At 30.0% G+C, this 144,179-nt stretch overlaps 1 protein-coding gene across 1 annotated transcript; it reads left to right on the top strand.

Moving 5' to 3' along the window:
- Positions 1-23,557: 23,557 nt before the first annotated feature.
- Positions 23,558-143,324, top strand: Dfd (homeotic protein deformed). Its single transcript, XM_075375017.1, has 2 exons — positions 23,558-24,189; positions 142,640-143,324. Exons 1-2 carry the CDS (start codon positions 23,559-23,561, stop codon positions 143,158-143,160), a joined length of 1,152 nt encoding a protein of 383 aa, XP_075231132.1. The 5' UTR covers position 23,558; the 3' UTR covers positions 143,161-143,324.
- Positions 143,325-144,179: the final 855 nt, after the last annotated feature.

The following is a 144,179-nucleotide window of genomic DNA, read 5'->3' as shown; positions in this document are numbered from 1 at the left end:
TTTTTTTTCTTTTGAGATTTTGATTCTTCAAGTTTTATTTTTTCTATTTGACAATTTTGTTTTTTTCTTGTAAGAAATTTAAAGCGGGCTTTAAATTCTATTTAAATTTAAATAAATTTTTTTTTTCTAATTTTTAAATTTTCATTTTCATTTCATCTGCATCGTTAGCAAAGATAACTAAATCGTCTAAAAAAGCTAATATCATAGACAAAAATTTCAAATTCAGAAAAAATATTGAAAAAAATATATGCATAGACCAAGTGAAAAACAAAAATTCCGTAAACTTAAAATTCCAGTTTGGACAAATTATTTATGTTTTGTACTTTTATTTTAAGTTGTATAATTTTTAAAAATTATAATTTTAATTTTAAAAATTCAGCTTACCTTTTAATACGTTAATTATTAAATTAATTTTTAATTTTTATTACTTGATTTGATAGTTTTTAAAAAATATATCTTTCTTTACTTATTTATTTACTTTAATAATACGCCTAAATTTTTAGAATTCCTCTTTCTAAGAAGTTTTTATTTGAAATTTTTAAATTATGATTGAACAGGATAGGTCTGCAAAATATAAAAGTGTCTACGGTCGACTATTTGAGTTATTTTTAAATCTCCAATTACATTAATCTTTAGATAGGTATTTCATGCATATAATGCTACTTAATATAATATTTTTTATTACTATTATTATTATTATCTCCATAAAAAATCTGATGTGGACACCACATGACTTCCTTGTACGCCTATTAAATTACATGTAAACATCTTTAAAACTACATAAAATGTTATTTCACTAATAACTTCAATAACTTAATAATTATTAACCTCTGATTGTAAAAAAAAATTTATGATAAATTATAATTCAATAAACACCCAACAATAAAAAAAAATTATGAAATATATTAGAAGTTGTTAACGAAATAAAATTTTATGTACTTTTCATTTAAAAAGAAATGTTTACATGTAATTTAATAGGCGTACACGGAAGTCATGCGGTGTCCCCATCAGATTTTTTATTGTGTATGCTCACATTTTTATTTTGGCTGCTATTGGTGCAGAGCAGACCAATGGTATTGCGCCGGGCGGCTGCACGCAGCACACGAACGATTTATACTTCTAGGTACAAACAATTTATCAATTATTTGTGTTTTGGGGATAAAAATGAATACATTGGGGTTAGAGATCTGTTAAAAAATCACAACTCAAGAAACAGCTAATAATATTCTGAAATTTTGAAGCGTTTCGTTGTAAAACGTTTTGTTGTTGTTAGTACGCGAAATTCATGAACGTTATTTAGATACGACTGGCAGAAATATTTAATAAAATCATGTGTAATGAAACATAATGACACCAAAACATAATGACACCAAAACATAATGAAACCGTGTAAAACTTTTGCGATTTTTCTAGTTATTATTATTTTTTTTTAGAATATAATGAGCATCGATTATTATGGTCATCAGCCGTTGTCACAAATTAAAAATACTCCCTCTCCCATGAAAGTAACTAGGTCAAATGCTAGTCTTGTCAAACAAATCATCCGGAAAAACAAACTTGTAACAAAATAATAAAACCCCAGATAAACATTAGATGACAAGGGTGTATAGGGTCCTTGTCACTTAAAATTTGTAATCCATTTGTGAAGAAATATCGTTAAATTATTATCAAAGCGGGTGTAAAGGACTTGCAATTATTAAAACACATTCTTAAATAATTCGTCAACTACACCAAAAAAAAAAAAATATATACATACCAAAACACAAAACTGGAGAAAGCAAAAATTACAGTTAAGACACAAACACAATTAAATCGATTTCAACGAATTATTCATAATAATTAATGAATCATGATCGCTCCAATAAACACTTCTCCTGAGAAACTCAATCATTCTCCTTTCTCACTACATAATATGTCGTGAGCCAGTTTGTTGGTTAGATTGAGCCTCAATCTGAGGCTCTATAAAACGTGCACTCTTCTATGATATGTATCACTGTGAAATATGTCACAGCTTTCACTCATTTGTCTCTGTTCTCCTGCTATCATATAGGTCGAAGTAAGTCTGGTGTGACCTATTAGAAGTCTTTTTGTTCTAGACGAGTTAAACGGATTTTTGTATTAATGGAAAAAGGAGTATTCTTAATGCAATTAAGCCTAGTAGTAAGCGCACCTCACCACCTTATCCATCCTTATGACCTGTTTACTGTAGTATTTAAGGCCATTCAGTCGAACTAACGGAATGTAGACTTGTTTGGCTGCTTTATCAGCTGCTTCATTACCAGTTATACCGACGTGGCCAGATGTCCATATCAAGTTGCATTGCTTGCAGTTATCTCTAAGATTTTTAAAAGCTGCCAATATATCCTGAACATGCATCATGCGTAAAGCCATTCCTTAAAGCAGTGATTGCACTTAAGGAATCGGAGGAGAGAAGCACTCTCTCTTCGTTGTAATACGTAACAAAGAGCTCGCTGAATTGCGTATAACTCTGCTATGTGGACACTGGCTATTGCAGATAAGCCCCAAAAGTGGGATTCGTCATATACGACTAATGAGCTTCCGACCGCCGTTCTTCGACTCATTAATACACGGGTGAAATTTTTAAATTCTGCAATCAGTCATCGAAAAACATCTGGAATATAAACGTTTGATAATCTCTGTTCTATATTCTTCTTCCAGTCTATTCAGCTCTCCACCGTAGACATCAACAACAGTGGGGGTTTTCTTCTGAAGACCGGGAGAACTTCTGGCAGATCTGTACCATAGTTTCCACAGATCTCAATTCTCCTTATTCCCCCTGATCTAGAAAAAGTGGGTCTTTTCCGATACTGTACAGCCAAACTGTGTTTATAAAAGGAAACCAAATTTATATGTCTTGAAGAGGCCAAAACATAAGCTGTATATCTTAGCAGGATTGTTTCCCTTCTGTAGTTCAACGGCATACCTCCTGATTCTGACAATATGCTGTCAGTCGGACTGGTACGGAAAGCTCCTGTGGTAAGTCTGATTCCTTTGTTACGGATCCCGTCGAGTTTCTTAAGATGAGACTTTTTTGGCGTAACCATACGCTATTGATCCGTAATCTATTCTAGATTGGACCAATGCTTTGCAAAGTCTCAACAATACAAATTTATCAGAGCCCCAATTCAAATTTGACGGAAAATTTTATTATTATTACGTTTTTATGCTTATTAAAATTTTAATTTCTTGATAGTACCAAAAATAATTCCCTGTTTATGTTGAATGTATCCATATTATATAGGAGCTATATTCTAGAGATTAAGATCATTTTTTGTCGATCTTAGAAGTAAAACGTCTTAGAATACGAGAAAACATTCAAAATTGGATTTTTATGAAAATAATGTTTATTATACAAAAAATCTTCATTGTTATAAAAGTAAATAATTCACTTGAAAGAATAAATATAATTTGCATTTCGGTGGAATTATCATGGGTTTAAAAAGTAAACATTTTTATATAAAAATTGACGAAACAAATCATTTTTGGCCTTGTTATTGTGCAACTGAAAATTATAAATAATTTTCTGATTGGTTTACGTAGTTTGAAATAATATAATCGAGATAAATCCGATTTATGATAATAGTATTTTCTTGACGAGATGCACACATCAAAAATTCGATATTAGATTATATTCAACGTTAGATTTTTAAAGTTAGCCGGAGGTCTTAACCCACACACATATATACGTATGTTGTTTACAACAAAAACAACAACGCAGACCACAAATCAATGTCCGTTCCAAACTATAAAACAATAGTCTTTCTTGACTAGTTTTAGATCTCAGGTTGCTGTCAATCAAAAGAAGTAAGGTATCTCCTATAGCCTACATTATACAGAGCCGTAATATTACGGCTTACCTACAATAGATCTTGGCTCTCCAATACATAATGTTATGCTCTTCTCGTTTATACAATTCAAAACCGGTTTTAATTTTTCGTACTTATCTATTAATTTTTCTTTAATGTTGGCTATTGATTAGTTAACATTATACGGAATATTATTAATTCTATTTTACAAAAACTTTTTGCTTAAAAAAGTAGATTGTAATAATTCTAATGAACGAAACGAAAAGTCTATAAAATTCTTAAGAAGAATTTAGCTCTTTAAAATTTAGAACTACATTTACGGAAAAATTAGCCCGTAGGACCGGTCTAACGGCTAACTCGTCGTCGCAAATAAGTTGTTTAACACTGATCTTTGAATTCGAAGGTCCGAGGGTCAAATCCTAGTAAACGTTAGTTGTTTTTATACGGATTTGATTACTAGGCGGTGAATACCGGTATACTTTGGTGGTCGGGGTAAAATTAACCACACGTCTCAGGAATGGTCGGTCAGAGTTTGTACAAGACTCATAGATATTATCCTCATCTCATTGACCGTAAGAGGTTGCTAATTGTTTACAGATTTGAACAGATTGCAATGTACATATTAGAAAGAAGAAAAAGTTTACGAAAAAATGAGAAATGTAGTTTATTAAAAAGTTTGATTTATATCACTTCTTAATTTGCGTGCGCGCACACGAACACACACAAAATGTCTTTTTCGTATGTTCCCGATAATCACGAAAACTACTGAACCAATCGCAAAATAGCTTTCATGTAACCCATGGAATGTTTACCATAATTCAAATCTCGTCAATTCTCGCTGAAAAATAAACCGTGAATAAAGAAAAAAACTTATAAATAATAACATAGATCTTCTTTTACTAATTTTTTTCTAAATTGTGTCTATACCGATGCATATTGTTATATAGATCGGCATTCTCTATATCAATGATTGTCTCGGTCAATGTCGATTTTTTCAGGCTGTTATTATACGATTTACTAAATTTAATGTCAATTATTTATAAAGAACAATTTGTATTATTATCATAATACGCGTACAAAACAAATCAGTGCGATATAAAATGAAAGAGAACGAAAACTATTTACATATTTAATAAATTTTTGATGGTTTGAGAAGTATTGAATTCGATATCAATATCGACTTCTTAAGAAACTTATTATCTATTTTAATGTCGTAGTTCAATTAGATGGTGACACGCGAGAATTTATGCTCATGCGAATAAAGTAGTACTTGGTAGATTTTTATATCCTCAACTAAGATTTCTATAGGGTTAAGCCATACGTACAATTGACATAGATCGTGACATCGTGTATTAATTCGTTACTAATATTTTCATAATGCCTAAGCATTAAGCTCATCTAGCTTTGAATTTATTCGAGAACAGTGAAGACGTTAGGAGGTTGAAAATGCTCCATGTTTTTGATCTGATGGACCGTTATGATCCTGTTTCTTGGAGATGCACTTCTTATAATTATTATTTTTATTTTCTTACCCGTTATCATATTTATGGATGCTCAGGTTTGGTCGGTGAGGTCACAGGTAGGAAGAAGATTTTAGGGTTACTAGTTATTATATGAAACTCATGTTGCAATACCTGTATTTCCACCGGGTACCTGTTTTAATCTTTTACTTTAAAAGGAATCTTCAATCAAAATTTTGCTGTATAAAAATATCCTTAGTTTAAAAAAAAAAATCCTCTAACGATTAAATGACAAAAACCTCTTTTCGAAACGGATGGACGAAGAGACCCTTTTTGAAATTAAAAAAAAAAAAAAAAAAAACAATTTTATACGAAATTTGTTTAACAATTAAAAAATTAAAAATTAAATTTTATTAACTGAACCTTTTTTCACCAGAATATATCCCCACCAAATAAGCCTAAACCTACTAAGGAGCCGTGGAATTTTCGATTTTCATAAATGTCAATCATAAAAGGATAGACAGACCTAATAATCTACGTAAAAATAAACATATTTCAAATTTACCTGCGAGTTTTTATTAAGAAATTTTACTCTAAAATATTTAAAATTGTATTTAAAACTATTTGTATTTTGAAAAAGTCATCAATAGTTACGTTGATTTGAAGCATTTGTCTAGCCGTTTTTACTTTTTCAATAGACAATTTTTTTTAGTCTTAAATTTTAACTACAATACTAGCTCGCTTTAACGCGGTTCAAAATAACGCAGATACAAGTGATGTTCGTTCAAAAAACAACCGTTATCAGATATAAAAACTACATTTGTCTACTTTTTAGTAGGTATATATTCGTTAACTGGCATTTCTCCCGCCACCATCCCATTCGGTCACCCTAGAGCATATGACCAAATGTCCGTGCCAAAAACGGCTACTGTGCCTCAAAAACAGTTTAGCGACCATAATCTTATAGCTCCTAGTGAGCTTACCTAACAGCGTGAGTGGACTAAGTGAGGTGCCATACACCACCTGCTCACATGTTCCAACCGCTCACTTCTCATACAATAAAACTTAACCGGGAAGGCAAAAATACAGTCATTTCCTGTCACGCTTCGGTCGCTGAATGCCAGCTAGTACCTGTCCACCATTTAAAGCGCTTGGAACTTTATCAGGCTGGTGGCCAGCCATTATCTCGGGATTAGCTTCCCACAGCAGCACGGTAGGATTCATACTTTACCCTTAACTAATCTACCGATGTCGGTTGAACAACGCAACCTCATCGAGGAACTCCCACACGGCCCGACAATGCGGCTCTCGCCACACTGACTCGGCCCGTTTATTAGGAATATAGAAATGCATATTAACAACGTATACTCTTTAGTAATAAATTTAATCCAGACAACGTTACAGTTGCGTCATACGCAGATGACACGGCAATCTTGGTAGTTGACAGTAGTCCTAATCTAACCTCGGAGAAATTAAAATCTGCACTGGATACCATCAGCTTTAGACTTCGTAAATAGAGAATAAAGGTAAATCCACAAAATCTAGCCATATAGTTCACATTGAGAAGAAAATACTACCTTGAAGTTCATTTAAACGGTGTCAGTATACCTCATGCCAGTAAAGTAAGGTCTTATACCTTGACTGCCACTTAACTTTGAGATATCATGTAAGGGAGAAAAGAAGGCTGCTTGACATTATGTTTAAAAGTATGTACTGGATATCGGGTACGAGATCTCAACTTTCTTTATCCAACAAGGTTCTACATTACAAGGCTTTCTTTAAACCGGTATGGACTTACGGAATTGAATTCTGGGGCACAACCAGTAACAGCAATGTGGAGATCATTCAACGGTTCCAGAATAAAATACTACGGAACTTAACCCAAGCTCCGTGGTTCGCGAAATACACGATTATATAGGAATAGCATACGTTCGTAAAGTTGAACGCCTAGTTCAACTGTAGAATCAATTTAATCATCTGCTTTGAATTTACTCGACGATAGTGAGGACGTTAGGAGGTTGAAAAGGCTCCATGAGCTTGATCTGGTTGATCTGGTCCGTTATGATGATCAGGTTTGTTGGAGATGCCACTTCTTACTCGTTTAATTATCACTGTTATTTTATTCTCCCTTATCATGTTCACAGGTGTTCACGTTTATTTTTTATCTGTGATTGTTTTAAAGTTAACATTTCATTTATTTTGTTCTATTTACGTACCCGACTTGATTATGGAGTGAAGACATTTAACTATATTAAAAGGCAATATCAAAATTCTTCAAAGTTATTGGTATTTATTCGCAGTATTTATGTTGTATTTATTCATAATAATTGTTTTTGAATTCGTCGAGAATTATCATGGGATGATCCTATTTCAAGTGATGGTCTATCGTACGACTTACTTGTAGCTTCAAAGTAGGATTGTACTTTTTTTTTCTTCACCCTAGGGTTGTACATTTAGCACTGTGAAATTATACGCAGTTGTAAAAAAAATAAAAATAATAAAAAGTATGGATATGTAAAAGAAGTTTGAAACAAAAGAGACCATTTTTTTTCAAAATCTAGCCACCGCTAGTTTTGAAAAAGCATTTTTCCAAAATTTCTTACAATTCTAAATTTATATTTAAATATCTGGAAAATTATTTTTCTGAATACAGATTCTTTTCTGCCGATTTACTTTAAATATCTTTATACAATCAATACTTTATAAATTTTAAACTATCTAAATAAACAAATTTTCGGATTCCGTTGAATTATATTCACCTATCTAAATAATTAAATACATCATTATAAAAATCTAGTAAACGCTTAAGATAAACAGAAATTAACACAGAAAACAAGATTTTTACGTATGAGCTATAATTATTGAAAAAAGAAGACGATATTTAAATTTTTTTTACATAATATTTGTAAATTACTTTAAATTCACGCGTATCATAAGAAACTAAATTTTCTAGATTTATTATTATTATTTTTTTTAAACATAAAAATGCACTATACTTCACCGTCGCATATTATTCATCCACTTTTACGAAGGGATGTCATTTTTCCCACAATGCTATTTCCTCTAGAAATGTCTCAAATCCCACCTACTCATCCGACCCACCCTCTTGAATATAAAAGCGAGAGGAGAGTACACCGAGAAGAGTGAGACGGCGATGATAGTGTACGGTACGCGGTAGTATGAAACCGGGGTTGGGTCTGGCAGACAGCTGATTCTAGCGTACGTAATCAATCATTCGCGACACTCTCTTTCCGCGCTTCGGTCGATACTCCATTTTGGCCACGTCCCTGCCGCTGAAAGCTTTTGAAACTTGTCAAAGCTCCCCTGACAGGGAGATGTATGTTATTATTATAAATAGATTATTTGAATTCTGACGTCACAGCTATACTAATGAACACCGACTACACACACCCTTTCTTCTTTTATCATTACTTTATGTTATGAAATAAAATGGGTTTAAAGATAAAACTTTTTAATTATAAAAATAGTTAACTTATTATTCTTTACGGTAGAGAATTTAATAAAATCAAACAAAAACAGCGTCGCTTACAATACGTTAATATATATGTTTATTATTTAATATTAATAATAACATATGTAATATATTATTTAATGCCATTCCAAAATAAATATTAAAATAATCTTTTTAATAAAGACGGAATTTTTTTTAGAAATTTCCGTTTTATGATGTATTTGTATTTTATAAAATCGTTAAATTAATTTCTTCCATAACGTAATCGTTTAGCAGTTGTATGACGGATATAAAAAATTGCCCAACATGCTAATCATGCTACTGAGTAAAATTTTATTCTATTTCATAACTTTTTTTACTTAAAATATAGAAAAAATAATGAATCTATTTTTATGATATCATTTACTTCTGAGAAATAAAATAATAATTAATGCACAGAAAACTAGCTAAAGAAAACTAGAAAATCAAATGAAGTAACTGAAATGTTTGGGAAAACAATCATTAATGATGGAATAGTCGACCTGACTTTAATAAAAACCATTAGATACTTAAAAAATTAAGTTGTAAAATCTAAAAGTGTGAACAACATTCTATAGAAAATCGTGTGTATCTATAGTAAACTTATTACATAAAGAGGAAGAGGGGTTTTGTTTGTTCGAAATAAACAAAACCCCTACTCGATCAATCGCAACGAAATTTTTACCCGTGTTTGTTGGCATAACCGAGAACGTATTTAGATATATTTCATCTCGAATAATCTTATATATTTATAGTAGTGGAAATTTGTCGATTGAAGCACGAACTTTAATGAATTGAAATAATGAAATTTGAGTGTTTATCACTGTGTGTACTGGGTTTTTATTGAATGATTTGAATCAATGGAATAAATAATATTGCAAAAACAATTGAATTAAAATTCGTTAAATAAAATAATATTAAATAAATTTAGAAAATTTCTCCTTAACAGTAACGGGCTTCCCGTGGGAACTGCGTGTGAGGCTGGAATGGTGATGATGTATGCGAGCACTTCGTGGTAGGCTAGACCGATCATAACCATCAACCGGTAATAAATGGGGTGCCCCTAAGGCGCTGTTTTGGGGGGTGCAATGGGGTGCTCTTATAACTTTTCTGCAAACAATTGTCCGATTTTTAAAATTCAAACTGGGTATTTGTTAGTAGGTTAAAGAATAACTTTTACAGGTATTAGATACACTCTCGATCTACAGGTCAAGGTTATTCGGAAATGTGTATATATATATAAAAAATCTGCCTCTTTGTAATCGCATCACGCGAAAACCAATGACCCATTACTTTAAAATTATCAGGATAAATTCGTGTTATCCCACGGAAGGTTTTAAGCCATCGATCGAGGTCCTAGATTCCTTGAAGGTTAATATATTAAAAATATTCATTATTTCTTCTCCTCCAAGAATGGTGAAGAATTGAATTAAAAACATCCACAAGAAAAAATAGATTAATCCTTTTACTTCATTGGCATATTTCTGCCACAATGACAAAGAAATGACTTATGAATTTGTTCGACAAAGGTGTGTGTATACTTTAGTTATCATAGTAACTGTTATTCTAACCACTAGTAGTCACCACTATTCTAATGGTGAATGCGTCTTCCCAAGTCAGCTGATGTGCATGTCGAGAGTTCCAGCGTTCAAGTCTAGTAAAGTTAGTTATTCATACACGGATTTGAATACTAGATCGTGGATACCGGTGTTCTTTGGTGGTTGGGTTTCAATTAACCACACATCTCAGGAATTATCGAACTGAGACTGTACAAGACTACACTTCGTTTACACTCATACATATTGTTACCACATTTATGCCTAATTTAATATCGGCGGCGAAAACAGTAGCAACGATGCGAGCAGGAAGCACAGTATACGGACGCGTTAATACAAGCATCACTCCTATCGCGCAGATGACCGCGCAGTTCTCCCACTGTAATGGCGTTGCAGCCCCCCCCCCCCCACTCACTGGCACCAATAAAAAAGCGTTCACTACGAGAGTGACCGCAATTCATCGTCGATCACCACCTGCAGAAGACCAAGAAGAAGAAGAAGATGGAAGAAGACAAAAGAAGTTTCCTGGCCGGCTCAACGTGGGACCTCCCGGCGGAAGCCAGCATCCCCGCCGGAGCAGCAGGCCTGGCCGACCCGCCGAGGGAGTCGCTGTACGCGGACGCTACCTTTTCGCTCCAGCTCCAGCTCGCCGGTCTTCAATCGCCCTGGCCGGCGGATTCGGTAGCAGTAGCCGACCCAGCGTGGGATCGCTCGGGGAGAACCTCCCCGAGCCTCGGCCACGCCGGCGAAGGACGACCGACGCCGACCCGACACTGCCACGTGTATCATAAATATTTCTTGTTAAGTATCATAAATGAACTAATTATAAACTCTACTAGATATGAGATGTAAATCAATCGCCCTAAAAAAATCATAGCAATTTTTACTAATGAAAAAAATTGGTTTCTTACTGCTTTTTTCCTTGAGCCGATTAAATTTTTGACAATCAATATTGCAATTCTACCCAAATATTGATGTTATTCAACAGTACAAGTGGTATTCCATACTGTTAAATCAGACATTGACAAAATTACTCTCAGAGAAATCAATTCTTATCGTATTTCTTGTATGTTAAATGCTTTTCATTCATCAAATCGTATGAAAAACTGGAATAAATCGAGTAAAATTACAAATTAATTTACCCTCATCCAACTGTGTAACAATACAAACCTTCTACATTTCCCCTAAAAATAACCCAAACAAAAAAGAAAGATTTTAATATTTCATAAAATATACGTTATAAAATTGTATTTTAAAGTATATTAAATATTATAAATTAATTTTATTTATACTGATGGTTGTTCAGATAACATTGGTGACGTAAGAGGGAGTATATTAAAAATCGTTATCTCAGATTTAAGCAATATAAGTCTATTGTTGGCGGATTTCCAAAGAATTTGTGCGCCCGGTCATGTTTATATAAAAATGTATGTATGTATATACAAGACTTTTCGTCGACTTTACCGGGCGCAAATCTCAACTGATGACGAAACTTAGTGAGGAAACTTAGTGAGCTATTGAGAATAGAGGTCTATTGATTTTCAAGCAAATCGGTTCACAGGAACAAAAAAGTTTGAGCCAAAATCTGAGTTTTTAGGATATATTTTCAGCTTCTTTTTTTTCTACTGGGGACAATTTTTAACCAATTTTGATGTTACTTGCTAGGATTGTGTAAACGTAGTAGAAATAGTATCATTATGGTTTTCAAGCGAATCGGTTCACAGGAACCGGAATTAAAGGCAAAAAAACTAGATCTTTAGTTACGTTATCGAGGTTAACCAAAATCGGAGATCCACCCTTCTGATGCACTTATTATGACAGAATTTGCGTTATTACTATCATACTTAAAATTCCCCCCCCACCATTTCAATCATGATAAAAGAAAAATCTCAAATTATTTCTCATAATAATGTTAACAAGCTAACCGATTTCTTTAGTTATAGAATTATACCCTGTTTTATTATATTACGTATTAAAATATTTTTCGTATATCTATCAATCAACATTCCTTTTATTTCATAATTTAAAAAAAAAGAAAATAAAGATTTTTCCGTAACTTTTCAATAGGTACGCCTAGTTAGTTCTGCCTAAGCTTTATATAACCATGAACGTTAGCGTTAATGTTAAAATAATCTTTGGTCTAATAATTTACATTAATACAAGTTAAATTATGCGTATTATCGAAAGTCACGAGTAAGTAATTGTATTTGGAATTCTTAAATAAAAAATTATTTTATAAACATTTGTTTAATTGTACAACTGTTATTTATTTTAAACACTAAATCATATATCACAATCGTTCTACATTATTTATTTAACTCCGTTAAATAACGATCAGTTCATTTGAATTAGTTTAATTAAATAGTAAATTTAATTAAAATGTTTTCCTGTAACTTTAGAATTAATTGATTAAATCTTTTGTTTGAAAACAAACAAAATAGAACGACGGGACCGGAGAGAACAAATGACGGTGAAAATAGACTGAGGAAATAGATGAGAGAGAGAGAAAGAAAAAAAGAGATGATAAAGACAGTAAATAGTCGAGTGAGAAAAAAAAGGAAGTGATCACGTCTTAATTAGAAGTTTCTTGGGCGCGGGCTTCGCTTTTCTTCATCCAATTTTCCCGTTCAATGAAATTCCCGTGCCCCTATTTGATTCTCTTAGTAATTATATGGGTGACAGCTCATTCCATTCTAACCGTTCAATTCCAACTTTCCTCTATACCCTAACCTATAAAGATCTTCTTTTGATAAAGCCTTACATTCTATTTTCATCTGATAAAAATTTCAACTATTTATCTCATAAAATATAATTATTAAATCTATTTGCTTTTCTATTTAATAATTTTATGACCAATAAGAAGCGCTTATTATGACCGGTTAATAAATAAGTTATTATTATTACAAATATTTACGCTAAAAATAATAAAATTTGGACTTTCACCCCAAAAAATGTTATTACGAAATCCCATCAAATATAAATAATATTCAACTGGGAAAAGTTTTTTTTCTTTATTATAACGTTACAGTAATTTTACAATCTGTTCAGTGATAAAATTGAACAATAAGTAAATAAGCTAAATTTGGAATTAACGTTAAAAAGCTACAAACCCAGTGGTTTGTAACCTAAAAGTTAACAACAAAAAGAAATGAAATTGAAGAGAATTTTGTAATAATAAAAAAAGGCCACATACTAAGGCATCCTGGAATAGTCGCTTTAATATTGGAAGGGCAGGTAGAAGGGAAAAATTGTGTAGGCAGGCCACGTTTGGAGTATGTAAAACAAATTGTTGGGGATGTAGGATGTAGAGGGTATACTGAAATGAAACGACTAGCACTAGATAGGGAATCTTGGAGAGCTGCATCAAACCAGTCAAATGACTGAAGACAAAAAAAAAAAAAAAAAAAAAAAAAAATTATAAAACCGCTTAATTGAATCGATGTATCAAATCAAGGATATTGTTTTTCATTAATCTTCAAAAATCGCTGATTGTGTTATCCAATAAATTGACAGCCATAAAATTTAGATGCCGATCCAAACGATTTTGATACCGTTTACTGAACAGAGAGATTTCTTGCCTAACGGTTCGTATTTAAAATCATTATATATGAGGTTATTGCTTATATACCAATGTACGTTTAAAATTTTTCGCAGTGTTTTTGTCTGATATCGTTCAAATATATCAATATTGGATTTGCTTGCTGTACCCCACAATTCAAGCCCGTAATTCCAAATTGGTTTCAAGATGGATTTATAAAAAATAATAATTTATTTTCTACTGAGAGCCGAGATGTCTGTCCTGTTAGCCGATACATGTTTTTACACTTTAGATCTAACTGCATTGGCTTAGATTTGGTATGTTTTATCGAAGTAAGGCGCCGTTCAAGGTGAAAACATAAATACTTACATTCTTGAGAATTTGGAATCGGAATATTAAAGTTAGAAACAATCGGGCAGTTTTCCTTTCGAAGGGTGAACGTGACGCGCTTCAACTTTGTTTCATTTATTTTCCAACTTGTAAGACAGGATTCGACAAGAGTGAAATATTCTTGAATATAATGAGATGCAGTACCTGGATTTTCATGGACAGCAAGAATTGCAGGGTCGTCAGCAAACGTTGCAATTGTTGGATTTGCCGTAATTGGCAAGTCGGCATTAAACAGAACATATAAGATGGGTCCGAGAACGCTTCCTTGAAGTACCACTGGTACAAATGATGTAAAAATAGGTAAGCGTTGCAGCCATTATACATTTACTCACTAAGGAAATGAATTTTTAGTAGGAAAATATTATTTTATTGTATCGATATTTGTTAATATTTTCAAGATTTATTTAAATACCTAAATAATGGAATTGCTTATCGCATATACTTCCTGCAAATAATTGTACGGAACTGTATAACAATATAAATTCTATTTTTTCAGCTGTTTTTTTTTTATACTCTAGTAACGTAGTTTAAAATATCATTTTCTTTTGAAAAACAGGAAATATCACCTATCTTCCTTTAATTTTTTTTTTAAATTCTTATTTATTTATTTATTTTTAAATAATTTAAAAGAAAAGATGACCATTTCGGTTTTTTAATGAACAACAAGAGTACTAAAAAATAAAAGAAAAACATTAATGATGAATAAATAACTAAATAAAAAATAAAATTTTAGATTTAAGTAATATTAATTGTAAATAGTTTTTGAATTTATTTTTGTTTTTCTATTTATAGGAAATTTTAAGCATAGCTATGTTTTTTTAAAATATAATTTGCGCGATTAAACAAAATACGTTTCGTAACAATTTAATGAAAAGTTTCAAAACCATTGTGAAGTAATAAGGTACAAACAAATAAAAAGTGCTTCGTTTAATGAATAATAAAGATAAATAACAGAATTATAAAAAGTTAAAAAGAAATTAATTAAATAATCAAAATTTCCGACAGTATATGGACCTTTTAAATATTTATTCTAAAAATATAGGTTAATTAGAGATAGAGAAATGACCTAAGTCAAAATTTGGATTTTAAAATTGAAAAATTCTTTAAACTAATTTTTGTTTTAATGTGTATATTGCAATCTGTTCAACTTGTGAAAAATAAGTTACTCCTCCACAGTCCAATGAGATAAGAATGATATGTATGACGTAACTGAGATGTAGTCTTGTACAGACTCATTCCTGACCGACCATTCCTGAAACTTGTGGCTAATTTAATCCCAACCACCAAATTACACCGGTATCTACTATTCAAATCCGTACAAAAGCAACTAACTTTTACTAGGATTCGAACCTCAGAAGACTTTGAAAATCAACCGTTTAAAACAACTGGTTTGCAAAGACGAGCAAATTATTAAACCGGCCCGGAAAATACAAAAAAAAAAATTCAAACTTTTTTTTAACTGGATACATAAAAGGCGAGTATAGGATTCATTTTCTAATAAATTACCTGGTCAGTAGTTGGATTAATTTACTTGTTTATTTATGACAATAGCTTAATAATGCAAATTAATATAAATACTATTAGAATGAAATATTTCTAACTTTTTATTATGATTTAAATTCTGAATGAAGGATTTTTTAAATTAAAATTTTCTTTTTTAATCTTTTTTTCTAATTACAAGGTCCATAGAACGAAATTGATTTGAGTAATCTATCTTTTTAGTAGCTTACCCCCTTTTTTTTAAAGAAAACAAAGATGCAGAGTTTATTCGTATATTAGAGCGGGTGTATAAAAAAATTCTATAACATCATCTACATAACTGCGTAACACCTCTTTTTTTTCGTACGTAATCAAAGATCCGTTACCACGGTCGTGAGATTTTATTTTTTCTCTTTTAAATTAGTGATAAAAAAAAGCGTTGTACATTACATCTTACGACGAATAATAAAGTATTAAAAATATATACAATTCACGCACACAAAGTACAGTATAATGTGTTATGTCGCCATATTGGATGAAAAGAGGGTAAGATGATGTGTCACGTGTTTGTTATCAATTCCCCTCTTCATCCTTGTTTTCTTTTTAAGTTTTACCCTTATGGAACGAAGTAAAAGAAGAGCTACAGTATACTCAATCCCCCCCTCCCCGTATTTCACCCCATCATATCGCCCTTCCCTGTCTCTTAGGTCTTGGAAAAATGTCAAAATGTACTTGGCTCTGCCAACCTAAAAGAAAACATATTATTTATCACTCCTTCTTTACTAATATTCTACAGTAAGAACACAATACTGTTCCATTACTTTGTCTGTTTACATTTACCAGTTCGTGAGCATATATAACAAGAGAAAGAACGATACAAGATAGTGGAGCGTTAGGAAAAGAGAATGAGTGAGCTTGAAAGAATATATAAGCTATTTTAATTACTTAAAGTAAAATAATAAAGTAAAATAATTACTTAAAAAGTAAAATAATCAGAACTATATTTAGCAAGCCTTTAAAGACACGTACGAGGAGTGTGAGAAAAGGAATGAGACTGACTTTTTACTTACCAAAGTTTTTATTTTTTTCAAACAATAATATCCCCTTCAAAGTAGTTCCCTTGGGTAGTTATACATCGGCGGAGTCGTTGTTTCCACTCCTGGTAGCAGCGCTGGAAGGCTTTAATTGGTAGGGCTTTTAACTGGTCGGCCACAGTCTTTTGAATATTCTTGAAGAGTTCCAAAATGACATCCTTTTAAGACAAGTTTCAATTTTGGGAAAAGGAAAAAGCCACAAGGACTTAAATCAGGTGAATAGAGGGTTGAGGAACCGTAGGAATGCGTTTTGAGGTAAAAAATTCCGTGATGGAAATGGCCGTGTGACACGGGGCATTATCATGATGAAGCATCCACTTGTCTGCAATGTCTGGTCTCACGCGATCACTCTTTTCCTGAGCCTTTCAAGAACACGTTTGTAAAACACTTGGTTGACGTTTGTCCTGGAGAAACAAATTCTTATGCACGATACCCCTACTGTCAAAAAAGCAAATGGGCACGGTTTTGAACTTCGATTTCCTCATTCGACATTTTTTCGGCCGAGATGACGGAGTGTGCCGCTCTTCATTTTGCCGCTTTGTTTCAGGATCATACTCAAATATCCAGGATTCATCATCACCTGTGATCACACTATTGAAGAATTTTTGGTCATTCTCAATCCTATCAAGAAGATCAATACACACGTTTCTTCGATTGTCCTTCTGTTCCGTTGTGAGGTTTTTCAGCACCAATTTCGCACAAAGTTTCGCATGTCCAAATCGTCCGTCAGAATTTGATGTACGGTGAAAGCGTTTAAATTTAACCGTTCACTCATCATCCTTAGTGTTAACCGACAGTCTGATCTCACAAGAACCGTCACACGCTCAATGTTTTCGTCAGATTTTGAAGTTGAAGGTCTTCCTGAGCGAGGTTGATCTTTAACGTGTTTTCGGCCTACCAAAAATTATTTTACGGAAGGAAACAGAAGGTAAGATCATCGAACGAACATTAAGTTCAACAGATTTATAAGTTTCAACAGATTTCGAATATATTAATTAATGGTTACGCGTTCACTGGAGTTTACTTTTACGAAAATATTACAGTTTGCGGAAAAAGGTACATATATCCAATAAACTAAAAAAAAACCCCAGTTTATTCCATTTTTTATTTCTGAGTTTTGAGTTGTTTGAAGTTTTGAGTTCCCATAAGAGGCCAAAATTTAAAAAAAATATATATATCAGTATTGCTTTCCATTTCGATCTCAAAAAAGATTTAACCTAAAATTCGTGAAATTTGAAGTAATAATTTGTGAACGAAGAAAATTGTTATTAAATCTTTTATTAAAGAGGGTAAATATAGAGTAGTAGTAAATTTCGAAAAGGGTGATTTAAACAAATTTTTACTCCTTAAAAAAATTGGTATCAGAAATATTTTTGCCAACTTGAAATAAAAGAATGAAAAATTTTAGAAAAAAAATTATAAAAGCAATCTATATCAAAGAATTTTAATTTTATAAATTTTTTTAGTAATTGTATATGATAACCATTGTCGATTTTTCCTAACTGCATTCGCTTTTCTGAGTAATAAATAGCGAGAATTCGTAATTCGGTTGGAAACAATTTTCAAACCTGGTAAGGGATAATAATCCCAAATTTAATAACAATTTATAAATCTGTTTAACTTTTAGCTTTAATTCTCCTCTAAATTTGAAACTTTATTGTTTTTTTTTATGAACTGGGTGATATGAAAGAGAAATAATTTTTCAGATTTGCTGAAAAACCCACCGGGTTGGTCTACTGGTGAACGTGTCTCCCAAATCAGCTGATTTGGAAGTCAAGAGTTCCAGCGTTCAAGTCCTAGTAAAGCCAGTTAACACGGATTTGAATACTAGATCGTGGATACCGGTGTTCTTTGGTGATTGGGTTTCAATTAATCACACATCTCAGGAATGGTCGAACTGAGACTGTTTAAGACTACACTTCATTTATATTCATACATATCATCGTAATTCAACCTATGAAGTATTACCTGAACGGTAATTCCCGTAGGATAAACAGGAAAAAGAAAGAAAGATTTGCCGAAAAGGTTAATAAAAAAAAAAAAGATATGAATTTTTTTCTCAAATAACCCAAAATAGTGTAATTTTAATTGAATTTTATGCTTTAGAATATTTTGCACAAATTACAACCTTTTGTTAATATTTATAATTTTTCTTGGTATAAGAACTCATTACATAATTTTATATAATATATTTTTTTTTTTTGATAAGAAAATAAGTAAATAAATAAGTGGAATAATAAATCAGAAATAAGGATAGTAATAATAATTTTAATTTTTTATTAGAGTAAAATTTTACCCTCCATGAAGATACCAGAAAAGTCCAAATATATTTTTTTCAACTCTTTCTGTCGACTTACAGTAAGTCAATTTAATTTATTTTTTGTGTTCATACTTTCACTTAGCATGTAATTTTATGACATAAAAATACAACGTTGTAGAAATACTAATACATGCGCAGATAAAACACGGTTATATAACAACATAAGTCAAAAGAAATTTTTTTATAAATTCTAATTTATAAATTCTGAAGAATAAAGAAAACATAAAATTTAACTTTTTGTATTACGAGCAATCAAATTACATACTCATTATGTAGTTTTGAATTTCATATCTATATTTAGGACACGGAAAAAATAAAAAGATTACTAGTGAAACATAAGCGAGGTAAAAATCAGCCGATCTCTGTGGCCGAGTGGTAGTGTTTCGACTTTTCATCCGGAGGTCCCGATTTGAGTCCCGTTCAGGCATGGCATTTTTCTTACGCTATATAATTCATTATCAGTGTCCATCAGCAACTTTAAACGGGCGTTAGCCTTATTACTGTATTGTATAAATAATTATTTATTATTTCAATCATATTTACCGTAAAAAAATAAATTTTTACTTTATTATACCCGGGACTTTAATAAGTCCCGGGTTCGAATCCCGGTGATCAGGTATGACATCTTATCATACGCTATTAATTTTCACTGACATTATGGACATTTTAATGTCCATAACTGTTGACCGCTCTTTCATTATAAAAAAAAATATTTTTTATAATTATTCGAATTTTTTTTACGTAAATGTTAAGCGCTTAAAAAGTACTGTCATACGGTAAGATCGTAAAAATTTTAATAATGTAACGCAGTATACATATTCCATCCCGATGTTTTTTTACATTTATACCGTATGAAGTTCATTAAAAACATTACTTTTTCTTAGAGTAATGATGTCTATGACACACCCAGTCGTACCTTTGGTGACCAGAATGAAGGTGTCTCTGTAGTACTGAATATCAGCTGGATTTCCGTGAGCTTGGCATACTGATGTGGAACAATGTATTCGACATGGAAAAACCACTATAGTTCGGGAAACTGGGAAAACCAGTGGGATAAACCACTTCATTCCTCATTTTTTTCTAGAAAGACTGATGAGAACGTTATGTAGGATTGACGTACCCTATATTAGATTGTTTATAACTGTAAAGTTTTAATACCTTATATTTATATATAATTGAATATCAAAAGTCTTACTTTGGTGAAGTTCTAATCAGTTTAATCTCAACAAAATTAATCATTTAAGATATAATTTAAACACAAACTATAATATATTTTTCAATTACCTTCATTCAATATATACAACTACAAAACACTAAAATACGATAATAATTTAGTATTTTGCGCCATAAATCTTTCGGAATAATTAATAAAGTACATACTGCAATGTAAATTATGGTAGAAAAAATCTGATTCTGGTAACAAGATTCTATAGATCAGAAATATGCCATATGAATTAGATACATGATAAGCTATTAAATAACTTACATTTTTTTAATCGTTTAAAATTGGCAATACTGAAATTTATCGACAGGATAAAATTTGATTAACTTAACTAATTCATGTAAGTGTTTTTAAACGTTTTGAAGTCTATACTTAATCTAATTTATTTTCTAATCTTTTTTTTTTGCTTTCTTTCGTAATTGAATTCAATAAAAAACAAATTAGTACATTCAGCCCCTATAAATGTTTTTCTTTAAAACTTCATTTTTATTTTTTAATAAAGAAATACGGTGATGCCGTTCAGACTATTAAAGTTTACGATCTTTTTTTTAATTAAAAAATACGCAAACGTTTAATTTTTTTTATTTTAACATCCTATGGTAATGATTATGTTCCCAGACGTTAATGAAAAATGATTCCAAAATAGTACACCATCACCTGATTTTTATTTTTATTTTAAATAAATTTAAAGTGAAAATTAATAAAAAAAACTTAGCGTTTAAAAATAATACGTATTAATGAATTTCAGGGAGCCATAACTCTCGTACCGTTGTCATAACGTCTAAATTTTCTGCATACCTTTAATTATTTTTATCAAGTTAGATTTCTTGTGATACCTTTTTTGTAAAAAACTGAGGGCAGTGTTTTTCTTAAGCATATTGTACATAAAATTAATACGAAATAAATCATTCTTTTAATAAGCAATCGGCAATGTCGGCTTAATAATTATCCTAACAAAAGAAAAAAAAATTTTTATTATTTCCTACAATTTTACAAGTTTGGATTTTTACTCATCGTCAAATTAAAAATTAGTAGGCTGTTTTTCATTTGACCTCAATATCCAACATTGATGTTAGAAGGGCCAAAAACAGCTTACTATTTCTTAATTTGGTCCCGACTGCAAAAAAATAAAATTTCAAAGAACTGAAAATTACATTTTTTTCTTAGAAGAATGTATTGTTTTGAATTCGGTTTGAATTTTTCTAAAACAGTTTATTTCGTATTATTTTTCTTTTTAAATTGTTATTTTACGCATTTACAAAGATTAAATCTAGATTACTTTTCCATAATTATTGGTCGTTAAATAATTTTAAAATTTATCTTAACTATTTTTTTAAACTTTTATTATCAATATTAGTTCTTGGAAATCTTATCCGTACACAACTAGGTCATTTATAAAATTTTGTTTCAAATGATCGTTCAATATAACATAAGATTATATATAGATTTTAGTTTTAAAAAAAAGTTGACATCAGCTTACACATCTTGCTTTAATTCCTTAATAACCGAGCTCTTATAGATATAACACTTATCATAAACGATAATCACGTAAATTTTAAATAAAATTTTGTTAATTTAGTCTAGTAATATTATTATAATTGATTATAAGCATGGAAAATCATAATGTATGTATAACTGTAAATGGTAACCGATATGAATGATAAAGTATCTCTAGAATTAAAACGAAAAAATAATTACGAAACAAAACAAAACAGCGTGAAAATAATTAAATGCGTGTGAAATTATTAAATAATGATAGATAAGTATTATAAAAAATAATAAAAATTTGCAATTTCACGGTAACTAGTAGGACATTTTTATTTTGATTACAACAGATTAATTATTATTTATCGCAAAGACCACTTCTTGAATTAAAAGAAAATGAATAATCAAGAAGGTTGTAAAGATAGAACTATTAAAATTATAATTAAAATGAGGGATACGTACAAGACAAGGCCTTTCGGACAAAAGGTTCTTTCCTTACAATTAAAAGGGGCACCTTAAGCTCTTTCAATTCAATGAAGATAGAAAATAAAACAATCGTCCCTCCGCGCGCATAGTAAAATGAAAAGAGAGGTTTGGTGAATCGGTTGAACGCGCTGGCGCCAGGAGCGGTAGTGTAGCCCCATCCATCATGGCCTGAACCGCTATTGGTTCATCGAGTCACATGACCTTCTAATCGGCTCATGGGCGGTACCCAACACATCAAAACGCGTGAAAAAGACTTTATACCACTCTATGGCCAGTCCTCGAACGCGGCCTTACCTTTGTTTATGTGCGTGGCAAAAAGTTTTTTTTTAAGTTTTCCGCTCTTTTTCAAGTATTTTCGTTCGCTTAATTTTTACGAAACGTGTCTATTATTTATCTTCAATACGTTTAAGTATCATAACGGTGTTGTATAGTTATTAAAAAAAAACATAAATTTTTATTACTGTAATGTGTCTAATTAAAAGTGATTAATTATTTCTTCACTGGAACAAAACAGAAATAACTACTTAAGCACATATTACATTAATAAAATTAACACACATAAATTATTGAACAACTTTCATATTATATTTTTTATTGCAAAAATTAATAATTTTATTACTAAAAGTGTTGTGATTTATAAAAAAAAGTCTGTGCTTTTTGTTTTCGCATAAATTAAAAAATAGGTGCTAATAATAGCAAATGTTAATAAAGTCATATTTTGAAAGTAAATTATAAACAAATAGCTTTTTTTAAGTAGATCTTATTTACAGAAATCGAATTCAGAACACGAATATCGGGTTAAAAAAACATTTATTTCTATATTTACTAATTAATTAGAAATGAAAACCTATATTTATAACTGTATATATTATTTTCTATTTATTTATGTTAACTGATATTTTTATACTAAAGAAAAAATGAATGATTTTTTTAATTTTTTGTTTTGTTTTATTTTTATGTGAAATGTATTAAAAACAAACTTCATTTCAGTTATTTTTTTTAAATTAAAATACGCCAAAGTGATTATAATGTTCGAAATACTTGGATATAAATAACAATTTTGGAAAAAAAAAGCTTATCTCGTATATTAACTATTATTTGTGATTTATTTTTTACGTATTGTGATAAACAAGTTTTGTAATATAGCGTGATTATACACGTGTTATGTGAACATTATTTTGTTGTTAAAAGTTCAAAAACAAAAAATTAAAATGAGTTCGTTTTTAATGAATACGGGACCTTCTTATCACCACCACCATCAACCTTCGATACATCATCAAGGTGTTGTGGTCGATCCAAAATTTCCACCTTCAGAAGAATACAGTCAAAATAATTACATAAGCACAGATTTTTTCAACGGACATCATCACCACGGTCCGGGCCCGCAATACGGTGCTTACCACCATCAAGCGACCGGTACGCCGTACGGTTTATCCGGAAGTCACGGTGGGGTAGCGACAAATTACGGTACGTATGCAGCTGCGGCCGGAAATTATTATCAATTACACCCGCATCCAGAAATTCACCATCATCATCCGTTACCGCCAGAAGCCCAACAACCTCCACCGATCACCCAATGCACCGCACCACCGACATCGACAACAATCCTTCAAGACAGTCCCAAAGAATCGTCTTCGTCGCCGTGCCATCTACAAAGTCCCGGATCTTCGCAACAACCACCGAATATGGACGGTACGGAAGAATCCGACGATCAAGAAGATATGGAAGACGAAGAATTACTTATGATGGAAGACGGATCTCCTCTCATGATAGACGAAAGTTCGGAGTCTGGAGATCGCGTCATTTATCCGTGGATGAAAAAAATACACGTCGCTGGAGTCGGTAAGTGAATATATATAAAAATTCTACATACCACACATCTAACATAAGTTACGCCAAAAATATCAATTTCCAATCGTTTAGATCAAAACCGAAGATTTTGATAGGTTAGATATATTGTTAAAAATCTTTTATAAAAATTACAGTAATTCCTTTAAAAATTACAACAGAAAGAAACGTATGAACCTTTTTCTTGAATACTTGTCATAGGTCTGTTACTTTGTATAAGTTGTTTCCCTTTGCTTGCTTTATCAAACGAACCCAAGGGATTTCTCACCTGGTTTTCACCTGAAAACCATAAAAGCCTAAATTTATTTATAGTCAATTTTTTTCTTGCACGCAGAATGGTCTTTTAATTTGGATATTAGTCGAGAGATGATAATAATACGAAAGTATTATTATCGAACCGAACGACAGACTACACAAAATTACGATCTGAACAAATGTGAATATCACTCTAAGATATGTTATGAATATAAGAATATTAAAAAGTTATCTTAAGGAATAAAGTGGTAAATCGTTAACAAAAAAGCCATCTGCTTATAAGTTGTATAGAAAAATAAAATATGACTTTTAGTAGTATTACCTTAACGTTTAGTTTAATTACAAAACGATAGTTCTACTAAATCTTTCCACGATTATTTTATTTCTTATTTCTTTGTTTAAAAAATAATAAAATTCTCTAAAAACTCGAGCGTTTTAATAGTTATAAGTTGTTCAATGAAAACTATTTATAAACTATTATAACTTTGTATAAACTATTTACACAAAAAAGAATAAAAAAATAAACAAAAATTTAAAAAAAATAGACGTATAATAGAATTGTATTGATTGTAAATATAATTTTTTTTTTTAATTTATAACAAAAATCTATTTTTCAATACGCATGTATTTTTAGGTAAAAATCTAAACGCATAGTACTTAAGGGTAAACTAAAACAATTTTTTAATAAAGAAATTTACTTTTAAGGAATTTTTCTACCGGAAAATATTAAAACCGTAAATACCGTAAAACCGTAATAGTTGATTATTACACATCTAACAACCGATTAATAACTTTTCTATTAGCAAGCCACGCGAATTTAACCCCGGTAGTAAAGTAGGAGTGCAACGCTGGTATCGCATGTATTCCGATTATAGTTTTAGTAGTTTAATTTACTTACAGTTTTCAATTAAATTACACTGAATTTTTTTTTTGTGGTTGGCGGAATCCGAGATAAGGAATACATTTTTACACTCATCTAGATTATACATAAGCGAAATCAGTCGGTTTGTGTTTAATGCCACAAATAAATTTTTACTAAATATAGGAAGAATTTTTGTGTGTTAAATGTTTAAACGTAAAAATTTATTTTTCATTTTTTAATGTGCACCTTACGCGCGTTATCTTAACACAACTTAAAGAAGTTATATTTTATGTCGCTAAAGAAATGGTACTGAGATGAGCGTTGAATAAATAAGTATAATTAATAATGTTTTTGATAAATTAGATTTTTAGTACCAGTAAAAGTAAAACTAAGTGTAATAATACGAACTTTATCTTAATAGAATCTTTAGGACTTTTAAATAAAAAATTACATTTCAGTAGATTTTATATTTTCAATGAAAAAAATCATAAAATTATAATTTGTAATTCATTTTTGTAAAAATATGATACTATTATTATTTTCTCTTATTTTAGTTCGTTAAATAAATATTTATTTTAATTTTAATTCGGAAGCGGTTCGTATAAACATATCTCGGATTACTGATAATGTTTATTTACCTAAAAGAAATCTTAAGTGATTGCTAGGATTATAGATTTTGTCTCTTATAAATCTATTTAAAATAAAACAAAATGCTTGTTTTTACGGTAGTAAACTAGACTGGTAAAAAGTACTGCTACATTGTTACACGTACTTTTAATTATCGCGATGAATTAAATATTTTAAAGAAAAAGATTATGTATTTTTCATTATCTAAATCCTCCGCAAAACGGAAAATTTAAGTTAAAGGTATTCCCAAACTTATTTTTAAATAAAATAAATAACTTTCATCACTGCGAGATGTATCAAAGGATTTAAATATCGATATCCCAATGAACGTCTGTTTTTTAAGGCGGAAGACCTCGCCGGGTATTCGACACGTAGATTGAAGATTTAGCTTATATTTTTGTAGTCGCTTATAGTAGATATGAAGGATTAAATTATGTCATTAAAAATAAATATGTTTTCGTAAAGTAAATGTTTTTGTGTTTAATTAGCGCATAATCTACATATAAGGGTAAGAAAAGTATCTTAAAACCTTGGATCATCAAAAAGTATAGATAGGTTAATCGCATCGCATCGACGGAATATTTCAAAAATTAAAGTCGAAAAAATAAAGCATTTTAAAGAATTTCTGATTTTCAATAATGCAATGAAACTCTTATATGCAGGTATTACTTAAATATGTACAAACGTTTATTATCGAGATATATACAGTAATAAATATGTAAAATTCTGTCTGTTTGAGATATTAATTTTTTTAATTTAAAAAAATTGTGATCATCCTGCCATAAAAACGAAATATGTTTTGGATTCAGCTTAGTAACAAAGTGATTACCGGGAAGAAAATATTTTTAAAAACATTTGTTTTAAATAATATTAAAAATACTATAATAATTAATCGGTATTTAATTCATTTTAAAATATATTTAGAGAAAATGTCCGACTATTTTTTGTAATCGATGAACACTTAACAAATCAATTAGTTTTGATAAACAACTCTGATCAAAGTAACATTTTTATCTAAAAAAACAAATATTCATCGTAAAAAAAAAACTGAAAATAAAATTCTAATTTTACACGCTTTTCTTCTTTAACTTTAGAATAAATTTAATATGTATGTAAATATTAAACTGAAAAAAAACCCCAAGAAAAAAGAGTTATAAAATCATTTGCATTTAGCATTAAAATTTATTAATTAAGCAAATTTACCTATTTCTGGTTTACATGGGATCTTATTTTTTATTTTTCAGTTACTGCTCTGTTTTTTTTATTTTGTTAAAAAAGAAAAATAATTGTTCACACTGATATAATTTCAATCAACTATAACGCGGTGACCCTTGTTTTTGTATGTAGGATTTGAAATTTTTTTTTCTAGTCGCCGATTAAAAAATTTATAAAATTTGTTTCGGTTTCCCCATATTTTATACGTAAATACGGATTAAGATAAATGTATTTTATTTCCAAGAACTGCTTTTTTAGCATAGACAGGTGATAAAAATACAAGAACTGCATAAAGGTAACGAAGTCTTTTAAAATTTAACATATTCTAATTATCAATTAGGTTTGTCGAATGTTTTAACTATGTAAATTATAACGTTGTTTTATCTATTGAAAATTAAAACAAATAATAAAAAAAAAAAATATTAAACCAAGCATACAATGGACTATTTTTGCTATTTTTTTACTGTGGACCGAGCAAATATCATTTATTTTGGTTAGTTTTTCTTTTTTCCCAATATCATATTATTCGTTCCGTGTATTTAGTCATCTTCCGCCCGTTTCGCTTTGGTGTTTCATTTCTTTCCTCCCCGTTTCAGCTCAATTTTGTGTATTTTTTGTATGAATAATTTTCCATTTTTCATTTTCCTGTTCTTGGATGCTTATGTTAATTCTTTCTTCATTTGTTGTCCACATATTTTAATGAATATTTGTTTATTTATTCGCTGTTCTTCCATTCTATACAGATGGAATCAGGAATCTGGCTCCTTCTTATCGCCTTTTCGGTATCCTCTATTTCTTCATAAATATTTGGATGAATTTCAGTCCGTATCCTTCTGTCGTTTTCTTGGAGCCTACAATTGTTCTTCCTTCAATTTTCTTTCCCGGTTCCAGGTCAGTAAGTGTAACGTCTCACTTCCGTACAGTACCAATTCGGCCCTTTCTGGAGCTTTTTTTAATTTATTTATTGATGAGCTATTTTTTTTTTTTACAGAATAGAAAGGGAAATGTGATTTAAGAAAATTAATAACAGTAACATTAATTACACGATTTTAAAGTTAAATCATGACATGATTCTGGGTGTTTTACGTATGAAAAAATCAGTAATTAATATTTCCAAAATTATTTTTCCTGTTAAAATAATGAGGAAATAAAGAATAAAAAAGGAGATTTAGTAAATTTCTTTTTAGTTTTTGCCCCGTTCTTGCGCTAATTTGATGCAATATTTACTTGAATTTTCCCGTTCGATTTAATTTAGCTTTAATTTATATCTTCATATTATTTTTTACATATATTAAATATTTATATTTTTCACCAAAACGTTTTCCTTTATTGATGTAAAAAAAGTAACTTATTTAAAATAATACTGAAAATTAAAGAATCAGATTCAACCTTGAAGTATACTAAGTAATTTTGTTTTTGCTCGAAAAATAAAGATAGATCTTTATAAAGTAAAAGATGACGGAGATCGGAAAGATGTCCGTGGTGGAGTGTTAGTATCTCGGCCTTTTATTCGGAAATTCCCGGATTCGAATTCCGGTTAGGCGTGACGTTAATCATACGCTATAAAATTTCAGTTTTATATTATCATGCACTAGTTTCCGGCTTATATGGTGAATTAATCATAAAAAATACATGATTTTTGAACTCCATTCATCCAAATAAATTTAAGAAAGATGCTAAGGTCCATCGATTTTTTTTTAACTTTAAGAGTTTCAGATAACCTATTAAAAATTATTGTACGAATATGTTTAACATTTTTCAGTGAAAGTTACTGACTGGTTTAGATTTTGTGATTAACGATCTAAAAATTGTATTTATTAAGTAAACATCTCCGCGAAAAAGTAAGTAAAAGTACAACTAAACTTAATTATAACTTAAATTTTGTAGGCGTTTATCTAAAGATTTCCAGTTTATAAAAATATTTTATTCTAAATAAAGACTTGTACATTTTGAAGTATGAAAAACATTTTGAGCATTAGTTAGTTAATAATTAGAAAAAAAATGAAAGTTTGTAAAATTAGATTTTAAAGAAGGATTTTGAAATATGTATAAGATTAGATATCTTAAGTATGAAACGTAAGTATTTTACAAAAAATTTAGACAAAAAAGGTGTAAAATATAGGATGAATTAGGGACACTAGAAAAAATGGAGAATTGCTTTAAAATGGTCAAGCATCAAACGATTACAATATTAAAGAAGAAACTCGGTTTGTAAGACTTAATTTCATACAGCGTTTTTATTTATTAAATTTCTATCCTGATGTAGAACTTATTCTACGTTTTAGTCCGAAATCTATCGAATGTTAGCTAAAGTAAAACTGCTTCTTGTAAATTTCTCAGTTAATAAATAACACTAAACGTAAATGGATTTAAATAAACAAATGACTCATTCAAGTGTAATAATAATAATAATAATAATAATAATGTTAATATGTTTGTAATACTGTTGAAATACAACCATTTACTTTGGTATTTGGTGATAAAAATCAGATATGTAAAATAAATAATTAAGTTGTGTTATACGATAATTGAACAGTTGCAAAAGTTATGTGGGATAATTTTTTTAATGTAAATAAGGAAAATTAGTCGAGTAATATTAATAATTTATAAAATAAACAGAGTTAAAATATTTAATAAATAAAATACGAAGAAAAATTGATTTACTGTACAGCTAAATAAAACAACTGATAAAAATCAAAAAAGTACAACCGCAATAAAATAATAATTATTTATTATAAACGGAAAATAATGCCTTATATTTACGTATTAAACTGACCTACATTTTATTAAAAATGAACAAATCAAGTAAATCTTTACAAATTAATACAATTAATAATAAATGGAGTTATAACCGCATTTTTAATCCATTAGAATAAAAGAAAAAAAAATTCTTTATAGTATGATGATTCAAATCACAGGTGCATTTATCGCGGATTAGATTTTCTTTAATAAAGATTGTACCTCGATTTATTTAATCTTTTGTTCTATAAAAAAAGTGCTTGAAATATTCTGTACCGTATTCAAATAATAAATAGCTTTTTTTTTTAAGTAATTATATATTCAATGAAATGTTGACGCAAAACTAAACGAACAACTTTGGAGATTTTCTTTTCTTTGATCTTGGTTAGCAAAAGATTATAAATTAAAGTTACAATCGCATATTCTAAAGTGTTAAATAATCTGCAAAATATGAGTAGCATTTTAGTAATATGTACCCTTTTGTACGCCCAAGCCCGTCCATCAATATATTATGAGTTATTACAGATAGATTAACAGAGAAGTTTGTGCATTATTTTTTATTATTTCGTTCGTATAACTTGAACGATTATTATCGATTTATATTGTTTATGAAGAAATGAAAATTGTGAACTTTACAGATCGTTTGAATTAGATTTAAAATCGTCTAGGTAGTAGATGCCGAAAATTTATTTAAAAAAAAAATTAATAACGAATAAAAAAAATACTAAATTTTAAATAAAACAAAAATTATGACCAATCTAATCCGGACTCAAAGGCTGTAATAATTTTTGCTTACGGATATATCCACTATCGTGCAAAAAAGTAATAATTTTTTTAATCTTTTCTAAACGTATCTATTGTTTCTAAATTATTTAAATTACACCAAAAAATATTCCATTAATTTATTTGAGACACGCAGACAGTCGTACCATAATATATGCAAAGTTCGGAACAGAGCAGCCAAAACTATTTCTTTGGGTAAAACTTTAACTAACTTTAATGTTTAACTATGTTAAACTTTTGGTTACTCAAAATTTAAAAAAAGTATTACAATTAATCTTTAATCTACCAATCAAATTTATGTAAAATAATACACAACAATTACAGCAACATAGTTATACCATCCGTTACTTTTCATGAAAGCACATATACCTGAACCATGTAAAATGTAACGTACACAATCTCTTAAATTTGCAGTTTTACATTTCTCCACAGACAATATAAACCAGTAGAAATAAATCTTCAAATTTTTCGGATGAAATAATAAAAAATAATGCAAAGATTCCTCGGTAAAGCAGTAATGTACCATGTAGGTATAACGTATCATGTTTCAACAATACTACAAGTATTTTGCAGATTATTTATTCGTTTAATATATTAAGTTATACCTCCAATTTTTTAATCGTAAACCTTTCATTGTTTTACTCGCCAATAGACTAATGAAAATTTAATTGCTATATATTTGCTGTTAATTAAATCCCTAAAGAATTTCGTATAAAGGAATTTTAATTTAAAAAGATAACATAATTTAAAAAAAAAGATGTAAAAATTATAAAGTATATAAATTTAATATGCAAAAAAATGAATTAAATTTTTCAAAATACAATGAAATTAATATAATAAGAGGTGAGGGTATTAACTTATTATGAAAGTAATTTTTATGAAATTATTCTTATAAAGAAGAAGAAATTAATGATTCACGGAAAACAAATAATTATAATAAATAAAACTGTTTATTAACCGGAAATAAACCGGAACTTGAATATTTAAGTGATAGAATAGAAGTTATCGTTAATTCAATAAAGGGAAGCGCGGCATTGAAGTCACCTGAATAGCTTACAAAACCAATTTAAGATAAATTTATTTTATTTTAATTTAAAAATCACTTTTTTGGAATACAAATTGTATTAGTTTTTTACTTAAATTAATTTATCTTTTTAAAATAATTAAATTATCAGACTTATGTTGTTTATTTATTTGTAGTATAACTGGTATAAAAAATAAATCGTGGATTAATAAATTAGTTCAGTTCTTTAAAAATGCGATATATATATAAATATAGGATATACTTATGAATTATGAAATATGCGTAATAAAAGTTTAAATAACAAAAGCCGTGGTTTTGATGAAAATGTTGAAAATTAGATGGGTTAAAGCAGATTTTAAAACGACAAGATTCATAAGCTTTATTTTAAAGCAACCACAGTTATACAAATTCATCATTTAAAAACGTATAGAGGATAAAAATTGTAAAGGAAGTTAAAACAAGTAATCGAGGATGTACGGTGTTTAAATTAACTTCTTACAATAACATACGAGAACAAAAAATTTTTTTAATTCGACTACATGGTCCAACGTCAATAGAAGTAGCGTAGAATTTAAAATTCAAAGTAATGAATTACATTAAACCAATCAAATTACTGAACCGATAAAGTGTACTATACAACAATCTCACTACTGTATAACAGACATATTTTGGTTTTTTCTCGATATCCGCGAAAACGACTGAACCAATCATTACGAAATGTTTTAACGCAGTTTAAAATTTACGGATCTCTCTACTATGTAAATCATAAATAAAAAAAAAGCAACCGTGTAAATAAATAACCTAGAACTTTATTTACTAAATTTATTTCGATGTCTATATCGATTATCATTGTCTTTTTCGATATCGACTTCTTCAAACAGTTATTATGTGTTTTACTAAATTTAATGTTACTGTGTTTAAAAAGTTAATTTCCAATATTATCGAAATACACGTACAAATAAATTAGTTTGGTAATAAAATTAAAGGGAATTATAACTATACACTTAAAGTTTTTATGGTTGAGGAATATTAAATTTCGATTTCAATATCGACTTCTTCAGAAAGTTATGGTTTTACTAAATTTAACGCGAAAAGCCTATCTGGCAGCATCCTTCCTTTTTCCTGTTCAGCCTCCGAGAATTACCGTCAGGATTACTTCAGAGAATGATATGTATGAGTGTAAATGAAGTGCAGTCTTGTACGATCTCAGGTCGACCATTTTTCTGATATGGTGGTTAATCGAAACTCAATCACCAAAGAAAACCGGTATCCACGATCTAGTATTCAAATCCGTATTTGGCAGGATCCGCGGGGACTCATCCTTTCGCGGGTAAAGTAGTATTCGGTAATGTTTTTTATCCTGAACTAAGAAGTTCCATTCAGGGTAAGTTACACATTTAATTGGCATTAATTTGAGTTACACATTTAATTAATATATTCATAACGTCTAGCCCACCAAGGTCACAGATAGAAAGAACTACTAGGGATAAAAGAATTTATGATTGTAGACATGACGAATGTACGCCTGAGCGTTCTCAGCGTTTTATTATATCCTATTTTATCGTGTTTTATGAATATCACAGTCACTTATATTATGACATCATATGTGATATTCAAGAGTGAGCCTTGATGGGCAAGATTAATCATGTGTGTGCAGGTCAAAACATGTAGCTGAAAACAGTTGTGTTGTTTGTATTAAGCACTTGATTTAGGAATGAATTAATCTTGTTCAGGCTTATTGCTGTCTTATGTTTATTAACAGTGCAGTGTCATAAATGCCTGGAAGTTGTGAAAATTTAAATTTATCAAAATCAAGCTGAACTGTTAAGATCAAGACTGCAAGGTTGGAATTTACTTTAAAAAAAATACAAAAATTTCGGGCTTTTGAAGCCGACAAAAAGAACTTTCTCAGTACTTTATTGATGAAAATAATTTGGTTTTATTGCACAAATATTTATTAGCTTATGTTGTACTTACGACAAGTTGATAAACCTTAGGAGGCGCATTTTCACAGATTCGTCCAAGTATAGTTTAATAGGGGATCTACTACACAACGGTAATCAATAATCTTCGATATCAGTCGCTTATGGTATTAATTTGAAAGAGACATACGATGCGATGAAAGACGTTCTTAAAAAAATAAATTATAAAACACATAGCCGGAACATATGCGGTGATTTGAAAGTTATAGCTATTTTGTTAGGCATGCAGTTAGGCTATACTAAGTACATGTGTTTTCTTTGCGAATGGGACAGCCGAGCTAGGGATAAACATTATGTTACCAAAGAGTGGAAGAAACGAGAAAACTTGAATTCAAATGGGAAAAATATTATTCGTGAGCCCTTAGTTGAACCCAAAAACATATTTTTACTCCCTCTCCATATCAAGCTAGGACTAATGAAAAATTTTGTAAAAGCAATGAAGGGTAGTCCCGGATTTTTGTACGTCATGCAGCAATTTCCGAACGTAATTGAACGAAAAATTAAAGAAGGAATATTTGCTGGTCCACAAATAAGAGAGTTGGTCAAAGACGAAGTATTTAACTCGATGATAAATAACGTAGAAAGTGCAGCTTGGGCTTCATTTAAAGACGTTTACAAAACTTTTCTCGGCAAACAAAAATCCGACAATTATCGCAATATTTTTAATAAATTTCTTACTTCATACCGAGCTGTGGGATGTAATAAGTCTTTGAAAATACATTTCCTCTACTCACATCTGGATTTTTTACCGGACAACTTCGAAGATATAAGCGACGAACGCGGTGAACGTTTCCACCAAGATATTTCAGTGATGGAAAGTCGCTATAAAGGGAAATGGAATACTAACGTGCTAGCCGATTACTGTTTGACATTAATTCGGGATGTGCCTGAGGCTATTTATAGAAGAAAAGCATTAGCGAAATCATTCTAACACAAGTATGGTCAAGAAAAATTATAAATTTTACAGATTTTAATTATTTCCCATTTTTTTTTTTTTTTTTTTGAAACGTAATTTATTTAATACTGAGGGTGATAGAAAAATTGTATTTATAAATCTGTAATGTATGAAAAAAAGCGATTAAAGAAACGGTATCACACTTGGAGAAACATTGAAAAATTTTTTTTTATCTATCGGTATTATCAGATATAATTAAGAATATTGTAGTTAAAATAAACCGTTGTTTGACTAAACATGTAGGAGACAAATTTTATATAAATATTCTTATTTTTCAAAAGCCGATCTCCGTGGTGCGAGTGGTAGCGTTTCGGCCTTTCATCCAGAAGTCCCGGGTTCGAATCCCGGTCAGACACGGCATTTTCACACGCTACAATATTGCCTCTTCATTCCACTTCATCTCATCCTCTGAAGAAAGAAAAAATAAAATGAAAGTTTTGTCAGGATAAACTGAACCTAATATAATAAAAAAAATCTGAATAAATATTTTATAAATTAAATTTACTAAGTAATAATTATAATAATAAAAAGTCTATAAAATTTCGCTAGTTCATACAAATAAAGCAGATTTTGAGAATCGAGATTATCCTGTTTTGATTAATTTATTCACACAAGACATAGATTTTATTACTTAGCTATAAAAACGTTATAGATACAAAAATAAAAGTATTAAATGATAATTATAAAAATAAATATAAAGGAATGAGGTATTTTAAATGCAAACACCGTTTGAATTATGTTTTCGTTGTCTACTTAACAATTTATTAGTCCAGCGGACACGTAAGCATTTGATCAAAATTGCAATTTACGTAATAAATAAAAGTGATATTGCAACCCGAATACATTTTTATGACAGTATTATACGATCTATATTTACCGAATAACATAAGAAGGAAATTTAACGCATTCGGTTAGTATGTTTATTTATGTCTCTATAACACAAGAAAATGCCTTTACGATTTTTATTAGATATAATTTGTTTTCCTATCGTAGGTAGAATTTATTTCAACGATTCAAGAAAACGAAAATTTTTTGAAGGAAATTTTTTTCAAATATCAATAAAACGTTAAATGAAAATCCACTTTAGCAAAATAGTTTCCAGTCGGTACTGAAAATTAAAATCAACAAAAAAAATATATATATAATAAATTAATTTAATAAATACGGTGATGTTATTAATGTTAGGACATTTAAAATACTCTGTATTTACATGAAAAAGCTATCAGTGTGTATATGTCTCCTACATGTAACGCTGGTTAGACCCCCGCAAGCCAATTAAAAAAAAGAAAAAACTTCTTTTAACCGTTAGGAATAAAGTCAAGCAACATAAATCATACGATTTGTCATTTTCTTTTTTTATTAAATAAAATAATTTATTTATTCGTTCAATAGATATGTTGGTCTAAAATGTTTTTCTGTAGTAAAAATCGTTAGTGTGGGTTTTTTCATACTATAGATATTTTTCATTAAATGTTTCCTACTTGTTTAACCGTTCTACCGAGTGAGTACTAGTATAAGATATTTCTTATAATGCATTATTTCTTGTAAAAATGAATTTATTAAATTGCTGGTTTACATTTTATTCCGGTATTTCTTATGGTCGTGATAATTTTAACAACCCGGCATCGGGCACTAGTCAGAATTCCTCTCGAAAAATAACGATATACGTTATAAAAGTAATTCCTTTAGTATCACTTGTAGCGCTAAATTTTATTTGCATTTAGTAGCCTGGCACTTACATTTAGTTCTCTGAACAAAACGATTCTACGGAGTAGAAAACTACTCTACTCCTCATTTTATTTAATTAGCCCGGATTGTGTTACTTGATGAGAGTGGTATGCGTTTTTTATAAGAGATTTTGTTATACAATTCACATACAACCGTTATAATTATGACAATTAACAAACGTATTTAACAAATTTTCGAGTGTTATCATAAAACAATATAACTTAACATTTTATCTGTAACCACATCGATATAGAAGAAGGAATTTTCCGTTTTTTACGAATTTTTTCACTAAAGTTACTTACCATCTGACAAAAAACGTATGTTACGACTTGTTTTTATAAAAATGCCTATTTCAAAGCGGTGATCACATCATCAGCTGAGACGACGGGCCTACTGGTAGGCTGTACAAAGTCAAGTCACCCCCTGAGGAATGGTCTATGAACACACTTTATGTGCATTTAAAAAACTATTTTATTATTATTAAAATTGAAAAAAAATAAAAACTTATTGAAATAAATAAAAACTATTTTATTTTTTCAAGTCATTTTCAGAGATTTCCTGTCTATGGAAACTGTGCTACGCAATTGCTATTTCAGTAAGATTGAAGTTGGCTAATCTTTCACAATTAATTACGATCAACAACGCCCTTTTGTAATTTATTTTAATTTTATTGTTCGTTTTCAGTTTTTAAAAAGAGTACAAATTTAGTAAAAGTAAATGTTAAAAAAATAAGTCAGTTTTTTTGCACAAAACTGCAAAATTATTATTTGAAGTAAATAAGAATATTAAAATTTTGGATACAGTATTTAAATTAAACATTTAGTAATGAAATCTTTTATTCGATTATTTTTAAAAATTCAATTCAAGAGAAGCAATTTTTTTTAAAAATTTCAATACAAATTTTAAAAAACCTACTTTTAAAGGTTGTTTGTAGTTTAAATTTAAAATACGCTTTTTAATTTAAATATTTAAAAAATATAAAAAATATCTTTATTGAAAAGTAGTTGTCAATATTTTAGCTTATTTTTAGCCTACATTAATCTTAATACTTTTCGGGAAAAATATATAGTTAAAAAACATATTTAACGGCTTCTTAAAACCCATATCATACTATGGTAGTTGAGGTGTGATTGACGACAGTGTTATAGAGTTGTACGGTTTAAAATTAAAATGACTTACCACCATAACTTAGATTAGGTCTGCTGTCAGCTAATATAATATCGGGTAAATCTATGTATTTCATATCTCTTTATTTCTTGTTTTTAAGTTACATCTATTATGTACCGATGTGATTATTTTAGAATATTGAAAATCTAGAATATTACATTTTTGCCAAGAATACATATCAGAATAATAATAAAAAAACAATAATATTTTCTTATTGTATGACTTGCAAAAAAACCACCTTTAATTAATTAAAGGAGGATAACAAGTAGGCAATTATCAATGTAACAATATAAACGAACAATAAAAATATGACATGCAGTCAAAAATGAATAGACTTAATGTACGGGATTATTAATTTAATTTTATTTCCTCTTCTGATAAATATCTTAGTATATCAGCTGTATAAAATAAACATAATAATGAATTAGTTAAAATTATTGTTTTGCTCGATTAATATATGATTAATATTTACATATTAAAATAGCAATATTAGCAGCATTTCCTCTTTTCATCGAATACCGACCAGGCTTGGCATATTTAATTCAATAAAATAAAAATTATAATCGTAAAACTAGGTAGATTAATTATGTTTGTTATGTGAAATGATAGAAAATTAAAATAAAAATTTCCTTTATAACTCAATTGCTGTATCAAATAATACGTAATTTTTCCAAGAAGAATCTTTACGTTAGTCGAAATTTTAACTGTTTTTATTTTATTTAAGCTAAGTGAAGTAAGAGTCTAGCGGACTAGTTCTGAACGCGTCTTTCCAAATCAGCTGATTTGGAACTAGAGAGTACGAGCGTTCAAGTACTAGTAAAGACAGTTAATTTTATATGGATTTGAATACTAAATCGTGGATACCGATGTTCTTTGGTAGTTGAGTTTCAGTTGACCACACATCTCAGGAACGGTCAAACTGAGACTGTACAAGACTACACTTCATTTACACTCATACATATCATCCTCTGAAGTAATACTTGAACGGTAATTCACGGAGGCTAAACAGGGAAAGAAAACTGATGTAAGAGTAGTTAGTAATAAAAAAAAAGAAAAAGAAACAAAAAAGATCGTAAAAATGATTTACACAAAGAACTATAAATATGATAATTTGTTTGTAAGTATTTCATTCGTATATATATATTTTTAAATTAATTCTGAGTGATAATTTAAATAAAAAAATCATTAATTATTATTTTACTTTAATCATGCATGTATTTTACATACATGTAAAAAAAAGATCAAGAAATCTTTAAATTTTTTTATATGTTCTATTTATTTTTAAATCTGCTTTTTTCTGTTTAGTAATTACTTTTGTTTCTTTTTTTTTAATTCTTTCAGTTATAAATAGCAGGCAAATGTATTTTACTATATTTATTTGTTTGTTTCCTTTTTTCCGTTTCTTTGATTACTCTTTAATAGAGAAATAAATTTTAATGCGATATTTACTAAATGGTTTAAGATTTCTTGGATAAGGTTTGTAAATATTTTTTAATTATTTTAATTAATCTATAATTCGTTATATTAATTTTTTCCTGTAATCAAGACGTGTTTACAATTAATTACACGAATCACGAATACAGATTACCATTATTAAATAAATTTTAAATTTATTGTTGACGTTTTATTTCGTTTAAACTTATACAATAATGTTAAAATCTGATATGGACACCACATGATTTCCTTGTACAGCTATTAAATTGCATATACGCATTTATTGTCGCACTTCATTTAAACATTTATTTTCTTTATTTCATTTGAAAGTGAGATACGATCCTCCAAAAATTAAGAGAAGGTGATAAATATAAAGAGAAAGAAAATATTAAAACCAAAGAAAGAATAAAAAAAGATGATAAATATAAACTGAAAGATAATGTTAAGACCGAGGAAAGAGTAAAGAGATTAAGACAGAATAATGAAAATAAAGAGAGAGAAAATTTGAAAACTAGAGAACGTGTACGTAAATTAAGATCAGAAGAATTATATCAAATCAAAGAGCGATTAAATGATCGGCAACAAGAAACAAATAAACGAAATGATGATCAACTCCGATGTAGGGAGAATATTGTCCGACAATATCAGAGAAGCAATGAACTAAAAGATAAATTTTTTGCAATTTATTAAATATCGGGCATGTATGCCTCAGTGTATATGTTGTTCTTGTGAGGGTCTATTTTTCAGTCACTCTGTAGGTAACTTTAATGTAGACAAAATTAAACAGAAATTCCAGAATAATTAAATAAAATTATACTATAAATTCCCAAAATAATACGATTCTAAATTATAATTTACAATTAATATTAAATAATCAGACGTTTCACCAACTCTATTACACATACACATGTAATAATTCCTATTAAATTACAAATACACATTTTTAGAAGTATATAGAATTTTATTTCACTAAATACTACTGATATTTTTTATTTTTTTTTATTATTGAATAATTATTTACAAACACGGGTTAATAATTATTAATAAATCAATATATTTAAATAAAAAAGTTAAAAAATTAATTTAAAAAAAAGCAGATCAAGTCCGATTCGAACTGATATGCCTTCCCTTGAAAGATTTCATTAATTAAAATGTCATTTGGCTTTAACGTTGGAACCAACGAAAATAAGTAATACTTCTGATATATTGTTGAAAAGCTCTCAATGAGGGCTTATTACTGCAGTTAAGAAAAAGTCTAAAATCCAAATTTGTTTAATTTTCAGGTTTTTGGGGCACTTTTGGTTCAGTCGATTGTAATCAAAAGAATGGGGTGCACAACTAGATGTTACAGCAGTACTAAATTTGAAATTTTAACATCCTACGGCTAATCGTTTTTGAGTTATGCGTGATACATACATATATATGTGTGTACAGACGTAACGCCGAAACTGATCAAAGTAGATTCAGGGATGGTCAAAATGGATATTTCCGTTGAAATCCAAAACTGAAATTTTTTGCGATCACAATACTTTTTTTACTTCGTACAAGGAGGTAATGTGTTTTATTGAACATGATATACATATATTCTTTTATAATTCCGACTTGAAAAACGATTAAAATTTCTATGTCCTAGTTGTTTTTATTTCTTACAAAAAACAGAATAAATAATTGCGGTTTATATTAGACTGTTTGCAAAAGCGGTTTAAAGTATTTTTACTTTTAATTTAAAAAAAAAGTGTGTGAGGCTGAGTGTGGAGGGCGGGAGGGGGTATGTGTAAAAATAACTAAATAAACCTAATAATAATAAACTTTAATTAAAAAAAACAAAACTTAAGAATAAAACAATAAAAAACGATTATGTTTAACGGTGTATAATAAAGAAAAATTAAAGAATGTTGTAGTTTTTGGCAATACAAATAGAAAGGGTAACCCACCGGGTCGGCCTAATGGTGAACTCATCATTGCAAATCAGCTGATTTCGAATTGGAGAGTTCTAAGTTTCAAATCTTAGTAAAGGCTATTACTTTTATGGGATTTGAATACTAGATCGTGTCTACCGGTATTCTTTAGTGGTTGGGTTTCAAATAACTACACGCCTCAGGAACTGTCGACCTGAGGCTGTACATGACTACACTTCATTTACATTCATACATATCAACTTCATTCATTCTCTGAAGTACTACTTTAATTTGAAATAAACTCAATTGTATTTGGATTTTGGGCTTTCTGTTCGCTTCTGTTCTGATCGGCGAACCTGAGAATCGATTTCAGTTCTTCTTTTGTTTAACATATTTACTTGCTGTATTCTATCCTCGCTAGACACAATTCTTACTTTTTTTTACTGGTAACACAATGATTCTTTAAATTTCTAAAAATTCAACTGAAGTTTCACATTCATTTCAACAATATATATTATTGTTAGTATTTAATCTAAAATGCCGCTTCTTGAACCTTTTAAAAAGCGCTGTCCTTGATCATTTTCTTTTATTACGATCCTTTACGACAATGTCATTTTGTACTGAAGAATAAAAACAACAAAATATTTAATAAATATGTTGCTGTTACACACGCAACACTGGATAACTTATTCCGACAGTTATATCTTGATATATCTCAATGATTTAAGCTTCCTGTTGACCTAAATTTAGTGAAATAAAAACTAGAAACAAAAAATTAATTAGAAACAAATCTATTCATAATGCTCTAACCGTATCGTAAGCCGGTGAGTGTTTTTTTTTAATTCTGTAGATGATTTAGAGAATAATTAACAAATACATCATCTCATATTATTATTATTGCCACAGTTCATATCCCCTGACGATGCTATACGATGGCTGAACTAACAAGGGAGCAAAAATTTTCCAAAGTAAAATAACAATTTGCATTTATCAATACATTTAGTGCCGCTTCTGGACAGTGTTCTTCACACACGCCTTTCTCACCATTGTTATTATTTATATGTTGTAAATATCTTTAGTTCTGAATTTATTTAAATAAAAGCATTCCCACTGTTTCTGTGAAATCCATTCAAGTGTTCATTTCTCTATTGTTTGAAGCCGCGTGCTGTCGATTAACATTGGAATTTGATCGTATGGAAAAAAGTACATTTAATTGTAATTATTGAACTTTACAAAAAGAAAAACAGCAATGCATGTTCTTGCGGTAATGTTAATATAATACAGCCCAGTTAAATTGAAAGTGAATAATAACAAAAACAGTAAACTAACTATAGTACTGCTTAGTCACGACAGCCCATTAGTAAATCTTCTGTTTCGCATTCTTTACGAATATAAGTACTTTTTCATAATAATGAACGAACGGTTAAATAATTAATTTAACGGGTAGTAAAAAAATTATATTACGTTAATAAATTAAAATATATTGTTTTGATTTCGGATGATAAAATTAGTTAATTTCAGTCGTGCTTTACAATCGAAAAGTCATTTAAATGCACCGTAATGAGAGCGCGACTCCATTGTTTTCCCTTACTTTCAGTTGATCTTAGCTCTATTAAAATTGCTACTATATTGAGTGTAAACTTACTGTTAAAGCGATATTATATTAAAAATAGACAACGTTCCTGGACTTATGAAAGGTCATAAACCACCCTAATCGGGTGAAGGTCAACCGCAAATGTACTTAAAAGTTTTGTGCTGGTGAAATAATTGTTAAACTAAACATTTTTAATAATTTAAATTCTATGTTGTTAAAACCCGTAACGCGAATATAATTAGAAAAGTTATATATTTACTTTAAAATGTTTATTTAACAAAACTATTTACGTTTCATTTTTAATATTAATAGAAAAAGTGTTCATAATTACCCGTCTTAATTGTAATTAAATCGATCTAAATAATATAAAGTCGTGTAATATTTCATGTAAGCTACTAGTTTTTAGCGCTTACTTATTATCGTGATAAAAAATATGTGTCATGATTTATTTTATTTAAAAAGCGCTGTATCATCGTCTTAACTCGCATCAGTCAACCGACGAAGAGAGAGGTTAAAGGATACATTATTACTGAACGTCCTATATATCTAATTTAAAACTAAATTTTGCTATTTATCATATACGATCTATATATAGTAACATATCCTTCAAATATTACGCCATTATACGAATTATTCTCAATAAAAACAGAATTGCAACAAATTATAAAATATTTGTTTTTCATATCCTTTCTATTTAGTTTAATACGGTCTATTAATTCAATTAAATATAAAGTTTTTGGGGTTATAAAATATATGTATATGTATATATATATATATATATACACACACACAGAATGATTTACGAAGAACGTAAAAAACTTTCAGGCTATGTTCTTCTCATGATGACAAAAAAGAAATTCACGTAAATTTAAGTTCGGAAACGTTTCATTAGCGAATGAAAGCTGGCGGAAGATTTCTGATTTCTGCGCCTTTGATAAAATCAAGCAGATTGTAATTCTTAAGCTTTACATGAAATCTGACCAGGGAGATTGAAAAGAAAAATAGGTCACAGAACTGTATTTTAGTAGTTTTTGTGAAATTGGGACAAAACACAGTATTTTAAATGTTCGCGGACCCCCCCTTTTCCATATAGAGAATTCGATTATAAATTAAACGGTAAGAATAGAGTCCAAAGAAAATAATTCAAACGTAAAAATTTCGAAGTTTATTAAAAAAAAAATAACATCAAATGTAGCGACAGATTTGAAGTAGATATAAAAGATACAAAATTTTCTGTGTTACAAAACAAAAGAATTAAATATTTCTTTTTTTATCCACTAGAACCTTTGCATTATTAATTATTTATCTTAACTTCAATCTATCTTCAATCTTACCTTTAGGTTTTGAAATTCAATTTTCATCTACTTTGTTGTTTGGCTCTTTAATTTTTAGAATTTTCGAAAATCTGTTTATTAATCTTTTTTTGATTCATTCGAATCTTGTGTCTGAAGAATTTTAATCCTACTTTTCTGAGTTTGTTTTAAAATGTTTGTGTATTGATATATATATATATATATATATATATATATATATATATATATAAAATTAAAACTCTACCTCTAATAAGTCTTAGTTTATAAAAAAAAAATTTCTATTTAAATATTAAAAATAAAAGTATAGCAGTTTTAAAAATCAGTTTTGAATTTCTTTCTCCTGAGGTTTTATAAATCAAATTATAATTAATTTTGTTATCATGCAAAACGTTTGAAGCACAAAATATAAAAAATAGTTGTTAATAAAATTTAAAAAATGAGATGAATGAAATTAAAGACAAAAAAATTAATGGGGGGTCTGGCGATTGCACTCTTGAATATTGTATAGTTTCCTGCAATTTCCATTATTAGTTGGGTGTTTACTTTTTTTTTATAGAAACCGTTGATTATTATTGAAAAAATTCCAGTTTAAATAAACGTATGAGCAGCTACATATATATATATAGACATGTATATACACACACGAGTATATATGTAATCAATTCATATAATCATCAATCGGGAAATTATATATATATATTTATATATATTATATGTATATAATTTTCTATGAAAAAAGGGGGAAAAAATAATAATTCTGGTCATATATTTAGGTTTTTATCTTCATTATACTAGATTTTTAGCTCTATATTTTAAAAGTGAATTTACTTTCATTTTTATAAATTCTATGAGTAACAGGAGACATTCTACATTTATATTATGTAGAATGCCATACAGTGAATAGAACGGACTTTTTAAGTCAAGTTTTGAAAAGATGTTTGTTTAGACAGACATGTCCAGATAGAAGGTGGAAAGTAGTGATTATAGCCTTGCAGAGATATTAAAAGAGTTCTTTCTCTCTCACTCTCTCTCTCTTTTTTAAGGTTGCTTGTTTATCTACTTTATCTAACTACTTCGCATGTTTTTTTTTTATACTAAGACTAAACGTCCGAGGGAGAGGCGTTATTCTTTATTATTTTTTTTAGATTAAAATCTTTTTATTTAGATTAACTTAATCGTATAATTCTAATTACTAGTAAACGGAATTCAATCTTATTTTAATGGTTTAATTTTTTGGAATAATTTTTTGGTTTAATTTTTTAAGTTAATATTTTGGAAATAGTTCTTTTTGCATATCTACATGCTCTATTTTTTATTTTTTTTTACATTAAATATTTAATTTTTTTGTTTCTTGATATTTTGCTATATTTTAATTATAATAACGGAATATATTAACCATTAGATAATTAGTTTATAAACTTATAAATAATTCAAATTTTAGACAAATTGTTAGGAAATATAATGCTCAGGCAGAGACTTAAAAATAAGACAAAGATTATTTTTTAATCAACATCAAAGATTAGTTACTTCTGTTACAATGTGTTTCTAAAAATGAAATTCCGCGTAAAAAAATAAACAAAAAAAAAACAGCAATACCCAGAATGAGATTGATCTTCAGTAAAGATTAAGTAATATACAGTAAGTAATATATATACTATTTTATTGAATGACCTTCAAATTTATTGTAACTATTTATATTTTTGAAATTATTCCTACTACATACATACTACAGCCTTTAAGATTATAATTTATGTAGCCTTTTTTAGATTTATAACTATTTCATACGGATGAAGTTACAGAATATGTAAAAATGTCTTTTGTAACTACTAAGTATTCCCCTATGTATGAGCTGCCTGTGTGTTTTTAATGTAGAAGTAAATTTAACGAGATATTTTAATATTTGATAACACATTTGCAACAATATTCTTTAATTAGTAAATAAGTATCTTCATTTTATATTTCAAACTTATTTAAACAGCAGATATATAAATCTTTAAATAATTGACTCTTGAATATCATTCATTAGTTCTATAATTTATAATTTTATTAATAAAATTATTTTTTGTAAAATAATAAGCATCAGTATTTTTAATACAATTTAAAACCACTTTCTTATTGCAGAAATTAAAAAAAGATATCGTAGAATAAAAAAAAAATTAAAACACTTTATATTACCAAAAATAAAAAAAAAGAATTATAAAATTATAAAAAAAATGAAATAGTTTTAACACTTAAATAAAATAAAATTTATCTAAAGTAAAGTAATTAAATACTATTTAAAATTTAAATAATTCTAAACTCCTCTGATAAACTTAAAATACACTTTATTTAGGGATTGAAAACTAGATATTTTTACTTTCTTGTACAAAGTAAAGGAAGTATTGTGACCGCAAAAATTTCAGTTTTCTGATTTCAACGAAAATATCCATTTTGACCATCTCTGAATCTATTTTGAATAGTTTCGGCGTGACGTCTTCGCGTACGTACGTATGTACGTATGTATATTACGTAGGTATCTAGCATAACTGAAAAACGATTAGCCGTAGTATTCTGAAATTTTAGATTTAGGGCTGTTGCAAAATCTAGTTGTGCATCTCCCCTTTTGATTGCAATCGACTGAACCAAAAGTGTTCAAAAAAGCCCAAAATCTAAAACAATTTGTTTTTTTTTTTGAGTTTTGCTTAACTGCAGTAATAAGCTCTCATTGAGAGCTTTTGAACGATGTATGACTTATTTTCGAAAGTGGTACTTATTTTCATAGGTTCCAGAGTTATAGCCAAATGAAATTTTAATTAATGAAGTGTAAGGTGAAGGCACATCGCTTCGTGTCTGATAATATTCTCCCTAAGTCGTTGTTGATCATCATTTCGTTTATTTGTTTTTGTTGTTAATAATTTAATCGCTATTTGTTTGATATAATTCCTCTGATCTTAATTTGTGTACACGTTCTCCAGTTTTTAAATTTTCTCTCTAGAATCCAATAAGTTATAAATGAAATAAAATTATATTTACTTTTCATTTTTTCCAAGTGTGTAATTTAATAGTCGAACAAGGAAGTAATGTAGTGTCCACATCAGTGTCCATATTAAAATCCCCGGGAATCAAATATTATTTCGTAAACTAGCCGGTCTTCCTGTCTAGCCAAAAGACGGAACCCATTGTGTTATTATCATATTTGCGAGAATAATATTGATAAATTAACAATTAAGTTATAAAAAAACTATCACTGTGTTGCAATTTTTTCAGAGAAAAATTTTGGTCAGCGCAGGATTCAAAACTGAGCGATCTGAAGTATCCGGGTTTCAGAATAGTCGGCCCCCATAGGCGGTTACCCGTTCTTAGTACGAGTAAAAATGTATTTTGTACGGGTTCTTAGCGTTACCCAACAAAACCACGAAGAGGCGTCCGTAATTCGTTTTTTATTTATTTTATATTTTGTAGTCATTTAAAGGAAGGCTGCAGCCAGTCACGTCGAACGCACAGTAACAGTGGCTTTGTTGGTTGAGCCGCAGCGCCGTACGCTGTCGCACCTTTAAAGCTACTTTTCTCGATAACCAAAAGAGCTACTGAAAAGGTCAGATATTTTTTGTATAAAATTTAATATTAAATACATCCCAACACCGTAGGGGAAGAAGCCACCTTGTTTGCGATTCCGGTCGCCATACCATTCCCTCCATTCCGAGCCCTGAGGGGCTTTACCGGAGGTCGTCTTTAGACCCTCTAACCGATTACATCTCACAATCATCAGCCAGGCCTCAGTCGGGATGCCACCGATGCAAATAATTCGGCAGACATTTAATCGGTAAAAATTAGTATCTCAGCCAACGCCTTCGCTTTAGGCTTCTTTCTGACATCTTCACTTTTCTTTTCCTACATTATCACCTTCTAAACTAGCTAAACTAGTCCGCGGAAGCGCGAACCTCGCGGCTAGTCCAACTTTAATACCAACGCTTGTGACTGAAGGTGTCTCAACCATCTACTAACTAATGAGTCAATACAATACTAAATTCGTGTGTCAATACAATACCGTTTAAAGTGTGTTATACGTAACAACGAAATTCAGACCTACATCCCATCGCCCACTATAAACATCGTACCTGAAAACCGTCCTCGCCAAGACAGTGCCACACCTTACGGCTGCACGGACAACCATGCCCTCAGTAGCGCAGTCACCTTCCTGCCGAGAGCGGCTCCACCAGTCGACTTCAACAATCACTGCCAATCAAATAAAAATAATTTTAAGTTAAGAAATTATGCGTGTTGTCCATTTAACTGAACTTACTTTTTTATCCTAAAAATAATTTTTCATATTTTCAAATTTTGTTTACTTTTTAATTTAACTGAATAAAAGTTTAAAATAAAAAGATTGAAGGTTTTTAATTTTAAATAAAATAAATAAATGAATGATATGTTATTATATTTTACGAAGTTTGTATGTAATTTGAGACGAATGTATGAATATATAATGAAGCTGATGGTGCGAGTAAATTGTTATTAAAATTATATAATAGCAACTGAAGAGGAATCTTAAGGTATGCGGTTGTCTAGGGAAGGGCAAACTCCATCACCATTTCGTAATTTAACCTATTTACTCATAATTTTATATAATACATAGGTTAGTTATTAAAAATGCAAAGGTTACAGCACATTTCAACTTAACAAGCATTCCAGGCTTAGCGAAAAAAGTGAACAGTAAATTAGTTTCCTATTATCTTTTTCACCAAACCGATTATTTCACCAAAGTGTAGGCGTTAATAATGTATACAAAAGTAAAACAGCAAAGCGTAACTGAATAAAAAGAGTCATAATTACACAATTATTTAATTAAATAAAATTTTAAAAAATAAGTAAAACAAAATAAAAGATTCTTTAGCATTCAGATTCTTTTATAACTATAAAAAATTTTACGTTTATATCAATTAGTCAGAAAATTTTAAGTTAATTTAGTCGCTTAAGTAAATATAAAAGCTAATATACACATTAGAAAATAATTTCTTCTTCAGAGTAAAAAAAAATCGTTACTAAATTACATGTAATATTACATTCGAAATATTAACTTAACTTTCATGTAATATGTTAATAAGTATTGTTGGTCAGTTACAAAGAAACGGTACGAACAGCCGGAACTAATGAAATTATCTACACAATAAAGCTCAACGAATTACCGTGAAATAACACGGACAAATGCACAGCACGTGTACTTATACGTAATAGTAAATTTATTACACCTTAATACAGTTCTAAGTATAATTAAATAAAAAATAATAATAAATCGCCAAACGATATAAATAAATTATATATTTGTATAAAACAATTTGAATTTTAATAATTTTAACGATTTATGGCATAATTTATTTCTTATACGTGGTACGTTATTGTATGGGTTATGAATTTTTATTTATATTGAAATAATTGATAAAGAATGCTTATTGGCTATATTCTATATTTAGACGATTGTTTAAGAGAAAATTTAAAGAAATGTTTCCAAAAAAAAAATTATAATATGCCCATTAAGATCGTTAAACAATCATCATTAGTAGTTACAAACAAACAAGCGAAATATAGGAGTATATATATATATATATATATATAAATAAGTTTAATATTAATTACGGAAATGTAATTCTATTTTGAAAAAAAGGGGTCTTATACAGTTTTTTTATTCACCTTTTTTTGTATATGTTTATAAAATTGGAACAATTATTAGGCTTTTGCGATTCTAACCATTAATTGTTATTTAGTACATAACTTTAAATAGGCTTAAAATTTATTTAACATAGTTTAGTCCAACTATTACATTTCTAAAATAGATTTATTTTAATAAATAACTCAAAAGTAATAAGTAATACACCATTCTAATGCCACCTAAGCTTTGTAAAGAGTTAGGCGCAATTCGTCATTAAACGTATGTTTAGTTTCGATTTTTTCTTAGTAAAAAAAAAAATTAACTATGTATCATTTCTTATATTTTAAATGAAAAAAATGTTGATTAAAGAGACAAAATTAGTGTCTCGAAGAAATTTATTAAAAAATCTACTGCAGTAAAACCGTTCTTTAAAACGTCTGATAAAGCTATCTACACAAAATTCTGATACCCCATTTTTGACAAGATCACCATATTTCCCCTTGGGAAAAGTGAAACTTCTCCGGGAAAGTAAAACTATGTTGGTAGGTCATATCAAAAGCGCGACCTTAACTAATTTGGGTATCAAAGGCAAGTTTAAAAGGTAAAGGTTATAGGGAGAAACAAAAATTAGAATACATGAAGGAAAGATGTAAAAAATTCGGTAAACGTTAGGCTTACGATCGAAAAACTGAAAAAAGCAGTAAACCATTAAGATAACCGATTAAAAAAAATTCTTGTTGAATATACTCTTCCGGATAAAATTTCAAAAAAAAGATAACGTAATTTTATTTAAAGAATTTGGATCCACTATTAAATTTAAAAAAATTTAAAGGATTTAAAAAAAATCAGTAATTCTTGAAAAAAAAATGGATTTTATTTTCTACTCATATTACGTTTTTGTACAACAAATTTGTTATATCTTAATCCTACCTACTCTGTCGGTGTATCAGACCTTAAAAGATATACGGCTTCTCTTGCATTTTACCATGTCTTGTATCTTCTTTAGTCCGTAAAATAACAAAGTTATCTATCACATTACTTTTCTTACTCTATATCTTAGACTTTTGGCAATGTTTGCAACCCATCATTCTTCTTCTCTTTTTCATTCCACATTTCCATACGAATGCAATATTATAAATCTCAAAAGTGCCACTACCATCAACTCTGTATATTTTTTTTTTTTTAAACTACTTTTTTTAACATTGCGTCTTATTTATTTTTAGAAAGAGATATAACAGTACTTTTTCCTATCCAAGTTTTAAATAAAATTAGTGTATTTTCATTATAATTCCAGTCGAAGCATGTTCCCTTTCATGCACGACTAAAAGTATTATTAGTCGTACAAAATAATGTACAAAACAGCAGTATACTTACTTGACAATGTTAATATTTTGTAATAATTTTCGATTTAGTATTTTCCCTGAAAATATTCCTCGTCTTTGCCTAAAGAAATAACTGTGATCAATTTAAGCAATGTGGTAGACCTTGCTTAAAACTTTACTAAATATTACGGACAAATAATTTTTTATTTTAAATTCGGTCAGCCATTTTCAGGTATTTTTTTTTAAAATTCATCTTTAACAACGGAATAAAAAAAAGATTCAACTACGGGAGTACGTAGCTATTAGAAGGCAGGTTTTTATCTGTTCAAACACTGGGAAATATCTCTGCATAAAATTAAACCTTTTTTATTGTAGTTTATTGTTAAAGAATTTGATTATGAAAATGTATTTTAAAAAGGAATCAAATCAAATAGATTAGTTAAAATGTGGGTCTTTCAATTATTAAAGACGCATATTACTCTGGAGTTAGACTGACGTGTTTACTTTTCAACATAACCTCTTGTGCCGCGGTGGGACGAGGAACCCCGCGACTCTACTGCCGTAACTGGGCATCTGGAGGTGGGGACCATCGTTGGAACGATGTTACGCAGTTCGGTGGACTTCGGCACTGTAACGGGTTTTGTGTCTGGAATACTGCAATTGAAATATCGTGAAGCGAGGAGGTGAGGAACAGCTCCGTACGGAACTGCCGTTCGCCCCTGCTTGCACGAGTGGGCGGTAGAGGTGAAGTGCGGGGACTCTCTGCCCCTGAGGTAAAAGACTGAGTCCCGGCGGGGCGGTCCCTTCGGAGGTGTCCCCGTTAGAAGCGAAGCACAAAGAACCGAGTCCCGGTTGCTGGGTGATAGAGGCCGGGAACGGCATAGCCGGGCCTGGCGTTTTCCTCATCTGGCGGCTAGAGGCAAAGCACCTCCCGGAACCGAGTTCATGTTTAATTGGGGGGTCTGCTTCTAGGAGGCAGAGTTAAAAAAAAACACAACACAACCTCCAGCAACATTCATACACTTATCTCATTTCTAAAACGAGTTTTTGACTGCTGCAAAGAAATTTTTGTCTGTATGTCGAAATCAATTTAGCACATTTCCTTTGACGAGTCATCGTTATTAAATTCCTTACCACGTAGCTTCTCCTTGATAGGAACAAACAAGTGGAAATCCGATTGGTCAAGTCAGGAAAGTATGGTGGTGAGATATTCCTTCCCGATGCAATTTATCCATAGCTTCTCAAGTTATGTGAGGCCGGACGTTATCGTGAAGCAGAATTATGCCTTTGGTCTGGGATCCAGCGCGTTTTTTTTCAATTATATTGGCTTCACTTTGTTGAAGCATGATAATCATGCACAATAGTATACACTGTTTATTGGTCGCTGATCTATAAAATCGACGAAAATCGGGTCTTTTGCATTCCAAAAAATTGTCATGCTTTATCCTGCTGATGTGTTTTTTCTTGACAGATGGACTCATGTTTCCCCCCTTGATGTTGTCTTTAGACTTCAGTTTATATTGGTAAATCCATGTCTCATCACATGTTAGAATACTGTCCCAAAAGCGTCATATTCCAGCTGATACCGTTGTTTCAGCTCTATTCTTATGGAAAATTATAAGGAAATTTTTTAACTCAATCTCAGTTGAACTTCCAGAACGGTGCTCATCAAACACTAAAGATAGATCGTCTCTAAATTTTTCTACCTGCTTTTAAAAATGTCTGTGATTAATACCACTTCCGTATTGTGATCATACGACAGGAAATAATAACAGTTTTTCACGTTCAGCATACAATAACCTGATTACTGTTTCCTGTTCAATTAATTCGTAAACTTCAAGAAGACTCGCCATCGTAAAATGAGATTTTGAAGTCATAAACAAAACGATTTTACCCAAACACCTGATCAAAAGTCATCACAGGGTTAAAACTTACTATACTGAAAGTAGCGTAACCCTTTTATCAAACTGTTTGGCCATCACAACTATTTGTGTCTTTAATTATTGAAAGATCCTCGAAAATGCTTGTACATGTATAAGTAATAAAAATAATAATTGGGTAAAACATACTTTCAAAATTCACACAATTTTCAAACATCTACACAATATGGATCTACGAGATTACATGTATGGATCTTACGAGATTACACGTGCTATTGGTAACAATAGCGCGTGTAATCTAGTAACACAACAGGGTAATAAATACTTTTTTCAAACATATTATCATTTTTTCTTAAATTCAGAAATATTACAAATTTAACTAGCGTAAAATATCTAATATTGAAAATTTATGGTAGACGTTTATAAAAGAAAAAATTATTATCTTGATAACAAACTTCTGAAAGATTTTGATTGTTATCTCTCTTGGAAAAAAAGTATAAATGACCATTGTTACATACGTCATTAGAATTAACTCTCGATAAAGAGTAGACAAAAAATTAGTTATAGGATTTATTTTCTTAGCAAAAACGGTGGAATTGAATTTACTTCGTAATTTCTACGAAATGGATTCTTGATTAAAATTGTTATTCGTATTTTAGCCGCATTATAAGAAGCTCAAAAGGGAAGAGCCTAAACCGTAAAACTCATTGCACAGACACCGAGCAGAAAACAGACCTGCAGGCAGCCCACTTTCATCAGATGCACTGGTCCTTTTAATCCGGGTATTCCTATAAATCAACATCTTCTTACAGGGCTTCTCGTAAATCTATTAAACCTTTAATAATGAGGTAGAAATTAATTAGGATAGATCTTTATGTAAGATTTTCAAATCACGAAATCATTTTTTTTTTTTGAACTGATTTATGCGACCTCAAAAATCTTTCACTTATTAAATAGAGTAAATTGCTTGTCTTTTAGGTAAGATTTGGAGGAATTTTTAAGTCCAAGTGACTTCCTTGATATCAGTCTTTTCTACTCCTTTTGAAGCCGAGTAGAGCAGCTTATATGTTCAGTTTCCACTTAAGCGGATGACAATATATTGTCCCAATAGCGTATAATTGTTTTTCCTACCTTATTTATTTATTTGTTTTTTTTGTCTTAAAATTACGATTACAACATATTTTAATACCTGGATATAAGAATATTTTTAAATATGTATGATTAAAAAAAAACTAGGAAACTTAACTTAACCTTCGTGAAAAATAAACGTACAGCAGACATTAAGGAGGAAAAAAGTATTAGCTATATTGATTGTGCGAGACAATTTCATTTAAATATAGTTGTAAAATGTGGAAGAGTCTACTTACAATGAAGAGGGGAAGTGAAATGATCGATCGGATATACACTATTGTTGTTTTTAAATTAGTTGTATTTTCTGATTTAAATATTGGCTTTGAAATAATAACGCATATTTTATAAGGCATTCAGTTACGTGCCTAAATTGTTTCGTTACTGCATAATATAATGCCTTTTACGTTATACAGATTTTTTTTTAACTAATTAATTCATCACAGAAGCTTACAATGAAGCTTCTTGTACGAGGGAATATGAAGATGGAATTTTGTGGCGTATCTAAAATGCCATGCCTGAGCGGGATTCGAACACGGGACCTCCAGACGAAAGGCTAGCAAAATTGAAATTAATAATCATGATTTAACTATAAATTGTAAGAACATTAAGTAAGATGTTTAATATAGTATATTTTATAATTAGCAAAAAATTTAAATGCTAACTTTGATTAAATTAAATTTTTTCTTTAAAGCTGTTTAAAGAAATGTAAGTCAAAATTTTTAATTTTCCCGTATCTGTAAGTAGTATCCTAATTAAATGTTTTCAGACAGCAGTAGTAGCAGTAGCAGCAGCAGTCATTCAAAATTGTTAGTTTGGCATTCAGTGTAGGAGGAACTTGCAGTTGTTCTCATTTGAATTTATATGAAAACAGATCAATCTGTTCTATGAATTTGGTACTCTGTTTTATATATATATATATATATATATATATAAAATAGCACAAGCTAAACGAGCCTTCAGTAAGAAATATAATTTGTTTACATCAAAAATTAATTTAAATGTCAGGAAAAGATTTTTGAAAGTGTATGTTTGGAGTGTCGCTTTATATGGAAGTGAAACTTGGACGATCGGAGTATCTGAGAAGAAAAGATTAGAAGCTTTTGAAATGTGGTGCTATAGGAGAATGTTAAAAATCAGATGGGTGGATAAAGTGACAAATGAAGAGGTATTGCGGCAAATAGATGAAGAAAGAAGCATTTGGAAAAATATAGTTAAAAGAAGAGACAGACTTATAGGCCACATACTAAGGCATCCTGGAATAGTCGCTTTAATATTGGAAGGACAGGTAGAAGGGAAAAATTGTGTAGGCAGGCCACGTTTGGAGTATATAAAACAAATTGTTGGGGATGTAGGATGTAGAGGGTATACTGAAATGAAACGACTAGCACTAGATAGGGAATCTTGGAGAGCTGCATCAAACCAGTCAAATGACTGAAGACAAAAAAAAAAATAAATAAAATATATATATATATATATATATACATAAAATACCGCTCTTTAAATAGCATTTCTTCAACCCTTTCCAGCCAGACTATATCCGGTACAATGCTGATACTGACTTGTATATACTAGGTTCGATGACTAGCTACATATGTATATGTATACATTGAATATATAAAATTACATTTTTTTCGAATAGTATTCTCAAAGCTGCATTCTTTTCAAATATAGACTTAAGCTGCACTAATAAAATCCAAATATCATTTACTCATCACGATATCTCTTAACACCACGTAATCTGGAATTATGAAATTAACCTATAAAATTAACCATAACCTAAACACCCGCTGAAAAAGATTTCAAAAAATTTCACTTCTAAGTTGATGAAATGTGGAATTTTAACACCTTCATGCGAAATTTAAGTCATTTTAAAGAATTCAAAGGAGTGTCAACCTCTAAATGTGATGGTGATATTGTGGTAAAAAACGGTAAATGTTTGTCATAAAGTATCACTGTTTGCAAACAAAACACATAATTAAGGAAGCGTTAGTTTACTTTTATTTTTTCACCCTTTCTTAAACCCGGCCGTTAGGTCCCAAAAGAGGTCGAAGTTAGAAATACTCTTTTTAGTCAATTCTCAATTGACATTCTGCTTTTAATCATTACCTCCCTTCTGTGTCGGTCTCTATCACGTCCTGTCTCTATCTGTTTCCCACTGCTCCCTCCAAACTGCTCGTTCTTCAGTTGCTATTCCGCCTTGGATTGTATCTGACATTCTGCACGTTTCTCTCGCCGTAAATTAATGTCTTGTCTTTCAAAACCAATATGTCTATGTACACAGTGATGCGACAGTGTAGTAACAGTAGTTGCTTTTAATAATAGGAGATGAGGAAACGGAGAAGGTAGCTGGAAAAATATCGATTTCTGAGAGTTTATGTGAAATGATCAAAAGTTTGCCAAATTTAACTGGATCGGTAAAATCTGATAACGAAAAACTCGACAAAAAAATGAGTCATATATAAGGAAGAGATCAAATTTAACATCTTAAAATGACACGGCATTAGAAATTAATAATTATCTTATCGTAAAATTTAATTCAGAGATAGTAAAATATAAAAGTGTCTTTCTTGACCTTAACAAAGCTCTGAATCAGTCTCTCAAAATGTGAATGTGGATTTAAGGGACTTAACATTTTATCTTTCGTGACGTTCTTTCAGCTTTATGTAACCTGATATAATTTATAATTACTGATTTACATAAACGAGAGCTAAAATACAATCTTGAATTTTTTTAATTCTATTTAAAACGAACGATTCAGTTCTTAAAAAAAAAAATAAATAAAATGTCTTGTTATAATATCAGAATTCATTAAATACATTTTTTAAATAATCTTTGGTAATTTATTTTACTTCAGTTTAGAACTATTTAAAAGGTGTCAATACACAGTGCATCAGACGATTAAAAAAAAAAAAAAATACAGAGTTTAAATCGTAAAAGTTTTCAAAAACTAAAATCTAATTTTAAAATTTAAACATATTTTCAAGAATATTAAACACATTCAATCTTTTTTTTTTAATTTTCTGATGGATGACGGTTAATATACGTAGTGAAGAAAAAGTATTGTTGAAATAGTAACTAGGCCGTGGGTGACAGGGGTTGGGCTAATTTAGATTACTTTAGACTACCCGCATTAAACGGGTTAGATATGACAATACTGTATGATGTGAATGAACGGACACCAGTCTACTTACTAACCATATTTATTGATGAAGATATTTAACTTCAAGTAATCTGGGAATATTTGTATTAAAATGGTTAATAAAACTGACGGATATCACTTAAATTATCGTATAGAAGACGAGATATATATATATATATATATATATATAGAGGTATTTCTGAAAATCCACTCTTAAAAGCAATGGAAAAAGAAGTAAAGTATCAAAGAGAAAAAAAGGAATAACCTACCAAATTTGAGACTGTTCTTTTGAGTCTGACTTAGAGATTCTCTTTAAAATTGTTTAATATTTTATTTTTAGACATATTTAAAGAATAATGTGTAAGGAGAATTATTTTAAGATATATTTGGAAATATAATTTAGTGCAAAATAGCACTTGTTAACAACATTAGCTAGCAACATTTCTACTAATTTGACTCTCACAAAACATATTCTGATCTTTATGCATAACGGTAATATTGAAATGCTGCATGTGGTCCACTTTTGTCAGTTTGACTCACAAAAATCTAAATATGTATATAGAATTGCAAACAAATAATTAACTTCAACGGATGTGAAGCTGAAAATGAAGAGAATTGTATTATTTTAGCGATATATTTCGTTATGCCAGAAATATACATTTTTTTAAAAATAAAATATATTTCGTTTTAACTTAACCATTTAATTTAAAAAAAGCACATTTTTCTTATTACATTGGAACATTTAACACATTATCATTATAAACCTCATATTAAATTTTTCCCGATTTCCTCTAAGCTCACATCTCAAATGTCCTCAACCTTATAATTTCTTTTTAAGTATTAAAACTTCAACGGTACGCAAGATCATCTTGCGTAAGTGTTTATTCCATTTCATTTACGTGTAGAACTGATGTAATCAAACGGATTCATTCGTAATTGGGTTACTCGGAAAATCACTCCTATCTTAGTTTACAAATTTTGCACGTGTTTTTCGTTTCGAAAAACACCGGGTATAGCAGTGAAAAAGAAGTATTATAAAAATAACCACATCATAAATAAACGATTTAATCTTATCATAAAGTTATCTGAACTAAGGCGGGTTCTTCTCGGCACCTACGTCTCCAATCTATTCTATTTCAAGTAAACTTTTGAGTGATCTATATTCCCCATTTCCTATTAGATCGTCTACTACGATTATATTTGTTCTCTTCCTAATTATTTTTTCTTCTCTTTCATTATTTTCTTCTCTTTGCACCTTTTATTGATGTTTCCAACCCTTTTTTTTCATCAGACCTCTTACGATGTTACCTCTCTCTTATTCTTATTAAATCTCTATTCTCGTTTACTTTCCTAACGTTTTCTGTCCATTTTTAAATAACTTTACCAAAATATTTTGTAAAATTTTTATAAAACTACGTTTCGATCAAGTCGTAAGAGTGAGAAAGGATTAATGTAGTTTTTAGATATATTGAAGTTATAATTTAGGAGGATAAGCATAATCCACGTAATTAGATTCCAGTTTTCTTAAAGAATAGATAGAATAATTACAAGGGATTAACTTAGCAGCAAAGGCGGATCCGTTCTAATCTTTGAATTATAAATTCGTTTGAAAAGTTGGAAACATATTCTACGACGCCGGTCTTAATCTTTGATCTAATTCTAAAAAAAAAGGTTGTCGATGTATGAAAGAAAGAGATTTTTTTTCTTTTCGAATAGCCCATTTAGAGGGCACGATTAATCAACTTTTTAGCCCGTGCCTCTTTCATTTTTCTAGAGTGGTGTTCTTTGTCTTCTTGAGTCCATTTTCTCCCTCTTCTATAAGTGAGTTTTTCCCTCTCCTAAAACTCGAATTCCTGTATTGTTTTTCTGAATGTCGCTCTGTCTTTTAAAATGTCTGAGTCTATTGAATCGTTTACTAGGTCATTGTCTATTTCATTAAGCCAGGTTACCTTATTCTTGTGAGTGTTTAGTAGGGTGAAGATCTGTTTTGTTAGTCTGATGTTATCCATTCTGTATATGTGTCCGTAGAATTGCAATCTTCTTTTCCTGATTACATCTGTTATTTTTTCTATTGGTTTGATTTCTTTTAATTTTATATATATTGTTTAATTTCAAATCAAAATAATCTAAGATTTTATATTCAATAAATTATTTATATTTGATAAACAAAAAATTTCAAAAATGTTTTAATATCAGAAACAAATAGAAAAACGCTTGTAAAAATCATATTTATGTTTCTTAAAAGTTTTATATTTTTTTATTTATTTAAAATGAAAAGTATAATTGAAATAGTTTTAATCGGTTTCCGTGGCCGAATAAGTAGCGTCTCGTCATTTCTTGTTGAGGTTAGGGTTCGAATCCCGGCCGGCATAGCATCTTTTCACACGCTACCGGTTTTCACCAAGCTAACGACCGTAGCTGTTGATGCCTATTCTTTCATAATAAAATCGGTTTAACAATCTCATCTTAACTGCTTACATCTTTTTAAACTGTAGATTATTTTTCTATTTTTGTAATAAAATAAAATGAGAAAATTCTCATACAAACATTTTACTAAATATTCATACGGATAAAGCAATGTAATTTGTCATACATATTAAGAAGAAAAAAAAACGTAGTGAGTATACATGAAATAATACATAAAAAGATATATGCTAAACAAAAATTTAGTTGAGTACAAAATAAAGGGCTTTGGATTTAAATAAAACTAAATTGCATTTGAAAACTGCCAATTTTTTTTTAATGCAAATATTTTGATTGTAAAAATAGAAATGAATAAAACATATAGCCAAGTCTTGATTTAGAAATAAAATTTTCATTATTATAACATATATGTTTTTATTTTTTGTGATAATTGACCGATGCTTAAATGCAATTTGTAATCTTTACGATATATAGCCAAAAAAACTACGCTTTATTATTAACGTTAATTTTTTTTCAAAAACAATGCTTGATATTATCACTTACGTGTCCTTTATTTGTAATTAAATCTTTTAAAACTAACACAATGTTAAATTAAAAAAAAAATCAAACAAAGAAAATAATTCATAATTCTAACTTCACAAAAAAGACTAATTTGTTTTTGTATTTAAGTTAAAAATAAGTTATTATTAATCTGATATTTTTACATGTATAAATTAAAAAAAAAAAAATAAATGATAAGAAAATTTAACAATGAAAGAGGGAACAAAAAAACCTACACACATATTATGCAGCATAATATTTATAATAATACAAAAAATAAAAAAATACATGTAAGTATAAAAATAAGTTATTATTCCATCTTGCTGATCATATGTCATAATATATAATGGATTAGTTACATATTTTAATATGCTACATATCCGGTTGTCAAAATTATTGTATTAATTCAATTCAATATTAACATTTGTTGTTTTTTTCTTCTAATGTTTACATTATGCAAATTAATCAGGATTATTATCGAATAATATATATTTAATCTCACATATGCATGTTACTGTAACAAATTCGTTTAATTAACATAATATAGATAACCGTTACGTTATCTTTTATAATAAAAAAAAAATACGGTGGTGGGTTAAACACTTAACATACATGAGCATATACGCGCACGCCCGAACACACACACAAAAAGAAAACCTTTATTTAACTCGGTGAGCGGGTTTATTTTTTTTTTTTTTAATAATCAAATTTCATGTATTGCTAGCTTCATTCTAGATAATATTCAAGACGCTTTCACTTTGAATATTATAATTGTGTGAACAATCTACAGTAGCGGTACCGTCTAAATAGATAAAGTTATGAAATAGATAACAGATTCAACTTGTATTGCTATTTAAGTTTAGTAGAGTTGTTTTTCCTGTTGGAAAAACTACATAGATTATAAGATGTAACCAGTTTTTTCAAAAGGACACTGAAGTTTTGTTACTGGATAAAAGTTAGGAGAGATATTATTAAAAGTTGATAATAGTATGTGCAATAGTTTACCGTCTTTTCACATCTTTACTGGTTATTTGATTTACACTATATTCTGAATGGATATATCGGTTTATTAAAATCTATATTTCTCCCCTGTCTAATTAAAATTAAGCATGTGCTTGTATAGTTGATAGAATATCGTATATATTGTATAGAGTAGATCTTTTATTATCTACTACTACATTTCAGTTTATATAATTAAAAACGGGTGAAAATAATATATTTTTAAAACAGCCATTCGACTTAATTCTGTCTAAATGTTCTGATAGCACAGAACCTTATTTTTAAAAATAAAAATCACAAGCAGATAATTCTCTGCACTTAAAATAAAAAAACGTATTATGATTGATATGAAATTTTGACCCGATAAAGTCGGTGGGAAATTTTTTCCCGGTTCATGATTTTAGTAAATATTCATAAAATACATTATAAATTGTAATTTTACTAATATATTTTCTTGCAGCTTCACCCGCGATATATTTATATAGAACTTTAAAAATTAGAAATAATGTTTTAGTAAATATATATAGGCTGCTGCTTTCAGATTTATCACCACTATTCACCACTTACCGGATGTGTTAATATTAAAAATGTGATTTTAAAATCAAATTTTTAATAACATCAGGAGGATATTGAAATTATTGTAGGGAGAGAACTAATTTTCAACCCACCATATTAAAGTTCTGGAGTTTCATCATTCTACTTTTTGAGGTTGCAGGGATTACATATTTTATTTATGTTATCTTTCAAATTCATATAGTCAATTTCAGGGTGATAATCAAAAAGATAATTTGAGATCTACCATATTTATCGAAGATTGAACTCTGTTAGGAGTCAGGTTTATACGTTTAAGTTTTTGGGAATGCTCTGGCTTAGACTCACGTTTCTACGTTCATAAATTCTAATACTACTAGAGTTCTTCCTATTTATGACCTCACCGATCTATGCATTATGAAAACATTAATATCAAATTAAAAGTTAAATCTATTCCTGTTTATGTTTATGGCTTACCCTGATGGAAACCTTCAGTATATAAAAATCTACAGAGTGCAACTTTGCTAGCGTAAGTATGAATTCTTGCTGGTCGCCACCAGATTAGACGATGACATTTAATTTAGTAAAACATATAATTGTTTTCTGAAGAAATCGATACCGATATCGGAATTCAATAATCCTCAAACCATTAAAACATTTTAATCTTGTTAAATATCGTCATTAAATCAATTTTATCATCAAACTAATTTTTTTTTTTACGTATATTATCGAAATAATACAAACTCATATTTATAGACGATGACATAAAATTTATTAAATCACATAACTGTCTGACGAGGTTGATACCGACAATGTCTGTCGATATTGAAGACATTAAAATTAGTATAAGAAGTTCTAAACTATTTATTAAAACTTTTTTTAAGATATGTAATAGTGAGATTAGTGAAATTTGACTTGGAGGTCATAAGAAAATTCCGTAAATTGCATGAGAAAAAAATCATAAAATTTTCCGAGAATTCCAAAATTTCGGGGGGTGATAAATTAAAGAAAATTGTAATATTTGGCTCAGTAGTTATCACGGATATCTAGAATGAACAAAAAAGACGTTGTCTGTTTATTCAGTAGTCCCGGGTTTGATGTCCGGTCGGGCATGGCATTTTTCATACGCTACAAAATTCCATTTCTATATCCCACGGACAAGTTTCAAACTTATATGGAGATATCATCAAACAAAAATAAAAAGTAAAGTGAAAAGACGAAGAGGAATTTATTTTATTCTAAAAAAATATATTTTAATCAGTTTATCAGTCCCACATATACGAGGTGTGTGAGAAAAGTAATGTGACTGACTTTTTACTTACCAAAATTTTTGTTATTTTCAAATTACAATATTATCCCCTTCAAAGTCGTTCCCTTGGGCAGCTATACACCGGCGCAGTCGTTGTTCCCACTCCTGGTAGAAGCGCTGGAAGGCCTCAACTGTTAGGGCTTTTGTCGGTCACAGTCTTTTGAATGTTCTTCAGAGTTCCAAAATGATGTCCTTTTTAAAACGTCGTTTTTCAGTTTCGGAAAAAGGAAAAAGTCACAAGGACTCAAATCAGGTGAATAGGGGGGTTGAGAAACCGTAGAAATGCGTTTTGAGGTCAAAAAGTCCCTGTTGGAAACGGCCGTGTGACACGGGGTATTATCATGATGAAGCATCCACTTGTCTGCAATGTCTGGTCTCACGCGAATCACTCTTTTCCTGAGCCTTTCAAGGACACCTTTGTAAAACACTTGGTTGACGGTTTGTCCTGGAGGAACAAATTCTTTATGCACGATACCCCTACTGTCAAAAAAGCAAATCAGCACGGTTTTGATCTTTGATTTGTTCATTCGATATTTTTTCGGTCGCGAATGTGACGGAGTGTGCCACTCTTCACTTTGCCGCTTTGTTTCAGGATCGTACTCAAATATCCAGGATTCATCACCTGTGATCACACGATTGAAGAATTCTTGGTCATTGTGAATCCTCTCAAGAAGATAGATCACCGTGCACGTTTCTTCGATTGTCCTGTTCCGTTGTGAGGTTTTTCGGCACCAATTTCGCACAAACCTTTCGCATGTCCAAATCGTCTGTCAAAATTTGATGTATGGTGAAAGCGTTTAAATTTAACTGTTCAATCATAATCCTTATTGTTAAACGATTGTCTGATCTCACGAGAACACTCACACGCTTAACGTTTTCGTCAGATTTTGAAGTTGAAGGTCTCCCTGACCGAGGTTGATCTTTAACTGTTCTCGGCCTTCGAAAAATGATTTATGCCCGCGGAAAACTTGTGGTCTTGATAATCAATGTTCCCCATAGGCCTGTTTCGACTTTTCAAAGGTGGCAGTTGTGGATTTCCCAAGTTTAACACAATACTTGATCGCACAACGTCACTCTAAATTCCGATGCTCCATTTTCGTAACACAACAAAAACGCAACTTCACTGATGGCGCTGTCAGAAATAATGTGTTGGCTGAACGGTGTTCAAAGGGATAAACAAACCGGTCTAGCATAGACCGGTTAACTCAGCGTTGCCAGATCGCTCGCAGTGTTACCAATTTCATTACTTTTCTGAACCACCTCGTATATAAGAATTACAAATTGTATAAGCGACAATCTTTTCTAATAAATCAAGTTTCAAACGGTGAAGATTTCATTTAAATCGGATCAGTACTTCTTTAAATATATTGTAACAAATATATAAATACACGAAAAAATAAATTTAAAGCATATGTGATAAGACTGTAAAACAAAACCTTTACATTACTAGAACAGATAAAGACAATTCAGGTTTATTATTATAAAAGTATTTGATTCTTTGACTAAACGCTGTTTAAATGTTCAGTAAGGAATTATATATTAGAGTGGTATATTTTTATTTTATTTTTTAATTCCATAGCTGAATAAAATCAGTGCATTTATAAATTACATCATAACAAAAAGGAAGGTATGAAATATATTACATTGCAGTATCATCTTTGAACTGTACTAGTATTTCTAATATCTGTGTAACTGAGATACAAGAATCACTAATCACAGTTGTTACTACTCAGAATATTGACGAAATTCATTATATATCCAACGCGGATAATTAAAATTAAGATTCACTTCCAGTCCTGCGTATCGGTGAGCTTTGGTATGCTAATATGCAATAATATATTTTGAACTGTGAAAAATGTTCTGGGAAACCACTGAAAATTCTTATTAAGCCCGGTTTTTTATTTGAAAATTGTCAGTCATTGTTGTAAGGGAGTTACATCAGGTTATTCCTGTCCTTACGCGTAAATGGAAGAACTATAAAAACCCTTAAATGAAGTAATAGGACATCTTGGGGTTGATAATCAAAAATATTTTCTGCAATGACAATAAGATTGAGAAAAATATTTAGTTTAAAATGTATATATATGTACTGTATAAGAAAATAGATTTTTTATTTATTTTATGTTCTTAAAATATATTAATTATTTTAGTGAATATCTTTTTCAATATATCTTTAATTTCCTTGGAAAATTACCGGGTAACTTTAGTGTCTACTATTATGTGATACTGAATTTCTTATGTATCCATAATTTACGGTGATTATTATTTTTTAAATAGTTATGTTTTTAATTATTTATATATTTTTTTTCGACACAGTTGTGATGATTATCGTTTTGTATTTACCATGATAATGTCATTTTTCTTCATAGGATCTTAATGGAAACGGTTAAATACGATTAAAATATCATTACATTTTGGCATTTATGCTCCATTTTCGTAACACAACAAAAACGCAACTTCACTGATGGCGCTGTCAGAAATAATGTGTTGACTAAATCGGTGAAATTAGTCTAGGACCAAGACAGTACTTTATTTTATCTAGACATTATTTTATCTTTATATAAACGTAAGTAATTTGTTAAATTATTTATTAAGAAATCCCATCCCAATTTTCCAGTTTTGTCAAAACATGCTTTATATTTTTTCCTAACAAATTACCTTCCCCTCAATATTAGTTTAGTATTTATTTGGGTAAAATTTTCTCTTTCAGATTTAATTGAAATAACCTTGAAAAACGCAGTTTAGATTATTCTTACTAGTACAGTATACATTTTTTAAAATAATCAAATTTATTTATTTGGTTTTACTTTTCTACCGTTGTTAATTTAGGGGTAATATCATATTGTTTTTAAATTTAATAGTTTTACATTTTTATTACTGACCTTTTGATAATTTTTATTAGTTTAATACTGTAGTGCCCGCCGGTATTTGTTATTCGCAATCGTACAGAAAAAATAATTATATAACAATAACGATTTATTATTGTTACTGATCCTTGTAGTTGTAGAATTCGTACATTTTATAAAGCCGTAATTTTTTAAAAATCAACATATCGTGTGTAGTTTACGGTGTTTATTTGTTTAATTTCAATGAACGTGTGAGAAGAAAAATCCAAGGATTTTTATTTTAAATCAATCTGTCAAGAAGTGGGAGTTTTTAAAGTTGTAACTATTGCGCATATATTATAATATAAATTTTAATTAAAACTTGATTAGTATTTTTACATTAATAGCCAATAAATCGGTCATGTGCTCTTCGTACCTAAGTAACTGTTAGTTTAAACAACTACATTTTCGTATTTACTAACAGATCATTGACCATTATTTAAGGAAATATCCTTCTAAATTAGAAAACGCGTTTAACAATTCAACATCCGATCAGAGAACATTGAATGTCATTCACAAGCGCTGTTACGTATAATCGTTCGGAGAACAGAACGTTTTGAAGTAAAAGAAAATGGGATTATTTAAGTTTACACGGAGAACTTCGAAAACGTCTTTATATATGTTCGTCTTACATTATACGGATTTAAAAAAAAACGTGGATTAACATCATTAATTTTTTTAATTTCCCGTCTAGATAGCGCTATAGCTCAAGAAGGGAACGTATGCTATCGGTCTTAATTGGGCATATGCAATTTTTACTGGATCTTGACATTTTGATTCCTAAGGAATCCAAAAAACCGGATAGAAATTTTCGTATAATTTTTTAAAACTATTTTCCAGTTGTTAATGTTCGTATATACGTGTGTTCAGTGTCAGCTCCCAAATCACCTTATTTCTCCAGAACTATTAGACCAGGTTTTGACCAAACTTGGTCAGATTACTTTTTTATATGGAACCTATTAAATTTTCAACTTAAAAGGTCAAGGGAGTGAGGCTGTAGAACAAGGTCACCCTTGGCATCTCGAGATTTCACCTAATTAAGTAATATTTTTCTTAAGCACTTTTTTAACGAATAAAAATAAAAATATTTGAAAAAACTTTTAAAAAATCGCATCTCCACCCCAAAAAATGCTGCTGTAGTCGTCTGCTACGTTGTGACGTCACAGGTGAGTGGTAGAATTAAATAAATGAATAATATTAAAAGTGTAAAAAAAATACATCGGTCTGGCCGGGTCTCCAACTCGATCGTCCGGATGACTCAGTACCTGGTGCATTAAGCCTTATGGTTACATCACTCTGCCGAACGTACAAGTGAAATTTGTAATATGTAAGCGGTGAAATTAATTTAATTAGTGTTAACCATCGTTGCTATTACCGCGACCACGAATTAAATAATATATGAGCGCGCGCCTTAGTTAGAATCATCGAGTTAAAATACGAAAATATATTTTTTTAAATAATTTAAATTAAGTCGTGTGTGTAAGCCGTACACACGGTTGTCAGCTTTATTTTATCAACGAATCCGCCATTACTCATTACAACGTCATCATAAATCAAATACAAAGCTAAACCTGTATCATTTAAAAATCACGTATTTAAAATTATTATCGGCGAATAGCAACATTGGACGGGCAATCATTCGTTTAATTTGCATTTCCGCTCGTTTTCTGCGGAATAAAAACTAAATTTAAGGATTTTACTAAACAGCCGATCTCCGTGGCGCGAGTGGTAGCGTCTCGGCCTTTCATCCGGAGGTCCCGGGTTTAAATCCCGGCCAGGCACCGCATTTTCACACACGCTACAAATCATTCATCTCATTCTCTGAAGCAATACCTAACGATGGTCCCGGAGGTAAAACAAAAAAAAAAAAAATGATTTCACCAAATAACATGGATCACCATGTTAATAAATGATACTAAAGAAAAATTGGAATTACATATTTTAATTGTGTTACGATTTTTTGAGTCTGATTTTTCGGTTAGGAATATTATTTAAACAAAGCGTAACATAAGTTTTGAATCGAATAGAAAAAAAATCAAGAGTGTAGATTTTTGTAGGTTTTACTTTAAGTAATCTTTTTTTGCTGTAGGATGAGGATCGCGTAGAAATTAATAAATAACTTTTTTAGAATAAATCTAACTTCCATAAAAGATAGATTAAATATAATAGGATTATATCTCGTTTACTTATTTATCTATAAGTAAAGAAAAATAATTTTATAGCTCAGCATTTTTAGTTTAACCAGAAAATCTACAACAAATGATTAATATAAATTTATTGAATTAATTTTTTAAATGTATATTCTATGTAAGATTGATTAATAAAAAATAAATAAGTAAACAAATAAAAATTATAATAAAAACCATCTAAGTAGTTAACCCTATTAGTGATTTGTATACAGACGTTTTGAATAAGCTATTTTTCAATTTAGTTTCAGCGTGTCCTATATGCGTGTTAGAATGAAAAATCTATTCTACCAGTAAAGGGCCATACAATGAGGATATTTATAGGTAACAAGTTGTGTTTTTATGGGCTGGACATTTTAACTAATATCCTACTAACCTCACAGGTCGTTGTGCAAGAAGAGGCCTAATAATGTAAGTCCATTAAAGATGTATACTTCACAGAGTAGGTATACCGGTACTAAATGTCACGTGTACCGTCCCTGGTATTAATCTTTGAAAATTTCCCTTCATTCCCTCTTGGCCCCCTCTTCTTTTATACGCTCTTTCCACTTGAATTTTATAATAAACGGTCATTTGTATCACTCCTTATCGGATAGATCATCCTATTGTCCATTGTCAATTCAATTGACATATATTATTGTGTTATATAATATAATACGTATATAGGTAGGTAGACTTGTGAGAGATTGATAAACGAGTCAAACATTAATTTTATTTACGTATAAACACCTGACGCCAATTTTAAAACCACTTCATCATTTAATAAAAAAAAAAAAAACGACAAGCATTCCTACTTCATCATTTTTAGATGTAAAAAAAATGTTATTGTTCAAATTAATGTATTTCCTCACAAAAAAATAAATAAATGCGGGCGCATAAGTTACGACTAGATTTTCCAACTCAAATATATTTAGGCCTACCATTCATTTAAAAATAGTTCACCGTGACTTATTTTTCTTCAGGTTTTTTATTCATCTGCTCACATTTTTGGTTTCTTTTCAATTTTCTTCTTCTTTACACTCTCCTCTACACGATCGCTGTTCTTTCTCATTTCCTTTATTTAACTCGTATTTTATTTCTGCTGTACCAGCACTCTTTTCTTCTTCAATGCTTTTTTTATTTTTAAACGATTTCATAACAATCTAAAAAATTATTAATATTAATTTATTAAAAATTAAATTGAAAATATTTTGTTTCGTAAAACAAAATATTTCTTTCGTTTAAATAATATTAAGTAAAACAGAATTTTCTGGAAACTCGTCCAACGTGTGCTTTATCAAATAACGTCTTCAATACTTTATAAAGAGTGATTCAGAAAGAATGTAACAAACTTCCAAAAGATGTTCTAATGGAAAAAATGAAGAAGAAATACAATAAACATAGGCTCGAAAAGGCTTCGTTAGCGAGTGTCGGCTGGAAAAAGGTTTCGCCCTGATTTCTGGGCCGTCGGTAAAATTAAGCTTACTGTAATTCTTGAGACTAAAATTAAGGGGTAAATTTGGTGATTTTTTTAGAAGTCTGACTTTTAAATTTGAAAATATAGATCCTAGAACTATATTTTTGGTAGTTTTTAGTACGGTCGAAAACCATACTATTTTATGTTAGGCGTAAATCGTTTAAATTTATTTTTTTAATGTATTATTTGAAATCTGTTCAACTAGTGAACAATAAGCAACCCCTCCCACAGCCTAATGAGATGAGAATGGTATGTATGACATGTAAACGAGATGTGTAGTTTTGTACAGATTGAGGTCGAACATTCCGGAGACGTATAGTTAATTGAACACTAACCACCAAAGTAAACGGGTATCAATTGTGTAGATTCATATCCGTATAAAAATTAAGTTTTACTTGGATTCGTACTTCAGAACCTTCCATTTTGAAAATCAGTTGTTCTGATTTGTTATTTTACCTCTAGCCCGATGAGTAATAAACACGTAAAAGTTTTAAATAAAACTTGTAGAAAATCTGATTTTCTTCGTTCAAGTCCAAGTAAAGGTAGTTAATTTTATACGGATTGGAATACTAGATCGTGGATACCGGTGTTCTTTGATAGTTGGGTTTCAATTAACCACAAATCTCAGGAATGGTCGAACTCGAGACTGTACAAGACTACACTTCATTTACGCTCATACATATCATCCTCTGAAGTAATACCTGAACGGTAATTCCCAAAGGCTAAATAGGAAAAGAAAGAAAATCTGATTTAGAGTAAAGTGACATGAATAAAGTCCATAGAAACTTAATACAACCGTAAGGACTTGCAAGTTTATTAAAAATATAACCTATTGAAATGTGAAAGATTTAAACTAGGTGGTAAACGAAACAAAATTTCAATATTATAAAAACAAAAAATAATATACTCTATTTTAGATAAAAAATCAAAATCAAAATAAATATAAAATTATTAGATTATAAAAGAATTATTAGACTATCTACATTCCAAAGTTCTCATCGCAAATAAATGGTCCCAATATTTTGTTGCTATAATACTGCACAAACGTTTACGTAGAACATGTCTTGGTATTCAGTTTCGATAGTCCAGTATCAACTTCCGGGACTCTATTGTGATTGATTTTTTAAATAATAGTTCCATATCCAGTAAATCTAAATCACCAGCTAGTTATAATTTGTCACATTTTGTTTTTAAAAAACTTAGAAAGTTTTACGTTTCTATTTAGTTTTGTAAACTGTAGTCAAAATAAGTTTCATAAATTTGACCAATTCACACATAGTTGCTGGTTGACAATTCACTGGCAACCTATATAAAATGGTACCTAAAATCCTATTGGTTGTACAAAGGCTCAGGAATAGGATTTGTGAGCAATATATATATATATATAAAATTTTTAAGGATTTAAAATATTAAATTGCATTATACAATTATAAATGGGGAAAAATAAATATATTAACTTACAGAAAAATTCATTTCTACTTCCTTGTACGAAGTAAAGGAAGTATTGTGATCGTAAAAAATTTCGGTTTTCAGATTTCATCGAAAATATCCATTTTGACCACCCTGAATCCATTTTGCCTAGTTTCGGTGTGACGTCTGTGCGTACGTATGTATGTATATCGCATAACTCAAAAAACGATTAGCCGTAGGATGTTGAAATTTTGGATTTAGAACTGTTGTAAGATCCAGTTGTGCACCTCCCCTTTTGATTGCAATCGACTGAAACAAAAGTGTGCAAAAACGCCCAAAGTCCCAAAAAATTGGATTTTGGACTTTTTCTTAATTGCAGTCATAAGCCCTCATTGAAATCTTTTCAACCATGTATTATAAGCGGTACTTATTTTCATTGGTTCCAGAGTTATAGCCAAATAAAATTTTAATTAATATAATAATTGGATCATAAAAGAGGTAGCAGATAGGTGTAGGTACGGTTCGAATAAGACTTCATCTCCTTTTTCTTTTTTTTTTTAAATTAAATATATTGATTTATTAATAATTATGAACCTCTGATTGTAAACTAATTTTTACGATAAATAAATTAAAAAGAAGATATTGTGTAAAAGAAGCAATCTGTGGTTACTACAGTTATGGGATATGAGTTATGAATTATAGGGGTTGTGAACATTCACATACCAATATATATACATATAATTCACAGGTGTCTTTTGCTTCACGTCAGGCCGTTTAACACTGTTTATTTAGTTACAGAAACCAATATTTTCATCCGACATGAATAAATTATGTGAATTTATTATAACCTCTAAAACACAAGTCAAATATTAAAAAAAACAGCATAAAATATTCTAATTCTGTAATTCTAAAAAATAATTTACTCCCCCATCGAAACATTTGATGACATAAAGGTCGTCGGTAAGACTGACAGTACAAAAAAAAATTAAAAACAATATATCATCCTGATCTCAGCAATTATACGCAATGAGATACTTTCAAATAAATACATCATTTTAAAAAAAAACCGTTGAATCCATTTTAACTGCGTCATGTTAGACTTAACTAAAATAAAATTATTACAAATATATCCTCCTGAGAATACTGTGTTTTTTTCCTTTCAATAACGGAAAAATATGCTTCTTTGCAACGTACGAGTTAATACTGTAGATTACTTTAATACAATGTTAAATTCTATTTGTTTTAATACAGGTTACGTATGTATATATATTTTTTTATTTTAAACTTGATCTATCAGTACTTTAAATCACAATCGTGTTTTAAGTTGGCTATAAACAATGGAGCTTGTCTCGTTTGAATGTAGGCCTACGTACTAAGCAAAGGGTGGGACGCGTAGATGATCGACAGAATGATTAGATACATTTGTCAGTGATTTTAACTTCATACAAGTCTTCTAATGTTAGGTTATATAGTTAAACACGGTCTACAGTTTCTTTTTCTTTTTTTTGTATTATTACTTTATATTATACTACTAATAGTGCAGAGGTTTGGGATAACTAACATTAATAATCCTCAATTTAATACAATAAGAAATTATATTATGATAATTTAATACTATTTTTAAAAATATACTCCGTAAATCAATTTTCATACGACATAAATAAATGAAAATATGTGCGTACATATGAATGTATTTATACACATATATTTTATATGAAACGTACTACAAAAAACCGGTCAAGAAATTAAACAAAAATTTACAAATCATTAATTCGCGTCGCCTTCAAAAAGCTGAAATAAAAAAAAACTTTTTAAAATATACGATAAGTTATCTCTAAAATAAAGACGTTCACCATAAAAAAATTTATTTTGAAAACTTTATAATTATTTTTTCATTTCTCTTTATACATTTTATTTATTTCTAACTACATACCTTATACTGCTTCTCTATATAATCGCCACATGAATTAAGACAATTATCGTAACGATACACCAGCTTCAATATTCCCCCGTCGTATTCTTCTGCCGCCAGTCAATTTAGCCACTGATTAAAAACATTTTTAAGTTATAGACAAACGGGAATTGCTTACTGCTAAAAAATTCTTTCAATTTCCCGAGCAAATGGTGATCAGAAGGAGCTAACTCCGAACTATATGGTGGGTGATCAAAAAATTATATATCCAAATGTTCTCAGTAAATTACGTGTCGAACCAGCAACATGTGAAAGTGCATTATCGTGCAGCAGGACGACGGTGCCGGTCACCCGCCCAAGTCGCCGATTTTGAATGGCGAGCCGTAACTTACGTAGACTTTTGCAGTAGGCTTCTGTATTTATAGTCGTTCCACGTGTCATAAAATCAATCAGCAGTATGCTGAACCGATCGCAAAAGACTGTGGCCATCAGTTTGCATCCAAATGTGGCTTGACCTTTTTCGGTCTAGTCGGTGATTGAGGATGACGCCATTCACTTGACTGCCGTTTTCTCTCTGACGTGTAATACGAAATCCATGTTTCATCGCCGATAACAGTTGAATTAAGGAACTCATCACCTTTATCTGTGTAGCGCATCAAAATTTCCAAAGCAGATCCCGTTCGGATTTTTTTGTTACATTCCGTTAAGACGTGCGGCGCCCGACGCACAAACCTTTCTGAAGCCTGAGTGGTCACGAACAATGCGACCGATAACAGCTCTCGAAACATCAGGAAAAAGAGGGGCCAGGTCGGAAATAGTTGACTACGACCTTTTCTGATTTCATCATCGACGCGTTTCAGCAAGACCTCGGTGATTATTTATCGAGGCCTCCCCGAACGTTCTTAATCATGCACATTCATTCTGTAATTCCTAAACTTTCTACACCATTTTCGGAAGTCTCATTCATTACATTATCACCGTACACAGCAACCAACAGCCTTTGAATTTCAGCCGACTTATAGTTTTGACGGTTTAAAAAACGTATGACTCCAAGTATTTCAAAGTCGGTGGCCACATCGATTTTCCTGTTCATTTAAAATGAAATAACTCGCAGGTAATCAAAGATACTATAACGTTACAACATACAGACAACAATGCAGTGTGTACATTACTAGCATGTCCATGAACGAAACAGGTTCGTCAACCGTATGGAGAAAAATTTCTCAGAGGTCTTTGCTTTAGAGATATCCCTCGTATACGCTACGGTAAATTTGATTAATCGCTTCCAATATTGGAGAATTTAATAAATACTAGCTGCAAGACGTGCCTAGGGCACGCCTCCGCAGTTAGGCTCTCCGGGCCGATTGCCCTGGCGTGCGGTATCTCGTAATGGGATTATTAGGTGTCCAAAATTGATTACCTCTTGTATTATATATTTTTTTTTTTTTTTGAATGATGAAAATTGATGTCACGAAAGGTAAATTAGAAATTTAACTCTAGAAATGAATTTATGACATTCATCACGCATAAGAAAAAATGAGAAAAAACCATCTAATATTTAATTTGAAGCTGTGACTTTTGATAATCTTACGTATCACCATCAAAGCTTGTTTTCAAATCCATTCTGATATACCATCCTGAAATTATTTTTTTACCTTTTAGTGCGTTTAATAAGAGTGGTGTTTTAAATTTTTTTTACGTATTTTTTATTTTATACTTTTTAGAGCATTTAATAGCAAGCCCTTTTTTATATATTTTTTAATCTTCGTAAATTTATAGTTTACAGCTGCGCTAGAGCACAGGTTTGACCGTATTTAGCAAAAGATTGGATCGGTACGTTTTACGGTGGGCGAGTGCAATCAAAACGATTTAATTTCCGGATAACCAACATCCGGTCGATCAAGAGTACCCGATGTGCTAAACACTTAGCGCTTGACCTGATGCTGCATAGCCGTTTGAATCGTGGTAATCGGACGAGCGGTTGCCGAGATACGGTGGCACCCTATTTCCTCCCCACCCTACCACCCTGAACCAGACCCCAAATAAATCAAGAACACGGTTCCGGGAGGTGCCTTTGCCTCTAGTCGCCAGACGAGGGAAATGCCAGGCCCGGCTAAACCGTTCCCGGCCACCATCACCCAGCAACCGTGACTTGGTCCTTTATACTTCGCCTCTAACGGGGACACCCCCGGAGGGACGGCCCCGCCGGGACTCAGTCTTTTAGTTCAGAGGCTCGAGAGTCCTCGCACTTCATCACCACCGTCCACCCGTGCAAGCACGGGCGAACGGCAGATCCGTACGTAACTGTCCCTCACCCCCTCGCTTCGCGATATTTCATTTGCAGTATTCCTGACACAAACCTCGTCGCAGTGTCGGACTCCATCGTACTGCGTAACATCGTTCCAACGATGGTCCCCACCTCGAGATGCCCAGTTACGGCAGTACAGTCGCGGCGTTCCTCGTCCCACCGTGGGCCCTGGAATATCACGTGTTCCGGTGTGTCTAACTCCCGACAGTAGGAGCAGAAGGAGTCTTCAGCTCTACTTCGTCTACACAGGTACGAACGAAAAACCCCATGGCCGGTCAGGAATTGTGTCAGCCAGAATCCCAGTTCGCCAAACTTCCTCTCCGCCCACGGCTCAATGTGCACGATGCGGCCACCTGATAATCAAATTTGCCTTAACATATATATTCTTTACTTTTTAATGGGGTTTCTTTAAAAAGAGGTTTTATTTTTTGAATGTGTATTTTATATTTTTTAGTGCTATTTAAAATATGAATATGCCTGCAAAAAAGCCGCTGCCGTATGAGAAATCTATTCATTGAAATCACTAAGACGAGATAGCTGTGCTTTGATGAAATAAGAAACAGAATGGAAAGTAATATTGATATGATTTCTAATCAACGGAAAAATAACCCGTTTTGGAAAGTGGTAAAAATACCTATTTTTATTATTTTTGCCTGGCAAACTAATCTTAATCTTTCTAGTGAATACTTTTAAACAGAGTGACGTCAGTAGTTTTCTTATATGCAAAAAAATTGTTTTTTGCGTGATTAATTCACTATGTAAGGTCGAAGCTTGTATACGGGAATAATACTTGAAATGAAAATTTTGTAGCGTATGAAAAAGGAGACGCCTGATCGGGACCTCCGGATGAATGGATGATACGCTACCACTCTGCAACGGAGACCAGTAGTTTAATTTTCATTACGCTATAAAAATGTAATACTAATCGTTGAAGAAGACCAAACAAAAAATATATATTTTTACAAAATTTTGAATTAGTTTCCCGCCAGCGAGTTTTTGAATATTTGTAGATAAATAAAATTAACCCACCGGGTTGGTGTAGTGGTGAACGCGTCTTCCCAAATCAACTGATTTGGAAGTCGAGAGTTCCAGCTTTCAAATCCCAGTAACGCCAGTTATTTTTACACGGATTTGAATTATAGATCGTGGATACCGGTGGGAATGGTGGAATTGAGAATGTACAAGACTACCCTTCATTTACACTCATACATATCATCCTTATTCATCCTCTGAAGTATTATTACCTGAACGGTACTTACCGGAGGCTAAACAGGAAAAAGAAAAGATGATAAATAAAATTATTCGTTATTTAATTAATTGAGATAATCCCGTACCGAAATTATTTTGAACTTTAATTTGTAAAATTGTATAATTTAAAAACAAAAAAACGGTTTTTCAGGATATGGCATACTAAAACAACTGTTAAAAATTAAAAACTTCTTTTATATAATACAAAATATAATTACAGTATTTGAATTGATATACAGTGATATGATGGCCAAAAATGTTATTTATCTTTTAATTTTGCGTTAAATAAATCGTTATATTTTGACTTTTTCAAAATTTCGTACTCTTTTGACTAGTATTAATCGAATAAAATAATCGTATATAAAGAAAACCCCAAAAAATAAATTTTAAATTAACACAATAAATAATTTGAAAAAAAAAAATTATAGGTCATCAACTACGGTAGAATTGGTGCAAAAGAATTATTGTTTATGTTTGCAAATACAATGTCGTTTAAGTGATATTTCACTTAAGTAATAGTGAAAATATAAAATTAAGAAAAAGTAATTATTAACACCGATTAATTATCGAAAATTAAAACTCTAATCGACTTAAAAGAAAATTGCATATTGATCGAATTGAAAATCTTTTTTTTTATAAAGAATAATTTTCAAAGAACCCTCGAAAAAATAAAAACATTTGATCATATTTTAAAAAGAAAACAAGAAATATTAAGTTTAAGGAACTGTACTGGTTGCTGCAGTTGTTGAAACATGGTCCTATATATTTTATGGAATACAAATAATCAAAATATAAATATAATTTACTAATAATAATAATAATAATAATAAAGTATTTATTCGTCACATACATCAATTTAAAAAAAGTTCATTCCTTAACGAAAATATGTTTTTCTACGGCAGTATTTAGTTACGCGGTTGGAACCTGTATCATAACGAGGATCATTATGAAACAGATTTTCCTTATGATAAGGTGTTCAACCAATCAAAAGCCTACTCTTTTCAACCACTGACCGGTCAGAAGCGGGTATTTTTTAATATATCAGCTGCACTTTTACTTTCATTTTAATCCAATTTAGTAGTTAACAAGCAGACCGACTCCATGGTGCGTGTGGTATCGTCTCGGCCTTTCTTCTGAAGGTCGCGGGTTCGAATCCCGGTCGGCCAGGCATGGAATTTTCACACGCTACCAAATTGTCATTTCATCTCATCCTCTGAACCAATACCTAACGTTGATCGCGGATGCTAAAAAAAAAAGTAATTAAGGAGCAAAAGTTAATTTGAAAGTACATCAATATGTAACTAAGTTTCTATATTACACTGTTTATCCTTTTGTTAATTACGTCGGATTCTGAGGAAGAAATGTCTTCAACACGGATCGATATTAAAGAAAAGGCAGAACTTATGAATAATAACCTATCGACACAGAAATATATTCTTTAAATAAAATGTTTTAAAGATTTAAAAACATTTTACTAAACAATGTATTCTATCATCGATTGAAAATAAATAATCCCATATTTTCTCAGCCGTTGAAAAAATAAGATATGTAATTCTCTATAATGGCCATTAATGCCATTTAAGTTTACTACATTGCGAAGGCTCGTGTGTAACTTCTTTGCACTCGCATCAATGGCCATCATTATAGGCACCATGTGCATTAATGGCTCATCATTTTAAAACTCGATTTTATTCAGTATTTTTGAACGATCCCTTAATAATTTGAATTCTTCCATACAGTTATATTTCCAATAGAACTGCATATGCTAGATCACAGATGATTGGCTTAATTTCACTGACCATATCTTTAAGCGTAATATTTCGTAGAAATTAAGTCTTTTTTAGATTTTATTGTACTTAAAGTAAAATAATCAAGTTAGTACTGAAATTATGAAAGAATGTCTTAAGTTATAAATGTTTTTAATGTTGTAAAGCAAACGTTTTTAAAAAAATTTATTTTTATAACTTTTGTTAAATGTTATCTTTATTTAGTAGCCATTTAAAATATTCTTAAAATTTAGAAACTAATAAATATAAAATTGTATAACGTTCAACCATTCATACTTCTTTTTTTATCACATCAAACGTAAAAATTGATGTAATATTTTCCAGCAGTTTTCTTTCCACACTACCGCTATCATCGAGAAATTATAGCGTTTTTCCTTTCATCCGGAAGGTTTTGCGTTCAAATACTGGTCAGGCTTTGGAATTTTTTATACACAATAAAATTCATCAATGGTAAAGTAACTGTAATTGGGCGTAAATCAGTTGTATTTAGAATATATATATATATATATATATTTAGAATAAATAATACGATATTATAATAATAAGAAAAATACTAATATAACAAAAATATTACAGACAAGTAAATGTAATAGCAAAAAATAAATAACAAAAATCACATTCTTATTAAATCTTTATCGCTAGTAAAGTTTTGACAGAAATATGTTATTGTATGGAATTAATGTAAAGGTTAAATCTGATCGGTTAGACCACCAAGAATAATGTATAAAAATATTCATTCTAATGTCTGAAACAAGTTAAAAGTTATATTGATAAATATTAAAAGATAGTATAATGTATTCCTGTTACGCTGTTCACTGGGTCTTTCTGAATTGACATGGTGGCAACTGGATTTTGGCTGCCGTTTTAACCGAACGAGAAAAGCATTTTAGTCAACAAACTTAATCGAATGATTCAACCGTTCATGCGTAATATAAAAAAAGAGAAAGGACAGAGAATAAAAGTGGTAGAAAGAGAGAAAAAATGAGAAAGGTTGGAGTACGAAAGAAAGACAGCGAATAAAAAGATTTATCTCTTTTATCGATCTTTAATAATGAATCAACACTCTCCTGTCCAATTTTAAACACGGTGGCCAAATTTTTAACGTAGATAACTTAAACTATATAAGACAGGTAAACATACGCCTCAGTATAAAAGAATTTTAAAATTATATATAATTAGTCCTATCTTCAAAATAATTGCATTTGTAGGCAGTTGTATTGTTCATTGTATTTACTCTACAAATTATGAACGATTAATCGAAATTCCCAAACTACGACTACTTGGGTATAAAATTTTCGAATTTCATACCATTTACTCAGTGTGTAGGTTAGCAATAATATTTTAGTAAAACAGTAGCATTGCAAAACTTCAAACTCGTGTAAATGATTTAAATTAGAAAACTTTGTGAATAGGTAGCTAAAATACCACTAAAATAATAAATAAATAAAAATAAGCCATATAAAAATTGTTTAAAAGGAAAATTTTTAATTTCCAGGAAACTAACCGATATCTGGGTAAAATGCAACATAAAACATAGAAAAACAAGTGTTTTCAATGTAGACATGAGGCCATCTCTAATATATATATATATATATTTGAAGTTTGACTATGACAAGGAATGGTGAAGTTCCTTCTTCCGCTTCTTATGTGCTGATATTCGATAAAACCAACTTGCCTGAGAAGGTACATGCTAAAGTATATCGTTTGGATGTGCGAGCTTTTATACCATAGCCAATGTGTGGTGTTTCAAATACTAGCAATTAGTAGCAAATACTGACGTTTTGGACATACTGCCCTCAGATCCAAAAGATAGCAAATCTGCTTGTGTAGTGAGGCAAGTCATGAGAACGAGCAGTGTAAAGATCCCCCTGTTTCTATCAACTACCATTCTATTAACTGCCCGTTTTTAAAATTAAAGCTGCATTCAGGAAGTGAAAACATTACAAAAGGTCAGCTACCCTGAAGAAATAAAAATTGTCAGCATCCGAACACCCCGACCTACGTCGACTTATTCACAAGCAATTGCTACCCCTTCATCGTCAAAAGTCAACGTTGGAAAACTACTCTCTTCTCTTGCAGCTATGATTGAAAGAATCATAGATAGTAGAATGAAATCTTCTCTTCCAAAAGAACTAAGTCCTTCCAAGACACAGCTACCAGTGGAGATTGTACCTAAGATGTTGAGGAGAAATCTGAAAATGCCAAAAATACTCCTTTGAGCATTCATAAAGTGAGGTGTGGCAAGAAATCATAAGTCCGAGGCTGGTGTGATGCAGGTCAAACTGAAGATAGAGAAGGTTCTGGATAGAGAGACCCACGATTAGATGGTTAAGAAAGGAAAAATATACTGCAGAAAAGATGCTGACAAATATGATTTCGGGATAGAGAGACTGTTGAACAGTAAACTATGTAACTCCGAAAACACAGAGGACTCCAAAAGAGAAGGAGATCATTTCAGCCTCCTCAAAAATTTCAGTGGTGATTGCATCCATTCTAAAATTGATGAAAATATTTTCCGCTTCACTTGAGCCGCGATCATTTAGTACTGCCCGTACAGCATCCCAGCACTCGTAGTATCAGAAGTAGAAGAAGATCCCATCCCTGAGGTCTAAGATCAATCTTCAGAGGTAGAGGCCGTAAGGAGGATGGAAAAAAGTAGTAAATAAGAATGGCCAAAAGGTAAACCTAGGCGATAAAAAAAGAAGTTAGTTATATAAACCAAGGGGACTGTTTTATTTTTTGCTTTTTCGTGCGTTTTATAATATTTAGGTTTCTAATATTTTTATTTTTAAGGATATTTAAATAATTTCTAGTTTATTTTTATCGGGTTTGGAAAGTTTTTGTTCTTTTTTCTGTTTAGGAAAAGGGTTAAGACCATAGGAATCGATGTCCGTAAACCCCGAAGGAAAAAATACTTTATATTTATTAGTGCTTAATTAAAATATTTAAACACCTTAAAATTTTCTTAGAGAAATCTTTCTATAAATATATTTTTACACGTTAAAGTTTCCTATGCAGATCGAATTAGTAGTTTCTGCGGTATAAGAAGAAACACACTGAAAGAATGCTTAGTGATACTCATCTATATATTTTCTCTATACTTTCAACGCCGGTTAGCATTGTTCAGCCTCATTAATAAAAATCAGCAATTCTCACCTTTGATATTTGATGATGCTTTTCTTAATTATACAAAAAATCAACAGCGCGTAGAAAGTTGGTTTATTATCTCTGTGTAAAGCAACTAATAGACAAAGAAATGATTTGTGGAAAATAATAGTAGAAGATCTTTTTATTAATACTCTGTCATTCAATAAGATTGAACGGGAGCTAAAACTGTTTATTTAATCAATGAGACGTTTTTTTCACTTTTCAACATAATCTCCAGCAACACTGATATACTTGCCATTTCTGACTTACCTTATCTGCAAAGAAATCTTAGTCGTGATGTCGGAACCAATTCAGGGCATCCTCTTTGACATCATTATTGCCATTAAACTTCTAAACACACTAGCGCTTTTTTGAGTGAACTAAACAAGTAGAAATCCAATGTGACCAAGTCAAGACAGTGGTGTGATAGTATTTTCCAATGCAATTTTCTCATGGGTTCTCGAATTCGCTGAGTTGTGTGAGGCCGGGCGTTTTCTTGAAGCAGAATAATGCCTTGACACTGAGATCCAGGGCTTTATTTTAACACTCCTGGCTTCACTTTGTTTCTAAGCATTTCACAGTAACACACGATGTTATTGTTCGTTAATCTGCTAGAAAGGGTAGGTAGGTGATTTAGTTCCTTCGACGACTATAGTTTTCAGTCTTGCTTGAGACTAGAGATGTGTTCTGCTACTTTTAGTAATCGGTACACCGATGGAAATGTCGCTTGTGGCGTCCTGGGCCGAGGCGACTGAGAGATTTCATATGCCGAGGTTTAACAGATGACCTCCGGTAAACCCAATCATGGCAAGGTACGGAGGGGTGGTTGGAGGGTGTCTTCCCCTAAGGTATCAGGATGATCTGCTAGAAAATATTAGTAATTTTTGTTTTATTTATGATAGTTTTAGTGTTTGTTTTTGTTGTCGTTTGAATGTTTTTATCAGTTTTTAAGTGTTTGTTTGTTTACGGTGTTTTATAGGTTAGATATTGTGTTTTAGTTTAGTTAGATGATGTATTGTTCAATAGCTGCTCAAATTGAATAAAACAAATTAATAATTAGTCATAACCATGAATAATTATCTAACAGTTTTTAACTATTCTAGTTCTAATTGTAATCTGTTTTTAATCATTTTGCAACTATTTTCTAATGAATAAAAAAATTTGGTTTATCTGAAATTGATGTTTTCATTTGAAAACCTTCATTTTGTTTCCGTAAATTCTAGAAGGTTAAAATTTTCACAGAAAATTTTTAGAACCTTCGTTAAAGTTCTGTAGAGTTCCAATAGAATCGGTGGAGGAATGGACGAGTGATACTAAATCAAACACGTATACCTCTTCGTGGAACACACAGTATATCAATTAATTATTATTTTTAATAATTTATTAATTTTTTTATATAAAAAAATAAACGAGATGGAATAAAATGTTACAACACAAACACAAACACTAAAAAATAATAAAATTGATCGTAAAAGACGGCCTTAAACGATTATGTATTGTTAAAATTCATCTTCTTTTTACGAGATTACGGGCTCAACTGCTATGGTCGCTCTTGGTAATGGGGTGGTAGCCCTTGTCGGTAATAAAATAATGTTTAGTTAAAATTAATAGTTGTTATTAATTAACTTCCGACCTTAAAAATTCAAAATTTTACTGAATACTAGTTTTAACTTTTAAGGGTAGTATATTTGAAGTGAGTTTTTTCTTATAGATTTATTTTTAGTTTTATTATTTTTGAAAAAAAAAATGAATAAAAACGCTTTCCTTTGAAAAAAAAACACAAGAAACGCAGATCGAGAATTTGATAAAATTAAGGAAATTATGCCAAGAAACGATGTAAGCGGAGTTATTGAGTTTTAGCTGAGACGCCCTGGAATGTGGGTACGTGCCTCATTATTCACTAAAAAAAATTAAGCTATTTTTATATTATTTTTCTTCATTTTCGCGTTAAAATACTTTTAATACCAAATAACGTCAAGCTATACACAATCGGACAACAATCCAATACTCAGCAATTAAGACGTCAAAAAAATACAAATTATCTCAAATCAACTTGGCAAAAATTAATTTCTTTTGATTTAGAACTTTTTTTAATTAAAATTTAGCCCTTCAAAAATGTATCCTTGCTTCTTAGAATACATAAATTGCAATTAATCGTTAATTAAGTTAAAATAAACATATTTATAATCAATAGTACATACATTAAATATTAATTAAATAAACAATCTTCTAGTTTTTTTATCAGAAAGAATATACTCGTATTAGAAAAAAGGGGATGTTACAATTTTTTTTTTATTCATAATTTTAACTAATTGTTGTCTAATAATCCTAGGATGGAATCAATATCAAAATTACTAACTTTATAGGAAATTGGTTTATTACCTCTTAAAAGTGATTTCTACATCTGTCAACAAAAATAACTTAAGGCCAATAAAATGCTTGCTTCTATAGTGTCAACACTTCACCATTATTTTATGATAAAAATCTGATGTGGACACCACATGACTGGCTTGTACGCCTATTAAATTACACATACAAGTGTTTTTAAAATTATAAGTACTAAAATTTTATTTCATATAATAACTGCTGATATTTTTCATATTTTTTTATTGTGATTATTTAATTATTATTTATTATAAACCATTTTTTTACAATCAGAGGTTAATAATTATTAATAAATCAATATATTAAAATTAAAAAAAAGTTAAAATATAGAGATGAAATCGGGTTTGGACCGATTGCCTTCCTTCCCCTTGTTAGATCCAAATATTACATTAAATACAATTTTATTTGGCTATAACTCTGAAACCAGTATAAATAAGTACTACTTATGATATATCGTTGAAAAGCTCTCAATGAGGCCTTATTACTGCAGTTAAGAAAAAGTCCAAAATCCATTTTTGGGGGGATTTTGGACTTTTTTTGGACACTTTTGGTCCATTCCATTGCAATAAAAAGGGTAGATGCACAACTAGATGTTATAACATCCTAAAGCTAATCGTTTTTGAGTTATGCGAGATACATTTGTGCATACACACGTACGTACGTACAGACGTCACGCCGAAACTAGTAAAAATGGATACAGGAATGGTCAAAATTGATATTTCCGTTGAAATCTGAAAAAAGACATTTTTCGCGATCACTATACTTCCTTTACTTTGTACAAGGAAGTAAAAGTTATCGAATACTAACAACGGTAATGGAAATGTTACTTAATTTTGTAATTTATGTCAAAATGGATATCTACAGTGTTTAATTTTTCGTAATCAAATTTAATAAATTTTACGCAATATGATATGTATTTACCGATCGATATGAAACTTAACTGATTCGCTTCGTAGTAAAGGAAAAACAATTCAGGATACTTTTATTTAATTTTCCCGTTATTGTTAATTATTATTAACGTATTCTCTTTTATGTGAAAACAGACTTACTGCTTAAGTTAATTACATAAAATAACCATTCTTTATTGAAGTAACAACTCTTAAAAAATCGGCAATAAACGAGAAACCGTTCGTTAAAACGCTCAAATTGGGGAAGGAAAATAAAAAAAAATATTTTTTTTTACGGGTATTAATATAGTATTTATATTTAAAACTTTTTTTCTATATTTGATGTGAGCTCAAGTCAGATAATTTTCCTTCACTTTTATAAATACTGAAATGTGATGTAGATATAATAATTTGATGCAGATATATTAGAAATAATGAGATTTTATTAACAGAAGTACAACTGAGTAATACTAAAGTATAAAGCAGCGATTATCAACCTTTTTAACTCCACGACCCCCGGAAATTAAAAAATATATATATAATGAATAATTCGCGATCCCCAACTCCACCCCAGTGAGTCCTAGTTAAAAAAACTATTAAGCTGCCACTGTTTGTTATACTACGCGATGAAATGGTCGTATAGAGAACTTCTCTTCTTTTCCATGGAGAAGTCAGATGGTTTTCGGGGGGGGGGGTTGTTAAACCGGTTATCGGAACTGCGAGATAAATTAATAATATTTTTCAAAGATAAACAAACACCATTCTCAGGATTTTATAGAATAATGAGTATTTTTTTGCTCTCGGCTTACTTAGTCGATGTATTAATGCATTTAAACGATTTGAATGTCAGTTTACAAAGATGTGTTTTAATGACAAAGTACGTGCTTTCATTAAGAAGCTTGATGATATCTGGTTTATTCGCCTTCAAAGCAAAATGTTTCCATTCGCTTCCGATTATATTGAGAAAAATTTTGATGAGATAAACACTATTATTCATCACAATTTGGAAAGCATGTATTTCTGCGCGAGCTAAAAATTCAGTCGACGGAGTATAACCCGGAAAATAAAAATAATCTTGCAAAGAGACCGGTACCGAATCCATTTAGTCTAAACGTTGTTGCATCTACTAAGTTGCCGGTTGAGTTTCACGACCGGGTCGTTGAAATATATACCGATAAAACGTTACAACTACAATTCACATCTGAAGATTTAGATACGTTTTGGTTTGTTCATCGAAGTGAGTGTGGAAATCCAGTTATAGGAGCATTTAAAATATTATTCCCTTTCGCCAATTCTTACCTCCGTGAAAAGGGTTTTCCTACGGTTGTTCTAAAAACTAAGATAAAAATCGTATTTTACCACTAAAAAACAATTTGCTTTTGTATGTTTCTAAATAGATCTACGCATGGAGAAACTTTTAAATGAAATCAAATGCAACCATCTCATTAATTTATTTTCTTTATAAGTGTACTTTACTAGGGTAAATCAATTATAATCCGTAATGTAGTTATAAATTTTATTGCAATACAAATAGGAAACCTACATGTACATCGTTTTTCAACATAGTCCACTTGCATTTCAACGCACTTGGTCCATCGTTGCACAAGCTTCCTGATGCTCTCATAAAAGAAGGTTTTCGGTTGAGCTGCGAGCCAGAAATACACCGCTTCTTTCACTGTTTCGTCCGAGATAAATTGACGGTCCTTTAATACCTCTTTGAGTGGACCAAACAAGTGGTAGTCAGAAGGGGCAAGATCAGGACTATGCGGAGGATGAGCCAGTACTTCAAAGTTGAGTTGCTGGAGCGTTTCAGCAGTGTAGGCAGCAGTATGTGGACGGGCATTGTCGTGCAGCAACACAACAGCTTTCGACAGCAGTCCTCGCCGTTTGCTTCGAATTGCAGGCTTCAGTTTGGCAGTAAAAATCTCACCGTAACGCGCACTATTTATTGTCGTGCCCCTTTTCTCATAATGTTTCAGAACTCGGCCTTGTTAGTCCCAAAAAACCGTAAGCATAAGTTTTCCTGCGGATGGTTGGGTCTTGAATTTTTTTTGCAGGGCGAATTTGGATGTTTCCATTCCATACTCTGCCGTTTACTCTCAGGCTCGTAATGGTGGATCCATATTTCGTCACCAGTGATGATTCTGTCTATGAAGATGTCCCGTCCGTTACCATAGCGATCCAAATATTTTTGCCAGATGTCCAAGCCCGTTTGTTTATGCGATTGTGTGATTTGTTTTGGGACCTGTCTTGCACAGACTTTATGAAACCCAAGTCTGTTGTGGATGATTTCGTAGGCAGAACCGTGACTAATTTGCTGACGATGTGCCACTTCATCGACAATTACTCGTCTGTCTATGAAAACCGTGTCACGTGCACGCTCAATGTTTTCCTCATTTGTGGTGGTAAACGGTCGTCCGGCTCCTTCGTAGTGCGTAACACTTGTGCGACCATTTTTTAATTTTTCAATCCGTTCGTAGACACTCCGTTGCGGCAACATACTGTTCTCGCACCATACTGAAAGTCTACGATGGATTTCGGCCCCTGATACACCTTCTGACCACAAAAAACGGATCGCTGAACGTTGCTCTTCTTTGGTGCAAACAAAAAGCGGAGCAGCCATGATTAACGACAACAGGGCAGCGATAATGAAACTAACGTAGCAGCATGAAACCTGTACAGACATAACAACAATTAAACCACGCATGCGTCATCTACGCAACACGACAGTACTACCAACGTAAACAAAAATATAACTAAATTGCGGATAATAATTGACTTACCCTCGTATGTAAGCAAAATTTTATAACAGATGACTTTTTTCTCATAAAATGATTTCATTATTATTTACTTGTAAAATTGTAGGCTAAATTCGCGAACCCCCTTTCATATTCCGCGACCCCGATGTTGACAAACGCTAGTATAGAGAATGGTAAAGATATAGGAAGGTAGGTGTTAACTTAAACCCACCGGGTTGGTTTAGTGGTAAATGCGCCTTCGCAAATCAACTGATTTCGAAGTCGAGAGTTCTAAGGTTCAAATCCTAGTAAAGGCACTTACTTTTATACGGATTTGAACACTAGATCGTGGATACCGATGTTCTTTGGTGGTTGGGTTTCAATTAACCACACATCTCAGAAATGGTCGACCTGTGACTGTATAAGACCTTCACTTCATTTACACTCATATATATCCTCATTCATCCTCTGACGTAATATGCACGGAGGTTCCGAAGGCTAAACAGAGAAAAGAAGGCGTTAAACTTCATTTAATAATTATTTTTGTAAGTAAAATTCTTACCGATTTATTTTGTTTACGTTGAATTAATATTGCAACTCTTTGATATTTTAAAATTGTAGATTTTATGAACAATTAAAACAAAACCCAGAAATCAATGTTATTTAAATATCAAAGCGATTTTTTCTTAATTATTTTATCTATAGATGATAATTTAATGGTTTCAATAAATTATTCTAGGAATATATGTTACCCCAAGATTCTGAAAAATATTATTTACCAGCATTATTTATACCTTGTTTTTTTAAAACGTAAGCTGAGATTGATATTTTTATCATATTTACAAAAATAAACGTGATGATATGTTTTTTCTGCAGAAATTTATAACGCAATTTTAGGCTTACTGTTTTATAGATTTAAAGAGTTTAACTGTGGAAAATTTCGCTTTATATGAATGAAAGAGGGAGATAACGATAATAAAAATATCGTATGTTACTGTCAAATATATTTGCTCCTTAAAATAAATACAGACAATATACTAAACGCATGATAAAAAAACGAATATTGAAGTTTTAAAATCACTTTACATAAAATATAACGTTAAGTAGGACAAGTAAAGCGAACAAAACCATACGACCTATACTACTTAGCCAAGGTCTCTAAGGGGTGGTCTTAATAATTTATCCATCCGCAGCAGGGGTTGTTGTCTTATACAACATGGAGTCATGGAGTTTGCGGTGAACACAAGTCATTTGTGGAGTTCCACTACCCATTATTCAACTTTAAAACAACCCCATCTTTACTCCTGCTTATTCCATTCCATAAAACTTTGTTTACAACAATGTCTTCAACCTTCAACACATTTAAAAACGTAGCAAACAACACCTTCAGCGAACTGAAGAGTATTTTAACGGTAGAAAAACCTGTATTTAGCATAATGGAAAATTACTAGCCGGATATTATTGTAAATTAACAACAATCGTTTATTATCGAAAAATTAACCTATTTTAATATATCTTAACCAAATTACACAAAAATTTCGTTACGCAAAATTAATAAAATAATCGAGCTAGGAAGGAAAATAAAAAAATCTACTGATTTCTGTTGACGGTACATTTTCAAACAGGTTTCTTTAATAAGCATTGAAAAATTTTGTTTTACAATTATTTAAAACTGGTATTGATGGTTATTTCTTTCTATAGATGCCTTTCTTTCTTTCACCTGTTTAGCCTCCGGTAATTACCTTCAGATAATAATTCAAAGGGTGAATGAGGATGATAGTGTAGCCTTGTACAGTTTCAATTTGATCATTCCTGAGATTTGTGGTTAATTGAATCCCAACCACCAAAGAACACCGGTATCCACGATTTAGTATTCATTTCCGTATAAAAGTAACTACCTTTTCTAAGACTTGAACGCTGGAACTTTCGACTTCCAAATCAGCTGTTTGCAAAGACGCGTTCACCACTAGACAAACCCGGTGGCTGTCTGGCAGCACCCGCAAGAATTTATCTTCATGCGATCAAAGTAGCACTTTGTAGATTTTTATAACCTGAATTAAGAAGTTCCATCAAGGTAAGCCTTATATATAATTGGCATAGATTCGACTTTGAATCGGATATCGATATTTTCCTAACGCTTAGATCGGCGCGGTCACATATAGAAAGAAGAACATCTACGGCTATTAGAATTTATGACCGTACACAACTTTCTTTTTTCCTTTTTTCTTAAGCGCACAACTATGTGTCATCAGCGCCCGAACACGATATTTGTGTAGTAACTAAATAAATATTAAAAATTAAATTAAAAACTAAAACTCAGTAATATAAAAACGTAGGATAAATGGAAAACGCCTGTGATGTATTCTAGAAGTGAAATACAACTACAGTGACATATTACATTTGTTAAAACTGGTAAAAATATTGTGTGAGAAATTAAAAATGTGATTATAAAACAAACTCAGAAAAATCTATGTAACTAAATAATTACAACTTTATTATAAAATTCACAAACTTGAATTGTTTCACAATAACAAAGTTAAAGCTCCAACATTATTAATCTGCTTACTTAATTGTAAAAACATCCACATTGATCTGTATCATTGTTTATTTATTGGTTACTAAGCAACTAACATATTCCAACTTAAATGATTTAAAATTACAAATTACACTATTTCTAACAGCTGTTACACTATTTCATACAACATTATTAATCTAAATTAAAACAATAAAATTATTATATCCGTAGGCCAAATGGCGTAAATAGCTGAAACGTACTATAGTAAAAATCAGATATTTGATTACAAACGGATGGCCTGAAGAAATCGTAAAACATTCGATAATATCGCCTCATTGCTTCCTAAGATATTTCGGAAATTAGTCCCTAGTTTAAACTTCTGACGTAGTGCCACATTATAGACATAATTTACAAAGATGTGGTATACACTTAGTTGGCACGCGTTACGAAAAAAACGGGTGCATCGGTCTGAATCATCAGATATCGACGATTGAGCGTAGTGTGCCCTATTCGCAAACGGCAAATAATAACCTCCTCACGATATATCTGCGTGAGAAGCTCCACAGTGACAAAGTTTACTTAATTTTAAAAATTTATTGCTGATGGTAGTATTCTATTCATTTTACCACCGTCACGATTTACCCTCTTCAGAAAACAAACAAGATCATCAGAAACAACACGATTAGTGAAAGCAGGCTGGAAACAACCCTCTTTTGCCACACTATCAGGCCTCATTGCCTGAAATTCCAATGCGGCTAGGGATCCATCAAAAGCCCAAACTTGTATTACGCCGAGTCATTTCAGAAATAAAACACAGCATCTCACAGACAACAGGGTGTCTGGAGTATATGTCACTAATCGCCTGTAAGGCATTCGTGTAATCTAAACAGACAAATCCGTATGGAAATTTTGGGCTAAAAAATCATATTTAAGGCCTTATTAATTAGCATACAGCTCCGCAACGAAAATACTGATGATGCTGGGAAGGCCAAGTATGTAGGCTCTGCTGCCAACCACAAAAGCACAACCGACATAGACGACGTGAATCTATGCTAGAACGTTCTCAAGACTTCAAGAGAAACATATATTCTCCGCTCAAAATCGAGTTCGACCTGCGAGAAATACGGTTAATCTCAAATTAGCTTTTGGTTATCAATTTGAAATTGATTATATGAATTTGATAGATATTCCAACTGGTAAACAAATTAAAATATGTAACCATTGCAAAGAAAAAAAAAGAATGATGAAACTCCTGGACTTTGCTGCTGTGCTGGGGGAAAAGTAATTTTTGAAGAACTTCAATATCTTTCTGATTTCATTAAAATTGTGATTTTGGATACACATCATTCATATAAACATTTTATTTTCTCCGATAGGTTGTGAATAGAAGTAACTCTGAGTGCAAGTTATAGTCCATACATAATTAGTAAAATATTATTTATAACTTTTGAAGTTCTACGTACCTAGCGTGTACGAAGCCGGGACGGCTGATGCTAGTACATAGCATAAATCGGTGTACAATTAGTGAAAAATCCAATTTGTAAAGTTTTATTGCTTACGTTTTGTGCAATTCTCACTTATAATTCAACTTATATTTCTAGAAAATTCTTTTTCTATCTACAGAAATATTAAAATAAAAAAAATTTGTAAGTGTGAAAGAAAAGAAAAAAAAACGTTATAGCAATACTATATGCTAATAATATTCAAAATCTGATATTTTTATTGCAAGTACACCTATCTATTCCTTCTTAAGATCGATATAACCCGATTCTTTTCATTTTCGGTTGGCCTAGTATTTTTAATACAAAAAAAACTTCGTCAGATTAAAATAATGAAATAAGAACAAAAAAAATAATACATCAATAAATACAGAAGTAAAGATTTAAAAGATACAGAAAATATTTAAAAAAATATATACAGCAGGAGTTCACGTAATCCGACATTAAACCCACGAAAGACCAAACCTTAGTTGTCATAACTAAATAAAAGGATAAAGAGAGAAAGAAAAGACGGACAGACAGACTTAGTAAAGAAAGAAAATGACATGACTGACATAAAATAGAAAAGGATTGTCAAAACAAACTGCCAGTGACCTGTCTCACAATTCTCGTACCTAAATAACAATGAATACAGCCCATAAGTCATCACAATATTGTAAAATAGTAAATAAAAACAAAACTGGAATTTTTATTTTAATCGTTCCTGGTGAACAGGAAAGGTTTTTTCTTACCAACGGTTTTCACCGCTGTTTTGTTTATAATGCATTTCGATAATCATCTAACTTAGCTCGTTTGTATTTAATATTGATTGGTATATATACACGTCAACAAAACCGTTGATATTACGTTATGATTCATGCATAGAACATTGATTTAATTTGTAATTTCTTTTCTTTTGCTCGCTAATAATTAAGTATATAAAAATAAATTTGTTTAATATTAGTAAGAACTTATAATAATAATAATAATAATAATAATAATAATAAACGTAATTATTGTAGTTTAAATACTGCGCTCAAGTTTTATTTTTATTATGTATAAAAATAATAATTGTTAAATTGTTTTAACGGTATACAAAGATAAAAAAACTAAAACAATACTGGTTTATATTACTTTAAAGATTAATAAATATAATATTTATTACAGTTGATATGAAATATATAGTAAGTTATCCTTCAAAATATTTTATTCAAATCGAATTGCATTTTATTTATTTATAAACAAAAATTAGCAAGAATAATTTGTAATAATAACATAACATATCAAGCCAAAAAGAATGCATAACTTGATCTGAATATATTTTCAGTATTAGGTAATATACAAAGAAATCGAGTTTGATTACAGATAGGAGAGAGACAAATCAATATTTCTTATTGTTCTTCAACCTGTGAAAGCAATATGAAGTAAAAATAAAGAAATAAATGAAAACAGTTCAAAGGAAAATATTATTTTATTTTACAAGAAAAATACTCATGTAATGTATTGTTACATTGCATGGACTGTAAACATGGAATGATTTTCCTTAATTTGAAAAATTGTAAAACTATTTACGTATAGGTTAAGCTAAACAAATTTACTACGGTAAAGTTTTCTCTACATCTAACACTCCTTCGATAAAGACTAAAATAAGAAAAAAGAAAATTTTCAAAAAACTTTTCTGCACTTTAGGTCCGGGGTCTTTTTTTTCTGTTTAGCATCCGGTAATTACCGTTCGAATAATACTTCAGAGGATGATATGTATGGGTGTAAAAGAAGTGTAGTCTTGTACAGTCTCAGTTCGACCATTCCTGAGATGTGTGGTTAATTGAAACCCAACCACCAAATAACACCGTTATCCACGATCTAGTATTCAAATCCCTGTAAAAATAACTGACTTTACTAGGACTTGAAAGGACTTCTAAATCAGCGACCAGATCAGCCAGGTGGATTAGGTCCGCCCGGGGTCTATAATTTAATTATTTTCAAAAAACTTTTCTGCACTTTTGGTCCGGGGTCTTTCTTTTTTCTGTTTTGCTTCCGGTTATTACCGTTCGAATAATACTTCAGAGGATATGTATGATGTAAATGAAGTGTTAGTCTTGTACAGTCTCAGTTCAACCATTCCTGAGATATGTGGTTAGTGGAAACCCAACCACCAGAGAACAGCGGTATCCACGATCTAGTATTCAAATCCATGTAAAAATTACTGACTTTACTAGGACTTGAAAGGACTTCTAAGTCAGCGACCAGACCAGCCAGGTGGGTTAGGTCCGGGGTCTATAATTTAAAAAAATATCTGTAGACCTTCTTATTAGTTTTATATAAGTACAGAGTGTTTGTTTTAAAACGCAAAAAAGCAATCCAATTTAAAAAACAAATAATAATAATAATGTGTGATTAGTTATAATTATTACAATAATTTAAGCAAAAAAATAAGAATAAATATTTTTATAATTAATGTTGAAAGTATTCACCACTTTCATCAATGCGAGCATTTACCCTCTTTTTCATATTCCGTGCAATCGTTCGAAGTGCGTCTCTTCCAATATCTCGTAATTCTTGAGTTACGTTGGCTTTCAATTTTTCGATGGTGTATGTGGATTATTTCTGAAAACACAACCAAGTAACCGCTTTTAGCTATCCCAGCTTTTATTTGAAGTCTGGTTTGGTGTGAGTAGGACGCCAATTGTGGGTCAAATCTTTTTTTGAAAATACAGTTAATAGTGATCGTTATTGTGCTTTTTTAACATAGTAGTCGGTTAACAGAAAAGGAAATTAATCACGGTTGGTTCCTACATGATGGCGCCAGAGCGCACACAGTTAACCGGTCAATGATGTTTTTAGGAAATCTCTTTGTTGAACGAATTATTTCTAGAAGTTTGTGGCTTGCACATCACCCGATTTGACTCTACCAGATTACTTTTCATTGCAGCGAAAAAAGTTTTTTAGATAGCAGCGAAACAGCTTTTAGGTATTCCCAAGGAAAAAAAAATCTCCAGGAAAGATATCAAGTGACCTTGCTGCCCATAGCCAATCGATATTATTCTCACCAAATAAATTTCTCAAAAAGTCCATTGTTAGTCTTACCGTGTGACATGCGGTCCCATTCCGTTGAAATTACAAATTTCTCTCATTTAGTTCTAAATTTTCAATAAATTATATTTCTTGATACAGATCTGCTTTAAGAGTGTTTTCAAAGAACAGAAGGGCAGTTATTCTTCGCCTGGTAAATGCACACCACACACTAATTTTTGTGTGAGTGTAGAGGTCGTGAATGAATTGTTGGAATTCCAGTAGCTATCATTTCGACTATTAAGGTAACCACTCAAAGGAAACCAAGCGTCATCAGTAAAAACATTATCTAGTATTTTAATACTCTTCCAAACTAATTAAACCATCGACAGTAGCGAAGCCTAGCAGAATAATCAACCGGGTGTAATTCATACGATATATAAATTCGGTATGGCTCTAAGTTAAGTAGCCGGATAGCTTTAAAGGCACCATAAAGAAATATTTCCTTATTGTTTCTTCGCGATATCCCACCACCTTCTTAACGAATTTTGGAAAAAGATTAATATTTTCAATGCCCGACATATAAAAATATTTGGGCCAAACCTGAAGAAAATATTTTCGGTTACCTGATGTATTAGGATAAAGGCAGTGCGACATACATAAACGTTTGCATATAAATACATACATATATATATATATATATATTTATGGTTTAGATGAACTAGTTGGACCCTAAAACGTAAAAATTTGCAAAAAAAATCCCGACACCCAATTTTTGAGATGATCACACCATACTTTCCCGCTTAATTTAACTATTCCAGCTATATTTGCCAGGAAAGGAAACGAAGTAAACAAAGCTGTAAATCACAAGACCATAACTATTAATTATCTAAGAAAATGTTTTATAAAAACACCTTGAATTAATTAATTTTTATTTAAAATATTAATAATTTAGTGAAAATAAGCCCTTTAATGAGGTAATTATTGAACATGTTGTAAGGAATTTACTCGTATCTTATGTTCTTGTAATACGAGTGCTACCACTATTCCATATAATTAAAATCATATGAACATTCGTTTTTTTTACAGAAAAAAAAAAATTAAATTAAGAATAAATTTTTATTCCATTCTTATAATAGATTATGAAAATATTCCCTTGTAGTAAAATATCGTTAAAAGAACTGTGATAAAATATTCTAAAATTGAATTAAACTATTCAATTTGAGAATAAACTTAAAAAAGTCTATAAAGTTCTATTTTTAAAGTCGAGGTGATTTTTAAAAATTTTTTTTACATTTTTGTACGAAGTAAATGAAGTATTATAATCGCGAAAAATTTCGGTTTTCAGATTTCAACGAAAATATCCATTTTGATCAGATCACTTCTGAATCCATTTTTACTAGTTTCGGCATGACGTCTGTACGTACGTATGTATCTCAAATAACTCAAAAACGATTATCCGTAGAATGATGAAATTTTAGATTTAGGATTGTTATAACATCTAATTGTGCACCTTCCCTTTTGATTGCATTCGATTTAACCAAAGTGTCCGGAAAGCCCAAAATCCAAAAAAAATTGAATTTTGGATTTTTTCTTAACTGCTGTAATAAGCCCTCATTGAGACCTTTTCAATGATATATCATAAATGGTACCTATTTTCGTTGTTTCCAGATTTATAGCCAAATAAATAGTTAATTAATGAAATATTTGGATCTTACAAGAGGAAGGCACATCGGTTCGAATCAGACTTCATTTCCTTTTTTTTTTAACTTTTTTTTAAATTTAAATATATTGATTTATTAATAACTACTAACCTCCGATTGAAAAAAAAATGAAAAGAATCTACTAAAGTTACTAGTGATATAAAATTTTATATCACTTTTCATTTTATTACTTTTATTCGTTACTATTACTTTTCATTTTAATTCAAAAATTTTTACAGTGGTTAATTAATAAATCAATATATTTAAATTAAAAAAACGGTTAAAAATAATATATGTATATGAATGGATTGCGGTGTCCACAATGCAATTGTGTAACTGTCCACTTTATTAAAGAATTGGAGGATCGTATCTTACTTTCAAATGAAACAAGTTTAAATGAAGTGCAGCAAAAAATGTGTATATGTAATTTAATAGGCGTACAAGGAAGTCATGAGGTATATAGATCAGATTTTTTTTCTAAATGTATTCATTCTTATTAAATGTATTCACTTAATGGTTTTTTATTTTGAAAACAAAACAAGTAAGTTTTTTGTAAATTCTCTTTCCAGAAAACACCCAGGAAATATTGCCCTCATCACCAAACTTTTGTAAAAAATATGCTAACAACAGTTCTCTTAATACCAAATTGACGTAAAGAATTTCATAATTGAGAAAAAGTTAAAAAGTTCTTGAGACGTAGATCCAGACTTTACAGAAAAAAAATTATAATTAATATTCTAGCATTTTTGTAATCATTAAATTTTTCAATTCGAAAAAAAAAGTTAAAAACCTTTTTACGATGGGTTTATTTTTAAAGAACGACAATACTTTTCCTGAAATACGTATTAGAATACTTTAATGTGTATGTTTAGAATACGCGTACATATTAATACAACTGGAAAAGAATAAACTTTGTTGGTCATAACACTTTTATATTCTCTTAGTAAGAGCAAAAAACTTAATGTATTTCTCTCATAGAAAGCGTAAGATTATTTTTTTCAAATTTCCATTAACTAAGGCTATGATGTGTAGACGCCAGTCAGTGTAGCTTCCTCTGAGAGTAATGATGTATGTAACAATCAGTTTCTATTTTAAACAAATGAATTTGTTGCTTGTTAAGACTTTTTTTTTACGGCTTGGAGATGGATACACAACACTATATTTGGCTCAGTAGAAAAGACAAGAAAAAATCCAGTTTCCCAAGAATTAAAGTGATAAATTTACCCTTTAAAGCGATAACACGTTAGTTTCATATTTTTGTTATCGTTATTTTTCTTTTAATTTTGTCTAGGATTAATTTCATTTTTAATTTTATCACTGTTTTCTTGTATTGTATTTATGGTTCTGAGTTATTTAATCTGTGCGTATTTATAATCTTGTTATTAGGTTGAATTTTTAATACTGCAAGACTTGTATCGTGTATTTAAATTTGTAATCAGGCTGGAAGTCCACACTTGACCATTTTTCAATAACTATTAATTAACTATTTTACTCATTGAAAAATAATGGGTGGTAACCTGCAATACAGTTATTATTGCAGGGGGTACCTAGGGGTACCGTCTATAATAATAACTAGGGGTATTAGTTCCACAAGATTATATAATAAATGTTAACTTTTATTTTACTCCTACTTTTTATTATTGTATGGTTATATGTCAATTAAGCTTATGTTTTATGATATTATAACTGTAAATAATCTTATTTTCACTTGTAATCTGTTTATAATTTCTGGAATAAAGATTATTAATTTTTGAAAATATTTATACCATTTTCGAAAATTATAATATCTTGTCTAATCGCCTGCATAAGTTTGGATATGGCACGTAAAAATATTGAATTACGTGGATTCATTGTTATTTAAGAAAGATCTTTTGTTTTGTAATTCAAATAAAATATAAGTAATAACACAAAATGAAGAAAAATAATGAATAGATTATTATAATTAGAGAAGTAATATAACAGGACTAAAATAATTTTTCTAAATAAGTAGTAAAATTACAAAATATGATTAACAAAGTAAGATATATCGGTCTATGTCGTAAGCACATTGAAACAAACAAAAACTAACAGTAAAACACTTGCTAATATCAGATATATCTTTAGCATTTCTGATTAGATTATTAAAAAAGAAACTTTTACGAATACAACAGCGTATAATATAGTAAGGTATTCTAGTACAATTTTAAAGGAAAATTAGGGGATAAGTTTTTCAAATAGATATCGGAAATTAACCGAAATTGAGGCAGTCTCTTGTAAAAATGGCTTACCTTAAGTAACTTACAAGATGGTTGGTTATTTTTTAATTAATTTTATTAATTTGTTTTGTAAGTAAATAAGAATACGAGAGACAGATATAAAATTTCTGTAGCTAAAGCAAATTATGACATGGTAAATATTCTATGAGCAAATGAATTATTCCATCAGAACAAAAAAAAATTTGAAAAGTGAATAAGATCAGTAAAATTAAGAACTAAGAGTAAAACATATATATTGTCGCCGAATGGCTTCGACGGAACGTGGCACTTAATAACCTTGTAGTAGCCCTGACAAGGGCTTTTGTCGTCGAATGGCTTCGACGGAACGTGGCACTTAATAACCTTGTAGTAGCCCTGACAAGGGCTTTTGTCGTCGAATGGCTTCGACGGAACGTGGCACTTAATAACCTTGTAGTAGCCCTGACAAGGGCTTTTATCGTCGAATGGCTTTGACGGCTAGTAATTTATAACCTTGTGGTGGCTCTGAAAAGGACCGTTTTTTGCGTTAGCTCTGAGAAGAGCTGTTGGGTCCGCAAGCTGGTCTCCGGGGAAGTCGGGGAGTTACAGCTCGTCAATTGAAATCAGATCGGGCTTCCCCTCAGCGGCAGTCGGGTCCTCACTACAGCGCGGCAGTGGTGGCCTCCAGAGCCCCACAGTGTCGGTCGTCTTTCGCCGACGCGGGTGAGGCGATTCTCTCCGAGCGATCCCACGCTGGGCCGACTCCTGCTGCTGAGTCCGCCGGCCAGGGCGATTGAAGCGAGCTGGAGCGGGAAGGTAGCGTCCGTGCCCAGCGGCTCCCTCGGCGGGCCGGCCAGGCCCATCTACTGCTCCGGCAATAGATGGGACCTCCCGGCATCCGCCGGGAGGTCCACAGCGAGGCGGTCAGGGAAGTTCTGTCTTCTTCCATCTTCTCCTTCTTTTTGGTCTTCTTCAGGTGGTAGTCGACGATGAATTAAAAATTCACTCTCGTGCACGCTCTTTTATTGGAGCCTGAGAGTGGAGACAACTGCGCGGCGGGAGTGATGCTTGTACCAGCGCGTACGTATACTGTGCTCCAGATAACATCTGAGCTGCTATCGTGTACGGCCGTCGATATTAAATCAGGTATATATGTGGTAACATGCATATATATATATATATATATATATATATATATATATTACCACATGTATTATTATATATATATATAATAGAAAATTTATTATAATGTATATAAAAAAGTTATATGCAGAGTGATTCACGAAGATTTTAACAAACTTTCAGAATATGTTATACCAGTGAATAAAAAGAAGAAAATTCCTACAAAAATAGGTTTGGGAACGCTTCGTTACCAAATATTAGCTGGTGAAAGATTTCGCCTTGATTTCTTCGCCTTCAGTGTAACTCTTGTGACCCCAGTTGACGGATAAATTTAGTGGTTTTGTACCACTTCTGAAGTACAACCTGTGGGGCCACTTGAAATCTTAACCACATGAAAAAAGTATGATACAATAGAACAGTTGGTTATTAGAATTCTCATCGCGGTACAGCTAATACTAAACAATCCTGTTGAAATACCGAAAACCACCAAAAACATAGTTCGTCGGGCAGAGTTTGTATCCACATTGTGGTGGAGAAAATTTCCAGTAGTTTACTTTTCTGCATTGTTTGTAACTCTGTTTTATTGTTTGTGTTTTTATTTGTTATTCATCTAAAATATTTAATTCATTTGTTTTTTTAATATTGAAAATCTTTTTCGTTGATTACCTAGTTAAAATATAATCACACTTTGTTACGTTTTGTTTTTAATAAACAAAATTTTTAAGTTTGTATTTAGTTTCTGAGGACTTTATTCATAAGTTTTTACTCAGAATCAAATTCTTTACAAGTTTTGTCTAAATTTTCATGTATTTATTACCGATTTAACAAAGTTATTATACACAAAATATAAAACAGTGTAAAATTTTCATAATATTTTTTATTTCCGTTAGGTTTATCATAACCGATTTGAATGGTATTTTCTCCCCTTCCTGGCATTGGCATTCTAACATTCATAGTTGACACGTTTCGATGTACATCTATTCTTAAATGGAATGCTAATAGTAGTTTTGAGAATGGAGGTACTCCGAAAAGCGCCAACTACGAATCGTAGAATCAGCAGAAAACACTTAAATAAATAAAGTTGTGTGTTTTCGACCTCCAGTCCTTTTTTCTTTTTACCCTAAAATTATATTTTCGGGACTTATATTTTTCAAATTTTTCAGGCCAGATTTCATATAAAACCACTAAATTTACCCTTTAATATTTCGGTCTCAGGAATTACAGTCTGGCTTAAATTTATCGAAGGCGCAGAGATCAGAGCGAAATTTTTCACCAGCTGACATTCGCTAATGAATCGTTTCTGAACTAATTTTTATAGGTTCATTATATTTTCACTAGTGGTCCTGAAAATTTCTTATATTCTTCGTAAATTACGCTCTATTTTTTTTTTTCAGTAAATTATTGATGTTAAGAAATTGCAAAACTAAATTATTAGTTGTTAGTAGAACAAACATAACTAGTAATTAAATGTATAAATATATTTATATTTTTCCATCGCTTCTTTTAACTACGAAAAATATCTAATTTAAAAAACAAAAAGTGAAAAAGCGATCAATTACAAATAGAAAAAGATGTTTTACATTTATATAAATTCATTTGAAGTACTGTAAAATATTACTAAATATTTTATATGATATGAAGTAATTCTTAAATAATATGATAATTATTTTTTTGATATGAATTATTTCTTAAAAATACTACTTTTTGTTACTGTATATTCTTTGCGCAAATTTGCTGTTTTGTTTCTTTTTTTTAATATCGCTTAAAAAATATTAATACATTGACATCCAAAGTCGATGGAATGAATATTTTCTTAACCAAAAAGTAGGATTTGGAGTAAACGAAGATTAAATATAAGTTGATTAATTTTATTTACACTGTTTGGAAATTAAATATACGACAATTATTTTAAAACTTAGTTAATTTTCGTAATGTTAATTATTTTATAATTATACATATAATAGAATTATACGCATATATATAAATACAATAATAATATGTAGTGTGTGTGTGTGTGTGTGTGTGTGTGTGTGTGTGTGTGTGTTTGTGTAAGTATGTATGTATATATTAGGAAAGATTAAAAGTCTCGAATTACCTGAAAGTTCATTAGTACCGGATTGGATTTTTTATTAAATCATTCAAACTAGAGGTTCGTAGGAACGGTTGATCTCACAATAAATAATTAAAAAACGATCTAGTGTAACTCAATAGCCACAATCTTCGGTACAAATCTTGAGGATATCCAACCAAATCTTTAAAATCCTCTTGACACTATTCGGAAGAAAGGGATAAGGAAAAAATAAACGGATAGGTAATGAAAAAAAAGATGATTTTCTCGTAAAGGTAAAAAATTAGACAACAGCCCTTCTCAAACGAGTACTTCAAAGCCCTCTGCAAGCGGTAGGCATCCATCTTGCGTACCTAGATATCCACGATAAGTAGTTCATTACTTATCGACGATTTTATTGACCAACTAAAACCACGCTGAAGCAAATAACGTAAATAAACGACTAAATAATCACTTTCATGGAAAAATTTGTATATTTCTGATTACTATTCAAAATTGTTCGCTATTGTAGGCCTAGAATTGTTTAATTTTACGTTTAATTGCTGAAATGTAGAGTATAATTGCAGTTAAGTAAACTTGAAATTCATATATTAACCAGTTCCAGTCTAGAGAATCTTATCATCAGATATCGTACGTTGTTTCCTTACTTTTTCATAATAAATACTGTGTTCACTCTTATTAAACGTGTTGATTTAATTTTAATAAACATCGATAACTACAGGAAAGTTATCAATGTTAACATCTGTTAAATATAAATTAATTAGTTTAACGATGTTGCAAACTTTTTTTTCAAAATTTGCATAAATTTATTATGCACTAAACAAGGTTCAGTATCCTATAAAACAAGCCTAATTTTTAATTTGATTTTTATCTTGTAAAAAATGTTTATAAAGCTTTTATTACTAGTATGTAATCGAGTATTTAAATAAAAAGAAAATTCTTAATAGATTAACTGGCACTGATTATATATAAGATGCAGTTATTAGAAATAAGTATTACCGATCAACATTTAGAAAGCTTAAGTACATATGTGCCCAGTAGTACTACTTGAGGTGTTGGCTCTGCTAATAAAACAGAGGAGGGGATAGTGTACCGCTACGCAACGTCTTAGTAGTAAAGAATAACAATCCGTTCCCACCCGTGTCAATTGAATTCTGTAAATTTTGGCAAGTAAGAAAAAATGTTTCCTTTATGCTTGAAATAATTCATACAATAACATACAGCAATGAATCTTTATAGTTTGAACGTAACTATTGTATTAGGGAAATAGTATAAATATACTATTTAAAATCTTAATTTAAATAAATTAAGATTTTTTTAGGGGTTTTTACATTTAAAAATATATTTAAATATAACACCCGTAAAAATTAGCTCTATTATCTACCACCGACTGTAATAGCAACTGAATAACTCATTTTATGTCACCGATTAAGACTTTAAACATACTTTTATATATACTTATGTAAAAAGTAAATATATATTTAAAATTTATAAGATGTAAATTTATGGTTTATATTTATTTCATGTTTATATATTTTATAAAGTTTTTATCTAACGATATTACTTATAGTATTTTTCTATTTTAAATAAAGGTTAGATATTCTTACAGCATTTCTTAAAAAAATTATAGTATAATGAATTAAAAAAAGGTGGCAAAATATTACATGACGTTCCCTGCTATTAATAATAAAAATTAAAAGAGTTGGCCCAACAAAATAAAAAAAATAAAAACAGAATTTACGTACTTTTTAGAGCTTTAAGAAAAATGTTTCTAAAATATTCATATATAAATTAAGCTTAACAAATTTGCTTATGTAAAATGTTCTCTAAATCTAACAAACTCTTCAGTAGAGGCTAAAATAAGAAAAAATAAAATTTTCAAAATCCTTTTTTTTGCATTTTACATCAGGGATCTATAATTTAAAAAAAATTATATATTTCTTGATAGCTCTATATATGAAGTAAAAATTAATAAAATATTTTTGAAAAATATTTAAACCGACGGGAGTAAAAAAAACAATAGTACATAGTTCAATTTTAAGATGGAGGTTTAATTTTTGGAAAAAAAAACCGTTTTTTGTTATTTGGATATGTATGTAACTAATTTGCTATAATAAAGTTTTCTCTAAAATGCCTTCCTCTTACGAATCCGCTTAATGAATTGAGAAAAAAATTGTTATTCAGAGATATTTGAGCCAAATTTGAAGAAAATCTATTCGGTCTATCCTGAGATATATAAAGCAAACTGCATACGCACACATATATTTGTTTTGATCTAAATGAACTGTTTGTACTCCAAAAGCGTAAATTTTGTAAAAAAAATACGATACCTCATTTTCGACACCATCTCTTTAATATACATGCGTACCGTTTAAAACATGAAACGAATAAAATAACTGATGAAAATAATAAAACACACGTAATGCACAGAATAAAGAAAAAATTATAAAATATTTTTAATAGTTTTCTTTTTAATGTATTTAAATCTATTGTTGTTTATTAGATAACTAATAAAGTTATAATAATAAATTATTCAAAGAACTATGTTTGGCATGTAAATGATTCGCTAAACCTTCTCTTATGTTGTGTAATTAGTTCTTAAAACATAAAAAGTAAATATTCAAAGTAATTAAAAATTTATATAGCTCATATAAATAGCCGTTTCGAAAAAGGGAAAATATAGGGAAATTACCACCGTTGGATTGTGAATTAGTACTCTGGGGTTTTTTAAGGTAGATATTATAATTTTAGTACAAACTCAAATCGTTTCGTAGAATCCTTTTAACATTTAAATTTCCGTTTATCCGATCTAATTTTAACTTAGTTTATTTTTAATTAATTTTTTACTATAACTATTATTTAAAGTTTTCTTTTTATTTACAACCTTCTTTCTAAAAATGGCCTGTTTTTTCTTGTATTATAATTATTAGCCCGCTGTGTAACAGCTTTGTAAGGACCAATCTTTCGACCATTCGTACCTTCTTTTTTATCTTCTCAACCTCCTCTAAACCGCTTTAGTCCATCTTCCATCTTGTAATTTGTATCTTCTTTTTTTTTTTCTTTTAAGTGGGAGCCATTTACTCGCATCTGCCATCTTATCTTGTTAAGAGTTGCTCTTCCCATTTCTACTACAGTTGTTTCACTTTAAATAAATATGTTCAATTTTCGTTAATATTATTATTCCTATAAGAATTCCTTAGTCTATTGTAAATACACAGTACTACTGAAGACAAAATATTTTAATTTTTATCGACTTTTTTAATGAAAATTTTAATTTTTCGAAATCATCAATATAATAACGAATAAACTTCCTAAGTAAGAAGTGTTGATAATATCTAAAATATGACTAAATTTTTATCAAAAAAACATTCAAAAATTATTTATTTAACATTAATGATATTCGATACAAGGAAGTCAGTGTGATCAAAAGAGTAAAAATATATCCTATAATCCTGAACATTAATGTGTACAAGTAAATTTGGCTCCTTGGAGAAGGTAGTGAAAACCCCTTAATTCCTAATTTCCTTTGTACATCGGATTAAACGTCTGTTATATTTCAGGATGGCAACACTATTTTTAACGATTAATTTTTTTTTTGCAGCCCAGCGTAAATTTAGAGCAGTGGGGCTAAATTCGAAAAGCCAGCGGTGATTGAGATTTGGACTTCTAAAAACAATGATAGCCTTTACCATTCAAGGAAGGCACGACTATACAATGCACTTTCAAACTCCAAGATACAGCTGCTCGATTCCCGCACGGTTTCCCGAATTGCATATACCGAACGACTAAAATCCCAAATAATCAAAATTTCGAGCGCCCTTTTCCCGAAAGTATCGTTTCTGAAAAAAATTATACTTAAAAAAATAAGCACAATTGTAAGTGAAATTTTGATATATTTTTACCCTGAAAAACCTAACATGTAAAAAACATGAAAAACATGTATAAAAATCAGTAAATTAAATATGAATATTGTGTACAAAATATTCGAGTGGACGGAGCTCGTACTCTAAATATATTTCAACTATCTTTAGAATGTACTTCTTTGGCCGGTGTGAGACTTTTAAAACGATTCCATTCCAAAACAAAATAGTGATAGCACCAGCGGTATGTTCCTTCATTCCCAAATCTTTACAATCCCAGTACGTATTACACTTGTCCCTTTTTGATGGCAAGTTGACTTATCCGTCGATAATAATTTTGTTTCATCCACAACTGTTGCTTGAGGTAGAGTACTTGCAAAAGCAAAAAAATGTAGTTAAAAAAGATACTAGATATTTGTGTATAATGTAGGGTTAGTATAAATCTGAATGGTAACCGTGTAGATTACGATCAAACATTATTTGCATAATTTGAATGATTCGGGAAACAATATGTTCGAAAAAATATTTATTCATGAATTTGCCTTTCGGGAAAAAAAATCCGAGAATGTATATTCGGGAAAATGTTCGGTCATTCGGGAAATAGCTTTCGGAGAAAACGTCCGGCAACGGAGCTGCTCTATCCGAGTTGTCAAGTATTTTAATCCGATTTTATGAATTCTGGCTTCTATCTTCAGCTTTATCGGCTAAATATTGGTCCACACGCCGCGTGCAGTGAGCTGCTACAGACGGGATAAACCAATCAGTAACTGGTTGGTTATCACGAAACGGATCTGTTTTATGGAATTCGTCGATATGAGTAGGGTGATTGTAACAAAATAGGAGAATTAACCGTGCCTAAAGCTTACTGTGAGTCCCGAGGAAATGCAAATTCTGAATAAAATCTGTTGCTTTTATCTTCAAGCCTCACCGGAAAAGGAGATTGTTGATTTACTCTTCGAAGCGGACATGCAGAGTGGAAAAGCTGAAATTTGATTGTTAACTGGGAAAGCTGTATGTAACTGATAAATAATATTTATGAAAAATCCAAGGCAATATACAAGTAGAAAATGAGGGTTTAAAAAGATACAGCTGATGTTAGAATTGTCTGAGGGAAATTAGGATTGTAATTAGAGAACCGACTTTAAGACAGGTATTTAACTGAAATTGATTTAAGACTGAGTGGTTCGCGGCTGGATAGATCTCTAAATAAACGTCCATGTCGCCCTGACATTTGTTCAGGGAACCTGCAAGCTGTGCTTTCTCTACTATTTAATAGATTAGAATCTATATTATGACGTATATGAACCTTTTGAATATGGAACCAAATATATTTATATAAACTGTTATAAATGTTAAAAATAAACGTGCGTGACAATGATAATAATTCAGTATTATGACAAAAAGTAGGTAAAACAGAAAAAATGGTCTTTGGGTATTGTATCTTAAATAGTTATAAGTAAACCGTACACGCCTTATAATTTGGGCTAGATCATTGATTCTCAATTTTTTTCGCCCATCGCCCACATTGAGAATCCCCTAGCGCTCCCAAAATTTTTAAGTTTTCCATCTGTTAAAAATAATAACTTCAATTGTTATTTTTAAACGTGGCATATCCTATTTCTGAGTTGATACGTTGCTTAGATCGAGAGATATGCAGCATTAAAGACAAAAGGCCTTTTCTCTTTAAAGTGGAATATTTCGGTTCAGAAAAATTGTAAAGAGACATACAAAAAAGAAATTAAAGCTATAGTCTTAAGCATTTTAAAAGATTTTAATGCAGTTTACTGAAAAAATTTCATTTCCCCCATGCGCTCCATCAAACAAAGAAAAACTTTCAAATTTTTAAAACTTTTTTTTTTAATTTAATGAGTTTTGAAATCTGAAGTATACTGTCAAAAAGTAGAGTACTCGTGCTTTATTTGTTTTTTTTATTTGTCTCTCTAAGCCTTTTGGTTGCAAAGTTAAAGTACGATAGTTTGAATACAACAATTTTTATCAATAAATATAGTTGTCCCTTTAATTTTTTGAACTAGTGTAGGAGGTATTTAATTTTAATTTGAAATAAAACAGAAAAACATCATTTTTGCCTTCCTAGTCCACCTGAATGTCCCCAATTTTTTGCGGGCCTTCTACCGCCCCCCTGAAGGCCTCCAGCGCCCACTTTGAGAACGAATGGGCTAGATCAATGAGATACTTAGAATGTAATACATAATAATGTTTGCACGGATGTAAATTTGAATGAACCTTAGGTTATTATTATTAAAATACTAACAAAAGTAAATTAATTGAAATAAGATTACCGATATTTTTCCGCGTTATGAATCGATAATTAAAGTTTTCATCGATATATTATTATCGATTATCTCACCGTTATAAATATAACACAACTAATACATTCAGTTCAGAAAAGAACTTTAAACGTAACCGCCTGATTGACATTGTGAATAAATATTCTTTTAAGTCGTGTTATTGCAATAGTAGATTCTCCTTTCGTTTTCGGAAACTTTACACATCATCTTCAAAGGTATGAACAGTCTTCATTTAGATGACATCTAAATAGATGTATCATCTTTATAATTAATTAGAACAGAATTATGAAATGCAAATAATATTTTCATAAATAAAATTTATCAGTTAATTTGATATATCATTAATTTCTTTTTGGAATTCTTCTTTACTAGTGAAAATTTTTTTTAGGTTAAATTCTACGAAATATCTTAGAAAAAAAATAGCAGAAAGCTTTGAATGAACCTTAGGTTATTATTATTAAAATACTAACAAAAGTAAATTAATTGAAATAAGATTACCGATATTTTTCCGCGTTATGAATCGATAATTAAAGTTTTCATCGATATATTATTATCGATTATCTCACCGTTATAAATATAACACAACTAATACATTCAGTTCAGAAAAGAACTTTAAACGTAACCGCCTGATTGATATTGTGAATAAATATTCTTTTAAGTCGTGTTATTGCAATAGTAGATTCTCCTTTCGTTTTCAGAAACTTTACACATCATCTTCAAAGGTATGAACAGTCTTCATTTAGATGACATCTAAATAGATGTATCATCTTTATAATTAATTAGAACAGAATTATGAAATGCAAATAATATTTTCATAAATAAAATTTATCAGTTAATTTGATATATCATTAATTTCTTTTTGGAATTCTTCTTTACTAGTGAAAATTTTTTTTAGGTTAAATTCTACGAAATATCTTAGAAAAAAAAATAGCAGAAAGCTTATTCAATATGAAGAAAGGAATCGTTAAAGTATTACGCTGGCATTTTAGCTATTATGGGCCTCCACCACGGTGTACGTAACTACATGCCTCCTATTTTCGTAGAATTTCTACGTTATTTTATTTTTACACTTATTTACTTAATATGACGCGTATATTCTATCTACTGAATGTCTCTCTATTTTCCTGTTTAGCCTCCGGTAACTACCGTTTCGATAATTCTTCAGAGGATGATATGTATGAATGTAAATGAAGTGTAGTCGTGTACAGCCTTAGGTCGACCATTCCTGAGATGTGTGGTTAATTGAAACCCAACCACCAAAGAACACTGGTTATCCACGATCTAGTATTCAAATCCGTGTAAAAATAACTGGCTTTACTAGGACATGAACGCTGTAACTCTCGACTTTCCAAATCAGCTGATTTGGGAAGACGCGTTAACCACTAGACCAACCCGATGGGTTATCTACTGAAAGTCTAGTTACGCTATACTCGTACACTTCTTATATGTTATACATAAAATACATAAATTAAACAAATATAAATTTATTGAACTTAATTAAACAAATCTAATTACTGTTCAGAAGTAATCTAATAGTTATTAAGTGTAATACAAAAAAAAAAAAGAATAGCTAAAGGTTAGTTCGCATGAGAGGTATAGCAAAATTGCTCCATTATTCTTGAAATAAATTTTCTTAAAACATTATTACAACTAAATATTTGTGAAACACATATAGAAACTTCTAGATATAATAAAGTAATTTATATTATAAAAGTAGAGATTAAATATGAATTTACAATACACCTTGTACCTTGTCACGAAAAGTAAATATAGTACAAACCCTCCTTCCATTAAGATGCTTACATGATATTTTGAGCAACAGTTCAGAATTTAATTTTGCTACAAAAATGCAATTTTTTTTTTTTTATAAAAAATAATACGTTGTAAACAATTTTTCTAAATATTATCTATGATAGGATCCGGTATTAAAATTCCTTAAATAATTTAAAAGGCTGAGCATTGAACACTGAAAAATTACAATTTAAAAATAATTTTACCCTGAAATTTTCATATTATGATATGGTCGGAGAACACGGGTTGGTAACTTTTTTATAGGATTTTTTTTTTTATTAATTCTATCGTTTCAAAGGTTTGATGTATCAATAAATGTGATAATAAAATTCGAAAAATAAACCTATTCCACCGGCAGAAAAAATCATCGAATAATAATAAAAAAAAAGGAAAAGAATAAACAGATCCATCAAATAAATATATTGCAATATGTAATTATTTAGAATGCTGATTTCGTTTTCATCAGATGTCATATTAACGTTTTTATTTAGGTTATATATGCGCACGAATTTATTAAAATAGGAAAAAAAATATTTGAATGGCTTTATTTATCGTATGGGTTAATATTTACGCAATTTTTATTCGAGTTATTTATTTATTATTTTTTTTTTTTAGAAAGAATTTAACCTAGATGGCATTTTATATTTCTATCATGTGAGGGAACCGAGATGATAGACAAATAAAGATACCGTACAGTGTGGGAGAGTTCACAACTGTTACATCGGTTGAAAAGGTATACAAAAAGCTTACTCCGACATAGAAACTGTTTGAAGTTGGGCAACTCACTGAGAAACGTGAAATTCAAATTCAATTATTACAACAATATCGTGCTTGGCATGACATCCACGCTCAGACGTGATGCCTTGCATACCACGGTGACGCCAGACATCAAGCCGCACGCCTCGCACTACAGTTCTCTTATTTCTTCTCCGCCCCTCTTTCTACTGGTTCCTTCGTTCTCTTTCGCTTTATTTATCTATCATCTATCTACCTACCTTTTTATTTTTTTAAATTTTTTTTAGAATACAAAACAATAGAAAACAAAAGATATGCGTGCCGTTTTGTCATGTTATGCAAAATTCATTAAAACAATCCGATGTACTATATGGGTTATGCCTTTATTTAACGTTATGTTACTTTGTTTTATTTTTAATGTTTTAATTCAACGGCAACTTTTTCAAACATTACTTTTAAACTGATGGTTTTTTGCGGTAAACCCTACCCTCTGTGAAGAATGCTCTTAGATTTTTAAATATTTTTAGTAATATGTAATTGCGTGTCAAAATAATCTGATTACGATACGTCTGACTGTATTTTTCGAAACCATGATCGAACCAAACAACTTGTCAGATGTTAATCGGGTTTCTTATAAGACTATATTCTTTAATACTATAAGACTATGTTATAAATTCTATTATAATATAATATTAATAGATTATATTCTTATAATACTATAATATAATAATATATATTAGAAAAAACTATGTGTATTATTATTAATGCTGACTTAATAAACATGATACGTTTATTCATGAAGAATGTAACAAATTTTCAGGGCATGTTTTACTAGTGAAAATTAATAAGGAAGTTAATATAAACATAAGTTCAGAAACCCTTCGTTAGCGAGTGTCGGCTGGCGAATAATTTTGCCCTGATTCCTGTGTGCATTAGGCAAACTTAATTCAGTCTGTAATACTTAAGACCTAAATTAAAGGGTGAATTTAGTGGTTTTATACTACCTCTGGACTACTTCCTATGGAGCCAGTGAAATTATTACTGTATGAACAAAAGTATAATACAAGATAAGAGTTAGTTATTAGAACTCTCAGTGCAGTACAATTAATACAAAACAATTCTGTTAAAAAAACTGGAAACAACCAAAAACATTGTTCGTCGGGCAGAGTGTGATATCCACTACGGCGTAGAACAATTTCAGTAGTTTTATTTATCTATTTATAACTTGGTGTTATTGTTTGTTTTTTTATTGCTTACTTTTATAAAAATTTAATTCTTTTTTTTTAATATTGAAAATGTTTTTCGTTTAATTCTTATTAAAATCCGTCACATTATGATTTATTTTGTTTTTAATATTAGAAAAAAGGCCACAGAAATGATACATGGTTTTATGTTTCATTACACATGATTTTGTTATATGTTTTTGTCAGTTGTGACTAAATAACGTTCATAAATTTAGACTACTAACTTTTAAAATGAAAAGTTTTAATAATTTAAAAAAATAAATTTAAAAAAAACTTTTTTCAACATAAAAAAGTAAATTTTCCAAAAAAATAACTTAAGTAAATACATTTTCCTACTTTCTTGCATTTACCATTGCCAAGAAGCGCTTCATTCAAAATAAAAATAGTGCATACAGCAAACAAACCATGCTTCTTCATCTGGTTGAAAATTCGAAATTTTTAAGTTTGTCTTTAGTTTCTGTGAATTCATATCACTACTCAGAATCAAATTCTCTGCTAGTATTGTTTAAAATTCATTTGTTATCCACTTAAGAACATTTATTTTACGCCAAATATAAAATAATGTGTTTTTCGACCACAATTTATTTTCTTTTATCCAAGATTTCTCAAAAACTACTAAAAACACAGTTTTGAGTTTTATTATTTTTTTTGATTTTTCAGATAATATTTCATATAAGACACTAAATTTACCTTTTTATTAATTCTTCTGATTTATGACGATTTTTATTTTTTGGATTATTAGAATGTATTTAAACTACTCTAAACCCAATCCTAAACAGACTAAACCATTTTGGACAACGTAGAAGTTAAACGTATAACGAAGACTTGAATACTATTATAATAAATTTACGATGAAAGGTATTTGATTCATAAAGTCTTTTGGATTACATTTACCGTAACACAAATCGTCGAGTATATAGGTCATAAAATTCTTCTTATTACAAGAATAATAAAGAATCTTTACAAATCTTTTCATATCTTCAATACTGTACCGGAATACATTTAATACTTATACAGGAATACCGTTCCATTAATTACTAATTTTTTAGTTTAGGAATAGAAGGAAGACTATTAGTAGATTCTGATAATTAATCCGGAGCAGGAAATTAAAAAAAAAGACTAACAAAAACAAAGTTAAAACAATTTTTTTTCTATACAGTGTACAGTAAATCTAATTCTTCTAAATAAATACCCAAGGCTTCGTAAAAATTTTAATCAGTATTAGTAAACACGAAATTTTTTTTTTAAATTTACGAAAATTTAGAATAGCCTAGTAAGTATCAAAAAAACAATTTTTTAATGGAATGGAAAGTAAAACATCCAACTATAATCTTTTGGATCAGGATTGCAGGTGCCGGAATATTTTTCCGGTACTGCTTTTTGGGAGAAATAAAAAATTGTCCTTTAGAGTAAAGTATATTTTAACTTTAGTCTGGTTTAAAAAGTATCTATTGTTATATATATTTTTAATGAAAGATATTATCACTTCCTTAAATGGTGTATGACGAATATTCTTGTATTAAATGTTTTCGTGATATTAAAGTCGTACCTAAATTATAAAAATCAGACCACAGGGAAAATGGTCCTTTGCTTTTGGATATCATAGGAAAACCGAGACGAAATAATTCTCTAAAATTCTAATTCATAAAAAAAGTTAAATATTTCCCAAGAAAAAGAAAAGCTTTACTTGTTATGAATTAAACATTAAAATGAAAGTGCATTTTTCATAGCATTGTCATGTAGTCAGCCGTCTATGGTTGTGGTCCATATTCTTGCGGTTTGCTATAATACAAAATCAAACTTTCCGGTACTGGAAAATTTACGAGTATATCCCTGTTTGAGGTTTAAGAATAATAATCGGTAGGTATTACTCTAGCGTTATTGAATCACAAAATATATTTTATTGGAAAAAAATAGTTAAATGAAGATATCTGAATGAATCAATTTAGAAAAAATAATTCTTTGATGTGTTAGCCGGAAACCTTTAAAATTAGTACTTTTCCAAATTCGTACGTCAACAAGGCGTCCAACTACTGCCAATATTGTTTCAGAATTAATGATAGTTTATATAAATAAAAACTTTAGTTAAGATTTTGATAAAAATTTGCTTATTGAATCAGAACCTTATCTTACAAAATATTTAGAAAGCATTAACAATTTTAATTTAAAAAAAAAAATCGACAATTTCTTATTTTAGAAAATAATTAATCTGTTGTCACATTTAATGTTCAATACTAGTGAACAATAAGGAACCCCCCACCCCGCTCGCTGGGATGAGGATGTTATGTATGACATATAAATGAGGTGTAGTCTTGTACAGACTCAGGCCGACCATTCCTGAGACGATGGTTAAATGAATCCCCATCACCAAAGTACATCTGTATCCAGTATCTAGTGTTGAAATCCGTATAAAAGCAACTAACTTTTACTACGATTTGAACATCAGAACCTTCGAATTAGAAAATCTGCTGTTAAACAATTGATTTGTGACGACACGACGATTTAATCATTAGACCAGTCCGGTGGGCTATATTTATTATTTAAAGCTAAATTTAAAAAAAAATAAATATTTCATGAAATGAAAATAAACAGATTTGAATACATCGTAATAATTACGTTAAATGTAAACGCTGAAATCGTAAAATTAGGGAAAGTATTTTATAAAATCTAACTTTGACTGTTTTACTAGGCCAAAGGAACGCAACGAAACAAAAAAAAAAATATAATTTCACGTACTTGTAATGAATTGAGAATGTCAGTTAATACGTAACGCAGACGGCGGGAAGTGTAGTACTCATACTAGCATTCCGCGTGTACTAATTTTTGTTAAAAATAAAAATTCCCATCTTTTGGAGTGTTAATTTTATTACAATTATGAATTATTAAAACGTAGCCTACATGAATTACAAATAGATCTACATTATGAATACGTACAGATTACTTACTTTACCGCACACGTTTCGATTTAAAAGAAATATTTTCGGTTGTAGATTCTCTAGATGTTATAAAAATAATATTAAAAAGTATAGAATCATGGCGTTGAAATCAAAATAAAAGAAACTTTCAGAATAGTTTTTTAAAAGTATCATTACTATAAAATTGAAAAGGTAAGATTTTAGTTACGGTTGATATAAGCTAATTAAATATTAATAACCACTTAAAATAATAAATTAAGAAAATATAATACAACGTTACGATAAAAGGAATTTACGATGTAGAAATAACGGATCAGAAGATCTGAATAAATACTACAGAAAGATTTTTTTAGTATAGGGACCTAATTTTTTAATAAATACCAGAGAGTGATAAAGCAAGAACTAGCTTTTTAAAAAAAAAACCGAGACAAACAAGTAGCCTATATAATAAAATATCAAAATTTGTGAAGCAGAAATCAAGATCAGTTTAAACTAAAGATTACGATGATGATGATGGTAATAATAATAATAATAATAATAATAATAATAATAATAATAATAATAATAAATAAGCAACACAGTGTAAATCTTCGGGAGCCTTAAATAGAAGAAAAAGAAGAAGAACAAGAAGACCTTGGCAATGAAACTAGGGGAGTCAATTGCCTAATTGTGCAGCATGACGAACAGTTTTTTTTATCTTGTCAGTCATAATAGCGCCGACTGGCGGGCGGCTCTTCCTTATACATAGACTGGTCCAATCAACATTTAGTACAAAACCAGAATACATCTAATAAATCTAGGGTGCAGTGTGTAGTACTGTATCATCACCAGTGGGATAACCGTAAAGATACTGTGGTGTATATGTAACAACACCTTATATTTACCGCGTCTACTCTACGATCTATTTATCATTTAAAAAACACGATCATTTGTACTACACTGCTTTGTAATTTTCAATGATTTTTATACTATACAAAAGTTACATTCCGATTGCATTTAACTAAATGTAAAAACAAAAGCTTTATTATTATAAAACTACTTTCTATTCTTTTCAAAACGGTGCAAAATAATTAAAACTCCTTTATTTTGCACATCAGTTTAATTTGGTCCTCCCTTTTTTATCGGCTGATTGCAGAGGTCTTGCTTACTTAACTATTATCGCTACACACATACCCTACGATTGTATTTTACTACTTACCTGTTCAAAAAAAAAATCTAAACCTCTTCAAATGATCTGTATTCTTCTTGAAAATGCTTGCATGATTTACAGTTTCTTAATTATAGCTAGGTATCTGAATATCAGTTTTATTTTTACTCTCTTTATTCGTTAGAAACATGATCTCTAGTACCTAAATTATAAGGCTTATAGATTTCTTTTCCTTACAGTGCCTTCAGAAAGTTGCTGTGCGCTGGAATTATGGAAGTATAATGACAATACCTTCTTAATTATTGCTTTGTATTTTTATTTCAGTATTTTACAGAAACGGATATTACAATAACTGAAATATCTTTTAAAAGGTATTGAAAATGACCTCCTCCAAAATCAATACATGTTTCAATTACTCCACATGTTTCAATTTGTTTTCAAACACCCAGCTGATATACTGGAATGTCTCGTACGTATGTCGTTATTGCGGTTTTTAGTTCGTCAATCGTGCATGGCCTGTTGCGATATACCGCTTGTTACGCTGCACCTCACAAAAACTATTCTGGGTGAGTCAGATAGATCGTGCAGGCCACAAAACCCTCAAAATGATTCGTTCAACAAAGGCATTTCGTAAAAGGTCATTGACCTGTTAGCTGTGCGTACTGTGGCGCCATCTTGTTGCAACCGACCGTGACTGATTTCCACATCTGTCAACTGACTAATGAAGTTTATTAAAACAGCACAGTAACTATGACTATTAACTGCATTTTCAAAAAAATTAGACCCACAATGCGCGTTCTACTTGAATCGACCCAGACTCAAATTTTTGCTTCGATTCTTGTTGCAACCATGGGAGTTAGTTGTAGACTGCATCTGTGAATTTTGTGAATTAATCTATCCTCCCAGATCAAACCACGCTTCATCTATAAAAAAAATCTTAATTTCAAGGATACTTACGGAGTTTTGGTCAATAAAACGTTTCAATCATTGACACAAATTTAATCTTTTGGCATTATCTATAGCTTTCAGTTCTTTCCCTACAACTTTACGTGCAGTAAAAAGTCCGATATCTTTCTGCTGTGCTAACTTGCGCATTGACTTTCGGCAGTAGCAACCGAAATATCAAGCAGCTTCTGTTCGTTTAGTGTAGATGGTTTTCCACTTCGACCGACGTCTTCAACAGCACCTGTGCCCGAAATGTTTTGACAATAGTTCAAACTGCATCGCGGTAAGGAGCAGGAGTGCCTGGAAACTTTTCAGAAAACTTGTGCTTCACTAAATAAGTATACTTGTCACCTTAAAAAATGATTTGTTCAACCACTCTTTAGGCCATTTATCACGCACATAAAAACATTGGCAAAAAATCAAGTTTTAATTTGAAGCTATGACTTTCACCTAATATTACATATCAGCATAAAAGCTTGTTGTCAGATCCATTCTGAGACACCATCCGAAAATCATTTTTTACCTTTCAGTGCGTTTAATTTTAGAGTGGTGATATAAAATCTCTTTTTACGTATTTTTTATTTTCTACATTTTAGTGTATTTAATATAAGAGTAGTTAAAAAGTTTTTTTATGTACGAGGTGTGTGAGAAAAGTAATGAGACTGACGTTTTACTTACCAAAGTTTTTATTTTTTTCAAACAACAGTGTTATCCTCTTCAAAGTAGTTCCCTTGGGCAGCTATACACCGGCGGGGTCGGTGTTCCCACTCTCCTGGTAGCAGCGCTGGAAGGCTTCAACTGGTAGGGCTTTTAACTGGTCGGTCACAGTCTTTTGAATGTTAGAGTTCTAAAATAACCCCTAAAATGTCCCTTTAAGACATGTTTCAATTTCGGGAAAAGGAAAAAGTCCCAAAGACTCAAATCAGGGGAGTAGGTGGGGTTGAGGAACCGTAGAAATGCGTTTTGAGGCCAAAGATTCCTGATGAAAATGGTCGTGGGACACAGAGCATTTTCATGATGAAGCATCCACTTGTCTGGTATCACGCGAATCACCCTTCTCCTGAGCCATTTTCGTAACACACAAGTATTTTACAGAAAAATACAACTACACTGATGGCGCTGTCAAAAATAATGTGTTGGCTGAACGGTGTTGAAAATCGTATTGAGCATGTGGGAGGGATGAACAAACCGGTCTAGCACAGACCGGTAGACACAGTGTTGCCAGATCGCTCGCAGTGTTACTAATCTCATTACTTTTCCCACACACCTCGTATATGTTTTATTTTATACTTTTTAGTCTTCATAAGTTTATACTTTACAGCTGCGCCAGCGCATAGGTTTGAGCGTATTTAGCGATGAGCGAGTGCAATCAAAACATAGCGCTAAACGATTTAATTTCCGGATAACCAAGATCCGGTTGATCAAGAGTGTACCCGATGCGTAAAAAAGTTAGCACTCAACCTGCTAATAAATATGCCGTTTTAATCGTGAAAATCGAACGAGCGGTTGCCGAGATATTACGGTGGCACCCCATCGAACCCCCTCCCCAATTTCCAAACGGCTCTCCGGGTGACACTTTAAAATATTATCATCCGACCCGTACCACTGGGAGCTGATAGGGTATCAACGAAGGGATCAAAAAAATTTTTCAGAGCGCTAGGACCGACCATTTTCGAGATATTTGCGATTTTCATCCGAAAATTCAGATCTGGTTAAAAAGTATTAAATTTTCCCAAAGGTTCGATATATATATATATATATATATATATATATACGGTATATCGATATATAATAATATAACAAGTATACACCTGACCACCACGAGGCATAAACTAACGAATCGGGATTTTCCGCGAGTGATCGGTACATTCCGGTGCTAAGCTAAAGGCGACACATACAAATATCGTTTAGTAGGGTAGGATAAATAATAAACATATGTGAAATACGTGTTTTTTCCGGATAAACTGTGTTTTCGGCTTTGAAGACGGTTTTGTTGAAGATATCGCTCATTACTGGGAGTGTAAGGAAATCGATATTAAAAAAAAAAAAAAAAAAAAAAAAAAAATAGCGAATAATATGAACCCCCGAAAAACGCTTACAACATTTGTTTGCCTCGAATTGTATACAAAGAAACTGTATACTGTTTGCTACTGTCAAACGTCTGTAAAACGAATTCTTTGCTATAAACGGTGAGAAAAAATATTTAATAAATTAAATCAATCACAAAATTATATATAGCAAAATATTGTTACTGTAAATAGAAGTTGCTCTTAATGATTGAGTAGCTTGCTTGTTTTTTCTAAACTATTATTTGTTATATTTTGAAACAACCCAGAGGCGAGTAAAGTTTTGTAATTTTTTTCAAATTTTTGCACGACTTAATCGACATTTTTTCCTTTCATTTAATAAAACTGATTATTTACTGCTTGTATTGCATCTGTTTGTGAAGATTAGATTATACATTTTTGTAAGTTCAACATTTTCTTTAATTTAATAAAATTATAATAATCTAAATAGTGAGTGATAAAGATAAAATAATGTTAAAATTTAACGCTTAAATTTGATACGTTCTTTATGTACTGATGCTTAGAATAATTAAAAACATTTTATTTGGCTCTTACCGTGTTTAAGTGAATAATATAACTGATGAAATAGTGCGCAAGATAATAATGGGTAAATGTAGGTGTAATAAAATTTCAGTTTAAAAATGAAAATGTGTTATTTTTTTATTTTAATTTTGTAACATAAAATGAAAAATTATGATCTTTTAGAGTAACACGATGTAAAAATTTTACGAAAAAATCACTTGTCGAACACAATACTGTAGTGTTTTTAGAAATAAGTAAACCAATAGGGTGAAATAAATTACCATTTTTCTAAGAATTCGGATAATCTTTATGAAATACACGTTAAACCTTAAAAAAAGGGTTTTTTAAGAACAGATGTAAATGTAAACGTTAAACTTTAAATACTCCTACAGAAAAGGCACGCCTAAAAATTGTATTAATTCTTACGTTGATTGACGTTATACAATTAGAGCAACTCATTTATTATTCATACTTTATGCGGACAATAAGTGCAATATAAAACTTCACATATAACATTATTTCAAACATTTGCACATTCTTCAGTGCACTTTTACTCATTTAAAAAACTGACAACACAGTCCTACAACTCTGGGTTTTTTCTGATGCACGGCTTTCACAAACATACACATAACACTTAATTTATAATTTTATTTAAATATAATAAATATTTTTTCGTTTATTTAATTCAATGATTCTAACCAAAGCAGCAACGGTCGACACTAATTAAACTAATGTAATTTCACAACTTTCATAGAACATACTTCGCTTGTACAGTCGGCAGACTGGTGTAGTCGCGAGGCTTAACGTACGAGGTACCGAGTCAACCGGGAGATCGAGTTCGATACCCAGTCAGACCGAGTTACACTTTAATTATTCATTTATTTAATTCTAACGCTCACCTGTGACATCACAACATAGCGAAAACTACAACAATATTTTTTGGGGTGTGAGTTCGATTTTGCAAAAATATTTTTTTGCAGATATTGCTATGCTTTAATCGTTAGCAAATGGTGCCTAAGAAAAATATGATCTCAATTAGGCGAAATCTCGAGATACTGAGGGTGACCTTGCTCTTCACCCTCACCCCTTTGACCTTTAAAATTGAAAACTTAATGACATTAAATGTCCATATGTAAAAGTAATGTGATCAAGTTTGGTCAAAATCGGTCCAGTAGTTCCGTAGATATCAGTTGATTTAGAAGCCGATACCGAAAATAGACGCGTACATACGAAAATTAAAATCAGGAAAATTTCCATCCGGGTGTTAGGGTTCCTTAAGTATCAAAAAGTCAAGAACCGGTGAAAACCGCACGTGCCCATTTTGGACCGATTACAATACTTTCCATTCTAGAGCTATAGTTCTGCTATAGTGCTCTCTGGACGGGAAAGTCACAAAAAATGTTAAGTACTGACTAAACAATATTAAGCAGTATACTGGAATTATATACAATATTATATACTGGAATTATAGAAATAAAATCAATTATAAAAGGTAAATAAAGATATATTTAAACAGTCGTCCATTACTGTTTACACAGCATTTTTCGGGTGGTATAAAATACTATTATATTAAAGCAGCTTTATATAGTTTCAGCAGTATTATATAGTAAATTCCATTTATTGGCTCCTCTCTTGTATTAATTTATTCATCTTTTTTGTACTCTGAAGTCAGACAGTCAGAAAAACTCAAAGGAGAAAAGCAGTAGTACTACAGAATGTTGAACGCTTGATGAGTTAACTGAAGAGATCGTAAGAAGAATAGGAGAGGATGGAAATTTGTAACGTAAATTTTTTTAATAGAATAAATTATGTTCATTTACCAGATACCAAGAAACATCCAGGTTTAAATAGTTTGGTAATAAGGAGGAAGTTATAGAAGGTAAAAAATGTAGAAGAAGAACAAGAGTGGATATATATATATTTATTTTATTGTTAAAAATATTTTGGGGTTAAAAAATTAGCACAGAACAGAAAGAAATGAAGAATAACATCAAACCAGTCATCTAAAAAAAATTAGAGGAATATTAAAAATTAAAAAATGAACCTGTGAAGATCCCATTGCGTTGTAAAACTTATAATATTAATTGAAATATTGAAAATGCAGGCTTTATATTATGTTTAATATTTACATTTTTAGAGTTATAATATTTAACATTTAGAGTTTTTATCTAGATCATTAATTATTTCTATAAAATTAGCATATATTTGAAATATTTCAGTCGCTAGTAGCGATTCGCACTCGCTAAAGTTTTGGTAAAATCTTTTGGCAACTGAAACTTGAACGTAAAACTTTACGGATCTATGTGTATATAAGAATTATTTTGTTTAATTTCTTTAAATATACGCGTAGAAATAAAGAAATAATCGGTACTATTTAACTAAACTATTACTCGTGAGATATTAAGTGTTAATGTAAATTAAATCTATATATATAAATTTATAAATCTCACAGAAATTACACTTTAATATCGTAGAATTTTACGATACAGAAACAAAATGCTTCTCATGAAACAGGAAGGCTCACCATTTTCCGCACATAGTCAACCGAACGACCCTCCTGTAAGAGAGAGCGGACAGGATAAATCCTCACCCTCTTAAGCCCCTTCCTTTATATTCAACCGCCTCCTATACCCTATACTACAACTACTACTTCTCTATCTAATCATGACTGGCATCTTTCAGCCCTCCCGGATAGAGAAAAGGGCAGGGCTGGGGCGTCTCACAGTCTAAATTATAAAACGTTCTCATCCCGTTCCGGTTATATCCCTTGTAGAAAGCGACCGGGTAACTCCCCTATTTTCTAGTCCAACCATCCCTCGGTTCCCTCTATACAGTGCCATGATTCTTTCATCCCCACCATTATTTATATACGGTTTTCCCTCCCTCCTTGTAGTTATTAGTTCGACTTTTATTAGAAGTACTATTAAAAAAAAAAAAGGATTTTTTGCTGCAGCTTTACGTATAAAAATTACTTTTCACACATCTAACTTAGAGAAAGAAATTTAGTTATATTTGTTTTTCAATTATAAATTATTAAAGAACCAATAATTAGTATATACAAGGAAATAGTTTTCTATTTAAATAGAAATTTAATTGAAAATCAAATGACCATGATAATATATGAAGAAAAAAAACAGTAGTTAAGTTTCAATTTTAAAAAAATTTCCATTATACAAAATAATGTTTCTAAAATATCAAGAAGATTATGAAATCCATGTAATGAGAATAACGTGTAAACTTGATGGGTTCTTTTGGCATAATTGTTAATATTAGACAGTTATTTATAATGTATAACTTGTAAATATTTTGTGTTTAAATAGACTTTCTAACAGTTTTTACTTTTTTAAATTATTTTATATAATTTTGTCATTGCTGTTTTTCTACCCTTAGAACGTTTTTTAAAGAAAAAATTACCATATATATATATATATATATATATATATATATATATATATGGTAATTTTTATAGCAAAAACATTGCTGTTTTTCTACCCTTAGAACGTTTTTTAAAGAAAAAATTACCATATATATATATATATATATATATATATATGAGCATCAAACTTATGTTAGATGACTAATCTTATTCAGTGTAAAGTTGTTAAACCGTGAATGTTTAAATATTTTATTATGTTTACAAATTAAATTAAATAGTAATGGAATGAACTAGATTTATGTTACTGAATGTACACAATAATATATGCAGAACAAAAATTTAAATAAAATAGTAAATGTGGTTTAAACAATTAAAATGTTTAGTTATAATAAGGTTTATATACTTTAAATACAATATATTTAGCATGTAATACCTGCCAAAAAGTTCGACACTTAGTAACACGTTTCATAAATATGGTAAACAAGGGTGATTTTATTTTACTTCCAAATTATATTTCTGTTAATATAAAAAAATACATTTCAATATTGTGATTTTATTCAAAAACTAAAGAATAACTAATACATTTTTTACGATTTTTTAATGTATCTCACTTTTATGCCATTGGTAAACATGAAAAGATTATAAAAATATTTTCCTAGGAATACTTCGCCAAATTTGGGCGTTGTTGAAGCAAAACGTTTCCAGTTATCGTACGTTTATTTTAGTATGAAATGTTATTTTTCTATTTTAAAAGTTTGTATGTTTGTATTATCAATATGACTTAAAAAATATTTTTAAAAAAAAACCCGTAATTAGTAATGAAAACACAACCACCGCTTACGTCGTGGATGAATTGAATAGTCTTAACATTATTTCTTATCAATTAATTGGTCGAATTGTTCATTTTGGTTCACAAAAGTAATATACGTTAATTATGAGATGTTACAGCAGTTTTTCTTTTTTCCGGTAACAATTTTTCTTTCAAATACTAATTCATCCCCATCGTAATGAAAACTAGTTACGTTAAATTAATTTACATTTTCTTATTCTACTGAAATTCATATTATTTAAAAAAAGGTCAGTAATGGTTCATCAAAAAATTCAAAAATTGGAAGAGGACAATGAAAAGGATTACTTATTGCGCAGTAACAGAACATATTTTTTCTAATTTTTTTGAGCATTGTGCACGAACATAAATTCAGGTTAAGTTGAATACTGGTTAAAAAATAATAATTTTCTTTATTGTTTCTTTGCAATTTTTATAAAAGTTTTGCAGTAATAAAATCGCATCGATTGAATAAATGAACAAATTAATGTCGTCAAACGACTTTTTTCTACAGTTATAACGAAACGAGTTATTATGTTTTTAATTTATCGGCAAAAGCTAGCGTGCAGAGTGTATATTTAACAAAATTTTAAATGAATTACAGTTTAAAAGTATACAATTTTTCTATATCAAAATAAGTTTCGTTCTTAATAAAAGTCGACTTTCAACAATTTTTACATTCTGGTAAATTTACACACATGTTTTCTCTGAATTTATGTTCTATACTGAATTATTATAATTTATTGACAATTTAACGATATAAATTTATGCGGATCCTTAATAGGTTTGGAGTTGAAGTGTACTTTTCAACTCTAATTTTTAGGTAGACTTCATAAGAAAGTTATATATTGTAATGGGTAACATGATTTGACTTTCAAAAATTTTCGCATATCGTCACGTTTCATATCCCCCAGACCCCAAAACCACCGTCAGCTCAAAATTTTATATATATATAAATTTTACTTTTTTGTGGACACGATAACTGCCGTAATTTTGCGCCAATCACTTTCAAATTGTTCCTTAAAAATAACTTGTCCCAAAATCTCGGTCGAATTTGTTAACGGTTAAAATCGGACCATGGGGGTGAAAATGGGAGAACTTTATCAAAAAAATAAACAAAATATTCCTATAACTTTCTTATTAAGTAAAATATCGAATCCGTTTAAAGGTCCTACTATTCTTTGGATAAGGCCCTAAAACTTATCTAAGTAGTATTTTCTGATATCACCAACAATTAGACCAAGGGTTTGAAAAATGCGGTTTCGAAGAAATAAAGAATCATACCTCCCTTAATAGGCACATATCGAATCTGTTTAAAGTGGTCGTTAGTCCTCTAAACATTACTTAAAACTTTTGTCTGAAACAATTTTTGATCTCTTACGGCAAGGGATGACCAAAATGTTTGTGGAATTGTAAGAAGATGGGGCCTACCGTATGTTAAACATGTGAAACTCTTTTTCACATGCAATCATTGCCTTATTGAGTGTATTTTGTGTGTATTGTGTGTATTTTGTGTATTGAGTGCCTTATTGAGTATTTGAAATTTTTCTTAACTTGAAGGTGGAAATCATTGTTATACCCTACTTAGCACTGGTGAAATCTACCTCCGCCTTCCGGCGTGCCAAAAGGGATTTTTTAGTAATTAGAACAATATTTTCTCGGAAACTATTTGATAGTGCTACAAAATTTTTACTACAAATAAGTATTGTAATCCCGAAAAATTTCGGTTTTCAGATTACAAGGTAAATATTCATTTTGACCATTACTGAATCCATTTTGACTAGTTTGGGCGTGACTTCTGTACGTATATATGTACGTATTTATCTGGCGTAACTCAAAAACGATTAGCCGTAGAATGTTGAAATTTTGAATTCAGGACTGTTTCAACATCTAGTTGTGCACCTATTCTTTTGATTGCAATGAACTTGACCAAAAATATCCAAAGAAGTCCAAAATCCAAAAGTATTGGAGTTTGGATTTTTTTCTTAACTGCAGTAATAAGCTCCCATTGACAGCTTTTCAACAATATATCATAAGTGGTACTTATTTTCTTGGTTCCGAAGTTGTAACCAAATAAAATTTTTAATAATTAAATACTCGTATTTGGATCTATAAGGGGAAGGCACATCGGTTCGAATCAGACTGGATCTTTTTTATTTTTTTTTTAACTTTTTTTTTTATTTATTTATTTTTTTTAATTTTTTTTCATTTTAATTAAATATATTGATTTATTTATAATTAATTATTAACCTGTGATTGTAAAAAAAGATGTTTACAATAAACAACAATTCATTAATAACAATAAAAAAATGAAAAAAATACCAGAAGTTATTAGTGAAATAGAATTTTAGATATTAGTGAAATAGAATACTATTAAAAAAATCTATGTGGGATTTAATTGGTGTACAAGTAAGTCATGTGGATTTTTTTACTACCAATAATAAAAACTGTTCCATAACTGTCGTCAAGAATTTCAGTATAGCCTCATTTCAGCCTTGGAACAGAGACGACCAAGGAGAAATCTTCGCTAATCGTAACTTGAAAAGAAAGCGTGGACTCAACTTTATATAATATTTTATTATTTTAGTAAAAAAAATATATATATATACCTCAGATATTTAGCAGGAATCTTCTTGAACAGTTTTTATACATTTCATTTCATTTGTCTGGTAATAACAGCGAACAATGACAGTTTTCAAAAGTAAGAATTATATAATTTACATGAAAAGGAAATTTATTTTATTAGGAAAATTCGGAGGATTTTTTCGAGTAGTGTAAACTGCAGAAGATAAGAAATTACCTTACCGTGCGAAAGGTTGAAATTTTTAGACTTGATCGGCTTTACTTCATGCATTATATTTTATAATTTAATTCTATCGATTCTTCGATACTTTCCTGGCAACCATCAGTGTGTTATTAGCTTCTAACCGGCATCAGACTATAGCCTGGTGATCCAGAATTGTGAATTACAGAAACAGTAGAACGAAAATTCCCAAGGACGCAACAAAACTGCAACTGGTATACAATAATACAAAACTTTAGTGAAAATTACACGAATGTATTAAACATTTCTGATAAAATAAACAAAATGGTAGTGTTTGGATAAGATAGGCTAATTATTATGCTCATTCACAAAGAAAGTACTTAGGGAACGTGTGTTCACCGTCGCGTAACAAAATTATACAAAGGCGGCTTTGTAATTTAATTAAACAATAATTTATTACATAATTATTTATCTTATATCCCTTTCATTGTAGGTGGTATTACATCTTTCGCTAGATAAGGCTGGATAGGTAAAAACAACATAAAAGATGCGAAACTAATTAAAAACGAAATAAAAATTGAATAAGGTGTTTAACTTATTTGTATATGAGTAATAAAATTTCGTTATTGTGAATAGTCACTTTTCTACTATACAGAGTGTATCACAAAGTTCTCCCGGGGTTTTTGTAACTTATTCTACTCGTAAATATAAAGGATAAGTTCGTATAAACATATGTCCTAAAACGCTTCGTTTATGAGTTACGGCTAGTGAAAGATTTCGCTCGTGAAATAAGGTTGTACTAAAAGTTTTAGGATGTAAATTATCGCCTGATCCGACACCTTCAGATTTTTTAGTCTGGGGTGGATGAAAAATTATTAATACAAAACAAAAATATATTCTCATAAGGAATTAATTTTTTGGAGTATGGATGCGGTTATACAACTTAAGGACAGCCCGGAATAACTAAATAGAACAAGACAAAAATCAGTACAGAAGGGTACCAAGAAACATGTTGAAATTGCGGGCTTATTTTTGATTTTTGAACGTTTATGTATAATGCACTTTGGTCTAGTGTACTGTTTCTAAATAAAATTCGAATTTCTCTAATGTTTCATTGTTTTGTTCAACTAATCTTACTACATTTTGTTCAGAATTAAATTGTCTATAAACTATTTAAAAACGTTATTTGTTTATTACCTATTTAACAAAGTTTATGGTACGTCAAACATAAAGAAAACTGGTTTTTTACCCCAATTTATTGGTTTTTACTCCAAATTTAAAATAAATACATTAGATATGGTTGTTGGATCTATTTTATTCGATTTTTCAAGTCAAAAGCTATTACTAATGCTGTCCCTTAATTAGCGTTCTAAAAATTTTAGTACGACCACATTTCACCATAGGTAGCTGAAATGTGAACGAAATCTTTCATTAGCCGTAACTCGCAAATAAGCATTTTAGAGCATATTTTTATGTAAACTTTTTATATTATTTTTACAAATAGAATAGATTAGGAAGGTTCCGGGAGAACTTCGTGATACACCAGTATAATCCTTTTCGCTTATGTTTATAGCAAACTTTTTTGGTCAAAGTTAGGTTGGCAATAATGTCGAATCGTTTATCTTTCGTAATAACGATAAGAAAGTCAAAGCAAATAAATAAATATTTTAAGACAGTATATACAATTTATTAATATTAGGATGTATCGCATTAACCTACCTTCCTTTGGGAAGACGCGTTCACCAATCCGGTGAACGCGTCTTCCCAAATCGGCTGATTTGGAAGTCGAGAGTTCCAGCGTTCAAGTACTAAAGGCAGTTTATACAGATTTGAATACTAGACTGTGTTCTTTGGTGGTTGGGTTTCAATTAATCACACATTTTAGGAATAGTCAAACTGAGACTGTACAAGACTACACTTCATTTACACTCATACATATCATCCTCTGGTGTATTATCTAAACGGTAGTTGCCGGAGGCTAAACAGGAAAAGAAAGTAAAGGGATGTATCGTACAAAACACTACCAATGAATCAACGACGTAATTCATTAATAACCGAGAGGAACGACTGCTTTCATCAGTTCCAAACGTAAATGGGGTGAAATTTAGTAAATAATAACCTATTCCAAAAGTTCGTTACCTTTTTAAATGATATATCTGAAAAAAATATAAAAATCGTTAATTTAATATAATATTTCACGAATTATAAAATTATATTATCGTTAACTAAATAATTATTTATATATGGGGGATAAAGATACTTATTTAATGAATTTTAAATAGACTATGATAAAGAATCTTTTACGACGAAATATCAATTAAATCCGTTTGAAATTTATTGAAATGTACTTTTAATAAATCGCAAAATGAACGCAACTACATCTACTCTTCGAAACGGCCGAAAGAACGCTTTGTGGAGAAAACAATGAACAACTTAGTATCTGTTACAAATATACGTTCAAATCATTTATTAATTTCAATACACGCGATCAAATCGCATCCTGTGTTGAATCGGTCTAGTGGTTTACAAGAATAAATAAAGTGCATGTAAGAATAATTTGCGTGTTCCTCTAATGTGCTGTGAATGTAAATTTTATTAGTTCACGGATTCAGGCTTAAAAAAAATAAAAGAGTTTAACCGAAGATGTAATCGATGCAGTACTTATAAATTTTATATCAAGAAGTGATCTTTTTGCCATATCGACTATGTGCATAAATGATGATTTTCTTATCTACAAAAATTATCTTTCTACTTCAGATGGTTTAATTATTATTATTATATAAACTTTAATATTTAATAATAGATTATAGCAATTTATTTTAATAAAATAACGAGTGTTTCTTCTGGCGCTACGTGTTACAATTTTATCGCACACTTATCTTAACACGTGCACGAAAATAAATTTTCAATATATTATTACTTTCCCTACATTATAGGAGATCATGTCGAAAATGGAGTATTGATTTTTTGCTAATATTTACGTTTAAGGGTCTAACTAGTTCACCAAAAAAAAAACTTATATAAGTATGTGCGTAGGTATGTATTTATGTGTCACACTGCTTTTGGCCTTACATCTCAGGATTGGTCGAAACAATTTTCTTCATTTTTGGCTCAAATATTTCTATATATGGGGCATTGTTCAGATTAATTTTGTATCAAAATTTGATAAGGAAGTGGAGAAAAAGAATTTTGATTTTCTTCAAAGGCATTTTAGAGGAAATTTTATTAAAGCAAATTTGTTACCTACAATGTAAATAAAAATAATCCCGCTAAACCTTTTTTCAAAAAAATTAACCTCCCTATCTCATAAACTTGATTATATTTTTTGTTCTTCTTCTTTATCTTTCTTCGTTTTAAATTTATTTTTCAAAAAATAAACCTCATATAGATATTTCATATACTTGAATACCTCATATATAGAGGTACCCAGAAATTACTGCAATTTTTTTTTTAATTATTGACACCGGAGTTAAAAATAAGAAAAGTTTTTTGAAAATTTCATTTTTCTTTTAAATTTATTGAAGAGGATTTTTTTTTTCTTTTTGTTCTCCCCCGGGCCGAATCCTGCAGTTAAGTATTACGCAGCTCAGGGAAGTGTCCTTTACTCTAACGAACCCTCCACGTGTCGGCCCGCCGGTCGGATCTCACTTTGCGCCCACCTCAAACTCTCAGAGTAGGATCCACAGGCCCGTCCCTGGGTCCCCACTCCGGGAGCCTGGACTCGGTCTTTATGCCAATGCCTCTAACTGGGACACCCCGAGTGAAGCATCCCCGCCGAGACTCGGTCTTTTTCGCCGGGGTGCTAGAGTACCTGTGAAGAGGACATTATTTTTAAAAAACCTTACTTAAATTTGTTAAGCTTAACATTTATATGAATATTTTAAAAAACTATTCTTAAAATTCATTCACCCAACTCTAGAAAACGTATGTTCTGTTTTTTGTTTGTTTGTTTGTTTTTTTGGCTCTTAACTCTTTTAACATATTATTATTTTATTTAAATCATATAAAAACAAAATTACGTTAAAAATTTTAAGTAATAATGATTTTTTGTTGTTTTTGTACTGCATTTATTGCATTTTTTTAATCTTTTTTAATTCAATTTATATTATTTCTACTGATCTCTAATTCAAACACCGGTTTGAATATAAATACCAAAGTTAAGTGACATAAGTAAGATAAATATATTAAGAACAAAGTATATTTGCTGCTTGTGCATCGTGGTAGGATGACATCGTGAACTGTAGTAAACCGTCAAAATAAATTTCTATCGTTTACGTTAATAAAAACTGGAGGGAAAGTAAATAAAATGATCAAAGCAGTAAAATATCAGTACACTAATCCAAATACGCAAACTAATAATTACTCATAAATATTATACTTTAAAAAAAATGAAGAATTTCCAATATCAAAATGGATGATAAGAAAAAATTATGCATTAATTAAATATTTTATCATAAAATAATGTATTTTTTAAATTAAATTGTTATTTTTTAACGGCCCCATTCATTTCTTTCTTTTTTAGTTGCGTGGGATCAACGCATTAAATTGAAAAATCAGATGCTATATGAAGGTAATTAGACATCATTTAATATTATTTTATGAAAAAACATTTTTTTTCTACTTTTAAAATAATATTAATAAAAAAAATTTGTTTCTAATATCTGATATATAAATATATATATTACAAAAATTAAGAATTAGGGCTTGAATTATAACATAGTTCACATAAATATGTTAATGATATAAATTAGTTTATAAAAATGTAGTAAGATCTACTATCTAACACGTTTTAGTGTATGGAAAATTTACACTTTTTTATACACTATTCAACTTGTACAATCTGAATAAAGAATTGCGTTTTGGAAGGTATTGAAAAATTACATTAACCTAAATTTTCCAGTATAGATGATCAAAACATATTCATTTTAATGATAACTATTGATCAATAAATGATATTTTTTTTTTTTTTAATTTAAATTATCAGTAAATAAAAAGTTAATATAGCTCAATAAAAATTTAAGTAATTTTTTCTCCTTTTTATAAAAAAGAACACTATTTTAACAAAAAAAGACAATTTTAATAGCCAATTAGCATTGTCTATTAACTCAAATAGGTATTAAAAAAATTATTTATTGAAATTTCCAATTGTGGACCAATAATGATGATTTTAAAAATTAAAATGTCATTATTTTATTACGTTCCACAAGATTAAAATTTCATCTAGGAATATAGATAACCTCCTAAAATTTAATATAAATTAGTTTTATAATAAAAAAAAATTAGGAATTGCATAATTCAAATAAATTACAGAATTAAATGTATTTAAATTAATTGGAAAAATTAAAAAGTAAACATAAAAAAATGAAATATTTAATATAAAGAAAATTTTTAATTAATTTTTTTGGAAAACAGAACGACATATACTTGTAAATGTCTTCTTTTTTTCTTTTAGTTACGTATTTTTAATTGTTTAATTGTACTTTTTTAAGACGATCAAATAACACCCTTTTCTTACAATAAAATTAATTTCTTATCAGTTTAATTGTCTATAATTAATAATAAATTATCACATGGTTTTACGGAACAAAATTTTTCTTGGTTTCTTTTTTAAAAATATTATTTTTTCTTACTTCATTTCTTTGTATAGATTAATAATAAAATATTTGTGCTCTTTTTGAGTTTTCTGATTTGAAAAGTTTTATATATAAATTGATTTCGAAACAGTGCGTGTAGAAAATATCAATATACAATAGTAATTATAGAATCTGTTATTAGTTTATATTGAACCTATTCAATAATTCCAGTTTCTAACAACCTAACTTTTCTGCTCTAACTTCGATTTTTCAATTCACATATTATCAAATTTTCTTATCAGTGTAATTTAACTATTTCGTCTATGTTTTCCAATCTTATATATTTTTGGTACATCCTGGTTTAACTATTTCAATTTTCAATATTCGTTTTGTAATATCCATTTCCATAAAAAAGTTCGGGAACCCTTGTTAAAAACTGAAATTTTAATCAACACTAATAATACAAGATTAACACGTAATATAGACAAATCTCCTCCGTTTTATTTCTATTAGATAAACCATAACCTCAATCTAATCTAGATTCGATATTTCGGGATTAACTTGGATAAATAAAACAGAACAGAATATCTGAATTAGAACAGATATTTGAACAGCAAACGTAAACTTTAACAGAAGAGCTACTTATATTTATATTCTGTGATAACACCTGGTGTTTTTTTAATTTTGCATATTAAACTTCTTTTTTTTTTAATTTTTTACACAACAAAGCAGCTGGACATATAGTTCTGTAATCCGTCTATGACATTTCATATTTGACGCTTTCAATCAAAACTCTTTCAGAATTATAGTTACGGCCAACGTAACCATGTTAACGTTTCTAATCTGACCTTGCACGACTTTTCTTTAAACCAACTTTGCATTAATTAACGTAATCATTATTAGCAATTAGGACAATATCCTTAATATCTAAAATTAAAATTTCTCAACAATATAGTCCCCCCCCCCCCAAATAAATAATCAATTTTTTTTAAATGTACCAATAATTTCGAAATGATGCTTAAGAAGAGTAGGAAGAGAAGCAATTTAATTAAACTTCGCGTAAATTCGAACGAATATAAAACAATCTGTATTTTAAATTGATTAAAATAAAAAAAAAAAATAGTTAATTTTTACAACCGGACGTATTAGTTTGCATTTTTTAAAAGCTTCTCCTCGTCTTATTTATTGTTTACTTATGGTTATTTGGTGAAGTTTCTCATATTAAATAGTGTTATTGGAAATAAAGTTATTTGAAAGAAACTTTAAAGTTAATAAAAATAATTTTTAAAAAGCTTACATTAAGTTTTTGTATTTACATCTAGATTTATGTTTTACGTCAAAAGAAGCGGTTTTATTAATAATATTCGCTTTAAAATTTTTTTTTTAATTATTTTATAATAACAAATATTCAACCTAATTTTTATCGATAACATGATAGTAGATTACGTACCGATCCTTTTTTGCTAAATGACGTTTTTCTGATTTTTGGAAATTTATTTTTTTTTAATTTTCCCGGATGCATAATTTTCGAATGTTGAAATTGTCATTTTTATTTATTTTGTTTTTGCAAGTATTTATAATCATCATCAGTCCCAATCAGCCGGAACCGTTAGTTCATTGATTAGAATCAATAAATGACATGAAAGGAGGTCTCGATTTGAATTTCTGTAAGAATCATACAATAAAAGTATATACATATGTATACACATATTGTACTGTATATGTAAGTATATATAAACACTGATCAGTCCAAAAAATTATATTGATCAAGTCAAAAACATAAAAATAAAAGAAAGGAAACACCAAGAAGCAATTCTTGCAGTTACACAAAGGATCACAAAAAACAAAACAAACTAAGATAAATAGTCAAAATAAAGAAAATATAAAAATAAAACTAAATAGCGAAACATTTTGGGGAAATGTAAACAAATTGTCAAATATGTTAAATTTTCTGAAGACATTCGGTCCCCATGAAAAAACATTTTTATTAACAAAATTTAGAGTTATAATGTATCCTAATCTACAAATAATTTATACAAAATTAATAGTTTAAAAATTAAGTAATTAATAAAATAAATTAAGGATAGAACATGGATTTAATTGAGAATAAAAGAATGCAAGAGAAGGATGATAACAGGTTTTAACGCAGTATTGAAATTATAAAAGGTCCATTAGCGATCGATCATCTGTCTATTATCAAAGAAGCTGTGATATAAAATTTGCACACAGCAAATTTTATGAACTAAGCGCCAACTGAAATCACACGCATTGAAAGCGGTGTACATGTTTATTTTCCAGAAAAAAATTAAAAATTAAATTAGATTTAATAAATTATATTATTAAAATTACTAATTAAATTGTAATTTGCGCAATTTGGAATTCATATTTTTGGTAAAATCCATTCAAGAAAAATTATTCGGGATAATCATACTCGGGAAGATTTTTACTCAAAAAAGTTACATTCGGGAAATTTTTTCTCGGGAAAATGTATAATAACCGGTAGATTAAATTAAAAGGATTGTATGGATGATGTAACAGATAACCTTAATAGATTAATTTTTGTTTAAGAACAATTAGCGATATTTTCGATTCTCAAGGTATACATAAAATACAATATGGTCAGTTCTGCTTTAAAGATTGTACTCAAATTTTATGTGCTGTATATCCAAGAAGATAAAACTATAAATTTTTATGGTAACTAATTTTATTGATCAGATATTAGGTTTTAAAGAATATTAAAGCAATTTCACATTTACTTCTTTGAAGTTGTGTGCTAGTAATATTTTAATAAATCGTAAGAAATATTTCTCCAAAAATAATGGAGGTTAAAAATATTGGAGGCTCTCCAAAAAAAATAAAAAAATGGAGGTAGTGTAAATGATTTTTCTGGATAAAATTTGAAAACTGTAATGGCCTTATGTAGGTTATCCTAAACATACATTCATTATTTATTGGTGACCCTTCTAGTAAATAATCACGCAAAGTCAAATACAGAATTCAATCAGATCTAAAATGCATTAAACTCGTACCTAAATTCAGGTTCAACCCATTTTCCTCTCCTTGAAATTTGATAAAAAATAATTTAATAAATAATTGTTTATTACCTCTTCAGGGATAACAACTGTACGGATAGAGAGGTAATAGAAGAAAGAAGGATATTGGATAAATTACGTTTTCTGACCGAAGATATCAAATCAACCTCTCAAAAAGGGCCGAACTCAAGACATTACGCCAAATTGGTGAGACGAATGGTACCATACGGAAGTGAAACGTTACACCTTACCGACCTGGAACCGTTAAAGGAAATAGAAGGAAGAACACCGAGAACAATTCTAGGTCACAAGAAAATAGAAGAAGGCTGAAATTCAATGAAGAACTGTATGAAAAAATATAGGACATCATAAAAACATTAACAAGAAGGAGACAGATTCCTGTGCCATATGTACATAATGAATAAACAGAGACTAAATGAACAAATATTCATTCAAATCTGGGAACAGAAAAGCAACCAAAAGTATATCTACAACAAATGAAGAAAGAATTACCAAACTTAGCGATTCAAAAACAGGAAATGAAAGATAGGAACCTACTCAGAAGAAAATATACACGAATATGAGTTTGAAACTGTAAGGAAGAAAAAGAATCGCACCAAAGTGAAATGACTAGAATAGAGAAAACCCAAACACGCGAAAAAAATGAAATAATATTTAGAGAAAATAAAAAGAACCCGGAAGAAATAATTTGCTTGATTGTCGTTTTTGCGATCAACACTTGTTTTGTTGGTATGTGGGTAGTATTTTTGGTGTTCAAAGATTCAATCAATTAATGATCAGAGCGCACAGTGTAATTGAAGTAAGGTGTAGTAAGAGTTTTTGTGTGAAACCTTCGGTGTTAGTGGAAGGCGCGAGAGTTGCGCTTTCAAGAATCGGTTAATTTCATAGTTAAGAGTTGTAAGTTATAGTAGGTGGTTGTGGTTGAAAGAGGCAATACAAAGGCAACAGTAAGTTGTGCAAATTGACTGATGGAAATGTCTGCCGAGGCGTTTGCATCGGTGGCATCCTGACAGAGGTCAAACTGATGACTGTTGTGTTGTTATCAAATTTAAAGGGTTTAAAATACGACCTCCGGTAAAGTCCATCAGGGCTAGGAACGAAGGGGGTGGTGTGGCGACCGGGATCATCACAAGGGGGGTATTTTCTCCTACGAGGGTCAGCATGATCCATAGTTAGCCTAATCGAAAAAAAAGAAGCTATTTAGGGTTTCACTCCTTTCCAACTCCTTAAAGATTAACTTGGTAATTATGCTTATTTTTTCTCTTAAGCATGTCTTATATGACTTTGCCAAATTTAAAAAAAATAAATTGATTATTTCACAGGACTTCCGCATACACATGTAAATTTTACCAATAAAAGAAAAGCGTATTAAAGGGGAGAAGTGATTTTTCTTCACTATGTGCACTGATAATTTCATAAAAATTTTAAAATAAACAAATTTGTACCATTAAAAAAGAAAACTTATTACAATTACGTTTTTAAGTTTTTTAAAAATATTGGTATGTTTGTTAAGATAAGAAATGGTAAAGACTTTACATTTCACCATAACTACTTGCTTTTTTTAAATTTTTAGTGGTTTTTAAACTCTTACTGCACACAAATAACATACAATCCCTTTGATTACATAATTTACGGGCGAAATCTTAAATAACAATATTATTTATCTAATTTTAATTATTTTTGTCATTTAAACATTTTTTTTTTATTATTCAGGGGTACCACCGTTAGGTAATGCTTCAGAGGATGAGATGCAGTGATAATTTTGTACCGTATGAAAATGCTATGCCTGACCGAGATTCGAAACCGAAACCTCCAGATGATAGGCCTACCACTCGTGCCACGGAGGCCACTCATTTAGGCATTTGAAATTTTTCAAATATTATCCATGCAGAAATAATAAAAAATTATTTATTAAATTATTTTAATTAACAAATTTCACGGGGATTAAAATTGGTTGGTTATGAATATTGATACAATACATTTTCAGTCTGAATTTGGTATTTGCCATTGCCCGATAATTTATAAAATCAGTAGTACACATATATACCTTTTCTATATTTAGCTATTAATTTTATTTCATTGTAGATTAAAACTTGTCGATTACATAGTACGTTGTTGCAGATTTATACTAGTCCATTATTCTTTTACTTAATGCAAATTTTTTTACGAGATGCTCGAATTAAGGAAAAGTACGAATTATAACTCAAATAGCAATCAAATGTAGTATTTAGAAAGCTAGAGTTTAATTATGGAAAATAAGCCCTTTTCGTTAAGGTTGACGTTACTTTGACTTACTAAAAGTATAAAATTATTCTTGGAACATTCTATATATTATTAGGGTTCATATTAAATAATATTAATTGACAATATATTTTTATTAATTTCTTTCTTTCACTTTTACCTTTATTGTATCCCTCTTTATATATGACGTAAGCATTTGAGTTTCTCCCTAACCGAATAAAAGAGTCATAACCCTTTATTCGAAAAAAAAGTAAACTACAAACCACCCTTCCTCAGAATGCTTTTACTTGGAAGAGTCCTTAAAGGAGCATTCATTAATAAATGAGCAATAATAATAATTTAATTTAAACGTTTATGGTATTATTTGTATATATAGCGGAGAAATTACTTCTTCCCCTTTAATATATTTCTCTTGTTGATAAAATCTATGTGTATGCAAAAGTCTCCGAGATAATCAATTTCTATAACTTCCGGAATACATTTTGATTTATCATTGGAGAAAAAGAAACAATTAATTTTGCTACATAATTATAATTGCAAGTATTACAAATATCTTATTGTCAATATAAACTTCACATCTCATTGCCGGTAAATATTATAATATAAAAAATTATATATAAGTATAATAAAATCTGACTGAAGGTTATATGTAACAAAATAGATTATATATATCATTCTAGATATGCTGCTTAGATTACAAATATATTCATTATATTATATTATTGAAATAGAAATAAATAATTCATGAAGTAATTTTATCTAGTTGTGATAGTAACTTTTAACCCTTTTAATGATAACCATGTGTCATATTTAAGAGTGCCACAACAAAAAAAATTTGATCATATTTTCCTCTCCTCATCCATTCTTTCGCTTTTTTCTACTCCTTTTTATAAGTTACACTATGCATAAAAACCTTATTAGAATAAATAAATTATTTTCAAGTAATGTAAAATCAGATTATTTTATTATATTACATAAATATTTATAAGGTCATAGAATTATAAGGCACTTTCGTTTTATCTGTACTGGTTGTCACCGGCTTCGGTCGGGTGATACGAATATGACGTGGATTGACATAATTCATTCCTTTCCTTCTCTGAATAGTACGGATCCGATATGTATTGTATCCCACGAAGAGGTATAGCTTTTGATTTAGTATCTCTGGCTCACTCCTTCATCGATTCTATTGAATCTTTACAGACCTTTTAACTAAGCTTTTAAAAACGTTCTGTGAAAATGTCAACTTTCTAGGACTTATAGAAACAAAATGGCGGGTTTCAAATAAAACATCAATTTCAGAATAAACCTCATTTTTATTCATTTCAAAATAGCTGGTAAAATGATTAAAAACAGATGATGTATAGTTGAACAGCTGTTCAAATTGAATAAAACAAGTTAATTAGTCATAATTATGACTAATTTTCTAACTGTTTTTAATTATATTAGTTCTAATTGTCATCTGTTTTTAATCATTTTTGCCAACTATTTTATATTGAATAAAAAATATGGTTTATCTGAAATTGATGTTTTTATTTAAATGCCACCATTTTGTTTTCTATAAATCCTAGAGGTTGAAATTTTTAAAGAAAATATTTAAAACCTTTATTAAACAGTCTGTAAAGTTTCAATAGAATCGCTGTAGAAATGGGGGAAGGATATTAAATCAAAAGCGTATACCTCTTCGTTGAATACACTACGGAAGAATAATATTTCTGTAATATTTCTACAGAATAATTTTCTACTAAACTAAATAAACGAAATTGTTTTGTATATCACAATTTCTTCCTTCGGTCCTATTCAACATCTTTTTCAAAGATTATATCAAGTCGCTTTTTTTTTTACTTTTTTCCTTAACTTTTTCTCAGGATATCTTCCCCTACTGTTTTTACCCTCCGGGTTGATCTAGTGGTTAAACTCGTCATCGCAAATCAGCTGATTTCAGAGTCGAGTGTTCTAAGGTTCAAATCCTAGTAAAGGCAGTTACTTTTATAAGTATTTAAATACAAGATTGTGGATAGCGATGTTCTTTGGTGGTTGGGTTTCAATTAATCACACATCTCAGGAATGATCGACCTAAGACTGTACACGACTACACTTCATTTACATTTATACATATATTCATCCATCCTGTGAAGTAGTACCTTACGATGATTCCGGAGGCTAAACAGAAAAAGGAAGTCTTCTCTCTAGATTTTCTTGAAATATCAGCTACACTATATGCATGGTAAAGAAGATTTTACTACCTTTATCCTATTATTACCTCCAGGTTGTACTGATTTTACAGTCACAAGGTTAAAAAACGTTTTATAATTAAGATCTCACGTCCGTAAAATTTTAATAATAACAAGAAAAGTAGATTTATCTACTTTCATGAATGTAATTAGCGTCTAACCATAACCACGGAGGAAAAGGTAAAAAGAATAAGTAGAATATGTGGTTAGTGAAAACTCTCGGGACCGCTTCCCGAAGACAAACTAGAAGAAAATAAATAAAACCCACCGTAGGGTTTTAAAAAAAAATTGTGCTTAAAAGGTACCCATCGTGTTCAAAATTCCTGGAAAAATTGGAGTATTTCTGCATAACATAAACCCCTTTAAATAGGTAATTAAAAATAACGAACTTTAGATTAAAAAAGTTTTTAATTCAAAAAACTCTTTTTACTACCCCGGAAACAGCCAATATGATTTCAATTAATCAAAATATTTACGTTTAGTTATAATATTAGGCAAAAAATCATAAATAATATAATTGTTAAACATAATTTCTGTTTAACTCATTTTTTTAATGATATCTTTAATTTTGGCATAATTTTGCCTAACTAAATTATACCATATTTTGTACAAAAGAATCTCCAAAATCATATAACCTCTCCGCATGCTGTAAGCCTTCTTCTTTCTTTTACTATTTAGCCTCGGAAATTACCGTTCTGGTATTCAGAGGATGATATGTATGAGTGTAAATGAATTGTAATCTTGTACAGTCTCAGTTCGACCATTCCTGAGATGAGTGGTAAATTGAAACCCAACCACCAAAGAACACCGGTATCCACGATCTAGTATTCAAATCTGTATAAAAGTAACTTTCTTTACTAGAATTTGAACGCTGGAACTCTAGACGCTGTAAGCCTAAATGAAGTTTATTTAACCAGCTGTTTCTAAATACGGTATTTTTTTATTCAACTTTCCATTATACCTTAATTTATCAATTCGTTTTCACAGTGCTGTAGTTAGCTACCATGATTTGATTTTTTGTATTATCATAAATAGGTCGTTGTAAATAAATATATATAATCGTTGTAAATAAATATAGTATAAAATTTATTTCACGAAAAATAGCTTATTTTTTTTTTTTGTCCATTTATTATTTAAAAAATTGCATGTATGTTTGAATCACAGATGACAAAGAAAATTATTTCTCGAGAAAAAAACTGTAAAACTGTCTTTACTTTTCTGGTATCGTAGCTGCAAGAAGGAAAGTATTGTAATCAGTCAAAAAACAACAAAACGTGAGTGGGGGTAATTTTTGTATTTAAGTACATATGTAAGTGTCAGGTGTTTGAGGCTTAATAAAACTATTCACTGAATAAACCGATTTTGATGAAAGTTTGTTCAGAGACTCCTGTATATTGGGCAATTTGTAGGTAAAATTTTGGAATTGGTATCTCCGGGAAATGACAATTTTTTCGATTAATTTCCACAAAATTTTGTAAAATTACCCTACTAGTATATACGTCCATGATTATTTTACAATTTTAAAAAAAATTGGCCCAAAATTCCCCAAAAATTAAAAAAACTATCTTTTTATGTTTTGCATATTTTTTAAACTGAATTTTTTATTGTATCTTATTTTTCTTTTGGGCATAGTAGTGTGAGTGGACAAAAAACATATTTTAGGAACAATATAATGGTTGGGGGAGCCAATAAAAGTTTAAAAATGTAGGTTTTTTAATTTTTTTAAATTCTTTTTGTTTTTTTTAAGGTTTCAATATTATTAAAAGTTTAAATATTAATAATATTATCAATAAATTTAAATAATTATTTTTTACTATTAATATTACAATAAAAATTCATCTCTCCCAATCAAAAAAGGAATCTTAGGTAACTTTTTATGGGTTGTATATTTTTCAGTGGAATTTTTTTAGTTTCTTTCATTTATTTTAGTAAACGTAAAAAAATCAAACTATTTTCATGGAAGAATATATGAATAAATAACCAATGCCAGGAATGTACTAATTTCTTGGCAGATTTTGTTTTCAGAATTAATTTTTTTAATTTTAATGTTACACGAAATTTGTTTATTTATTTATTTTTTTCATTACGGACATTAAAATGTAAATACATCTCTTCATCGTCATTATTATTACCGTTTCCACAAAATAACGATACATCTTACACACGTACATCTAAGTCTTTCTTATGACCGTAGTATATATAAAACACCGCGGTAGAAGCCAAACCACTTTTCGAAAGTTGAATTCTTTGAAGTAATGATGAACATTATGCATTATACTGTTTCCATGGTGACAAGGAGTAAAGCTAAACAGTACAATGTGTTAAAAAAAAAATAACTAAACTGATTCAGTTTTCAGGGTTATCTCGATTCAAGGCGTATAATTTATTGGTCTTTTGTCAAATATTGTCTAATATTTAAATTTTCATTATGGCGATTGCATAATATTTATGCATAGTGCAGATTTTCTAAACTGAATGTGGATATTTAACGACCTACTTTTTTATTCCTTTTGGAGAAACAGCAAGCAATTTTTACGCCATTTTTATGCATTGTTTCTGTCGTAATTACGTATAAAATTTTACTTTCAGTGTTATTATTAAATAAAATTATTCAAAATTATTAACTTTAATGATAAGCCCAATAAAATTTAACCTTTAACAGAAATGTAAAGGAAGTAAAACACTTAAAATACAAGCGACACCAGTCAGAATTGCTTTCTCTGATGGTAGAAATTTTGACTATACAATCACTCCTTATGTGAAAGGCATCATCACTTGTAAGGTTTAATGTCGACTACCCTTTGTTGGATGTGGCATATTGATTCAAGCTGTTTTCAGAATCCGGCCTTATTTATGAAATGCAGTAGTTTTATTACATATTTATTATTTTTTCAGCTCTATCTTCATTAATTTACTTTAGTACTCTTTAATTCTTATTAATTTTAATTTTACTTTTATGTGTGTTTTATGTATATTTTTAATTTAATTTTACCGAACGCAATGTATATTTTAGATAAAAGATATTTAGGTTAACTGTAATAGGGGCCCAGATTATATACTATATAATTAATGATTTGTTCCCGAATTTTTTTACAAAGCCGTATTTTGTTCCCCAATTTTATACTATTTTTATTAGATAGTTTAACCTTATTTAAATCAATCATTATTATTAATATAATGGTTAAAATAAATAAGAAAAGTTATAGTGTCTAATATAATAAATGTTGCCGTGTTTATATATCTATAATTCAAAATAAATGCTTGGTTGTCGAGTCAGATTCCCAATCGATTAAAGTAGGTTAAAATCCTGGTAAAGCCGTAAAATAATAAATAAATATGAAACCAAATTATTGTAGATATCGTTAAATTACGGGTTGAGGTTTTTGACAAATATTTAAGCGGGATTTATTAGGATAGATTCGACTAAGCGACAAAGACAATTAGAAATGCTTTTAAGCAGTTATTTTACCTATACTCAAGATTATGATTAAATTGAAATAATCTGTATCTTTATTCAAGATTGAATAATGTTTCGTCGCAAATCGTTTTGGTTATGGTATCTAACAAACAGATACTTCATAATATTTAAGTGTTAAGATGTGCCTCGTTTGTTAGAGTATTAGATATGTTTTATAATTTGGATTATGCAATGTAATACGTTTAAATTTAGTTCAATTTACAATTATTAATTATTTTTGATAATTTTCATTGCTGATCGTCGTTAACAACAAAATTAAAGTCGAATTAAATAAAATAAATAAGTAAAAATAGTATCGTGTAAATGTTTCATTAAACTTGATAATTCATAGTCTGATCGCATTTCCAATTTAATGTAATCCTTTACATAAATTTGATTTTCTTTTATCTTTATACGTTATGCTTTACGATCGGTTTTCTTGTTTGTTTCAGCGAACGGCTCATATCAACCTGGAATGGAACCGAAAAGACAAAGAACAGCGTACACAAGACACCAAATATTAGAATTGGAAAAAGAATTTCATTTCAATAGATATCTTACCAGAAGAAGAAGAATAGAAATCGCGCATACATTATGTCTATCAGAAAGACAAATAAAAATATGGTTTCAAAATAGAAGAATGAAGTGGAAGAAAGACAATAAATTACCAAATACGAAAAACGTTAGAAGGAAAACCGGACAAGGCGGTACACCCAATTCGAATAAAAAATCTTCAAGAAGTCGTGCCGGCGACAGACGTCGCGGTAATAACACATCAGTACAGGAACAAACGCAAGGAATACCAGGAATGGAAGAACATATGTTAGTACAGACGCCACATGACGGCACAGATCCTGGTCTTTTACTTCATCCGTCCGTCCTCGGTCAGCAACTAACACCTTTACATCCTTCTGTACATCCACCGCCATTACCTCCAGTCAAGACTTCTGATTACGGACTTACCGCCTTATAACCTTCGCAGGATTATTACGCGAACGAGCATAAGACTTCTAGACTCCATTATTATTGACATTATTTTAAAACGAGCAACTGCTATCGAAGACACATCGGAAATACGGTTAACAGTAGCTTTTTTAACAGTTATTTTTTTCTAGTTTATTTTCTTTTTTAAATGAATATTGGCTGTTAGCTTTAAAAGTACAATTAATAATAAACAATTTATTAATACATAAAATTCCTTATGATAATTTTCTGTTTAAAGAATATTACGTGATAACAGCAAATTTGTTCCTAACTGATATGTTAAATTTATCAGTATTCTAAGCCACTATCACTATCCTAACATTATGATGCTACCGCTGCACGATGTCGCAATAAAAACGTAATGTGTAATCTTCGCTGCACAATTATCCAATATTGACCATTCATTCTGTTGCTATTCATTAAGTTACCTTGTGAAGATTTAATTGTAGTAGTTGTTTGGTTTGGGCGTATAAGAGAAGGATAATCAGATTCAAAACATGAATATAGAGGAAAACTCTTCTGTCAATCAGACCAGGTGGAAACGTTTCCTAAGCGTGCCTCAATTAACATACTAAAAGTCGAGAGTCTAACTACCATTCTGCCTCATCACCAATTTTGGGATATCCGGGTGGATCTAGTAAAATGGACTGCTTTATATCGATGTAAACGTGTCTCAGTCCCGTTTTTTGGTTTTAGCAAATTAAAACAAAACTTGTAGAACGGAACATTTTACACAAAAAAAAATTTAGTAACATTTTCATAAGATCATAAATAAACGTGACAATAATGTGTTACATCAAAAACAAAAAAAAAATCGTTTTTTGTCTTAAACAATTTTTTTGAATTTTTTTTAAATAATGAAATCCAAGGTTAACACTCAATAAAGTAAATATTTCTGGATAACTTTCCCAAGTTTAACATAAAAATACGTTTTTTTTTAACTTTGAGGTCTCTTCTATGTGTTTATTAAATTTACCCGACCATTCTAGCCACAAGCAGAGGTACTTA

This window comes from Lycorma delicatula, chromosome 9 (assembly GCF_047948215.1).
Source record: "Lycorma delicatula isolate Av1 chromosome 9, ASM4794821v1, whole genome shotgun sequence".
Taxonomy (NCBI): Eukaryota; Metazoa; Arthropoda; class Insecta; order Hemiptera; family Fulgoridae; genus Lycorma; species Lycorma delicatula.
The sequence above is the reverse complement of the archived record's forward strand: the minus strand, read 5'-3'. Positions and strand labels throughout refer to the sequence as shown.

Excerpts from the sequence above, each read along its gene's own strand:
- Dfd (XM_075375017.1), top strand. The coding sequence starts at position 23,559 with ATGAGTTCGTTTTTAATGAATACGGGACCTTCTTATCACCACCACCAT. Across the intron at positions 24,190-142,639 it reads AATACACGTCGCTGGAGTCG|CGAACGGCTCATATCAACCT; the intron begins GTAAGTGAATAT and ends TGTTTGTTTCAG.